This window comes from Myxocyprinus asiaticus, chromosome 16, assembly GCF_019703515.2.
Source record: "Myxocyprinus asiaticus isolate MX2 ecotype Aquarium Trade chromosome 16, UBuf_Myxa_2, whole genome shotgun sequence".
Taxonomy (NCBI): domain Eukaryota; kingdom Metazoa; phylum Chordata; class Actinopteri; order Cypriniformes; family Catostomidae; genus Myxocyprinus; species Myxocyprinus asiaticus.
The window spans coordinates 26,386,913-26,505,194 of NC_059359.1; the positions used below are offsets into that span (position 1 = coordinate 26,386,913).

Genomic DNA, 118,282 nt, shown 5'->3' on the forward strand with positions numbered 1-118,282 from the left:
GCTCACCAGAATGCATTTTTGCGTCAGCATCTTGAACGAGAGTCTGTGTAAAGCCCGGTTCAGTACTCGCAGGTCCAAGATTGGCCGCAACCCACCGCCTTTTTTCGGTATGATGAAGTAGGGGCTGTAAAACACCCTCTTCAACTCGGACGGAGGGACAGGTTCTATCACACCCTTCCGTAGGAGGGTGGTGATCTCTGCACGCAAGGTAGCAGCATTTTCGTCCTTCACCAAGGTGAAGTGGATACCGCTGAACCTGGGCGGATGCCTGGCGAACTGAATCACGTAGCCAAGTTGGACGGTCCGGATCAGCCATCGCAACGGATTGGAAAGCGCAAGCCACGCATCCAAGCTCCGTGTGAGGGGGACCAAAGGGACAATCTCGTCGGACGTACCGGCAGGTGGGGCCTCGCGGCGGGGCGGAGCTTGAGGTGCCACACCATGTTGTGGCCATGCTGAGTCTAGGGACATTGAAGCACTTACCTGGCTCCTTGTGACCACCCCCGGAACAGCCTGGGACGGGAGAGGAAGAGGCCTGTCCTCGCAACCCGTGGACACTGTCATATCGGGGGTGGATCTGTGCCACAGCTGGGCACACAGGGGCGGGGAGACCGCCGCTGGAGCGCCAATCCTGCAAGGATAAAAAGGTGGACGGTGGTCGTGATGACGGCCGTGCACACCGGTTATGTGACCCAGGGAACGAGGAAACCGCTCTTTTGCTGAACTGTTGGGTACCGCAGCCACTTGGGCATGCGGTGAAATTAAATGAGAAAGCAACAAAAAATTCTCCTCCCAGCCCTCCACCGGGGGATGGAGTGGTCTGCTTACCAGCTCCAAGGTGGGTTTCGTCATCCCTGGGTCTGGTACGGGTGGCGTCCTGTGGTGGGCTCCACGCCGGGGCCGGACCGAAGGGGCGGGGTGCGACAAAGCCAGTGCAGTCACCGCAGGGGGACTCCCTTGGCAATGAGCATGCGGGGTGTGGGATCTTGAGCCATGCCGGGGCAGGATATGATGGATAGTCTCCATCTGCTGCTTCACCGTCGAGAACTGCTGGGCAAAGTCCTCGACGGTGTCGCCGAATAGGCCAGCCAGGGAGATAGGGGCAGCAAGGAACCGTGCCTTGATGGCCTCACCCATCTCGACCAGGTTGAGCTAAAGGTGGCGCTCCTGGACCACTAAGGTGGACATTGCCGGCCCGAGAGACTGCGCCATGAACTTCCTCGCCCGGAGAGCGAGGTCGGTCTCCGAGCGCAGTTCCTGCATCAAATCTGGGGCGGAACTACCGTCATGCAGTTCATTTAGTGCCTTGGCTTGGTGGACCTGCAGGAGAGCCATGGCGTGCAGGGCAGAGGTGGCTTGTCCAGCAGCACTGTAGTCTTTGGCCGTCAGGGATGACGTGAACCTACAGGCCTTGGATGGGAGCTTTGGACGTCCGCGCCCTGCAGCGCTCTGTGGGCATAGGTGCACCGCGAGCGCCTTATCCACCGGGGGAATCGCCGGATAGCCCCTGGCCGCCCCACCATCGAGGGTAGTGAAGGCGGGGGAGCTGAAAGATCGGGACCGGGCAGTAAAAGGTGCCTCCCACGATTTTGTCAGCTCCTCGTGCACTTCCGGGAAGAAAGGTACTGGAGCAGGGCGTGGCTGCTTTGAGCGGCCTGGGAAAGCATGTCCGTAATTTCCGCATCAGCCTGTGACTGGGCGAACATCCCCGAGGAGGGGAGCTCAGCTGAGGCTTCTGCGTCCAACTGGACGAGCCCACTCTCCGATGCTGTGCTCGAGAGCTCATCAGCTTCGCGGACTCCGAGCAAGAGGTCGAACTCGCCATGAGATGAGCTGGCGGACTCGTCCGGAAACCCAATCGGGGCAGACGAGTGTGCTGGGGAATGGGAGGTCCGTGGGGGAATACCCGGCGGAGGTGGTCCCATTGGGGTCCCCAAATCGACCCCAGTGCTAGCCGCGTTGGCCTCATACCCTTAGGTAGAATGACCTTTTCTTACAAAAGCAAGCCACGACCGCAACATTGCCATGGTCATGTTCTCGCAGTGAGTACATGTTCCATCCACGAACGCTGTCTCCGCGTGGGTTGTGCCCAGACACGAAAGACAGCAATCATGACCGTCTGAAGTTGAGAGGTAATGACCGCAACCAGGAATAACACACAAACGGAAAGGCATCTTTAAAAAGATGCATCTTTAAAAAGACGTTCCATGTGTGCCGCTCTTTTAGAGAAATATACTCTTTTAGAAAAATATACTCTCTTTTTTCTGCCGAAGCGCCCAGGGGCGTTCTCTGCAGTGCACCAGTGCAGAGGAGGGAGAAGCTGCTGAAATGCGCCAACAGATCCAGCAGACGTGAATGAACAGTCAGCTCAGTAAACATCGACCGTTAGGCTCCGAAGAGAAAATCTGAATGAGTGGTTGCATGCCAGCTCCTTTTATACCTGTATGTCCGGGGGAGTGGCGTGCAAATACCACTCGCCAATTTTCATTGGCCTTTTATCAAAGACCAGAGGTGTCTCGGCCTCCCAAGAGTGACCCCTAGTGTCACTACATCGACACAACGTTGAGTGAGTGACAGATAGGGAACTTAAGTTTAACTGCTGCCTAAAATCATTTCAACTCATTATTTTACATTTAGTTAAAAAAACAGTCTTAAATGTAAAATAATGAGTTGAAATGATCTTTTAAAACCACATTGATTTAACTTAAAACTTTAAGGCAGCAGATGAACTTAAGTTTTTAAGTTAAAGTAGATGTTGTTTTTTACAGTGCAGTTCTGCAGACAAAAACGCCTTGTTGATGAGAGAGGTCAACTACGGTAACTCAGATAGCCACTCTGTACAACTGTAGTGAGCAGAATAGCATCTCAGAATACACAACACATCGAACCTTGAGGCGGATGGGCTACAGAAGACTATGCTGGGCAATTTATTAGGACCATAGTAAGCCTACTTCCTTTAACCTGTTACTGTAATGACATCATGAACCTTTATAAGCAAGTGCTTACATGTTTGGCAATATTGCAATCCCTTAATGTCAATGTAATGAGAGAGAGAGAGAGAGAGAGAGAGAGAGAGAGAGAGAGACAGGTACCTTATAGTAAAAGCAGGTCTACTCCAGGTGGGATGCAGTCAGTCTGCATTATTTTTAAGAGAGCAATGGGAAAGATGTTGAGAGAGGGATAGAATGGTAGAAAGGAGGGAGGAGAAGATGAATGTAGTTAATTAAGATGAGCAGGCAGTGAAGACAGTGCAGAATTACACAAACACTAATTAGAGTCTTTGTTAGGGGGCACAAAATGAAAGCAGCGCATCCATCATCTTCCCTCCCCTCTTTCTTTCTTTCTTTCTTTCTTCCCACATTCTACTCGTTCTCTCTACCGTCTTTCCCTCTTTACAACTGAATTTGCCCTTTCCATCTTCTCCCTTTATTCTGTTTTTCATGCCTCATTCTTTAAAACTGAAGTATGGAATTTATGTTCCACTAGTATATCACCAAACAGAATTGAAAAAATTAGGATTTTCAAGCAGGTTTCCTAAATACTCCCCATCTCTCATTGGTTGGACAAACAGATAATTCTGCCTCAAATATTTGATACTGGTTGAGCAAGTATTGCAGTGTCAGGCTTGTCAGAATGCTCAAACAAACAAAGTAATGTTTTGATAGTGCCTCAGTGTTTAAATTTTTTGGAGAAATCAACCTACAATTGGCTTACTTATAGTTGTCTCTGCATATAAGCTGGGACAGGAGAAAGTTTTTTAACCTCCTGAGACCAGAACATGACTGCTGTGTGAATTTTCCATTTCCTTTTTTGATTTGTGACTAGTAACACCTAAAAATATGCAAATAATAAAATCAACAAATAAATAAATTTTATAGCAAATAGTTTTCCTAAAAATTGATGGCAACTAAGGGACATAGTTGTGAAATTTTAAATAATACCAAACTATAGAAAGTCCAAATTCTTTTAATCAAATTGTTTATAATGTTTCCAGGAGTGTTGGTTATTAATGTTTTTGAGACATTACAGACATTACAGCTGATTTTCTGTAAAGTTTCTTTGTAACAAAGTGTATTGGGAAAAGCACAAATAAAAAATGATACAAATAAAAACTATTTGACTTGATTTTACTTTTATGTTATAAAGTTTATTGTTTACTTTGGAAAAAAATTTCAATGTTCTCTCTTTGCACTGTCAAACAAACAACTGATAGCAAGTGCTGAAGCATTTTACCAACAAGAAATTGGCATAATTAATGGCATTACAATAAATTAGCAAGTAATGGCCAGTATCGTCCAATCACTGCCAATCATGTTAAAATAAAATTATACATTATAAATTCTGAATCTATGTACTAATTACCATTATCCCATGTCTGCCAACCATGTTGAGTGGTTCAAACATCATCTGCAGCCTGTTAGGATTGAATGTACTTCATAGGAAAGCTATAGGATGCTCTCTTGCTCTGTTTAGTGTATGACTAAACCTCCGTTGTGCTGTCTGTCTGCACTGGTCTCAGAACAGTTCGAAATGCGTGATGCGTGATCAGCGCCATGTTGTTTTGTCACATGACTCTGTATGTCGAATGTTTAACCCTTTACTGACAGCCCAGAGTCACCTGAACTGAGATCTGTCAGTTTAAATTAATTTAAATTATGCTTTGCGTATAGTGAATCCAAAATACAATGTCCAGCATTTGTATGCGGGGTCCACATGATTGACATAAAAAAATACACACTTCAGCTTTAACGTGATATTTTAGTCTATGATTCCTTTTTGTGACTCTAAACTGAGATCTTATTAATCGTTTTCAATACCTCAGTCACACCGTCCCCCTTTCCCCAGTCTCATCTTTTTTAACCTATTTTATTGACTCTCCTCCCCACTATCTTTTATTATAGAAGTATGTTGCTCAGTGTCAGCACAATTTTTATTGTTTTACTCGTTCTCTTTAGTCTGTCAATGTACAGTGTCTCTCTCTTTCTGCTCTCACTCTCTCCATTTAACCATGTCTCGCTCTCTCAATTTTTCACCCTGAACTTGTTCATATAAATCTCTTACAGACTCTCTTTCTTTACTCTTCCTTATACTGTTCAATGAATAAAACAACAAACTTTCCTCATAAATATTACACTTGACCTTAATAGTGTGTGTGTTGAGTTTGGGGAGGTGTTGTTGGGGGTGTTCAAAATAATGAAAGAGTGGTGTCAAAATAACATAACCATCTTTCCATTTAATGGATAAATTAATGTAATGTCAAAAATACATTACATCTGTAATTTCTAGATTTCCTAGATGTATCTCACCATGTGAGACAAATGGATATAAACAAGCAAACGCATAGCCGAAGTGGGAAGTAGTGACATAAGTCAGTGAGCTAGATCTGAAATTATACATCTCATTTATGACTGATGTCAGATATATGGAACAAATGAGAGACATTATAGCTTCAGATCATCCAGCATTCAGAGGCTGATCAGCACCAGCTGGGTGACACAAATTACAAATCAAATCTGAATGTCTGAACAGGCTGTCTTGGGGGGCAGGAAATCAGGACTAAAATTACATAAAAGCATAAGTGCAGTTTCTGAATAAGTTCAGTAAAGATTTTTGTTATGCAAAAGTGCAAAAAAATCAATCATCAGAACTTGTAATAGAACAGACAACAGTCTGTGTCTATACTTTGCTTTACTTTAGAATCAAACATGTTTGCTCACATTTATGAAACAAACATGCACTAAAGCATACATTTCTTGGTGATATGAGACCAAATAATTTTTTGATTCAGTATGTTTGTTGCATGTACAAAACACAAAAATAATTGTCTGTTTTACAGAAATACTGTATCTTATGTTTAAATCTGACAAAAGAACATACATTGATCCTAACTGAAATTGCCATGGCTACTAACAGGTGAAATATGATTCTAGAGTTAGTATGTTTCTGTGAGACGGCCTCAGATAACTCAATCTGTAATTTAGTTTAATTACAGTATCATATTTTCCTAATATGTAATAAGAGGAGTGGCTTTTTTGCAGTTGTTGCCATGGTTTTGGGTTTCTATTCTGCTGGGTCATTAGCTGGTTTAATAGTATTCTTCCTGAAATAGATAAAATCCCTTTTCCTCCGAGACATTTTATTTGCTCAATGAGGTAATATAAAATCTCTGTTTTGACAAAGTTATGTCTAGAAATGTTCTGTTTCTCTCCAGAAAATGATGGAAAGGTTGATTTAGTCTCACTGCAGGTTTCAGTATTTGTGTGCGCATGGTTTGGTCAAATTGTTATTTTCTTTATTCTGTTCTTGAAGCACCGGGTGGCTCTATGATTTCACAGGTGAGAGCACCGGTGATATTTGCAAACACTGTAGTTTGTGGTAGATGGTGCTCACTGCAGGTCTCCTTGTTGGTGAATTGTGTGTGCTTAGCTTTGCTATTACATGGAATGTGAATCCAGATACACTGTCATGAGGTTAAATCACTCTTATCAGTGCTGCAGAAGACAAAAGTCATCTCTGCTCATCCTCAGAAAATGTTATATCAACCTGTTTTCCTATTGGTAGCTACAGCCAGCTAAGCTGAACCAAATACAGTGAGACAAAGGTATTTTGTTGGTAAATATTGTTGACCAAATAACTGCAAGACAAAGAGAGGTTTATGACAGAGATAGAAATACCCAGGCCCCGAAGGAATATGCGATTTATTTGACATTTTCCGTGCATATTTTTCTTCTTCATCATTTTATTTCTTTTTTTTTTTTTTTTTTTTGTGTGTGTGTGGAAAATATTTGGAATTCTGTGGAATAGACTGAAACTAAAATGTGTTAAACTGAGTTGAGAGTATTACAGTCTTAGTGGCTGCTAAAAGCATTATCAGTTAGCTAAAAAATGTAGAAAACAAACATACAAGGGCTGGGGGATTTTTGCGGGAAAATGGGTGTCCTAATTCTGGGATTGTGCTGGGGAAAAAAAGTGTGGGTAACCAATTATGGGCCTAGGTTTACAGTATAGACTAGATACTGATACTATATACTACAGAGAGTGAAAAGACTGGGGAGAGACAGTTATGGGAAAAAAGTAAAAGAGTGATTTTGAAGTTAGTAGATTGAACGTGAAATTTTATGAGAGTTTTAACAATTCTGTTTGTGTTTTAGTCTTGTTTTCTTCACTTACTGAAGTAAAGATTATCTCCAAACACCTGAAAGTAAATTAAGGTGGATACACATGCGGACACACCACAAATTAAAGCATATGCAAACACACAGATGCTATTTGTAATTAAGACAAATGATGTATGTGTTGGTGTACATGGATATCCTGATTGATGCCTCTTTCTGTGCATCTGGCAGTGAAGACGGATGAGAGAGAGGAACAGGAAAAGAGAGAAGAATATCAACTCCCATTTAAGCAGGGACTAAACTGTTTAACCATTTCACCTACTGTAGCTTTGCTCTTCCTGTCGGGCCCAGTGGACACTGATAGTTTTCTATCAGAAGCAGTTTTCTCATTAAAAACTGTGTTTGTGTGTGTGTGTGTATAGCACACTTAAATGTGTATCGTAAAAGATTGTTTAGCATACAAATAGATTTAAAAGGATTTAATTATAGTTCATTAGCACATCATTACAGAACATTAAATTGGATCTAGAGTTGGATTAAACTGATTTGCTTCTTTATTTTGTTGTTTTCTGATTAGTTTAGAATGTTGCCTCTCCTCTCTTTCATCAATCCATCCGTTCTCCAAAGCCTTCCATTGTAATTTTTTTGACAGTCTGCCTTGTCCCTTTCTATCTATTTCTGTCTCTACCTTTCTCTCTTTCTCTACCAGGATCTTTAGGTTGTTTTGTTGCTTCTTGTTGGAAAGGTTGGCATTTTAATAACTCAAGTCCTCCACACCAGAACGAAGGAGAATAAAAGTGGAAAAAGAAGAAAAATCTTCTGTAAGCACAAAATAAACATATGGACAACTGGCTTTGTTTTCACTTTTTCTTGTTTTTCCTCTTTCCCTCTACTCCCTACCATCACTTGTCAAAAAATCCTGAAGGAATTCTACAAGAATTTTCAACTAATCAACAAACTGGATCAAACTGGTTAAATTAAAATAGGCCTTTTTACAGTTTATTTTTCGGAATTTCAGTTAATCTAGTAGGATCTTTGATTCTTAGAGGATTCCTATTTGATCCCAATTAGGATCACAGTTAGAAATCCCCTTAGCATTCCTTTATGATTTACAACAAGTGATGTATTTTTTATGTATATTTCTCCCTTCATCGTGTGTGTGTTTGTGTGTCAATACTTTTTAAGTTGGAGTCACATCTGTGCAGGCATAACCTACCAGACAAGTAAGATATTATGTCAGTGTGCATGCATATGTGTGTGTCCATGTGAATGTGCATGGTTGTATTTAATTTTCCTCTAAATCCTCAATCACTATTAAAGAGCATGAAAGCCTATGAAAGGGAGGACAATCCAAATAAAGGGCTAATGGATAAGAAGAGGAAATAATGAAAGGACAGAATGGGAGAAAGCAAGAGTGATTTCCAACACTAAAGGAAGACTTAATATAGAGGCCGATTATTCACACTGATCATTAGCGAGAGATATCACTTTCACTCATTTACTGAAAAAAGCGAGAGTGTGAGCAATAGAGTGGGGGGGAGGGGGGGTAGAGAGAGAGAAGAAAAGAGGGTAATCATTAGAATCATATCACTTTCCCTCTGTCTCTAATGAGTGACTGAGAGAGAGAGAGAGAGAGAGAGAGAGAGAGAGAGAGAGAGAGAGAGAGATTGAGAAAGCAGACAGACAAACAGAAAGACAAACAGCCAGATGGATGGATGGATGGACAGAGAACAAACTGAAATTACTGAGTTTATGTGCATGAGCTGATGGATATATTAGTGACATCATAACATGCAAACAAATAAGTGTAGTCATATTATTGTGTATCAGCCCATTTTACCAATCAACCGCATTTATGACAGCATAATAATATTCCCTGCCCACACAACCCTGTGTGTCTGTCAACTAAATGGAATTGGCTTTTATACACACTCATACACACATACCCACACAAATACAGACACAATCAAACACTGTGATTATGCATATAAGCCTGAATCAATCCAACTGCCTCTATGGTTGCATATTTACATATGCGTGAGCAATTAACAAAACTTGAGGAGACAGGCTTAATTACAAAACATAAATTGGGATTAACAGAAACACAGTGCATTAGAGTTTTAATTAAACATATTTATTATTTATTTCACAAACACAGGGACAGGAATAAGTAAAAGGAGGCTGGGGAGCAGAGAATGACTGGAGAGAGATAGAATAAGTTAAAGAGAGGGAGAAATCTGCACCATCATCTCAGTATATTGCAACCTCCGGCTTTGCATGCGCCCTCTGGGAATAATTAACTTTTACTTCCCATCAGCAAGTGCCACCCATTCTCCCCAAACCCACTTTAATACATCCAGCCACACCTACAGAGGCTCTCTATCACATTATAATCATCTAAAATAACGCCTATAAACATGCACCTTATTTAAATTTCACTAGGCCAAAGATTCTAGTTTTTAACACTAATATATGTCCACCCTTAAAACCTTGGCTCTGATAAAACCTTAAAACCCTTGCGGACCACTGATTTTCAGATAAGACAGAGCAAGATGAAAGTAGAGTCTAAATTAATTGCCTGAACACTACACTGGACTATGTGCTGACAATGCTTCCAAGCACTGCATGAACAGGATAGGGGCAAGAAAGACATTGAATAGTTACTCTGTAGGAATAAGAGACTCCTGTGTAATAAACATTATACCAGGTCTCCTTATATTCACTCAGCGAGGAGGCTAGACACCAACACACATGCACAACTACAATGCGTTGTTTAGATACTGTACCCTTGTGTATTTCCAGCATACACACTCTCTCTCTCTCTGGTTTTGTACACAATACACAAACTGCTGTGATGGTGTACTTCTATTGTCTAAGCACTGTCATATTTGAACAGCTTGGGCAGAAATCAATCCCTTTTTTTAAAGTAAATGCACAAAAGAGAGAGAGAGAGAGAGAGAGAGAGAGAGAAGAGATGGGGGGGGGGGGGGGGGGGGCCTGTCCTTTTCTACATATCGCTGCCCCATATCGCAATGCTGTTTTGTGGCCTGTTCTGCATAATGCGGCGGCCCATTTCAGCTTATTGCGGCCCATTCAGCCCCCTTTCATGGCCGGCCCTTCTGGGAAAAGTCCCAGTTCAAAACATGCAAAATACACTGACTGAGCTCTTCATTAGGAAAACCTACTTATTCATGCGGTTATCTAATCAGCCAATCATGTGGCAACAGTGCAATACATAAAATCATGCCGATACAGGTCAGGAGCTTCAGTTAATGTTCACATCAACCATCGGAATGGGAAAAAATGTGATCTCAGTGATTTCGACCGTGGCATGATTGTTGGTGCCAGACAGGCTCGTTTGAGTATTTCTGTAACTGCTGATCTCCTGGGATTTTCACATACAACAGTCTATAGAGTTTACTCAGAATGGTGCCAAAAACAAAAAACATCCAGTGAGCATCAGTTCTGTGAAACGAAACACCTTGTTGATGAGAGCATTCAATGGAGAATGGCCAGACTGGTTCGAGCTGACAGAAAGGCTACAGTAACTCAGAAAACAACTCTGTACAATTGTAGTGAGCAGAATAGCATCTCAGAATACACAACACGTCAAACCTTGAAGCGGGCTACAACAGTAGAAGACCACATTTGGCACTTTATTTGGAAAAAATCCTAATGAAGTGCTCAGTAACCTAGTTTCCATCCACTTTTCGCGTGGTTTTGTTATCGACAAAGTGAAAATGTGTAAAAAATGTTTGCAAAATTTGCCCTTTTATCGATTAAAATGGTGTCCGTGATGACGTCATGCTTGAAAAAACACTTTGTCGCATAAGTTTTGGTTTATCGCAAATGAAATCTGCCCTTAAGCCGTTTCCACACAGCAATGTGTGTATATCGTTAATTTATACCTTTTGTCTCCCAGATGTCTCTAATTCATGTTCTTGTGTGTCCGAGTGTGTGCGAATGTGTGTTTTGTGTGTAGACGGGTATAGAGACAACAGGCAAGAGGCAAATAAATAAATAAAAGGACAGACAAATGAAGGCATCAGTCAGTATGTAAGGAGACATATTGTGTTTCAAACAGGATAGAGGGAGAGGCAGAAAATTGAAGGTAAAAAGGAGCGAGTGAGGTAGAAAGGGAGGAAAGAAAACGGCAAAAAGCACATTTTGTAAACAGGTCTCTATAGTAACCAGTGCATAATTTGCTTGGTGGGAGCGAAAGAGAAAAAGAGAAGCGTTTACTGACTCGGCTTGATCCCACCACTGTAATTACCCCTCAGAGAGAGAGAGAGAGAGAAGGGCAGACCAAAAAAGAGAAACTCTTTGAAAAGCATAAAGGGTACAGCTCAACCTGAATGCCCGAGAGTGACATGTCTTTCTGCTTGTACGTGTGTGTATTTGTGTTTGGTGTGTAGTTGGATGGGTCGTTGGCTGGAAAACGAATGAAGGGATAGATTTTTCCTCATTTGATGATCTCACTTTTCATTAACATGAACAAAAGCTTACATGTTCTCACCTACACACACAAACACACCCTAATGTGTACAAACACGCTGTGCTGTTGAAAAGCGCAAATATGAATGTTTGCATTCAGTCACACTGTCTTCGGTGCCAACTCTAAGTGCACTACGGTAGGCCAAAAATGAAGCCAGCCATAAACCCATTAATCACTGGTCTCATTTGCCCTTGCTATCACACTTTTGTGATTGAATTTGTAATGTAACAAGGGCAGTTAAGAAACTGAAAAGTGGGAGAAAACCAGTCTCTCTCACTCCCTCCAAGTTTGCATGTGGGCAGCCTAATTAATTGAGCAGTGCCGTTCTCTGTGTATGTGTTTGTGTGCTACATGCCCATTTGAGAGGAAAGTTAATTATAGAGGGGAGAGTGGTGTGTACAGCCCGGTTGATTACAGTACGGTGGATTGGGAAAACGTGTGTTTGTGTATGTGTGTGTGAGGCTGTCAGTCTGTGCCTGTACAGATAACAGGATTAACCCTCCCCTGACAGCCAGTGTACAACAGGGACAGAGAGAGAGAAACAAGAGAGAAATGAGGGAGGCGAGGAGGACATAAGTGACACTGATAGTGTTTAGGGATTTATGGAGAGAGAGATGGAGAGAGAGAGAGACAGACCCACTGTTGTAATTCCGTAGAACGCTTACTAACCTTGTGCTTTACTTGCACTGTCAGTCTGTCCTCTTGCTCAGTTCACTAAAACTGCAGAAAACAGGAGCAAGGTGAGGTGGGAACATAAGTTTTAGAACAACAGCTGATTGCGAGAGCAGGAAACACACTTCAGAGAGGATCCTGGAGGAGCACAAGGTGACTGTTCCCCGTTTAGCCCCAATTCTTAATTACCGCAGCACTGCTGAGACTACCACACAATAGCCCAGACCTGCTCCGCATGGACCACTGGCACCCAGCTCTTCATTTATATAAATCAGAGCTCTGTTGCGCTGCAGATATGACCTCCACAAGGGCTCTCAGCTGCACGACACCACCACAAAGAACTGGATATATCCCGTTGTGTTCTGAGACACAACAAATCTGTAGTGAAGAAACTACACTGATGAAGGCCCAGGCATGAATAGGCCTACCTCTTTCGTGTGTGTGTGTGTGTGTGTGTGTGTGTGTGTGTGTTTGTGTGTGCTGTTATCATGCTGCTTTATTAATTAGATAATAACCAGGGTGGCCAATTTAGGCCTCAGTGGGTGAGGCCTTTTGTGTAATTATGCCGTGTTCATGAGATCGAGCGAACGATGAACTCCGTTTCCATTGTCGGGGGACTGTGCATCCTCCAGAGGAACAAATCACACAGGGGAAGACTCACTCACGCAACCATGTGATATTAATGAGGAGAGGACAGGGGAATTAATAGTGCCGTAGCAAGAGGAAGACTTGGAAGAATTAGCACAACCGAATATATCCACCGCCGTACTTCCCAACGTCATTGGTGAACACTCTCCACCTACAGTACCAGTAAGAATGATGGGCCTGCTGCACTGCCGCACTAACCTGCCTCACATTACTCACACCATGGAACGGTAATTTAACACACACAGATAATAACGAGGGACCACCGACTGCTTGCGCACATGGTGGCCACAGTGATTAGTGCCTGAACACGCACTCTCCCGGGATCTCTGTCATCAGCAAGGTGAATTAGTCAAATCAAGTCATATTTATTTGTACAGCACTTTTTACAACACACATCGTTTCAAAGCAGCTTTACAGGAAATCATGCATTAACTAAAACAAAAACATAAAAATGAAACTGTAATACCGATAATGTCTTACAGTGATCATTGTGTAGTTTGATTAAATATGATTTTAAAATGTGTATAGAAATTAAATAATTAAATAATAATTGTATTTAGAACCCCTGTGAGCAAGCTGAAAGTGACTGTGGCAAGGAACACAAAACTCCATAAGATGTTGGTTAATGGAGAAAAATAACCTTGAGAGAAACCAGGCTCACTGTGGGGGGCCAGTTCCCCTCTGGCTAAACAACATGAATATAATGCCAATATTAGTTATTTGTGTGCAGTTCAAGCCATGGTTTTAAATTTGTAAATTAAGTAAGCATTTTGGTCCAGTGTTTTAAAAATAAAAATAAAATATTTTTTATGAACTTTAAGATTAATGACGAATGTATTTAAAGTCCATCCTGGATTAACTGCAGAAATGTACATAGATGCATTGTCCTTTGTTGGCTGATGAATCTTTTGTTTGCAATTAAATGATAGTCTATGAATTCCATTTCAAGCGTGTAGTCCATCAATAGACAAAGGTGATGCAGGCAGAGATAAATGATGAGGTGCATCGCAGTTCAACCAGCAGGTCATTTCGGTGAGGTTCATCCTCTGAAGTCAAAAAACTGAAGTGATGTCTGGCTAGCACCGGCTGTAGTTTGTCGTCATCTCTCAGCAACACATAGTAGTGGAGTCCGACACCAAGCAGGAACGGAGCTGGATCTGACAGGCTCTAGTTGAGACATGGAAACAAATAGAATAATATTAGCGTAGATGCCATTACATTTTATACAGAGTTATAGATCATGATGGATGTTTCTGGTTCCGGCAGACCTAACTAAAGCAGCCTAATTGTTAGATGAAGGATAAATTAGGTGTATGCCTGGCTAAATAGAGGAGTCTTTAGTCTAGACTTAAACTGAGTGAGTGTGTCTGCATCCTGAACAGTGTTAGGGAGACTATTCCATAGTTTAGGAGCCAAGTATGTAAAGGATCTACCTCCTTTTGTGGATTTTGATATTCTTGGAATTATTAACAAGCCAGAATTTTGTGATTGTAATGAACGTGATGGAATATAGCATGTCAGAAGGTCACTTAAAGACTGTGGAGCTAGACCATTCAAAGCTTTGTATGTAGTTAACAGAATTGTAAAATTAATATGAAATTTAACAGGTAGCCAATGTAACAACAATAAAATTGGGCTAATATGATCATATTTCTTAGTTCTAGTCAGCACTCTGGTAGCTGCATTTTGAACCAACTGAAGTTTATTTATTGAACTTGTTGGACATCCTCCCAGTAATGCATTACAATGAGGTCATGAATGAATGAATGAATTTTTCAGCATCAGCAACAGAGAGCATGTGTCATAATTTAGAAATATTTCTCCGGTGGAAGAATGCTGTTCTACAAACATTGGAAATTTGATATTCAAAAGGACAGATTGGTATAAAAAAATAACACCTAAGTTCTTTGCTGAAGAAGACAACATAACGGTACATGCATCGAGAATCTAATTATATTTTAGCAGCTTATTTTTTAGAGGTTTTTGGTCCAATCATTTGTACCTCTCTTTTGTCGGAATTGAGTAGATGGAAATTTCTGGCCATCCAATCACTGATTTCATTGATACACTCTGCTAATTTGGAGAATTGTGAATTTTCATTGGGTTAAGAAAAAATATATAGTTGGGTATCGTCAGCATAACAGTGAAAACTTATTCCACGATTCCTGATAATATCTCCCAGGGGAAGCATGAATAAGGAGAAAAGCAGAGGTCCTAAAACTGATCCCTGTGGCACTTCATACTTCTGTTTGATTTGACAATTCCTCGTTTACACATACAAAGTGGTAGCGGTCTGATAAATAGGACCTAAACCATGCTAATGCAAGTCCACTAATGCCAACAATTCTCCAGTTTATTCAAAAGAATGTCATGATCTATCATGTCGAAGGCAGCACTAAGATATAAAAGCACTAGAAGAGAAATGCAGCCACGATCAGATGATAAGAGCAAGTCATTTGTAACTCTGATAAGTGCAGTCTCTGTACTATGATGGGGCCTAAATCCTGACTGAAATTGTTCATATATTCCATTTCTCTGTAGAAATGAACATAGTTGGGAGGACACTACCTTTTCTAGTATTTTTGACATAAATGGTAGATTTGAAATCGATCTGTGATTAGCCGATTTTTTTAGGATCAAGCTGTGGCTTCTTAATAAGCGGTTTGATAACTGCCATTTTAAAGTTTCTTTGGACATGTCCTAAGGATAGTGAGAAGTTAATAATATTAAGAAGAGGTTCTGAGATTACTGGGAGTACGTTTTTTAAGAGCTTAGTTGGTATTGAATCTAACATACATGTTGTGGCTTTTGATTTTTTGATAAGTTTTGTTAGCTCTTCATGACCTATGATAGCAAAGGACTGAAGTTGCTCGTGAGCAAAATTATGAGACACTGTTTTCTGAGGTGCTGTGACAGTTGATTTCATAGTTCCAATTTTATTTCTGATTATTTCAATTTAATCAGTAAAGAAATTCATGAAGTCATTACTATTGTGCTGCGACGGAATATCTGGTTGATATGCTTTATGCATATCCATTCTTTATTCCTAACCAATTTAGTCACAGTACTGAATAAACACCTAGGATTGTGTGGTTATTTTCTATGAGTTTGCTAAAATATGCTGACCTGGCAGCTTTTAGTGCCTGTCTGTAGCTACAGACACCATCCTTCCATGCACCGTGAAATCCTCTAATTTTGAATTCTTCCACTTGCGCTCCATTTTCCGAGCTGCTTTCTTGAGAGCATGAGTGTGATCATTGTACCATGGTACGAGGCCTTTTTCATTAATTTTCTTTAATCGAAGGGGGGCGACACTATCAAGGGTGCTAGAAAAGACAGTATTTATATTTTCTGTTATTTCATCAAGTTCTTCTAGACTTTTTGGCTAACTGAGTATGTGGGCCAATTCTGGAAGTTTATTAGTGAAGCTGTCTTTAGTGGCTGAAAGAATAGTTCTACCTGAACGATGGTGTGGTGTAGATTGAGTGACGTTAGCTGATCACAACAAACAAAAGACGAGGTAATGATCTGAGATGTCATCGCTCTGCAGTAGAATTTCTATAGTATCAACATCAACAGAATTACATCTAGCGTATGATTATGGCGATGAGTTGGTCCTGTCACATTTTGTCTGACTCCAGGAGAGTTCAGAATATCAATAAATGCTAATTCCAATGTGTCATTTTCATTATCTATGTGAATATTGAAGTCACCAACAATTAAAGCTCTATCTACATTAACTACTAGATCAGATAGAAAATTTGCAAATTCACCAAGGAAACCAGAGTAAGGCCCGGGTGATCTATATACTGTAGCAAGGGCAAAAGACGACAACATTTTTTTATTTATATCTGGTGCCATATTAAGCATTATTAGTTCAAAAGACTTAAACTTATATCCTGTCCTCTGAGTAACACAAAAAACTTCACTGTAAATTGTAGAAACACCTCCTCCTCGACCCTTCAGGCAAGCCTCATGTTTATAACAATAATCTGGGGGAGTAGATTCATTTAAACTAACATATTCATCTGATTTAAGCCAGGTTTCAGTCAAACAGAGCGCATCCAAACTATGATCTGTAATAATTTAAATTGCAATTAGTGCTTTGGTAGAAAGAGATCTAATGTTTAGTAACCCTACCTTTATATGATGTTAATCTTCAATTTTTTTTTTTTTTCCAAGTTTGACCTTAATCAAATTTTTTTCTCACTAAATGATTTAGTGAGAGACAGTCTCTATATGATATCTAGTTGATACAATCTCTTTGTGTTGTAGTTTATGTGACCTATGTGATGTCTCAAGGCAGCTAGCAAACGTTTGGATTAACCAGTTTGTCTGCTTCCTGACCTGGGCCCCATTTAGTCAAATACTATCATTATTAAAACTATGAGCCAAATTACTAGAGAGGAGAGAGGCACCTTCCCTGGAGGTATGGAGTCTGTCTCTCTTTAGCAGGTCAGGTCTACCCCCAAAACTCTTCCAATTGTCTATAAATCCTATGCTATTCACCAGGCACCACTCAGACATCCAGCCATTCAGTGACACTAATCTACTATAAACATCATCACCAAGATGAGTAGGGAGGGGGCCCGAGCATATTACAGTGTTCACACACCTCTTTAACATTATCTCTAGTGATCTCCGACTGCGAAGCTGGACATCATTAGTGCTGACATGAATAACAATTTGAGAAAATCTACATTTAGCATTAGTCAGCACTTATAAATTTGATCTGATGTCAGATGCCCGAGCCCCCGAAATGCATTTAACAATGTTGGCTGGAGTCTCTATTTCCACATTCCTTACAATAGAATCACCAATTATTAGGTCTCTTTCAACATGATTCTCAGTGGGTGCATCACTGAGTGGGGAGAATCGATTGGAAACCCTAACAGGAATGGGAGAGTGGTGTCGCTTTGCTGAGCGAGTATGCCACCGAGACATCACCCAGTCACCCTGCTGCGGAGGCTCTAGAGCCGGAACCAAAGTGTGTGTGTTGCTCGCTGTTCTACCACATCCGAAAAAGTATCTACCGGCGTCTCTTTCTCACTGACCTCCACTAGTGTTCGGATGCGTGCCTCTAGCTCATTAAACTTCTCCGTCAGCCTGACTAATTCCTTACATTTATCACATGTGAATTCCTCACTGCTGATGGAAGAAGCTATAGTAAACATGTGGCATGTAATGCAGGAAGCAATAACATGAGCAGATGCCATTAATTACCAGTTTTTTGTTGTTGTTACGGTTGTTCTTGAGCGGCGAGGGTTTGAGATCGATGTGGTTCCTAATCAGCAGATGTTTGAGATTGATGCAATAATCCATGTAAAACACAGTGGAGAAAATGAATGCACGCAGTCGAGATGCGAAATGTAGACAAGTGGAAATAAGCGGAAAAAGAAAAAAAATTAGAGAAACAGGCGTGCGCGGTATAATACACACAAATGAAACATGGAACATGAAGCACTCGGTAAAAAGTCAAAGGATAAAACAATGAACATATAAGAATAAGCAATGCAGTGCAGCATGCCATCAGCTTTTCCCTTACCTAACAACACATTCATACAAACACAAAACCTACTGACTCCCACAGAGACAAACAGGACTAAAGTCTTCAGAAACTCTCGCACACTTAAAACACTAGAGTGTTTTCGGTGTGTTTCAAGTAGGTACAGCTGCAGGCTGGAGATCTCCAAGTGGTGGCAGAATCTCCAAAAGAGGGTGGGGTTACTCCATAAGGGGCGAGGTTACTCCATAAGGGGGTTGTGCCAACTCTAAAAGGGGCGTAACTTCCACTCACAGTTTAGGTTAGGGAAAGGGTTAGGTTAGGGGCTTCCTATATCTTTGCTGGCAGTTTGGATACATCATTGTGCACTCCTTAAGTATGGAATTATCTGAAACTTACTCTTCATAACTCCTAAAGGTTTTCAAAGCTAAAACAAAGGTACAAAAGCCAATGATGAAAAGGATAAACAAATACAAAGTATGCAGTAATGGACAAAAACACATTGAGAGAGACAGAAGACACAGGTTTTCGAATAGACTCGTCAGATAATTCTTATTCTTGGCCTAACCCTGCTGATGGAACTGAAAATTATTCAAGACAAATTTTTCATGAACAACCAGTTTCTGAGGAGAATTGGGCATGTAACAATGGAGAGTTCTGCCTGATAAATGTTATGTTCATTGGGTTTTAAGTGCATCTGCTTTGGTGATGTTACTGAGCTAGTTTGTCCAGTTAATTAAAACACTGTAATTTGGTAATATCCCAACAATAACATTATTATTAAATGTGACACTAGGGAAAAAAAGTGTTTTTTGCATTAAATAAATAAAACACATTAATACAAAATAAAACAAAATAAAAATTACACTTTTTAATTTATAGACCAACAACTGGTAAATGAATTGCAGTATACACTAAAATTAGGGTGACCAGATTCCTGCTTGTGGAAAACAGGACAGCCCCCTCCCAGCAAAAATGAAATTGATGTACCCTTACCTAGGCACAGATCAATGCAAAGTAGAGGGTGCATCCGCATCTGTAACTGTTTCCACCATGTATTTTCACTGGCAGCAATTTTTCTCAGTGTGCATTTGTCTTTCAAGAGTTTATCGTAAAATGCAGAGCAGTCCAGTCCAAAATTAAGACGTACAAAAAGCATTGCCTTCATGACTGTTACACTGAATCGAGATTTATCCGGTGTCCATGCTGCGTTCATTAATGAGAACACATGCTCCACATATGCAGATGTCCGAGGCAGGTATAAAACAAACTCCACGACTTTGGCTAAGACTCCGAAGTTGATGGTCTTTCTCTTTAGCTCATGAAAAACGTCCATCTCTCAGACATGGCCGTCTTGTTCATGTTCCACTCAGTGATGTGACGAGTGACAATGTTTTTCACGCAAGTCCACTCATCAAAGAGTGTGATTTCGTCAATCAAACTGAGAGTGGGGATTCTGGATTAGAAATGTTTGAGGCTGCTCTGAACATCTTTCCATTCTGGGATGTCTCTCAGTAGGGCCCACTCAAGTTTTTTTGTGTTCTCCAATGAGCGGCTCTAATTTTGGAGGTAATCCACTGATGCTCAATAAAGGTTTCTCACTGCACAAAAGAAATCATCCGCTCGCATGTCACCAGCTTCAACCAAGGCATCCAACTGCTTTTTAAAGTCAGAGGGTATGAATGATTCCTCCAGCCTGGCCTGCAAGACTTTTCTCAGGTCATGAATGTGCAAAGCCACTTCTGTGGCTGATATGTGGTCTTGCTCTACTTTCTCCAGTGCATGGTTAAAAGTAGCTGTTTGCTTGAGTGTGAAGCCAATCCAAAGTTTAGTGCAAGGATCACTGAAAATGTCTCTTAGAAACTTTGGGCATTTTTCTTGAGAAAGAAAGTATGCACGCAGACCATTGAAAATGTATAGTATTTTTTCAAAAGCTGGACCAAGAGAGAGGAAACATGTTGCCATGCTGCATTAATTTCTGATAGTCCAGCTGAACAAAAGCAAGTACATATGGCAGCTTCAGATTTGGTGCGGGCAGAAGAACATTCTGGACCATACAATTTCTTGATCAATTTCGCAGTGCAGTCAGCAGACCGAAAAATAGAATGATAAGCAAAAAGTCCTTCACTTGCGTGCACCTTGTCAGATTCAGAAACTTGGTGTGGCACACTTACTTTAAGCAGCATCCACATCATTTTTTGTATGAACATGCTGCGCGATGTCGGTGTGGCTTCCATGGGCGATGGAAAAGCGAGCGCAACAAATCTCACACCTCACTTTACTAGGCTCTGTCTGTGACTCCTTTTTTAGAAATTTAAACTCTTTTAGAAGATCCTCATTAAATGTACATGCACGCTTCCTTGACATTTTTCCAGCCGCAATTTCATCTGTGTGCTATAGTAAACATGACTTGTCAATCAGTTCACTAACAGGATGTCTAATGATAGGGCATTGTGATTGGATAGTTTTATCCAATCATGTACTTCAAATAACACGGTGTGATTTTATTGGTTGTACAAGCCCTATCCTTGGCTACCTTTGAGAGTACTCACATGACTGAGAAAGCCACTTAGTGCTTAAATATGGGACTGTCCCGGGAAAAATGGGATGTCTGGCCACCCTAACTAAAATAGAACAATAAACTAACAGGCTTGGAACAGACACAGTTAAAAAAAAACAGTGAAACATGAGTTGGACTTAAACTGACATGGTTGCTCGAGCCAAAAGTTCACGGAAAAGAAACGAAACTCTAAAGACTTTTGTCTCATATTCAGGAGTGTGTGGTTGCTGTCAGTACACTGGGCAGCGCACCTTCAAAAACTATGGAATGTCAGCCCCGCCCCCCGAAGGTCCCTTATTGGTTCAAAGTTTCAACGCCACGCCCTTGTGCACTGCGTCCCGCCCAGCATCGCGCGCTAGTCACTCCTAATCACCGTCAACTATCAACGGCCGTGATTGAGAGCGTCCTTTGACTACAAACACATTTTTCATTCCCATGGATAAGAAGTTTGAAAGAGTTGGCAGACTTGTACCCTATAAACCTATGTTGGAATTAGCCTACATTTGAAGACGGTGTATCAGCATAAAGTGGAATACTTTCCCAAACCTTAAGGAAATACTGAACCTCGGAAACGTCTGCATGTCTCTGGAATACAAGGGAATTGCGTGAACTTTGCATTATTAAGAACTTTTCTCACACCTCAACATGTGTGATATGTTTTGTAAGTTTAATGTAAGCTAAAACATGCAGCCTCTTACAACTTGTTGCGTTTAGTGACTATAACATGTCTCTGTTTCTTAGAAAAGTTAAAGAGTTCGTAACGGACCAAGCTAATTTTATTTAGTACTTTTTTCTTCTTTTTTTTTTTCTGCATTTTAAACTGTGAGCCTTTCATAAGCGGCCCACAAGTGCTTCTTCGACTTCAGTCATCATGAATATTCCAAGGTGCTTTGGATTTTTCAATATGATGAGACTTCTGGCGCTGCTTATACATGTTTTATCAACGACAGCAAAGAGACATGTTGTATACTGGAACTCAACAAATGCAAGGTAAGATCACAGTTACATTTAATTCATACTCATCATGTTTCCCATTAACCCCATTACTCACTGTGCGCCGCGGTTGCACTCTCTGTGCGTAATTCAGCGCGCTGTGCACTTCAGTGAGAACGGCAGGAGATCAGCCCAGTGCTGAAATGGGAATGTGCCAAAAAGCGTTCCCAGATCTGTGTTGCTTCTTGTCTGAAGCTTAAAGCACACCTGCACTAAGAACGTGTCCTCCCATGCCTGTTTCTACCACACACTCAAACTGTAATGGGTTCATGTTTAAAATACACTCATACCTTGGAATCTGCCATTTGTATACAGTGAGACTGATTGGTATACAGCACAAATAAACAAACAGAATACTGTTAATTATATTGTGTGTCTCTGTTCTGATTTCATTCATTGGGATCGAGGGTCAGAGCTTTTTTATTTGTTGGATGGAAATCAACTACTACATGCTGTAAAATCCGTTGCCCTCCTGCCCTTAACAGTCTGGTGAACAGTTCCTCAAGGTTTGATCAATTAGTGCTGCATGTAGGAATAAATCAATGTTAATGATGTGTGCGTATCACCTCTTCCTGTAGTGTCACAGAGCTATCCTCTGTCTTGGTCTGTAATGGTTTAATTGGCTTCATTTGTTAGAGTTATGGCATGTTCACCTGCCACTCCAGGTGTTATTCGAGACTGGATTGGCTGTTGTGAGTTTAAAAGGCAGCCTGCAGGGCAAGCTGCCCATATGGACTTCTGTTTCAGCAATACAGACAAATCCCTCGTTTATTTTAAGAAAGGCACTTGCAATGAAAGTGAATGGGGCCAGTCCAGAAACACTAAAATACACACAGTTTCAAAAGTATAGCTACAAGGTGTGAACATTATACATGCTAACGTGATTTTAGTGTGATACAATTGCTTGCCAGCCAAATCTGTGTGAAGTTATATCCAATATTACAGCTTCATTGTCATAACATAATAGCAGTCAACCCTGTAATTTGGTAAATGCTGCTAAATCCCTAACTTTATCACACTAAAATCATGTTAACATGTATGATGTTTAGATTTTGTGGCTATACTTTTGTATATTTTATTTTGCAGTCTGAAATGAATGTTGGTGAGATAAAAAGACCATATACAGCGAAATAATGGCAAGGAAACAAGTCTTTCTATTGAGTTGGTCCTCGTTGGCGGAACACAACAACATCCAGTGCACCCAGTGTTGTCGATTCACAAACAAATGACTCTGAACCAATTCTTTTTAGTGATTAAAACAGACAGCGCATCCAGGAAGTTTTCCAAACTGCGTTTTTGTGCCCTTGATGGGCACTTCGGGAAGGGGCCACCACTCGAAGTGTTGTTCCAAACTAAAAAATTACTCTTATGAACCGTTTCTTTTAATCAGTCATTCAAAAAGACTCATTAACTGACTGACAAATTTTCCTTATGCCAAGCTGCAGTTAATGATGCATATTTGCAACAAGTTGTTTTTGTAATAAATATTAATTTATATAAAAAAAACATTAAAACATTTCTCAGTAAATAATCAGAGTAATGGCAAGTAGCATGTAAACAGGATCAAAGAGGTTTGCCCAAATCATGTAAATATTGTAATCTGACTATTGGTGTGCATGTAGGCTAAACATAGCCATTAAAGGTGCAGTAAGAGGTTTTTATTTATTTATTTTTTTCATGAAAAGGTATGCAAAAAATGTTCCTGCACCCTGAAAGATATTAATGAAAGAAGTGTCCTGAGATATCTCACCGGTCTCTGTGACAGCTCTAGACTCTGTAAACAGCAAAAATGTGTCCGTGGTCCGCTGACAATGACGCTTTCTGTTTGTCAATCATTTTGCATGTTTACATAGTGTTGTAGTTGCAGCGAATTATTGAGGCATAATGCATTTTTATGCCATGTTGTTCATAACCTTATTCACAGCAGCGCCATATTTGATTTTTGACAGGTATGACAACGAGGCTGTGAGAGATAGACATACAGCCATTTCAATGGGTTGTACTGCAGTTTGAAGTGTTTTTGGATCATTCTGCGGACAAAGCATTGAAAAAAAAACATCTTTTCAAGAACATACAGTTGTGGAAAATCAGATTTGATCTAGGAGCTTTTTACAGCTTTATACCGTGCGTGCCATTGAAGAGATGTAAGTCTATCCCTCACAGCCTCGTTGTCATTCCCAGTAAAAATCAAATATGGCGTTACTGTGAAAAAGGTCTATAAAGCTAATTTGGTATCTTTGGAGTGCAGGTTTTTATAAAGAGAGGGCGTGGCTAATCCAACAGCTCAGTCTTGTGGAAGTAGAATGGCTAAAATTGCTTCCAGGACCTTTAAGCTTTTCTTTTACTGGACCTAGAACATTCATTTAAAGGTTATGTGTGTAATTTTTTTTTCCTTTTAAAATCCTGCAGTTTAATGTGCAGAGACAACTAAGCCATTCTTAAGTTGATTTCCCCCCAAAAGTGTAACAATTGTGACTCGAAACATTGATATATCTATTTGAGGTGTTCCTACCAACCTGGCACAGCAACACTGGCTCAACCAATGGCATGACTTTGGGGCGGGGCTATCTGTTTGCCCAACCATTGCTATATGGGACTGTTTTCATTTGGTGCCATTAGTGGTGAAATTACACACTTAACCTTTAAAAATGCATGAAAAAGTTTATTTCATATCTCATTCATTTTCTTCAAAGATATAGCCATGATTTTCAAGGTTTCACTATTTGTATTATGTTTTTATTTTTTTATTATTATTGCTGTGATAGAGATATTAATTTCCCTTTAGCTCTTAGATTTTTGCATACTAACACAACATTTTGACTTAGTTTAGGATTGTCATGTTTAGTCTTGTTGTGCTGTGATGTGGCTTATTAACACAGATTTAGTTTGGCGTGTGCAAGTAAGGCATCTGCAGCAGACTAAACTCCAGCTCCTCTTCAGGGTTCTGTTCAGCAAACCTTCAAACAATCAACACATTGATTTGCTGTTTACACAGAATAGTGCAGTATAACCAGATTAATGAGGCTCGGTCATGGGTACATAAGTGCTGCAGGGTACTCATGTTTAGCTGGCAATGTTTCATCACATAAATTCTTTGGAAAGAGAGGCAGAAAGACTCCCAGAATAATCCTAGGTTTCTGTCTACCAGTGTGCCAAGTGTGTGAATGTGATATTTAATATTTTTTTCTCATATCTCTCTTTCCTTCCTCCAAACTTCACTTGTGCCCTTTCTGATGTAACTAAGCTAACATGTTACTTTTCATTTATCAGTTGATGTTTTAGATGGTCTGCCAGGTGGATAAAGCTTATGTCATGTTTGCTTTCTTAGATATCCCTTTTATTTCCTCATGTTTTCTGACACTCTTAACCAACAAGTTTCAAACCTTATGCAATAGCTATGGGCAATCGGGCATACAGTAGGTCAATCAAACTTGACTCAAAAACACAATAGCGTATATTCCAAAGGCAAAGATTTTTGTTAAACATATCAGTGATTTTAAACATCTAGCTGTTGTGCTGAGCCAGATTACTTTTAATATCAGTGTGTACTGTGTATGTGTGATTTCATTTCAGTCATTTAACAAGTTTGGGCACATTTCTAATACTCTGGAAAGACCAAGAGCCTCTTTCACAACACCTCTGTTTTACCTATAATGGTTACATGTTTCAGATTTGGCTGCAAAGAACAGATTATTTTTTAATTGCTCATTTGAATATGAACTGTAAATTAATACCTAAGGAACTGAGCAATTTCAATCGTGTTTACGCATAATAGACTCAATTGTGTTCCTGTATGGATGTTAATTCATACAAACCCCCCCCCCCCACACACCCAAAAGACAATGTAGTGTTTTATTCTTCTTTGAATAGAGATAGGTGGGATCGGAACTCATAGATAGCACGGGTATGGAGGCACCCATGCGCATGCAAATTTAAATTAACACTTGAACATCAACTGTAATTTTGCTCAATCAGGGCTGCCGTGATTGACCTTCTAAGCATGTCTTACACTTTGCAAGGACTGCTCGAATAATCTCCCTACTACCTCTGTAAATCATTAACCACAAGAACCTGTGAACTGTAATCAACAAACCTACTCAGAAATAATCACACTCTACGCTGTTTTTAAGGGTTAAAAAAACTCCCTGCTGCTTTTTCTCTAGCATGCTGGTTATTATGTGGTCGGCTGTATGGCTTAATGCATCATACTGGATTGTATAATTATCCATATGAATGGAACTGTTTTTACTTTGTTTGTTTCCGCCTGCCCTTCCCAGCGTCTGCCCATAACCTTCAGTAATCTACAGTGCATTGTCATGAACAGACGTTTCCAGATAATGTAGATGACCCGAGAAATGGCTCATAAATCAAAAAGAAAATGTTGCAAAATATTCCTCACCCCTGTACTCGACAACCATAAGTATTTCCCTTATCAAACATTTTTCCTGCTACGTAATTCTCAAATATGTTCCAAGAAATACACACTTTTACCAAAACATCTACTACATTTAGATCCAACCTAGGCCAACTCCACACTAATACATTTTCATTTAAAAGCACATTCATTTCACTACGTTTTGACCTTTTGTCACACTGAGAAGGTGTTTTTGTCCAGCAAAAACTGAGCTTTTCGAAAACTCTCTCCCAAGTGTATAAGTTTGAAAACGCCATCCTTGAGTTGTAGTGTGGACAGAGAAAATGGAGATATTCGAAAACGATTATGTATTTGTTGGCTTGTGATGCAGTCAGGTGATCCATTCAACCCAAAACAATCAAGATGGTGGCCCATGTTGTAACAGCATTGTTGTGCCTGCTATCCACTTTGATAGCGTTGTTAAAGATAAATGTTTCTTTATACAACCTTCACATTGCATTCCTTCAAAGGTGATGGGAAGTTTAGTTGGAATTGCTGTCCAGCGGCGGAACACAAGGACAATTGCGTTTCAGACCATACACGGAAATGATGCAGGGCCATGCTTCTAAAGTTTTTCGCATGGCAGGAAGGGGATTTAAGCGTTTTCAGATGTTTCTGTGTGGACGAGCTACTTTTGGAAAAAGTTTGAAAACGGAAGTGTGGACAGAGTGTTTCGAAATTGAAAACATTGTTTTCAGATCTATCCGGATTAACATAGCCCTAGTCTCATACAATCACGTTACTAGAGCAAAATTTTTGTAAAACTATTTTAACATGGCTCGTTGTAAATAATGCGGCACTTTCCTGGTGAAATTAACAGTAGAGGTGCTACAACAACAAATCATTTTTTGTCTTTCTCAATAACAAGTAAACAACAGAATATCAGTTAATAAACACTTACTTTTCAACCTGATTCTCACACAATGCCTTGTAAGATGATACACTTTAATCTTTGCATTACTCAACCAACTGCATAAGCTTGTTCAAGTGCAGTCAAATTAGCTGAGCTCATCGATTGCATTTACGAAGCCAAGTACCAGGGTATGAGTCCTGAAGAGCATGCAAATCGACACGTGAGCCCAAAGTGTTTTCTGACAGTAGTGGTTAGGTTTTGTTGATTTAAACCTTAACATTATCTGTTTTGGAGAACATTTAACTCCCTTTTAGGCACAAAGTGGACATTTCACCTCAGAACTGTCATGATAAGTGTCATAAACCATGTAACCATGTCATATTGACATATTGCGAAAATGTTGCCACAGTCATATCATTTTCATGGGATTAGGCTGGAAATCAACGTACAAATATTTAGTTGACTTTGCATATTAAGCTGAGATACAAAGAATTTTAAATTGAAATATGTAATTGAAAAATTGCAGTGCTGAGTTTCTCAAAACTGTGCACATTTCTGGAGATGTTCCTTTTTCCTCAGTAGCTCTACTATCAGTCTAAACTGTAAAGGCCACCTGGCCCACTGGGCATGAAGAGATCCTTCTGGCAGACTCTATCTGGTCTCTATATAGACACGTCCCATGGTCTGTTGCCAGTTCGCTGAGGTCCAATCAACTACTTTGAAGAAGTCATTGTTGATAGGCAGAGATGTTGGACTGAACATGAAATGGATATAATCTTATAAAACAGGTCCTGAGCAGTGTAATTTGGTCAAATCTGCAGGGGTAACCTTTCAGTGTACCCTGGAGAAAATCATATTCTGTCACCTGTTTAATATTGTAATTTAGTGATTGAGTTTCAGATTTGTCTGTGTGATTGCACTGGACCGGCTACCCAGCTGTCCTGCTGCACACAGTGAAAAGAGAGTTTCCATAGTTGCTGCCTTGCCTGGATATTTGGCTAATATCCACCATACAGATGTTATCAGCAAGTACACTCCATTATCTCACACCTACACATTGGCCAATAGCACTTCTCTCAGCATGACCACATCAGTATCACTCACCGGTTTCCTGTCCTTTGCATGCCTGGTTTTGTGTGCGTGTTGCATCATTAGAGACGTATATTGCTAGTCTCCATGCCAGACAGTGTCCTGAATGTTTCTGTTGTGAGATCAAATGGATGTTTTTAAAGGAATGTGTTTGTATTTGTGGGCAATGTGTTCATGCCTTTTGACAGGCATCTACAGAAAGGTTGATGTTTTTAAATAAAGGTCAGTAAATGTGTGGCCTTTTTTGTCATCTTGTGCCAACTGACAAGACAAACCTAAGACAGACGGAACATCCTTGCTTTTTTGTAAAATATCTTATTAAAAAAAATGACAGGAAGTTTATTATATATTAAGCCGCCCAACTGATTAGATCACCTACTTAATGCAATAGAAGTGTAAAGACACACCATGTGGTAATTGCATTGCATGCATATTTTCACTATACAGGTTTTTGTTGCTCTATTGTAGGGGGTTTGTTTACACTGGTTAGTATTTAATTAGGAATACAGAGGATGTGCACACAGTAGATGTTGCCATGGTCCAGCATTTATAGTTGAAAAGTGTTTTTTTTTTTTAGTCTAACCTGAGGGTGCCCTCTTGAAAAGACCTCCAACTCAGTACTAGCCTGTAACGCTTCAATGGGAAAACCGAATTATTGAGGGATATAGGGGTTTTACTGTGTTTGTGAAATCTTATTAGCCTGGCTGGGAGATATTTCATTGCTAGCATCGCCTATTGTGAGGCATCAAATGTGGACCGGAAATCTCATTGTTTTGGCTTTCAGTAGTACACATGCAGAATTCTGTTTAAAGTAAAAAAGCTACTTTCTCTTAAGAAACGCGCACACACAAATACACTGGCACACGCACAAATAACTTTCTTTCATGTGGAAGGATTTAAAGGATGCCCTCTCTCTTTGTTGAGACTTTGATCTTGTTCTGTGTCCTCCTTTTGCAGCTAATGGATGTGTATTATCTGAGAGACAGGAGTGCCCTGGTGTGATACACTGTTTAAGCTGGACCTTATATAGACTTGTGCCTGCTTGTGCTCTCCTGTGATATCTGTGGAATTCCAAGACTTTCTCCCACTCTTTTTCCTTCTCTCCTATATTCCATAACCATTAATTACTCATTCCCCTTTTCTTGTGCTTTCCCATGCATATTTACCTGTAATATTTGTACAATATTTTAGTAATACTTTCTTTGTTTTCTGAAAGATACCAATAGCTTGACGGTTCTACTTCTTTTTCCAAATCACTGATAATTAGGCTAATCTGCTAAATAAATTTAAATAGGCTACTAACTTTGTCTCTACATTTCTTCCATGTTTCAGAGTAACTAGTTTCAGTTATAAACAAAACACTGAAACACAAAGCACATCAACTCACATTAACATTCTATTTGAATGTTTTTATCTCTCAACTGAATTTTGAATGATGAAGGTTGTCCCTTTTAGCTGAAGCAGTCTCAGCTTTAACTTAAACTTGTCATATTCCTTGCTGTGTGGAGTTTTATGGTGGGTAATCAAATTAGTTGTTTGTTAATTGTAGCTCCACCTTGAGAAATTCAAGCAGTGCAAAACTTACAAATTGCAACTCTGCTGTAATTTTTACACAAAGCAATCCCATACAAGAGACATCACGCATGACAGTCTCTAGAGTTAACTCAGAATGGTTCCAAAAACAAAAAACATCCAGTGAGCGGCAGTTCTGCGGACGGAAACGCCTTGTTGATGAGAGAGGTCATCGAGAATGGCCAGACTGGTTCGAGCTGACAGAAAGGCTACGGTAACTCGGATAACCACTCTGTACAATTGTAGTGAGCCGAATAGCATCTCAAAAATCAAAACACGTCAAGTCTTGAGGCGGATGGGCAACAGATGACCACATCAGGCACTTTATTAGGACCATAGTGTTCCTAATAAAGTGCCTAATGAGTGTATATTTTCTTCTTATTGGGTAATATTTATTTTTCTTTTCTTTTTTGTAATAGAAAAAAGTTTTTTTTTTTTTACATTTTAGTTTTCCTTGTCATTGTAGTTTAAAGTGAAAACTGAAAAGGTTAATAATCGTTCATAAGCTTCTGTGAAATAGCCTGTTAACATCTAACCTAAGCAGTGAAAAAGTTAATCATATACCAACCACCAGTCCTATTTCATATTAGCCATATTACCTAGTTACACATTACCAAAGACCAAATCAATTCACTGTTTTATAAGCTGTTGTTGTTCCATCACAATAGTTATATACCAGTATTACAGTGTACTCTGTTGAATGTTATCCGAAGTCGGAAATGTAGTGTTGGTCATACTGTACAAAAATAAACTACACTTAATCTTCTAACACATGTGCTTTTTATGACTTGAGCAGTACATCTCTGTAATCCTATTTCTGTTATGAACATACCAATTGGGCCAGCTCCAGCTTTTTATGGTTATTGTGGGGTTGATTGGGATTTATGGGACATACCTTTGCATGCATATAGTTTATAATGTTTCATATGTGCACTTGGTGTTTTTCAGTATGAGTATGTGTGAGCACACACATTACATTAGTGGTTGACTGAAGAGTTGCATTATGTGCGTGTTTAGTGGGCGTGTTTGTGTGTCGTCCTGTGTTGATTTGTGGTTCAGTTTCTTATCTTCCTGTCAAACCACATCTGTATTCTTATCAAAAGTGACAGATTTTTGCTGTTCTTTATCTTTCAACTTTAAAAGTAGGTGTTTCATTTTTGTGTTCCTCTATAAACCCTAAATATTCATAAAATGCAATTACGGGAACAGGGTCGGCTCATGTGTCATTTTGTAATTGATCGTTCTTTGTTTGTACTCAGTGCAAGGGTTGACAATATATATTGAATATTTAAAATACATTCACAATGATTTTATTGGCAATATAAAATTAAGAAACATTGTAAATAATAAAGTGAATGTTACAGTTGTGCTCAAAAGTTTGCATACCCTTGGAGAATTGGTAATATATGTACAATTTTTTAAGAAAACATGAGTGAGCAGGCAAAACATATTTCTTTTATTTCTTATGGGATTCATATTCAACTGTAGGTTATAACAGAATGGCACAATCATAAAACAAAACATGGCAACAAAAAAAAAATTAAATGACCCCTGTTCAAATGTCTGCATACCCTTAGTTCTTAATACTTTGTATTGCCCCCTTTAGCATCAATGACAGCGTGCAGTCTTTTGTAATAGTTGTCTATGAGGCCCCAAATTCTTGCAGGTGGTATAGCTGCCCATTCGTCTTGGCAAAATGCCTCCAGGTCATGCAAAGTCTTTGGTCGTCTTGCATGAACCACATGTTTGAGATCTCTCCAGACTGGCTCGATGATATTAATGCCAGGAGACTGTGATGGCCACTCCAGAACCTTCACCTTTTTCTGCTGTAACCACTGGAGGGTCAACTTGGCCTTGTGCTTAGGGTCATTGTCATGCTGGAAAGTCCAAGAGTGTCTCATGCGCAGCTTTCGTGCAGAAGAATGCAAATTGTCTGCCAGTATTTTCTGATAACATACTGCATTCATCTTGCCATCAATTTTCACAAGATTCCCCGTGCCTTTAGAGCTCACACAACCCCAAAACATCAGTGAGCTACCAACATGCTTCACAGTGGGAATGGTATTCTTTTCACTATAGGCCTTGTTGACCCCTCTCCAAACATAGAGCTTATGGTTGTGACCATAATGCACTATTTTGGTCTCGTCACTCCAAATTACAGTGTGCCAGAAGCTGTGAGGCACGTCAATGTGTTGTCAGGCATATTGTAACCGGGCTTTTTTGTTGCATTGGTGTAGTAAAGGCTTCTTTCTGGTAATTCGACCATGCAGCTCATTTTTGTTCAGGTATCGTCATATTGCGCTCCTTGAAACAACCACACTGTCTTTTTCCAGAGCAGCCTGTATTTCTCCTGAGGTTACCTGTGGGTTTTTCTTTGTATCCCGAACAATTCTTCTGGCAGTTGTGGCTGAAATCTTTCTTGGTCTACCTGACCTTGGCTTGGTATCAGGAGATCCCCGAATTTTCCACTTATTAATAAGTGATTGAACAGTACTGACTGGCATTTTTAAGGCTTTGAATATCTTTTTATATCCTTTTCCATCTTTATAAATTTCCATTACCTTGTTACGCAGGTCTTTTGACAGTTTTTTTCTGTTCCCCATGGCTCAGTATCTAGCCTGCTCAGTGCATCCACGTGAGAGCTAACAAACTCATTGACTATTGATACACAGGCACTAATTGCAATTTAAAAAGCCACAGGTGTGGGAAATTAACCTTTAATTGCCATTTAAACCTGTGTGTGTCACCTTGGGTGTCTGTAACAAGGCCAAACATTCAAGGGTATGTAAACTTTTGATCAGGGCCATTTGAGTGATTTCTGTTATCATTATGATTTAAAAAGGAGCCAAACAACTATGTGATAATAAATGGCTTCATATGATCACTATCCTTAAAGAAAAGACAATCAATGCAATTTCTGCCAGGGTATGCAAACTTTTGTGCACAACTGTATGTGCTTTTTATTTGGCTATTAAATATCCTAAAGACTGTGTCAGACTCATTTAGCAATTTCTCTTGTATGGTGATTTGCAGATCAGACTAGACGACCCGCTGAATTTAAGCATATTACTAAACGGAGAAAAAGTAACTAAACAGGATTCCCTCAGTAGCGGCGAGGGAAGAGCCCAGTGCCAAATCCCTGCACCCCTGCGGGAAATGTGGTGTATGAAGGCTGCTCTCTCTCTCAGCGTAGGCCAGGGGCCTAAGTCCTTCTGATGGAGTCTTAGCCCACGGACGGTGTGATGCCGGCAATGGCCTTCGCCCCGCCGAGGTACGGTCTTCTTGGAGTCAGGTTGTTTGTGAATGCAGCCCAAAGCGTGTGTGACATCATTTGGGGAAAAAAATCTGCCCAAAAAGAAGGGGTTTTTGTGATTGTTTCAATGGTTTGTACCCGCTCGCTGGGGCGAACTTTCAGGAAAACTTCTTACCAGCTGCTAAACACCTTCTTACTGCCATTGGTCTACATCATCGGTAGGTGTGACCTGAAGCTCCACCTACTTTGAGGCCGACAGCTAATTCCATTTACATTGTTTAGTCAGGAGCAGTAAACATGAACACACTGGTGTGGAGAGTTGCTAGCGAGCTGGTGCAAATGTACCTACATCTGTACAATCGTTCGCGTATTTGTACGAGTGTAATAGGTGCATATTATGTCCACGTATAGTGTGTTAGCTCAATAGCTCCATGAATTCAGAAAGTAAACAAGACAAATTTGCTCTGCTGTTTCAAACTTCTTTTTACCCCTGAAAGAAGAACTTCTCCAGAAGTACAGTTTATCGGCCCTTAAGGCTAAATACTGCACAAGACCGATAGTCGACAAGTAATGTAAAGGAAAGTTGAAAAGAACTTTGAAATGAGAGTTCAAGAGGGCATAAAACCGCTAAGAGGTAAACGGGGTTCGCAGGGCGTATAATCAATTTATAACTTAATGATTTAACAATCCGTTTGCATAATCATTCAAATACTGCATGTTCACTGAAGGTCCCAGCCTGGGATTTTCCTTGTGTTAAAATGTTGTAATGAAATAACATATTGCTGTTTATTACTATCTTTGTATTGATGCATATACAGTAATGATAATTATTACATTCTTCCTGGTGTCCATTTAGTGAAAAACAGTGTGGAAAACATGTCCTGATTATTTTAAACTATATTTTTACTATATTTTACTTATACTACATTATACTAAATGCTAATTTCTCTTATTGAAGAGGAAAAAAAATCGAATTAAGCCATTTTAGAAGAAATTCATAAATATTAAGATATTACAGTAAATATAGTCAAGACGAGGCAGAAAATTATCAAGATGTATTGTTTTAGCTACTATATATTACCAAGCTCATCTCCACTAGTACACAGAGCATCCTAAAAGTCCACCTCTCCCTCCCTTGTTTCTGCCTGCCTTCCTTCCCTCTCTCTGCTGAGAAGGAAAAGATATTATGCCCATGCTGAATGGGTGAAAAGAAGGAAAACTCATTATGAAGGCATGGCAGGAAAAGAATCAACAGTTTTCAGCTCCTGAATCGTCAAGTGAGCCCCTCTGGGGAAGAAGGGGTGAGGTGAGAGAAGGAAAGGGAGAGAGGGAGATGGGGAGGAAGAGATGTCAGCAGGTATTACTATCACTGTCACTGTGCAGTAGTGGAGAGAAACACCCTCGTTTTGCTTACTTACCCTAAAGGGAGGACATTTGGGGAATAGTGTGTATCATAAAATTACCATATTGCAGGTTTTGTGTAGTTGATGGAATGTGTAGTATTAGTGTGTAGAAATTTTTTTTTTTCTGCGAAGAGGTATGAATGTGTATGTATATGTTATTGTTAATATTAGTAGCAGTGTTTATTTTTGGACATGTGAGATTTGTGGTTTGACCTAATGCATTTAGAGTGTATAAGTGTGAGCTGTGTGTTGGAAATGTTATTGTTTGATTTTTTTTTTTTAATAAATTTTTTGGGGTAGTTGTGGTAATATATTGTCGTTGTATGGGGGGGTGTGTGTGCAAAATGTATTTTGTATCTTTGATAATAATGTTGCATGATTATTTTAAATAAATGGGTTTGTCTAAAACTCTGTGGCAAAAATGACCCATTCACATGTCTAAATTTGGTCAGTCCAATTGTGTCGCATCTACAGGTCATTTACTTTAAACTGAAAATTCTGTCATTTACTCCATGTCACTCGAAACTCATAAGATATTTTCAGTGGAACAAAAGTTGTCAAAATGTTTTTTCTATGGTCTTATCTTGACATGGGCAACAAGTGAGTCAGGATTTTCACTGGTGATCTCTCAAAAAATAGGTTCATGACACCTCTGTGTGTGTGTTCTGCTTTCTCTCAATTTGTGCATGCTGTCGGGTTTAGCAGATACCTGTATAAGGGTCAGAAGTGGAATGAATGGAATGTTTGGTATGGTACTGAAGTCTTTCACATTATTTAAATGCTCATTGTGTATAAGTCATGTGTGTGCAGTATACAGTTGGTTTGTGTGTGTGAAGATATGCGTGTGTTTATTGATAGCTGTCGTATTGATAACCATTGCCATTCCCTAAACTGGCAGCTAATGATTCTCTGGTTATTATACAAATATGTCTAAAGCCGAACATAATCAAACAACCCGTGCTGATGAGGATTGTATCATATTTGCAGAGCAGGCTGGAATGTTACTTGTCTAGAACATACAGGTGCATCTCAATAAATTAGAATGTCGTGGAAAAGTTCATTTATTTCAGTAATTCAACTCAAATTGTGAAACTCGTGTATTAAATAAATTCAATGCACACAGACTGAAGTAGTTTAAGTCTTTGGTTCTTTTAATTGTGATGATTTTGGCTCACATTTAACAAAAACCCACCAATTCACTATCTCAACAAATTAGAATATGGTGACATGCCAATCAGCTAATCAACTCAAAACACCTGCAAAGGTTTCCTGAGCCTTCAAAATGGTCTCTCAGTTTGGTTCACTAGGCTACACAATCATGGGGAAGACTGCTGATCTGACAGTTGTCCAGAAGACAATCACTGACACCCTTCACAAGGAGGGTAAGCCACAAACATTCATTGCCAAAGAAGCTGGCTGTTCACAGAGTGCTGTATCCAAGCATGTTAACAAAGTTGAGTGGAAGGAAAAAGTGTAGAAGAAAAAGATGCACAACCAACCGAGAGAACCGCAGCCTTATGAGGATTGTCAAGCAAAATTGATTCAAGAATTTGGGTGAACTTCACAAGGAATGGACTGAGGCTGGGGTCAAGGCATCAAGAGCCACCACACACAGACATGTCAAGGAATTTGGCTACAGTTGTTGTATTCCTCTTGTCAAGCCACTCCTGAACCACAGACAACGTCAGAGGCGTCTTACCTGGGCTAAGGAGAAGAAGAACTGCACTGTTGCCCAGTGTTCCAAAGTCCTCTTTTCAGATGAGAGCAAGTTTTGTATTTCATTTGGAAACCAAGGTCCTAGAGTCTGGAGGAAGGGTGGAGAAGCTCATAGCCCAAGTTGCTTGAAGTCCAGTGTTAAGTTTCCACAGTCTGTGATGATTTGGGGTGCAATGTCATCTGCTGGTGTTGGTCCATTTTGTTTTTTGAAAACCAAAGTCACTGCACCCATTTACCAAGAAATTTTGGAGCACTTCATGCTTCCTTCTGCTGACCAGCTTTTTAAAGATGCTGATTTCATTTTCCAGCAGGATTTGGCACCTGCCCACACTGCCAAAAGCACCAAAAGTTGGTTAAATGACCATGGTGTTGGTGTGCTTGACTGGCCAGCAAACTCACCAGACCTGAACCCCATAGAGAATCTGTCAAGAGGAAAATGAGAAACAAGAGACCAAAAAATGCAGATGAGCTGAAGGCCACTGTCAAAGAAACCTGGGCTTCCATACCACCTCAGCAGTGCCACAAACTGATCACCTCCATGCCACGCCGAATTGAGGCAGTAATTAAAGCAAAAGGAGTCCCTACCAAGTATTGAGTACATATACAGTAAATGAACATACTTTCCAGAAGGCCAACAATTCACTAAAAAAGTTTTTTTTTTTATTGGTCTTATGATGTATTCTAATTTGTTGAGATAGTGAATTGGTGGGTTTTTGTTAAATGTGAGCCATAATCATCACAATTAAAAGAACCTAAGACTTAAACTACTTCAGTCTGTGTGCACTGAATTTATTTAATACACGAGTTTCACAATTTGAGTTGAATTACTGAAATAAATGAACTTTTCCACGACATTCTAATTTATTGAGATGCACCTGTATTTCCTGCATTATGAGAAATGTTTAATTTCTCACATGGATGGCAGCTTTGCCATAATTATTGTGGAGATGGTGGGAGCAAATGCATATTTGTTTTGTTTCTTTAAATCTGAAATTAAATTATAATATAGACACCATACAGAAATACATTATCCATGCCATCCTGAGAAGAGTGGTGCTAAATCCAATTTATCTATGAAAAGAAATAAAGGCAGAAATAATGGTGGCAGACAATTTTTGGCCTCTGTTTATTAGACAGAATACAGTCAAGAGTAAAAGGAAATTACTGGGAGCGGGAATTGGATCAGGACACGTCACATGCCAGACTTGAACCTACATCACCCACATTAGTACCACAGCTAAATGTGTCATATGCCTTAACCACTAAACTGTGCCAGAAAAGACGGATTACCTCATCCCAAGCCTCTATAAATTACTTTCTTATGCACAACACAAAGGAACATTTTTAATGAACTCTAGGTCTGTCTTTTCAATATAATAGCAGTTAATAGCGACTCACTTTAACTATTAAAAAGGGCCCAAATTTATAATAAAAATATAAATAAAAATAAAGTGAAAATCTTAATGTCCATTGCACATTTATAAGCGCTGTGAGAGAAGCTTGTTTACAGTGGCTTGTGTGTTCACACGAGAACTTGCATTGTTTTTAGGTCCCCTTTTTAGTGTTGTTTATATCAATGTATAGGAGGTCTACTTTTTGTCCTTTTTTAATCCATTTTAGGTTTGTTCTCTTCAAGTAACCATCTTATCTTTGGAGCCCCAGTAACTCTGCGGATGCTTGTAAGCAGAGGCATAGCAACCATTGGATTTAGACACATACACAGACAGACACACTTCTTAGGAGATTATCAATACCAGTGCATTAATGTGTCCCCCCCACTTTTCAAACTGTTCCTATGCCCCTGCTTGTAAGTATAAGGAGACAGCTCTACTTGTATTGAAGATGCCCCTCCTAATGGTTTTTGCAATGGTATCTGAAAAGACTGCACCGGACTTGCTCATTGTTCTTGCAGTCGTTGCTTGTCTGTAATCCTAAATTAAGTGCATAATTCGCTCTTTGCATGGGGCATGGGAGAAGCCATGGTTACACAACATGCGTCCTCCTTGAACCCACCCTGGCCCTTCCTCCCCCATGGCTCTTTTGTTGTTCAGTATTGTGTGGGCCATTTAAAAGAGTTTTGTACTTGAAGTACATCCTCCAGTTTACAGACAGCTAATGGTGTTTCACTGCAACCATCTGGTTCCAACTGATACTGGCCCAGTTAGAGATCCTCTAATGTAACTGAAATTTATTAATCTGGAATCTTTTAACTTTTAGGAGAGTTACATTTATATGTAATTTATCATGATTGCTTTTCATAATTTAGCAACATGTTGTTCCTGTAGTTCAACTGTTCATGCATGGCACTTACAACACCAAGGTCATGGGTTTGATTCCTAGGGAACACATACAATAATAAAATGTAAACCTTTAATGCACTTGAAGTCAATTTAGATAAAAATGTCTGCCAAATGCATTAGTGTAAGCATACTTAATAATTCAGCATCACATTTACTGTGTCCATAATTCCATGGCTTGTGAAATAATAATGTTGGCTAATTGATATTTGGTTTTTATACCATTGGTTTAATAAACATGTAAAGTGTAATACCATTGTCTTAAATTCAGTGTACTTTTGGATCCTCTTGGGAATTGTCCTTTATTACATAATTTTTAGGATGGGAACTAATTAAAAGTGAAATTGAATTAATTATATTTTGATAATCAAATTATTTGCAAATAATCACATATATCAACACTTAGAAAAGCCCTAAAATGAACACAATTAAAAGATGTTACAGTTGAAGTCAGAAGTTTACATACACCTTAGCCAAATACATTTAAACTCAGTTTTTCACAATTTCTGACATTTAATTGTAGAAAATATTCCCTGTTTTATGTCAGTTAGGATCACTATTTTAAGAATGTGAAATGTCAGAATAATAGTAGAGAGAATGATTTATTTCAGCTTTTATTTCTTTCATCACATTCCCAGTGGGTTATAAGTTTACATACTTTGTTAGTATTTGTTAGCATTGCCTTTAAATTGTTTAAATTGGGTCAAACGTTTTGGGTAGCCTTCCACAAGTTTCTCACAATAAGTTGCTGGAATTTTGGCCCATTCCTCCAGACAGAACTGGTGTATCTGAGTCAGGTTTGTAGGCCTCCTTGCTCACACATGCTTTTTCAGTTCTGCCCACACATTTTCTGTTGGATTGAGGTCAGGGCTTTGTGATGGTCACTCCAATACCTTGACTTTGTTTTCCTTCAGCCATTTTGTCACAACTTTGGAGGTATGCTTGGGGTCATTGTCCATTTGGAAGACCCATTTGCGACCGAGCTTTACCTTCCTGTCTTGAGATGTTGCTTCAATATATCCACATAATTTTCCTTCCTCATGATGCCATCTATTTTGTGAAGTGCACCAGTCCCTCCTGCAGCAAAGCACCCCCACAACATGATGCTACCACCCCCATGCTTCACAGTTGGGATGGTGTTCTTCGGCTTGCAAGCCTCACCCTTTATCCTTCAAACATTATGGCCAAAGAGTTGAATTTTTGTTTCATTAGACCAGAGGACATTTCTCCAAAAAGTAAAATCTTTGTCCCCATGTGCACTTGCAAACTGTCTTTTTTATGGCGGTTTTGAAGCAGTGGCTTCTTCCTTGCTGAGCAGCCTTTCAGGTTATGTCGATATAGGACTCGTTTTACTGTGGATATAGATACTTGTCTACCTGTTTCCTTCAGCATCTTCACAAGGTCCTTTGCTGTTGTTCTGGGATTGATTTGCACTTTTCACACCAAACTAATTTAATCTATAGGACAGAATGTGTCTTCTTCCTGAGCGGTATAATGGCTGTGTGGTCCCATGGTGTTTATTCTTGTGTACAATTTTTTTTTTTGTACAGATGAGTGTGGTACCTTCAGCCATTTTGAAATTGCTCCCAAGGATGATCCAGACTTTTGGAGGTCCACACCTTTTTTTTTCTGAGGTCTTTTTCTGATTTCTTTTACATTTCCCATGATGTCAAGCAAAGAGGCACTGAGTTTGAAAGTAGGCCTTAAAATAAATCCACAGGTACACCTCCAATTCAGTACAACTCCTATCAGAAGCTAATTATCTAAAGGCTTGACATAATTTTCTGAAATTTTCCAAGCTGCTTAACTGTGCCTTTAGTATATGTAAACTTCTGACCCACTGGAATTGTGAGATAGTCAATTAAAAGTGAAACAATCTGTCTGTAAACAATTGTTGGAAAAATTACTCGTGTCATGCACAAAGTTGATGTCCTAAATGACTTGCCAGAACTATAGTGTGCTTTTATTAAATCTGTAGAGTGGTTAAAAAATTTGTTTTAAAGAGCACCTATTATGGTTTTTCAAATATTACCTTTTCATGTAGTGTGTTATATAGCTGTTTGTTAATGTAAAAAAAGGCTGCAAAGTTTCAAAAATCAAAGTGCACGTCAAATGAGTTATTGACTCCCAAAAGAAAGAACCGATTCTGAACACCTGAAACGAGTCGTTAGTAATTCCAGACTTACTTCCTGTACTAACCTACGTAATTTGGTAACAAAAAACCCGCCTCTGGTCTTCACTGGCTCCTCGCGAACAGCTTTGACCCACCCTCAAACAATACACTAAGCAGTAGACCAATCACAACAGACTGGGACATCTGACCAATCAGAGCAGAGTAGGCTCTCTGAAAGGAGGAGTTTAGAATGAATCCTTTAGAACAGCTCATAGAACGAGTCGTTTTTGACACTGGGGAAAAAAGGTAATGCTTCAATTTAAATTACGAGCAAATTAAAGTGTTTTTTGACCTTGGATGCATGTAGATCTATTGTATGAGACCTTTAAAACAAAATTAGGCATGTTTAAAAACCATAATAGGTGCTCTTTAATGACTTCAACCTAAGTGTTTGTAAACTTCTGACTTCAACTGTATGTTACTGGGGCAGAGGAGGAAAGCATTGAACAGACATGACAAAAAATGGCTTTAAAAGTCAATATATTGTTTGTTTTATTTCCATATCATTGAAGCCCATGAGTGACTTTCAGTCCACTTTATTTTGCCATAAATTTTGTCAATCTGTCCTTCGTGCAGCTCAGATTGAACATGTTTTGTTCCACCTCCGGTATTTAATTGTTGGTCTATGTACACGTGCTTCAGACGGACGTCTTTTGCTATTGCATTGCATCTTGCTGTTTTTTCAGCATCTCATGTCATGAGCAACACTTTTTTTTTTTTTTTTATCCCGTGCCAAGATGACATAGTTCAACTTTTAAAAAATGTGTTTGGGCTAGACAATTCCTAATTACACTTTCTTTTTATGGTTCATGGGGAATGATTGAGTGTTATTTTTAGTGTTTTATTTTTCATAATTAATAACTAATCTAATAAAAGGTATACTTCACCTAAAAAGTATCTTTCATAATTGACTCTTGTTATTGACTAATCTTACCCTCTTCCATGCCCATACAACTTTTTTGTCTTCTAAGACACAAAAGGAGATGTTATTCAGAATGTCAGCCTCAAGGGGCGGTCACACAAGGCATTGAGCATGCAAAAAATGTTCATACAACACATTGACCAGGATATGATATCACGTGGGAGGACTTCTGTTGTAATTTAAATAATAGATCACAAAAAAAAAACAAATAATATTATATTAAAAATGTTAAAATATTTTGTCATGAGTGAGGTTTATGGCATGGCCTAGGTAATGCTGTTCATTTTTGACTAATTGTTTTCTTTACTCTTTTGTGTTACTGAAGACTAATGTGTGCTTTGGGTTCTTTGGTTTTGTGTGGGCCGTTTTTGAGGCTTTTGTAATATGTGTGCCTAATGCAGCCAGTGGGTGCTGCTTTTTGTATGGAGCGGGTTCTGCTCCTTTGTGCAGTCGGGAGCCTTTGTGACCTGAGCATGTTCTGAGGTACTTGGCTCTCCTCCGGCTCTTTGCCTGGCCACCACACCACAAAGCCCATGGCTCAGCACCAGCACTCTTTCATGCCCTTTCTGCTCTGGAAAAACCAGTCTGAATTTGAATTTGAAACATTTTGACAGAGAAAGATGGAGAGGAGGGGCTGACGAAGAGATAGAGAAGGTTACCACGAGTGAATGGGATGAGAGAGAAGAAGTAGCGATGGAGAGAAAGAGAGGGAGTTTAAAAGAAAGGGCAGTTTTGTCCCAGGAGATTACAATGCAGTGACCGTGAAAGTGCTTAAATAAGCAGTGTGTGAGAGAGGAAGAGTGAGAGCAGGAGAGATGAGCAGTGGGAAATGGAGAAGAGCGAGAGGGAGGGAGGGAAGGAAAGCAGTGAGAGTGACAGAAAATTGTTGACAAGGAAAGGAAGTGAGTCCAGTCGTGAAAGGAGACAGTCGGGGAGGAATTTTATGGGAGGCGAGACAGAACTTTATTAAAAAGCTACAAAGTCTAGAAATAAGAGAATAAGTGAGAGATGAGAGAGATTTTTTTTTATTTTTTTTTTTTTTTTTTTTTTTAAATTTTTTTTTTTTTTTTTTCCACATTGTACTTTTGGGTTCAAACCGCATTACATTAGCATCATCAATGTGAGTACCAGTGATTAGTAGCGCCAGCAGTTTAGCACCATAGCCAGGCAATGATTCAGGACGAGAAGATACCACCAAAACTTTACATGCATAGAATGGCACTATTTTTTTATTTTTATTTTTATTTTATTTTTTTTGTGGAAGCATTGCAAGAGATTTAAAGAATGCAACACTGCATCAAATCTGGAAAAAATGTGGGAATAGTAAACTCCCATTTCAAGTTTGTCAGATGTATTATGGGAAAAACTGACCTAAGTATCATGTAACCGTTAACGTACACAGAATTCCACATACCTCAATTCAGCGGACACGTAAAGGGAGCCGTGTAGTTTGACGGAAATTTACAGTTGAAATTCAGGTGGTTGTACCAACTGATGGCAGTCCTGCTGTGAGGGCCTTTTATATGTTAATGACTGGCAGTTGTGTAGAAAAAAGTGTTAGGTGCTTGCTTTGTTTCAGAGTACAGGGGAAGGCAAATAACTGAAAGTTTGGCTTATTGTCATCTACAGTAAACTACATTACTGTACAGACAAACATGCTAAAATAAACACCCTTAAAAATTGTTAACCAAAGAGTGGTGATGTTTAACTCAATAACTATTCATTTGACCATATATTTTTAACAGATATTACAGAAAAAAACAATAATTTTAAAAAGCTGAGATTTATCTGTATTTTTTTAGTTATGTTAATTTTCAACACCTACACTGTTACCATGTGCTGACACAATAGTTAATTTAAATGGCTATTGGATCATTCATAACAACTGCCTAAAGCATTTGCAGAGGTGGAAAGTAACAAATTACATCTTTAGTTACAGTACTTTAAATATAGTACATTTACTTCTACTTGAGTTGATTAAAAATGAAGTATTCAACTAAAAATGAAGTATTCAATTATTTTTCACCACAATTACAAAGTACAAAAAAATACATAATATTTCTGGATTTTTGGGAAGATGAAAGTTCTAAGCACTAATTCTGTTTATAAAATAAAACACGCTGTGCTTGGCATGACGGAAGCCTGCAGGGCACAGCATGAGCACAGCACCAGCTTGCATAAACTGCCACCATTGTCCTCTCTTCTCCAAGCTTCTCCAAGACTTTCTGCCCTGTCACTATACAAGAACTGTAATACTGTGATTTTTTCTGCATATTTCATTTTGTTCTGGAAAGGAGCCGTTCATTCAGGTACAATGGAACCGTCTGAACACGTTTAACCCCTGATCAAACTTCAATTGCTTTTAAGGTTGGCAATGTTTTAACAGTATCAAACATTAACACAATGTAGTTTGACATATATGTGGGAATATCTTGCTTACTTGCTACTATATGTCTAAAACAAACTTTTTGTATACCTTAGAAAGAAACAATCCGAATAGTGTCGGAAATTAACGGGGACTCGGGGCATAAATGCCACCAAAATGTACAAAAATAACCCAGAAATTCAAAATATGGGGCAACAAAATGCTCATGCATCTAGTTCCCGTGTTTATTAATAATATCTTATATGGATACAATTACATGCATTGCGATCTTTTAACTTTTCACTGAATATTATTTTTTTCCCGCTGCCCGGTTCCTCGCACCATCGTACTGTACTGTACTTTCCTGCCCTGTTCTGCTGTTTATCTGTCTGAAAAGCCTCACCCACTGGAGGCCAAATGTGCAAGGGATGGATGTTATATAAAGAAGGTATGAGAAATCATAAAACGTAATGTAACCAAATGCAACAGTTTACTTTATATTAATATCTCTATGTAAAATAACCATAATGTTAATTAAGACTTTATTATTACATTGTAATACAATAGTACATATACAGAACACGCGTCATCAGATCGTGCGCAAACCAGCTGGCTGGTGTTTTTACGGACATTTTCAACCTTTCCCTCTCTTTGTCTGTAGTCCCCACATGCTTTAAAACATCCACCATTGTGCCTGTTCCAAAACAATCAAAAATAACTTGTTTAAATGACTGGCGTCCTGTTGCTCTGACCCCCATCATCAGCAAATGCTTTGAGAGACTAATCAGAGATTACATCTGCTCTGTCTTGCCACTCAATCTTGACCCGCTGCAGTTTGCTTACCGCAACAACCGCTCCACTGATGATGCCATTGCATCTACAATACACACGGCTCTCTCCCACCTGGAAAAAAAGAACACTTATGTGAGAATGTTGTTTGTAGACTACAGCTCAGCATTCAACACCATAGTGCCCTCCAAGCTAGATGAGAAACTCCGGGCTCTGGGCTTAAACAGCTCGCTGTGCAGCTGGATCCTGGACTTCCTGTCAAGCAGACGCCAGGTGGTTAGAATAGGCAGCAACATCTCCTCATCACTAACCCTCAACACTGGAGCCCCGCAGGGTTGTGTTATCAGCCCACTCCTGTATTCTCTGTACACATATGACTGTGTGGCAACACACAGTTCCAATGCCATCATTAAGTTTGCTGATGACACGACGGTGGTAGGTCTGATCACTGACAATGATGAAACAGCCTACAGAGAGGAGGTGCACACTCTGACACACTGGTGTCAGGAGCACAACCTCTCCCTCAACGTCAGTAAGACAAAGGAGCCTTGTGGTGGACTTCAGAAGAAAAGACAGAGAACACAGTCCCATCACCATCAATGGAGCACCAGTGGAGAGAGTCAGCAGCTTCAAGTTCCTGGGTGTCCACATCACTGAGGAACTCACATGGTCCATCCACACTGAAGTCGTTGTGAAGAAGGCTCATCAGCGCCTCTTCTTCCTGAGACGGCTGAGGAAGTTTGGAATGAACTGCCACATCCTCACACGGTTCTACACCTGCACTGTGGAGAGCATCCTGACTGGCTGTATCTCCGCCTGGTACGGCAATAGCACCGCCCACAACCGCAAAGCACTGCAAAGGGTGGTGCGAACTGCCAGACACATCATTGGAGGTGAGCTTCCCTCCCTCCAGGAAATATATACAAGGCGGTGTGTGAAAAAAGCTCGGAGGATCATCAGAGACTCCAGCCACCCGAGCCATGGGCTGTTCTCACTGCTACCATCAGGTAGGCGGTATCGCAGCATCAGGACCCGCACCAGCCGACTCCATGATAGCTTCTTCCCCCAAGCAATCAGACTTCTGAACTCTTGATCTCCCACGATCAAAATACATCAGCCCTGCACTTTATTACTCTTTTATCTCACACCGGACTGTCATAAATTATATTACTGTTATTATATTATGTCTCTCTTAACAACTGACTATCAACCGACAGCCTGAATGTCAAAACAGTACAATACTGTACATTCTATATATATATATATATATATACATACAGGTGCATCTCAATAAATTAGAATGTCGTGGAAAAGTTCATTTATTTCAGTAATTCAACTCAAATTGTGAAACTCGTGTATTAAATAAATTCAATGCACACAGACTGAAGTAGTTTAAGTCTTTGGTTCTTTTAATCGTGATGATTTTGGCTCACATTTAACAAAAACCCACCAATTCACTATCTCAAAAAATTAGAATATGGTGACATGCCAATCAGCTAATCAACTCAAAACACCTGCAAAGATTTCCTGAGCCTTCAAAATGGTCTCTCAGTTTGGTTCACTAGGCTACACAATCATGGGGAAGACTGCTGATCTGACAGTTGTCCAGAAGACAATCATTGACACCCTTCACAAGGAGGGTAAGCCACAAACATTCATTGCCAAAGAAGCTGGCTGTTCACAGAGTGCTGTATCCAAGCATGTTAACAGAAAGTTGAGTGGAAGGAAAATTGTGGAAGAAAAAGATGCACAACCAACCGAGAGAACCGCAGCCTTATGAGGATTGTCAAGCAAAATCAATTCAAGAATTTGGGTGAACTTCACAAGGAATGGACTGAGGCTGGGGTCAAGGCATCAAGAGCCACCACACATAGACGTGTCAAGGAATTTGGCTACAGTTGTTGTATTCCTCTTGTTAAGCCACTCCTGAACCACAGACAACGTCAGAGGCGTCTTACCTGGGCTAAGGAGAAGAAGAACTGGACTGTTGCCCAGTGGTCCAAAGTCCTCTTTTCAGATGAGAGCAAGTTTTGTATTTCATTTGGAAACCAAGGTCCTAGAGTCTGGAGGAAGGGTGGAGAAGCTCATAGCCAAGTTGCTTGAAGTCCAGTGTTAAGTTTCCACAGTCTGTGATGATTTTGGGTGCAATGTCATCTGCTGGTGTTGGTCCATTGTGTTTTTTGAAAACCAAAGTCACTACACCCATTTACCAAGAAATTTTGGAGCACTTCATGCTTCCTTCTGCTGACCAGCTTTTTAAAGATGCTGATTTCATTTTCCAGCAGGATTTGGCACCTGCCCACACTGCCAAAAGCACCAAAAGTTGGTTAAATGACCATGGTGTTGGTGTGCTTGACTGGCCAGCAAACTCACCAGACCTGAACCCCATAGAGAATCTATGGGGTATTGTCAAGAGGAAAATGAGAAATGAGAGACCAAAAAATGCAGATGAGCTGAAGGCCACTGTCAAAGAAACCTGGGCTTCCATACCACCTCAGCAGTGCCACAAATTGATCACCTCCATGCCACGCCGAATTGAGGCAGTAATTAAAGCAAAAGGAGCCCCTACCAAGTATTGAGTACATATACAGTAAATGAACATACTTCCCAGAAGGCCAACAATTCACTAAAAATGTTTTTTTTATTGGTCTTATGATGTATTCTAATTTTTTGAGATAGTGAATTGGTGGGTTTTTGTTAAATGTGAGCCAAAATCATCACAATTAAACGAACCAAAGACTTAAACTACTTCAGTCTGTGTGCATTGAATTTATTTAATATACGAGTTTCACAATTTGAGTTGAATTACTGAAATAAATGAACTTTTCCACGACATTCTAATTTATTGAGATGCACCTGTATATACTTTTTATATATATTTTAATTTTTAATTTTTATTGAATAATGTGTATCTATATAGTAAAAAAACAAAAAACAAAAACAAAAACAGCAAATTGTATACTGTACAGTGTATGTTATTATTTGTATATTGTTAAGTGTAATTATGTGTATAACAGATGTTTAAATTGTGTTGTGTTAATTTGATGTTTTAAGTTGAGTGTAATTATGTATAACAGATGTTTAAATTGTGTTGTGTTAATTTGATGTTTTAAGTTGAGTGTAATTATGTATAACAGATGTTTAAATTGTGTTGTGTTAATTTGATGTTTTAAGTTGAGTGTAATTATGTATAACAGATGTTTAAATTGTGTTGTGTTAATTTGATGTTATTGCAAATTGGTATATGTCTCATCACTGTCACGACTGCTATGTTGATAGGAACTGCACCCAAGAATTTCACACACCATTGCACTTGCGTATATGGCTGTGTGACAATAAAGTGATTTGATTTGATTTGATTTTGATTTGAACAACCACTTTTAGTGTTTGAATCAATCATATCTCTCACTAAACACTGTGTGAAATGTTTATTTTTGCCTTATTTTATTCAGTTGGCATGTAGAAGGTGATAACAGTTTGCTTAATAATCTCATTCCATATCTGGATAATTGCTGCAATATCATAGAGGATAAATTTCCTCTTAATTTGATATTGCATTATATTAGTTTTGTACAGTATGTTAACTTAATAGCCAAAATACTTGGACAGATATGAATGATAATAAACCTGAAATAGGAATGTGTTTGTCACAATGCACATTATGTAGTTTAGAGACGATTTAGAGTCAAGTCAACCTTTATTTATAGAGCACATTTAAAAACAACAGAAGTTGACCCAAAGTGCTTTACAGCTCAAACAAATAAATAAATAATGACCAAGTGATATAAAAACAGATTGATTTAAAGTTAAATATAAAACATAATAAAATAAAGACATTTAGAATGTTACAAATTCCTATTTAAATAAATGTTGTATTCTTACAATTTTCTGTTTGTCCAAGAATCCTCTTGCAGCAATGCAGGTCTTTGGCATTTAGAAGCTGCTAGTTTAGGACCTGTGAGGAGTCTGTTTCTCAAACTAGAGACTGTGATTTACTACTTTTTTTTTTTTTTTTGGTTGTGCATCTGGCTGTCCACTTCCGTCTCTATCCTGGTTAGAGATTATTTTTTCAAAACTGTAATGGAATAGCCTTCATCTCTCTAAAACAATAGACTTTAGGAGAAAATAGAATTTCAGGAGAAATGTTTCAAAATTTAACTTGCAAGTGTAAATCAACTTGTAAGAACTTAATGCCTCAGCAAATTATTTCTGCATGGTAGCACAACAATTTTCAATTGTCCTAATAATAAGAATTTTCTTGTACAAAATTAGCAGTTTAGAATGCTTTTGTGAGGAATAGGTGACACAGTATATGTTTGCCATCACAGGTAAAGAAAAAATGGAATAAATATCACTTAAAACAGTTATTTCAAACCGTAATAATAATTGGCAATTCATGATTTTGACAGTATTTTTGATCAATTTAATGCATCCTTGGTGAAAGGAAGCATAAGTTTCTTTCAAGAACAAAAATGTCTTTGTGTTCTAAAAATGGAAGCATATATACTATATATAATATAATTTTCATAAAGTAACTTAATTACTTGAGTAGTTTTTCGGCAAGCTACTTATTTACTCTTACTTGAGTCATAATATTTCTTAGTACTTGTACACAAGTGAATAATTTCTTTTGTAGCAGTACTTAAGTAAAAAAAAAAAAAAAAATCAGTACTCTTTCCACCACTGAGCATTTTGTCAAAAGCCATGATCACTAGGTCAGAAAATGTCAACCAAACTGTATTGCAGAAAATTACATGAGTTTATTATTATACTTTTGTTTTCCCCATAGTACAGGTACTAAAGAAATTGATCTGTCCAATTAAAAAGTAACTGTACAATACAGTAGTAAACTAAAAAACATGTTTATAAAATAATAAAAACAACAAAAAATAAAGTACTAAAGCAGAAAAATAAAGTTAAACATTTCTGGTGTTAAAAAAATAATCAACAAATATGATATAAAAAACAACAATATGAAAACTTTAGGAATCATATAGGCCTAAATCTCAACCATTGTGCTCAGTGGTATTACTACTAATACCTTCTCTTTTGTCTGGCTTAACTGCACAGATGAAGTACTAAGTACACATCTGCCTGCAATACGTTCCACATGTAGAAACATTGCTGTAGAGTCAGGCTGTGTGCCCTGCAAACTCTATACCTCCACAGGGCTCCCAAAAAATGTCTGTCTGGGTGAGGGTGCAACCATGTTACCTTTACAACAACATGCAGTTAGGTCAGTGTGTGCTGCAATGTGTATCTTTTTCCTTATCAATAACATGGAGGTGTTCAACAGCTTTTTTGCAGCCAAGGCTTTATGGTGTGTCTATACAGAAAAAACTTCAAAAAATGAACCTACTCTGAGAAATATTTACTGGAGTAAAAAGTGGAATAGTTAACCCCCCCATTTTTGGCTATTCAGACTACCCCCCCCCCCCCCCCCCGACTCCCCATCCCCACATACACACCTCCACCTCACACCCCCTCCTGAACAGACTTGTTGTTATTATCTCTGGTCGGACCTGAGTCATTTCAAACACGCCTACAGATGCTACAGACAGACTGTCAGACTGCAACATTCAAAGAAGAATCTTCATTATAATAATTCACTAACCAGGTAAAATAGATGATTTATACTGTATTAAATACCAATACTGTAATTAACTTCATCTGATTTTAACTGCATTATAATCTCTCACATAATGATTCCTCTTTTCCACAGAATAATTTTCCCCACACGACCAGACTCAACTGATCTTCTGAGATTATAAAAGGTAACATTCAAACTGTTGTTGCAATCTTTTAATATCCATTTTTATGTTGTTTTACCTTTCCGGTCTTCTGTTACTACAATATTTTATGTGTCCTGCAAGACTTATAATGAGACTATAAGGAAGAAGCATTCCTACTTTCATCCTGGAAAAGGCAGAGCTGAGATACTCAATCAAGTTGTGGCAAAGAGAGAGAAGAGTAAGTTTAAAATCTATTATACAGTTGATGTATCTTATTTTTTATTTTTTTAATGCATATGTTGTTAGGAGTTCTTTAAGTTGGTGTTTTCAGTGGTTAAATGACTGTAATTTTTTTCAGTTGCACTTGGATACCAAGTCAACAGAGACAGGCACAGGCGTATTGTGTATTCCGTGGACATGATGTCTGGTGAAGAAGATGGTGTTGTCTATGTGAGGCCAGTGTGAGTTATAAAACCATCAGTTTTGAGAAGATCTGTTCCAGGAGCTACAGAAGAGACTTGATGCAGACCCACACTATACCGGGACTTACCACTTTCATGTGATGACAAGTGAAGTGTCAGATGCCACTGAAGCTTCACAATATGTTTCAGATGTTTGTATATTTTATTATTGTTATATTTTGTAAATTTCACATTTTCCTTTTGATAAAGGTCTTTAAACCCAATTATTCTCTCTGTTGTGTCAACATTGATTAAAGGCCTGTAATAAGAGGCATAAGCTAAATGCTGTTTGGGATTGGGTGGGCTAAATTTTAAGTTTAACCAATAAAATTAAAGCCAATTTATGCAGTGGCCCAACAGCTGTCAAGATTTAGGATGGCTAAATAAACTGTAACCAATAAAATGAAAGCCCATTGCAGTGACCCAATGGTTGTCAAGATTTAAGGGTAGTTTAAGTTTTACAGCAGCCAATCCAGTTTGAGGTAAATGACCAATAGGGATGATCATTTTATCCAAAAGTTGAGAAATGCAAATGTGACTCAGGTGTGGAAATGTCTCCTGACAGACAATTTAAGGGGATTATATACCATGGCAACCTGGTTCACTGATTCACTCCCTACTTAATCCCTTCGTGTTCTGAGTATTTTTGCTAGATTTTTGTTTGGTGTGAAGTAACTTACCTCACTCAATCTGCCTAGTTGGTCCGGTCTCGTGTATCTGTTTGGTTGGCCGTCTCTGCCCGCGTGTTGGGAGTGTGGTTGCCTTCCAGTTTGTTGTACGCTTGTTCTCTGTACTCACAAATCTTCAACGGAGGATTCCTCATCTCTGCCCCTGTGTCTGGAGAGTGATTGCCTTCCAGTCTGCTGTGCACTTGTTCTCTGCACCTCACTATGCTTCAACGGAGGATTCCTCACAAATCTGCTCCTGACTACCACGACACATGCACTCGCCTGCGAACACACTATCCACAAACTTCTCCCCCTGCTACTGCAGCTGGTGCCGGATTCTCTACTCTTCGTCAGTATAGCTTAAGTAGCTATTTATTGTTAATAAATCCTTTTAACTGTTCCTCTGCTCTTGGGTCTCTTTGTCTCGCTCTTGCTTTGTGACAGAACAGTCTAGCCAAGTATGGACCCAGTGGAGGAGTCTACTCTTCGCTCGCCCTCTCTCAGCAGGGAGCTTTACTGGGACGTCAGCAGGATCAAATCTCCGCATCTGGAGATGAAGGCGTCGCAGCTCGCTGAGCTCACCTCTGTTGTTCAATAACTCTGCCAACCTCCTGATGCTGGTCCCACTCAGGAAGCACCCTCACCGGCTCCAGTGGTCCACCACGTTTCTGGGCACTCAGAGGCTCGTATCCTTCCTCCAACACTGTTTCAGGTGAGGCGGGATCCTGTAGCACATTCTTTTCACAATGTTCCCTGTTCTTCAAGCTACAGCCCTCTGCTTTCACGTCAGAGACAATGAAGGTGGCTTGTGTGATCACACTCCTCACCGGAAGGGCCGGTGAATGGTGGACCGCCATGTGGGATAACAGACATCCTTGTTGCGCTTCTTTTCACGCCTTCTCCACAGAGCTCCACTGAGTGTTTGATTGCTCTGCTCAAGGTCGGGAGGCAGTGAGGGTCTAATTCGGACTGTCTCAAGGAGATCAGCAAGTCTCTGATTATGCTATCGAGTTTTGCACCCTGGCTTCTTCTTGTGAGACCGGTTTCTGCATGGGCTTTCCGACGACATCCAGGATGAAATCTATCCTTTCGATCTGCCTCCACGTTTCGATGATTTGGTGGATCTGGCTTTCCGAGTAGATCAACGTCTGGCCTCACGCCGTCGACGCCGCTTTCCACCTACCCGGGCTGCTGGCCATCCAATCCAGTCCACTTCATCAGCCAGGTCACCACAATCACGGCCCGACACAGAGCCCCCATGCAAGTCGGGAGACTCTGATTTTGCATAAGGAGAAGCAGCGATGCCTCGTTCAAGGATTATGCTTTCATTGTGCCCGGTCTGGTCACATCTCTGCTTCCTGTCCGGTAGGGGGGAAGGGGGTTACTGGTGAGTGCAACACCCTTGGACAGAGCCCCCGTATTACGTACACTTCTCCCAGCCCAGCTGCAGTATGGATCTACCAGTCACACAGTCTCAGCCCTGGTGGATTCCGGAGCCGAAGGGAACTTTATGGACATTGACATGGCTTCTGAATGGCAGGTTCCTATCTAGCCAAGTTATCCTATCCAGTTGGCTGAGCCTATCACCGCCCACACCCTCAGTGGCATGCCCTTGTCCGTCATCACCCAGTCCACCAAGCCATTCACCTTTTGTCTCTGGAAATCATATGGAGCAGTCGTCCTTTTACCTGATCCAATCTCCATCGGCACCGGTAGTGCTGGTGCATCCTTAGATGGTGACGCACAACCCACACGTAGACTTGTCAACCAAAACTGTTCTTGTTTGGAGTCCTTATTGTTTGTCTTAACTGTCTCCCCTGTCCAGTCTTGTTTCATTGCAGAATGAACCGGTGGATTTATATGTAGTACCATTGACATACCATGACTTGAGGATGGTGTTCAGCCGGTCCCTCACAGTGACCCTTCCTCCTCATTGCCCATACGACTGCGATTGAATTGCTTCCTGGCACTTCGCCGCCTCGGGGATGGCTGTATTCACTCTCGGCTCACAAGAGGGAGGCCATGAACAGGTATATCAATAATTCTCTGGCAGCATGTCTCATCTGCCTTTCCTCATCGCCAGCAGGGGTGGGGTGGTTCTTTATGGAGAACGATGGCTCACTTAGACCCTGTGTAGATTATGGGGGGCTGAATGACATCACGGTGATGAATCGTTATCCTTTGCCGTTGATGTCCTCAGCTTTCGAACTCTTGCAGGGAGCGTCCATCTTTACGAAGTTGGATTTACGCAACGCTTATAACTCTGTTCGGAGTAGGAAGGGGGATGAGTGGAAGACGGCTTTTAACACCCATAGATGGCACTTTGAATACTTGGTCACACCTTTCGGATTGGTCAACACCCCTGCCGTCTTCCAGGAGCTCGTAAATGAAGTGCTTAGAGACATGGTTGATCGTTTTGTGTTTGTTTATATAGATCAGTGGTTCCTAAACTTTTTACAGTGGTGTACCCCTCCAGACATTCAACATCTTTTCGCGTACTCCCTCTCTAACGCATAGATAATATTCACACAAGGTATTTTGAAAATATGTCTATTTAACAGTCATCTTTGTAAAACAACTCCCTTATATTAAAGATGTTATATTTTTGCATGTTTTGTACATGTTACAGTTGAAGTCAGAAGTTTATATGCAACTTAGCTAAATACATTTAAACTACATTTAACATTTTTTCACAATTTCTGACATTTAATCGTAGAAAACATTCCCTGTCTTAGGTCAGTTAGCATCACTATTTTAAGAATGTGATAAGTCGAGACGTGACGCCATGCAAGAGGCAGACGTGTGAGCAACGAGCTCTGCGCACTTTGCTAAGTTCTTAATTATTTTCATGTTAGAATCCGGTGAATTGATACACCCAGTTACACATTTGCTCTTTGATACAAAACATGGCAAAGAAGTCAAAATCCTACATGCTCACACAAAGGATGTCTTTTATGAAGTTGACGGATTGTGTAAGTCATGGTATATACTTTTATGCGGCCTCCGAGTGAATTGACTCGACCATCCGGGGAACCGGGATGCCGGTTTTGTTTCTTTTTGTATTGGTTCCACCTAGCGGCTGGAGCTTGTTCTATTGAATAACACTGCTTTGGAACAGCTGTGGATTAATCTGTTCGTTCTTCGTGCTTATTCCTCCTGCTGGCTGTAGTTTGTTTTGAGTTTTTTTACGGGACATTGGAATGAATACGTCATCCGTTGAACTCATAACAGCCGGCTCACTGAACATTCGTTTGTCTGCCCGAGGAATCTGAACGGTTTTATATCGGATGGAATTTGTTTTGTGGAAGACCACACCTTTGAGACAGTTCTGTGAATTAATCTACATGTTCTTTGTGTTCATTCTTCATATTTGCTGGGTTTTTTTTACAAAGTATTTTCTGTTATGTAATTTGGTCTCACAAATTTGTGAGGCAAAATTGAGCAATCCGATGGTAAAGTTGTCACGGGGGCTCATGGGCGTTCATGGACCTTTTGAGTTTAGAGGGATTGTCGCCAGTTGGCTCTGTCGTGCGTGGGGTTAATGCGCACGTTTTTCTTTTTTCTGTTTGTTTTGTTCGGGGGGAAGTTCAGGGTTTGTTTGTTTCACTAATGGGGAATGTGGTCTGTATAATTTTGTTTTTGACAATTTTTTTTTCTGCTATATCAAAATGTCATATGTTAATATGAGTGTACTATCTCTCTCCACATGGAATGTAAATGGGTTGGGGCACCCCATAAAAAGAAGGAAGGTTATTACTTTTCTTAAACGTAAGAAATATGATATAGTGTTTCTTCAAGAAACACATCTCTCCCCGCAGGAAGCTGAAAAATGTAGGAAGATATGGGGTGGACATGTTTTCTTTAGTGCTGGCTCAAGTAAGCGCAAAGCAGTCATTATCTTGGTAAATAAACATCTACAATTCAAATGTCTCAAACAGACTAAAGAAATTAGGAAAAGTCATTATTGTTTTAGCAGAAATTCAAGGACAAAGGTTGATTTTGGCTAATATTTACACACCTAACGCTGATGATCAGGGCTTTTTTATAGATCTTGAAGGGATGTTGCAAAACGCTGGCACCCCTCATGATATAATATTGGGAGGAGACTTTAATCTTTTGATGGACTCTGTCCTTGATCATAGTGAAGCAAAAGTGTGTAAGTCCCCTAGAGCAACATTGATGCTTCACAGGATGTGTAAAAATCTTGGTCTTACAGATATTTGGAGACTTTTGAACCCATCTGGTAGGGACTATAAATTTTTTTTCATTAGTCCATAAGATTTATTCTAGAATAGATTTTTTTTTATATCCAAATCCCTCATTTCATTTTGTGGATTGCTCAATTGGAAACATTTTAGTCCCAGATCATGCCCTGGTGAGTTTAGAGGTGTTGCCACATATAGAGAAAAAGAAATCATATAGTTGGCACCTTAATGTATCCCTTCTGCAAAATCCTGATTTCCAACAAATGTTAAAGACTGAAATCAATATTTATATGGAGACCAACTGGTCCTCAGTATCCTCTGTGGGTGTGGCTTGGGAGGCAATTAAGGCGGTTCTTAGGGGTCAGATCATACAGTATGCCTCATTCATCAAAAAATCCAAAGCACAAGAACTTATGGAGTTGGAAGGAAATATTAAAAGTGCCGAGACAGAGCTGAAGCACCGTATGTCAGCTGATGGCCTCAGAGAATTGACCCGATTGAAATACAATATAATACTATTTTGTCGCGGAAAGTGGAGTTTTGGTTATTCAAGGCAAGACAGTCATACTTTGAGTCGGGTGACAAAGCAGGAAAGCTTTTGGCTAGATATATAAAGCAGAGAGAGTCTTTTTTTTTTTTTTTTTTTTTTTACCATTCCCAAGGTGAAATCTGCTGATGGTGAAATTTTTACTTCAGCCATTGATATTAATAATGCTTTTAAAGAATTCTATCTTGATCTCTATAAGCTTCTGCTTTACGCAGATGATTTTTTATTTGTCTCTGAACCTACTAGATCTATGGCTTGCCTCCACAGAATTATTAATTCTTTTTCCAAGTTCTCAGGATACAAAGTCAATTGGGCTAAATCTTTGGCTTTGACAGCGTACTGCCCAGTAACGGCTTTTCAGCCGGGCGCCTTCCAGTGGCCCAAACAGGGCATTAAGTATTTGGGGATTTTATTCCCAGCAAATTTGTCTGATTTAGTTAGTGTTAATTTTGACCCTTTAATAAAAAGGTTTTCGAGCGATGTGAGCAAGTGGGCTTCATTACATTTATCGATGATTGGGAAGGTTAATGTTATTAAAATGAATTGTATTCCAAAATGTATCTACCTGCTACAGTTTCTCCCTGTAGATGTCCCCCTCTCTTATTTCAAGCAATTTGATAGCATAGCGAAGTCCTTCATTTGGAATGGTGAACATCCCAGATTGCATTTTAATAAGGCCAATAGACATAGGAGGGCTAGGCCTACCCAAGATTTTGTTTTATTACTATACGTTCAGTCTTAGACATTTGGCTCATTGATCATTTCCACCTGAGAGAGCCCCTCCCTGGTTTGTTATTGAACAGGCAGTTCTTGCCCCTATTTCGCCATTACAAAGCATCTCTATCAAACTAATCGGAAAAGTTAAGTTACACCCCGTTATTTCGCATTTACACTCGGTATGGACTAAAGTGTCCAGATTGTTTAAATTGGACACTTATTTAAATGTTGCCTCGAGCATATGGCAGAACCCAAGACTGTGTATTGGCAAGTCTCCTTTCTGCTGGCCGGAGTGGATTGTGAGGGGGGTTGCTACACTCGGTGACCTATATGAAAGTGGTGTGTTGAGATCGTTTGAAAACTTGGTCCAACATTTTGGGATCCCCAGACCTCAGTTTTACAGGTATTTACAACTGCGCCACCTGCTTTGTACTATTTTGGGAGTAGCACACATCCCCCTAAGGAGGCAGATGCTTTGGGAGAGGTGACTGCGGCTTTTGGAAAAGGTCATGAGGCATCAGTGTACTACTCCCTGCTAATTCAGAGTATGGGGGACAGAGCCTTAACTTCTCTCAAGAGAGTATGGGAGAAAGATTTCAACTTGGCATTAGAGGAAGGAGTGTGGGCTAAGATTCTTAAAAACGTTAAGTCTGCATCTAGTGATGCAAGGGTGCATCTTATACAATTCAAAATTTTGCATAGATTTTATTGGACCCCCTCTAGACTGTATAGGCTTGGTCTTACAGACCACCTGCTGGAGATGCCAATCGGAGGATGGAGACATGGCCCATGTTTTTTGGTCGTGTGTCGAGATCCAGAAATTCTGGTCGAAGGTTCAAAATTTTGTGTGCGACGTGATGGGCACTCGGGTTTCGTTTTGCCCCAGACTTTGTGTTCTGGGCGATGGGGCAGTCATCAATGTGGGGGATGGCCATATAAAGAACTGGGTTCTGACATGTGTGATGATCGCCAGGCAGGTTATTTTGAGGGTTTGGAGGTCAGCTGGTTCGCCCCCATATCCAGAGTGGTGCACGGAGGTGGGGAGGGTGGCAGCTTATGAGGAGGTGTCATCGGGAAGACGGGGTGGCTTGGATAAGTTTATTCGGAAATGGGGCAGGTATTTGGAGTTTTTGGAGGGCTCTCGGGTGGGGTGTGGAGAGAGTAGTGTGATATAGTTAGTATGATTATTATATGTATGTATGTATGTACAGTGGTGTGAAAAAGTGTTTGCCCCCTTCCTGATTTCTTTTTTTTTTTTTTTGCATGTTTGTCACACTTAAATGTTTCAGATCATCAAACAAGTTTAAATATTAGTCAAAGATAACAAGTAAACACAAAATGCACTTTTTAAATGAAGGTTGTTATTATTAAGGGAAAACAAAATCCAAACCTACATGGCCCTGTGTGAAAAAGTGTTTGCCCCACCTGTTAAAACATAACTGTGGTTTATCACACCTGAGTTCAATTTCTCTAGCTACACCCAGGCCTGATTACTGCCACACCTGTTCTCAATCAAGAAATCACTTAAATAGGACCTGCCTGACAAAGTGAAGTAGACCAAAAGATCTTCAAAAGCTAGACATCATGCTGAGATCCAAAGAAATTTAGGAACAAATGAGAAAGAAAGTAATTGAGATCTATCAGTCTGGAAAAGGTTATAAAGCCATTTCTAAAGCTTTGGGACTCCAGAGAACCACAGTGAGAGCCATTATCCACAAATGGCGAAAACATGGAACAGTGGTGAACCTTCCCAGGAGTGGCCGGCCGACCAAAATTACCCCAAGAGAGCAGCGACGACTCATCCAAGAGGTCACAAAAGACCCCACAACAACATCCAAAAACTGCAGGCCTCCCTTGCCTCAGTTAAGGTCAGTGTTCATGACTCCACCATAAGAAAGAGACTGGGCAAAAATGGCCTGCATGGCAGGGTTCCTAGACGAAAACCACTGCTGAGCAAAAAGAACATTAAGGCTCGTCTCATTTTTGCCAGAAAACATCTTGATGATCCCCAAGACTTTTGGGAAAATACTCTGTGGACTGACGAGACAAAAGTTGAACTTTTTGGAAGGTGTGTGTCCCATTACATCTGGCGTAAAAGTAACACCGCATTTCAGAAAAAGAACATCATACCAACAGTAAAATATGGTGGTGGTAGTGTGATGGTCTGGGGCTGTTTTGCTGCTTCAGGACCTGGAAGACTTGCTGTGATAAATGGAACCATGAATTCTGCTGTCTACCAAAAAATCCTGAAGGAGAATGTCCGGCCATCTGTTCGTGACCTCAAGCTGAAGCGAACTTGGGTTCTGCAGCAGGACAATGATCCAAAACACACCAGCAAGTCCACCTCTGAATGGCTGAAGAAAAACAAAATGAAGACTTTGGAGTGGCCTAGTCAAAGTCCTGACCTGAATCCTATTGAGATGCTGTGGCATGACCTTAAAAAGGCAGTTCATGCTTGAAAACCCTCCAATGTGGCTGAATTACAACAATTCTGCAAAGATGAGTGGGCCAAAATTCCTCCACAGCACTGTAAAAGACTCATTGCAAGTTATCGCAAACGCTTGATTGCAGTTGTTGCTGCTAAGGGTGGCCCAACCAGTTATTAGGTTTAGGGGGCAATCACTTTTTCACACAGGGCCATGTAGGTTTGGATTTTGTTTTCCCTTAATAATAACAACCTTCATTTAAAAAGTGCATTTTGTGTTTACTTGTGTTATCTTTGACTAATATTTAAACTTGTTTGATGATCTGAAACATTTAAGTGTGACAAACATGCAAAAAAATAAGAAATCAGGAAGGGGGCAAACACTTTTTCACACCACTGTATGTGTGTATGTATATATATATATATATATATATATATATATATATATATATATATATATATATATATATATATATATATATATATATATGTTTGTATATGTATATATGTGTGTTGGTTTGATTTTTATTTCTATATATTTTCTTATGTTTGACCACAGGGTTGTTTTGGGGGGGGGGGGGGGGTTGTGGGGTTTAAATAAATGTTGATATATATATATATATATATATATATATATATATATATATATATATATATATATAATATGTGTGTGTGTGTGTGTTTTACATTTCATTGCTCATGTATGATTTAATAAAAATGTTAATTACAAAAAGAATGTGATAAGTCAGAATAATAGTAGAGAGAATGATTTATTTCAGATTTTATTTCTTTCATCACATTCCCAGTGGGTCAGAAGTTTATACACTTTGTTAGCATTGCCTTTTAAATTGTTTAACTTGGGTCAAACGTTTTGGGTATTCTTCCACAAGCTTCTCACAATAAGTTGCTGGAATTGTGGCCCATTCCTCTACATAGAACTGGTGTAACTGAGTCAGGTTTGTATGCCTCCTTGCTTGCACATGCCTTTTCAGTTCTGCCCACAAATTTACTATCAGATTGAGGTCAGGGCTTTGTGATGGCCACTCCAATACCTTGGAGTCATTTTGCCACAACTTTGGAGGTATGCTTGGGGTCATTGTGCATTTGGAAGACCCATTTGTGACAGAGCTTTAACTTCCTGGCTGATGCCTTGAGATGTTGCTTCAGTATAGCAGCAAAGCACCCCCACAACATGATGCTGCCACCCCCATGCTGGGATGTTCTTTGGCTTGCAAGCCTCACCCTTTTTCCTCCAAACATAACAATGGTCATTATGGCCAAACAGTTCAAATTTTGTTTCATCAGACCAAAGGACATTTCTCTGAAAAGTAATATCTTTGTCCCCATGTGCACTTGCAAACTGTAGTCTGGCTTTTTATGGTGGTTTTGGAGCAGATGCTTCTTCCTTGCTGAGCAGCCTTTCAGGTTATGTCGATACAGGACTCGTTTTACTGTGGATATAGATACTCATCTACCTGTTTCCTCCAGCATCTTCACAAGGTCCTTTGCTGTTGTTCTGGAATTGATTTGCACTTTTCGCACCAAACTACGTTCTTCTCTAGGAGAAAGAATATGTCTCCTCCTTGAGTGGTATGATGGCTGCGTGGTCCCATGGTGTTTATGCTTGCATACTATTGTTTGTGCAGATAAACGTGGTACCTTCAGGCATTTAGAAATTGCTCCCAAGGATGAACCAGACTTGTGGAGGTCCACAAATTTCTTTATGGTCTTAGCTGATTTCTTTTGATTTTTCCCATGATGTCAAGCAAAGAGGCACTGAGTTTGAAAGTAGGCCTTAAAATACATCCACAGGTACACCTCCAGTTGACTCCAATTAGCCTATTAGAAGCTAATTGACTAAAGGCTTGACATAATTTTCTGGAATTTTCCAAGCTGTTTAAAAGCACAGTTAACTTGGTGAATGTAAACCTCTGACCCACTGGAATTGTGATACAGTCAATTAAAAGGGAAACAGTCTGTCTGTAAACAATTGTTGGAAAAATTACTTTTGTCATGCACAAAGTAGATGTCGTAAATGACTTGCCAAAACTATAGTTTGCTAATATGAAATGTGTGGAGTGGTTAAAAAATGAGTTTTAATGTTAAGTGCATGTAAACTTCTGACTTTAACTATATATTAATCATATACATACTGAATAAATGGCTTAAAGATTGAGATGGGTATGCTAGATATGATATAACTGCATAACTTAAACTCCCCCCTCATTGTGTCGCGGTACGCAAGAATAGCCTTCGGTTCTGTGCCTGGAACTGCACATCATTGCAGGTACGGCACTGCCGGACGACTTAAAGCATTTTGGTTAAGTATCTGTGCAATTGCGCGGTCAGCTCAAGGTGGTTTTTTATGTCACATTTGAAACTGTTAGTGAGGTTGAGCTCATTTGCTGAAAAACATCATGCAACAATGTAAAAACAGATCTCTAGCGTGCGAGCAAATGTGAGTGAAAAATACTGCATGTGAATGTGGACAGTTATTTGACGGCACCAGATGTCTGACACCTGTCATCAAAGCTTATGAACTTATTCCATCAGAATCAAAACTCCCTGTGCATCTAACCTTAAATACAAATTACGTTTTGAAAAAAAAAAAAAAACTAAACTAAAATCGTGGACGACTGACATGTGCGAGTCTGGTAAAACAGTGAAGTATTAATTTTACTTGCTATCACTAAGCTACGTCATCTAGCAGTGTGTTGGGCTGGCGAAAAAAGATACTTGTGTGACACGCGACACATGAGAAGATGCATTTTTTTATCCGCAAAAGATAGTTATATTTCATTACATTTCTTACCTTTATGACAAAACCATTTTGGTGTTTCTACACTAGAGGACACACAAAATAATTTTTGTCAGTGAGAAATACATGAACTGGGATTGAACTTTATTTTAGACTGTGCTGAAATTAAAAGAATGGTAAATCTCAGAATGTTATTCTCGTACCCCCATTGTCACCCCAGTTTGGGAAACACTGATCTAGATGATATTCTGATCTTCTCCCAGAATATCCAGGACCATGTTCAGCGACTGCTAGAGAATCGGCTGTTTGTAAAGGCGGAGAAGTGCGCTTTTCATGCACAGTCGGTTCCGTTCCTGGGGTTCATCGTTTCATCCGAGGGAGTGCGCATGGACCCTGCTAAGGTCAGAGCCATCACCGACTGGCCAACCCCAGATTCTCGTAAGGCTTTGCAGAGGTTTCTGGGGTTTGCTCATTTCTATCTGATATTTATTCAGAATTACAGCCAACTCGCTACACCTCTGTTGGATCTCACCTCCACCCACACTGACTTTTGTTGATCCCCACGGGCCGAGGCCGCGTTCTCTAGATTAAAGGAGCGGTTTTCTTCTGCACCCATCCTTGTTACACCCGACCCTGCTTGTCAGTTCGTGGTGGAGTTGGATGTGTCTGAGTTTGGTGTCGGAGCGGTCATGTCACAGGGCTCTTCCTTGGATGGAAAGATGGACCCGTGTGCTTTTTTTTTTGCACACCTTAACACCAGCAGAACGGAACTACGACATTGGTAACCGAGAATTGCTGGCTGTCCGGTTGGCTTTGGGTGAGTGGCGTCATTGGTTGGGTGGATCGTGGGTACCTTTTGTCGTCTGGACTGATCATAAGAACCTAGAGTACATCCATAGCGCCAAATGCCTTGACTCTAGACAGGCTCGCTGGTTACTATTTTTCACATTTTCATTTTGTTCTGTTATATCGCCCGGGCTCTAAGAACATCAAGCCCGAATCTTTGTCTCGATGTTTCGAGGTCAAGACCTCCACCATCCCATCGGATACCATCCTACACGCCAATTGAGTGGTGGGCATGGTATCCTGGGAGGTGGAGTCTAAAGTCCGTGCTGCGCTATGAAACGCCGCACCCCGCTACGTGCCCAGCGGGTCAGTTATTCGTTCCTAACTTAAGATAGTTCTTAATAAAAAAACTTAAGAAGCATTCAAATTCTCAAAACAAAATGTTCTTAAATATTGTCCTAAATGACATTTTAAAGTTAGGATAACCTCACAGTTGTCTTAAATTCTAAAAGGTAAGATGTTTAAAGAATTTACTGGGTTTTTCATGTTGAGTCTGAAGTCGCAGTGGGCTGTTTACATAGAAATTTTATTTTAGACCAAAAAAACTTTTTTTTTTTTTTTTACTGTTTTACTGTTTAATTATATTTGTATTTTCAGCTTGTAAATCATGTAAATGTTATCACCAAATTCAAACAATAAAGGTTGTTTTGAAGCAGTTTAATGTGGTGACCAATCATGCTAATTCAAACGGATGCACTACATTTAGTGTGCTCTCTCCGTGATCTTGAGTTCATAGAAGCATAATAATTATAACATTAGAAAGCTGAAAATTTCTTTTTCACCCCCCCATCCACATCCCTATCGGAGTTGGGCACAGCGAAGACAGCCTCCGCCACCCTTTCCCATTTACCCGCCACGTACTTTCCGATGTGATATTATTATCAAGCTTCCCAAGGAGAACTTTTTACTTGCAGTAATTTCCTCAACATCCAGCTCTTGTCTTTGAGTTTTTGTTTATTTTCCTCCATGTCAAATTAAATTGATCAAATGGTTAGCAGCAAGTAAATTCTCCTTTGGTTAATGTCATTAACACATCTCATGCATTTACATTCAAAAAATGTATCGCCAGGTACTTGCTACTTTAAAAAAAAAAAAAAAAGTTAATAGATACATTTGTTACAATTTACCAGTGTTGAAGTATTGAATTTGTTGTGGGCTATTAGACAAGGCAACTCCATTAGCAGGCTGATCAGACAATGTCAAAGCCTGTCTTTTTATTCTTAAGAAAAAATGTGAGAACTTAAGAATTTTTCAAGAATTGCACTTAGGAACGTTCTTATGAACTTCTTATAATTTATCCTAAAAACTTTCTTAATTTTTTTCTTGACATTTTCATGAATCCAGCCCCTGGTTGCACATAGCCAATGACTTTGTAACTGTTCTCCCCCTTCCATGGCAGCCCAGTCATTTTGACTGTAGTGGACCAGTTCTCGAAGTGGCTCATTTCATTCCCCTCCCCAAATTACCCACAGCGAGGGAGACAGCGTTAGCAGTCATAAACCACATCTTCTGCATTCATTGTCACCCGTTTTATGTGGTTTCTGACAGAGGCCTCCAATTTGTGTCATGTTTTTGGGCAGAATTCTGTCGACATCTGGGGACAGCTACGGTGAGTTTGTCCTCTGGGTTCCACCTCCAGACAAATGGGCAAGCGGAGCAGGTGAATCATGAGCTTGAAAAAACCCTGCACTGTGTGGCCTCCTGTAATTCATCGTCTTGGAGTGATCATTTAGTCTGGGTCGGGTATGACCACAACTCCTTGCAGTTGTCATCTATGGGGTTATCCAGTGCAGCATCTGTTATCATCCCCCTCTGTTTTCCGCACCAGAACCCGATGTTCAGGTCCCATCCGCCCACACATTTATTCAGAGGTTCCAGCACACCTGGAAAGCCGCCAGAGAAGCCCTCATATGGAATGGCGCTCATGTTAAGAGGTCGGCGGACCGGCACCGGTCTAAGCCCCCAGCTTAGGTGTGTGGGCGGAAGGTTTGGTTGTCCTCTAAGGACATTCTGCTCCGACTCCCCTCATGTAATCTGGGTCCCAAGTTTATCGGGCTGTTTCCCATCACCAAGGTCATTAGTCCGGTGGCAGTCGATCTTAAACTACCTCCTCACCTCAAACGCATTCACCCTGTTTTTCACATCTCCAAAAATACATTCTAATTTACATCCCACCACACTCATCCCACCTCCTCCGTGTCTTGTTGAGGGCTCTCCGGCGTACACGGTCAGGAGACTGATCGACGTCAGGCGGAGGGGCAGAGTGTTCCAGTACCTGGTTGACTGGGAGGGTTATGGACCTGAGGAGAGATGTTGGATCCCTGCTCAGGACATCCTGGACCATGCCCTCATAGACCAGTTTCACCTCCGGCAAGGTAATTGTGCTGGGGGGGGGGGGGGTACTGTCACAGTTCTGGTGAGTTTGTCGTTTTGTTTTTTCATATTTTGCAGGCACTGCCAGCATGCATGATCAGTGTTTCCATGGGAACATTGATTGTTCTCTTGGGAATGCTGATCATGCCACTCATTAGCATGCTAGCAGCACCTGGTTCTCCACTGATTCACTCCCTACTTAATCCCTTGTGTTCTCAGTATCTTTGTTATTTGGTGTGAAGTAATTTACCTCACTCTCTCTGCCTAGTTGGTCCTGTCTCGTGTATCTGTTTGGTTGCCCGTCTCTGCCCTCGCGTCGGGAGTGTGGTTGCCTTTCATTTTGCTGTACGCTTCTTCTCTGCGCTCTCGAATCTTCAACAGAGGATTCCTCGTCTCTGCCCGTGTCGGGAGAGTGATTGCCTTCCATTCTGCTGTGTGCTTGTTCTCTGCACCTCACTACGCTTCAGTGGAGGATTCCTCACAAATCTGCTCCTGACTACCATGACACGCTCACTCGCCTACGAACACACTATCCACGAACTTCGCCCCCTGCTACTGCAGACTTTTGCCTTGTTCTCCACTCTTCGCCAGCATAGCTTAAGTAGCTAGTTATTGTTAATAAATCCTTTGAAATATTCCTCTGATCTTGGGTCTCTTTGTCTCGCTCTCGCTTTGTGACACAAAGAGGAAATGGACCAGGAAGAGAAGATGGTTAAAAAAAAAAAAAAAACAGAACATGTAGTGATAGGAAAGGAGGGAGGGAACGAGAGTTGGACTTGTACAGAAATGAGTCAAGGCAGAAAGAGGCAAGAGTTCCTAGCCTATCAAATCTGTGACCCACTTTTCAATGATGGATGCCCAAAGCCAGCTCAGATTTATCGTTATTGCTTATTTGCTTAGCAGGCGCCCTTTTCAGCTCAGTGCTGGGTTGAACACTGGAGTATGCAACTCCTGTGACTGCTTGCCCTAACCCACTTACTAACGACAGCTGGGCCTGCAGACTTGGAGGGGCTCATTGCTACATAGATGCAGCAGTACAACATAGCACCTCACAGCTGCCACAATGGTAAATCTACAAGCAGGTCTACAACCTGTCTCTGAATGCACTTTACATTTGTATATTCTTTCTTTAATTTATTCCATTCCTCTTCTCTCTTTCTATCCTATTTTCTTTCCAGACCTTTATAAAGCTCCCCCAGAAAAGGCACTTTCTGGCTGTGTTATACAGTAGTTAAAGGAGGAAGTTGTATTTAAAGCTAAGGCAAAAAGGCAAAACCATCATTAGTCTGAGGTTTGGAAGTAGCAGTGGAGGGATGGAGGAAAGGGTGGGGTGGAATGCTTGGCATATCTCCCAGCTCCAGATTGGCGGACTCCCAGACCACAGCACCTCTGGCCTTACCCACATGTATTCATTCACATTATTAATACATTCATAGCACTATTAATTTTGCACCCTATAATGAATATAGTTTGCCTAAAGATAAAGATCACCCAAAATAAAAATTAAGTCATCATTTACTCATCCTCATGTCATTCGAAATCTCAACGCCTCTCTTTTATATACAATGAAAGTGAATAGTGACCAGGGCTGTCCCTGGTCCCAATCCGCTTCGATTGTGTAGAAAAGAGCAGTGTGAATATTATTCAAAACTTCTCCTTTTTGCTCCATGCAAGAAAGTCATTTGGACTTGGGATGATATAAATGAGAAACAATTATGTCCAAATTTGAGTTTTAGGGTGAACTATCCCTTTATTATATTTCATTGGTTTATTAGTTCACACACTATCCCAAACTGTACTCCCTAATTGCGACTGCATTTTTTTTGTTTTTTCATGGCAAAAAAATACAAAATAAATGATCGCTCCTTTTTGCTCTTAAGGTTCTTTCACTGCCTAAAGTAGGTGGTAAGTGTCTTTCATGGTATTAAATGGATGAAAAAGCCTGGAAAAGAGCCTTAAAATGCTCAGGGTTATTCACCAAAAGCTATTATTTTATGTACTGTAGGTATTAGCGTTATCTGTATTCAGCAAGAAAACCAGCCAGTGTCCACTTCAATAGTATGCATCAGCACCAAGGTTTGCATCGAGGCTGAGAAGGCCATTTGCTAATCTTTCTCTCTCAGATCCTGACTTATGCATGCTCAAACCCACACCACACACACACCATGCTAAAGTCATCCCCTTCTGTTCTTTGTAGTGCTGTGGCTCCTGCTGACTCTTGGTGAAAGAGGCAATGGTCTAACAGACAGAAAATAGACCCAGCTCTCTGTTTGAGCTCTGGCCTCGAGAGCCCTGGGACGCACCGTTGCCCAGTGATAATTGCGTTTAAAGACGGGGAACACAAAGTCTTCCGGTGCCATGCTAAAGACCCCTCCATCTATACACAGTCGCATTTATTTTTAGAGGACTTTACAAACCTATTTCCTGCAGCTATACAGTATATGGTGATAGCAGTAGCATGTAGGTCACTGTTGAGTGTCTGCATGTAATGTAATAGCTTGAATGGATGAATGAACAAGCCTAATGAACAAATTAATGAACTGAATGAAGGAACAATGTCTATATTGCAGCTACTACAGCTTTCTAATGTGCTCCTAAAGGTATGGTCACTCTAGGCATTGAGTATGCAAATGGTCAACACCTACAGTGCCTTTGTTTACTTGTGTGACACACTATTTTGTAAAATAGTTTATTTTTCATTACAAATGATATTATCAGCATAACATCTTGAGTCAAAAATTTGTGCAGAACCCGCATGTGAGAAATCTTGCATGTGAATTTTCACAGAGCATCTTGTGAAAGTGCGTTAATGAAATAAAACATGTCCTTTTGCACAAAATGAGTAAACAGTTAATTTCACGAATGTTCTTATTTGATTACTGATCATGAAATTGTGTGGAATCTTAAATATTTCTTATATTATTTCATACATTTTTCAAAATCACACATAGGGTAATAGATAGCACGCAAGCAACAGCGAGAAAGGAGCAGTCTGTTTTATTTATATGAAGTTTTTTGCACCTGACCTGCATTCCAGTCTACATCATGATGTAATCCTTCTTCATGATCACGCAGCGTGTTTTCATCAGCTGAATGGGAGGCTAAACACTATTAAAGTGTGGCGAGACTCGCGCTGCACGTGCAAGCCATTCGCACATCACAAGCCAATCAACTATCTTAGCCCCTTTCGGTGAAGCACACCTGCAAAATCCTAAAACTTTATTTCCAGGTTTAATTTCTTTTTGAATAGACTCAGATTTTTGAACCCCATGATGTGGGTTTATGTTTTCTCTTAATATTTTAATGTAATTTTGAATGTTACCATGGTTTAAGGATGCTGTACCTGTATGCTGGGTTGGAAATCTCAATGATTAATAGTTGTGTTTTCTTTATTACATCATGTGTTGTTCTGAAAGCAGTAAACAAATGAAACATGAAATGTAGGCTGTCATCCGCGCAGCCTGACCAAAGCAAAGCGGGCATGTTTACTTGCACGATTAACCGAAAGTGAAGCGCTGCCGTTTCGTGATACGTTAATGGCTTGCACGCGCTGCACGGGTCTGTTGGGTATACTGCAGTCTCGTCACATTTTAACTTTTTGTTTAGCCTCCCATTCAGCTCATGAAAACACACTGCATGATCATGAGGAAGGATTACATCAAGATGTAGATTGGAATGGAGGTGCAGAATTTCTTATGAATAAAATAGTCTTCTACTCTCTCACCGTTGCTGGCTTGCCAGTGATTACCCCTCAGCATGCCAATGCTGGCGTGCATGCCATAGGTTGCTGACCTGTGTCATAAATAATAATAATAATACATCAAAATAGTAATACTAATATATTCAAAATGATGTACTCCACTTTCCCCTAACATTGCAGACCTTGCAGCTATGAAGTTAGTATTTTTTTACATCTTATGTGAATTCACAGGTCAGAGTTTCCAAACTTAAACTTTGGTATGCAGTGAATGACCAAACTCCTTCGCTTGTGCTTGCATTTCCGCTCTCACAGGCTTATGAAAGGAAGTGAATGGAGCACAAAGTGTATTGGGCAACACCTTAACTCAGACTTTTGGAATGTTCTAGACAAGGGCTGATCTCTGTTGTTTTTTTTTTTTTGTTACATTTTATTGATATAGACACAGTCATAGAGAGAAACATGAGAAACGGAAATAAGATTGGAACATGGCCCAAACTGAACTCCGAATGAGCACCACAGCTCCATATGATAATGCACTTCCACAGACCACAAGACCACTGCTCTTACTAGCACCTTGATCTTTTGACTGGCACACACCCACACTTATTACTTTTTTACATTTATTAGTAACCAGAAATGTGGACTTTTGACATTTACAACTTTGATTTACACTTACTAAATTTTTACACTTTTTAAAAAAATAAAATACCACATACTAATGAATATAGCTTAGCTCAGTTAGTCGTGTTTATCTTTGTCAACTTCAACTCAGCAAAATGTTAGAAATTAATTTCATCTTGCTGCAGTGTAGTTACAGCTATGGCACAAAAAGCCTTGTTCTAAAAATCAATATCCTGATTCTCTGCACCTGCAGAACAACCTTGTTCTGTCCCCGCAAAGGCAGCTACAGATCTTTGGTGCTGTTCTTTCATCTGGAACACAAGTAGCCTCTAGCTCTGAATATGACTGGCCTTAGTGCTGAACCCCTAAATACAGCCACTTTATTCCAACTAAAGAGTTTCGACCTTTACAGACCCAGGGACCCACCAATCCAGGGGCCCCCAATTATAAAAAAGAAATAGAAATTGTCTTGGTACAGACTGAGCTCACAATGAAATCAGAAACAGTAGGTTGACTTTTCTTCAGGTAAAATTGCTTACTGAAACTGGAAATACTGCCCCAGTGGTCAAAGCAGTATGTATTGTTGGGTTTATGGGCATGTGTGAGCTCTATTTTCTGGGTGTAATGTCCACAGAGGGGCGCCAAAAGTTAGTTATGAAGCAAGTTGTTTTCAGATAAACTGTCCCCCCAACCCTAAACCTAACCATCAGTGAAGTAAAAATTAAATGTTAAAGGGAAAAATGCAACCTTAGAGTTGTGCTCGTCACTGATTATGCGAGCACGATTACTTCCTGGTTTCAACGTGGGATCCGAAGACAGTCTACCATGCTGCTGACGCAACGCACTTGCGGTTGTGCCACAAGGGAAGTTAAACACACTGGAGCCGATGCAGTGTGGCTGATTCTAGGGTACTGGAACTCTCGGAAACCACATGCTATTTGTGTGATCATGTTGCCTGGTCACACTTTAAAGATTTAATTAAAGCATTAACAAACATTGCTGTATTACCTGCTCTTATGATTAACAGATCATTAATGCACCAAATGTTCTATTCATTTACATTATTAAATGCTTTATGTATTATGAACTAACAATGACCAATGTTTATTTTACAATATTTGTTAATATTAATGTTATTTAGATGTTTACAATTGTTAATCGTTGGTTCATGTTAGTTCATAATGCATTAACTAATGTTAAAGTATACATTTTTAACATTTTAAGAGTTGTATTTGTATATGTTGAAATTAACATTTAACTAAGAATAGTTGTAAAAGTGTTGTTCAGTGATAGTTCATGTTAACTAATGCTGCCTTTTTTGTAGAGCTTTACCGAAATACATTTTTTAATATAATTAAAAAATATAGATATTTGTACGTATCTGTCCACAGACAGAAAAAAACCCTGGCTTTAATTGAAAGTCAGAGGCCTTTTTGTGCTTCCAGTCCCAGTGTAGTAGCTGAAGAAATCATTCAGCCAGCATCATCAAAACCCTTCCTAGATCTTCAGAAACATGGCTGAGCTACACCATTTGCAACATACACACAGCTAGAGAGAGTAGAGGTAGAATAGTTTAAATGAATTACCCTACTATTTATTTTCACTCAAAAACTAGATACCTAGACTCCCTACAAAGGTTGAAATGTGGGCAACAAGTAAATGCAACACTCTTAGTGTGAACTCTAATATGAGTGATGTTAGTTAGTATGTGCGGAAACCTAGCTTCTCAACAGGAAACACACTGAAAACATTAAACATTGCACAGCAGACAAACTAAGCCCCTTACCACATGTGGCCCTGCACCTGGCGCCTTAATAGAGATAGAAAGAGACATACAAACTGTTGGCACCAGAAAGGAAGCTTAAGGTCAGAAGTCCTGTTTGTTTTTGTGTATGCACATTTCCTCCACTACAACTCCAACACACATTGAAATAACATCCCTTAACAAAGAACTTAGTTCCTGCTTGCCAGTGCTATTAGGAAAGAGTGCTGAGACTGAGGTGACTACTTAAAGAGCATCACATAGAGGGAAGCCAACAGGAAATGGTTGAGAAAAGAGTTGGAAAAAGGGGTAAATGGGGGGTACCAGGTGGCCTATGTGAGCAGCCAAGTAGGTCTTTGTCTGTCTTAAGAGTCAGGTTAGACACAACATGGTCAAGTGAGCAGACACACAGTCTGAAACGGTTGAACACATCAGAGTCGTGTGAGGAGCTTAATGCCTGTTGGGCTAGCGCTGGGGCTAACGGTAGGGTTTGGGAATGTGCCACATGCTTTGGCGGGTTTATCACAGGAGGGGGAAGGGCATTTTTGTGGCAGAACATTTTTTTTTTAGGCTGTTAGTATGTGCTTTTGGAGTTGTGATGGTTAAGGATGCTAAACACAACCGAGAATCCCTGAAGTCTTCCTGTTTTTTCCCTGCATAATTATCAATTTTTTATTTACTGTTGACTATAGAATTGTAAGAACAAAATGCACCATGAATAAAGTAGTTTATAATAAAGAGATGGTTTCAAATTCAATGTTTAAATTATTATTTTTTTTTTATGTTTCGAATTCAGATCTCAATTTCTTTCTTTTAAATCACTTTACAGAAAACATTAAATGAATTACTCATTGTTCTGTTAGATAGAGGAGCTTAGCTGAGAGACAAACAGGGAATCAGTAAAGTCACTAGACATGTTACTTTGCCTCAGGACAGCACAGCCAATTAGATTAATTTGTTGTATCTGTTCTTGTTTTAAAAAAAATTATATGACTGTTTAAAGATATTTTAACTCCTTTTTTTTTTTTTTTTTTTTAACCATTTTGGCACTATGTCCATCCCTCTAATAATCTTATCCATATTGTTATCAACTACTAAATGAGAAAACAGGAAAGTGATATATGAAATATGCTTGTTTTTAAAAGCAACAGGAATTGCCGGTCGCAACCCATTTTACTTCCGTAATGTGGCATTTTTCCAAATGAGACAGGATGTTCAATGGAAAATGCAGTACGGAATTTCATTATATATCTATCAGGAATTGATTGAATAATCAAAAGTGGGCATTTCATACCAGAATAAAGTCAACCCTATAGTCAGACCTATAGCTGTTTGGCTATTGGTTAACATTATCTGATAGCCTGTCCAACCTAAGTGATGTCAGAGGAAAAGGAAAGGTGTTTCAGAGGAGGAGAGTTAAAATATTTATATTAAAGATTACAAAGAAAAACTTTTTTCCTTCGGAATAAAATGCACCAATTAATCTATCACTATAAGACCTGGAATGTACATTAAGTTAATTTTGATTTTATGTCGACTTGTAAAGCAGGTCTCTACAAACCCTTTTGTAGTGTAATTGTCCACAGTTGCGTGATTATTTTACACAGTTCTTCACTGAAGTCCTGATTCAAACAGGCTCTAACAGGGCTGCATCTGCAGCATGACTGTCAAACCCTGGAGACTAACGTGACCTGATGAGAGAGAGAGACAGAACAAGAGAGAGAGAGAACATGCAGTGTTGAGGGATAATGGTGAATATGAGGATGACTTTGAGATAGGTCATATGTGCGTCACATGAAATATTTGTGAGTGAAGAAGGGGGGGTGGCAGTGAAAGATATGGAGCGAGTGGATGAAAGAGAGCGATCTCTATTGATCAAGAGCCTTTGGATTCTTTTTCAAAATGTTATATTTTTTTTTTATTTATTTTTTTTAGTTAAATCTATTCACCTTCTCCATTGACTCTGTCTGGGTTTCCCAAAGGAGCAAGTAGAACGTTAGTAGCACGTACATTGTACTTAAAGAGATAGTCTACCCCAAAATGAAAACTCTTTCACTATTTACATGTTATTTCACACCCATATCAAAACAATTACAATGAATGGTGACTGAAGCTAACATTCTGTCTAACATTTCCTTTTGTGTTTCACAAAAGAAAGTATGATGAGTACAATGTAGAATAACGTAAGGTGTAAGTTTAGGTGCAACATTATCTGGAAACCTGGCCTCTATCTGTGTGTTTGCCTCTGTGATGGAGGGATGGACCATTGCCTAAGAAAGCAGTGGAGCGTTGGAACCCCTTTGGGGGATGAGAGTTTATTCTTTTTCTTTTGTACTCCCTCACTCATTTCCCCCCCCCCCCCCACCCTCTACTCCCTTCAGATGCCTTGCCTGTTGCCAAGGTCTCTAACATTTGTTTTACCCTTTCTGCTCCTCTCTTCCTTTGCTCTGCATCCCTCGTTCCCATGCTGGTGATCTCCTTAGAAGAGTTAGTATTGGCAGAGTGTGCTAGCCCACCTTCAGTCCTCAATGTCTTAAGCCCTCAACCAAATCCTCTATCTTTCCAACTACAAAGCAATTTTTCTCCTTTCTGTGCATACTACATATTTGCTCTGTTCCAAAAACTAGTAAGCTGCATACCTAGAAAGCATTTTAATGCATCATGCACTTCAGATGTGAAAACTGTTCCAAAAGGTAGGCAGCAACCTTTTGTTTGCTTTTTAAGATATCTTTTAAACATCTAAGGCAGCATTAAATGTATCTATTGGAGAGAAGGCAATAGTGCAATGGAGCCCACCCACTTTTTCAGTCATCTTTGTTCCTGAAGTATTGTTCCTATTAAAGTTTTTCCATAAGGAAATTTCTCTTCATAAGAGTTCTAAGCCATGAAACAACCATCCAGCTCATAGGTGAAACACAATGTTACTTAACATTAATTTGAAGCAAACAAGTATTTGTAAATCGGTCAAAAAGATAAAGGTTCAAGACTATGTACTTAACATCTTTCATGAGCGAAATTAACTACAATCCCATGAAGCGTTGCTAATGACATAATGTCATTAAAAATGATGGAAAAATATGAAACTATTGATTTAAAAATGTTGATTCGAAGTTTAGAAACAATATTGACATTTTATTGCAATATATTCAGATGTTTAAAAAATATAATTAGTTTGAGAGTGTAGAAAGACTCTTGATTACGTCATTCACACTTGTCATTGGAGTGGGCGGAGCTCTCTGCAGAGATTTTTGGGTTTGTTTTGTTTGCTGCAGTTCTTCTGAGGATCTTCCTCTTTATGGGTAGTCTAGTTCTTAACCAGGAATTCTGCTTTTAAACACAACTTTTAATAAATTACATTGAAATAACGTGGACCGATGGCTTCAACAGAAGCATATAGTCTTACATTGATTAACAACCTCGAAGCTCAAATAGGTCTGTCTTTTTTTTTTTCTCCGCCCCTTTCTCCCCAATTTGGAATGCCCAATTCCCAATGCGGTCTAAGTCCTCGTGGTGGCGTAGTGACTCGCCTCAGTACGGGTGGCAGAGGACAAATCTCAGTTGCCTCCGCGTCTGAGACCGTCAATCCGCACATCTTATCACGTGGCTTGTTGAGCGTGTTACCGCGGAGACGTAGCGCGTGTGGAGGCCCATGCTATTCTCCGTGAAATCCACGTACAACTCACCACGCACCCCACTGAGAGCGAGAACCACAGATTATAGCGACCACGAGGAGGTTACCCCATGTGACTGTACCCTCCCTAGCAACCGGGCTAATTTGGTTGCTTAGGAGACCTGGCTGGAGTCACTCAGCATGCCCTGGATTCGAACTCACGACTCAGGGGTGGTAGTCAGCATCAATACTCACTGAGCTACCTAGGCCCCTGAATAGGTCTGTCTTTAAATGTTTAAGTTATCATTAAAAAATAAGTTCGCCTGTGGAGAAAATGAATGGGATTTCTACTTTGGGAACCTGACTGTTGCATTCTATTAGTATCACGATTTAAGTCACCTGTGCGTTTCTTGTGAAGATCGCTATTTGTGTGTTGCGTGAAGTTGCTGCCTGTGTAAAGTTTTCCAAATCAGTCACTTTTGAGGTTCCATTTGAGTTTGGATGCAAGATGCAAGCAGCAGACAGCAAGGCAGCTCACTAGGTTTTGCAACAGTCCTTGTCTTTCTATATTTTTTTGCATTCTCTTATCAAATATTTTCAGATAACCCTACTTTTGGTTGCCTCAAGGCAGCTCCACATTAAACACCTTTTCCTCTCCTCACAGTTGTTAGTGTGCTTCAGATTTTCTTCACTATCGAGCTCATCAGGACCCCTGACTCTCACCTTAACCAGCCCTGGAGCTTGCCGAACCAATGAGCTTATCTGCTTCCCCCATCTTCTCCTCACTGTCCCAACCATCACACCCCCTTTCTTTCCTTGCATGTTTTCATGTTTCTCTATGGATAGCCCAGCATTGTTGATCAATTATCAGGTCCATTTAGCAATTATATTTCTGCATACAGTAAGACTGGAGCTAGAGAGCGTAGCTCACTTGGTATGCGCGCCTCGTTGAGGCTGCTCTGTATTCCTCCGTTGTGGTTGTGAAATTGTTCATGATTTAATTATTCTCTTTTATAAAAGGATCAAAGGTGCTGCTGGCAGGGTCAGCCCCTATTTTCATTCATGTTCACGCTTGGGCGTATACTCCCCCACAAATTTTTGTTTTTGTTTGTTTGTTTTGCTATGAGTATGTTCTATTATTAAAACCATGAAGCGCCTGCTATAATGGTATAATGACTCCAGTTTGGCTCTAGCGTGCTGCAGGATTTAATCAGACACAATATATGTTGTAGACATATTATATAGGTCTTGTAGGGTAATCTACTTCATTAAGTATTTACACACTTAAAGGCATAGTTCACCTAACAGTTATAATTCTGTCATCATTTACTTACCCTCATATCGTTCTAGACTTGGAACACAAAAGGCTTACATTTTCAGTTACTTACCCAAAGCTGTTGTTTTACTTCAGAAGACTTGAGGGGCCGTTCATTTCAGACCAAACATATTCTTGTGCTAGTCTCATCCTCAGAGGGTACACCCACAGACCACCCACAGTCAGTTCTCTAAATGTCTGATGCTTATAGCACACAAAACTGGAAAATGCTTTCTCGATAAAATCTGATTGGCTGGTTCAATGGAAATTCTGTGAATAGACACACACAGGACATTTTATCAGTGCGCCTGGAAGCCGAGTTGTGTTCACAAGTTTCCACGTTGATAGAGTGAGTGCTTTTGAGGACAATATTATCACAGAATTTGCAAAAGTTTGCCAGGTTAGTGACATAAAATCTTTTAAAGATATTCAGAGTTTCGTTTGAGGCAGGTAGCAAAAAGTGAAGCATATATCCACGAGCAGAACTGAATTTTCTGCATTGTTTGCTTAGTTATGTCTATAATGAAATGATAATGAAATTCTCTATGATGAGGTTTTCTGTGCTGTAATTAGACTCTACACATTTTCTTCTTTTCTCCCATGTGTTTTCTGTGCAATCGCTCATGGAGACTCATTCCTCATTATATAAATATTTTTTTTCCCCATGTCAGTCTTTTATTATCGTATGATACATTTCCTATAACCCACCCCTAAACACCCTGTAATTACAAAACTGACTGTGACTGGTCATGTTACATGTCAGTTCGATGGCTTTTCCTGTGTAAATGGGTGATTCTTGGCCAATTGAAGCTGCTATAAACCCCAGACCTATGCCGTAGTCATAGTGTGTCAAGCCCAAGTGCATGGCAGATCTCTGCTTGGGGGGAGGAAAGCACATTATCAGTGTGCGAATATGACCATGATTACCACATAGTTTACTGATCTCCCCCACCCTTTCTCTATTACTCAGGGCATTTGTCATTTTTCAGTGTGCCTGGCAAAGCCAACTCTCTCTGTTGATTGCTTTATGTCTCATGTCCCTTTTTTTTTCTCTCGCTCCCTCACCTTTTCACTCACAGTAACCCTTTGGTAAACAAAAATATGTATGAGACATTTGTTGGCTTTAAGTAATTTGTGCTGTTATTTATGTGTGTACAAATGTGTGTGTTAATTGAGATATGTTATGCAGCTCTGGGGTGTTGAACACCAGCACCAAATTGATCAGAAGGCTTTGTATGGGTTGCGTTTGACTCCTAATCGATTTAACCCGTCATGGAGATTGATCACCAATACTCTGTCACACCTATTGATCAGGTGGCTGGTTGTGTCATCAGTCTAGTCGCTGTGTGGAGGAGAGGCACTAGTAAACGTATTTCCTTTACATCTTTATTGCTTTTTCATTTCTGCCATCTGTTAAAAAAGATGCTTACTGTACTGGAACATGCTTCTAACCACAGCAAAACGTAATTATTGGTGTGCAGAAATTATAGCAGTTTGAATATTAGGCTATAACTGCAGTACAATACTGTCTGGGTCTGACTCCGGCAAAGTTCAGCTCCGGTACTTGCATATCCATAATGCTGTAATTATGCATAACTTAGTGCTGCTAACCTTCTCTTCAGGAGGACTAAATGTATAAGGGTTGAATACTGCAAGCAGACTGTGGTTTACAGTGGCTTAATATAAATAAACTTGTTGTCTATTGTATATTGTGTAATTACTCAATTATTTTACAGTTGTTTAGACTTGGTCTTGACGTTTGTGTGGTTAAATTCCTTATTTAAAATTCACAGAACAATTATTTGACTGAATATATATATATATATATATATATATATATATATATATATATTTAATGCTTAATTCTATATTTATATCAGATAGATGGATAGATGGATACAGGTGAAGTCAAAAGTTTACATACACTTAGGTTGAAGTCATTAAAACAAATTTTTTTAACCACTCTATAGATTTCATATTAGCAAACTATAGTTTTGGCAAGTCGTTTAGGACTACTTTGTGCATGACATGATTAATGTTTCCAACAGTTGTTTACAGACAGATTGTTTCACCTTTTAATTGACTATATCACAATTCCAGTAGGTCAGAAATTTACATTCACTAAGTTAACTGTGCCTTTAAGAAACTTGTAAAATTACAGAAAATTATGTCAAGCCTTTAGACAATTAGCTTTTGGTTGGCTAATTGGCTAATTGGAGTCAATTGGAGATGTACCTGTGGATGTATTTTAAGGCCTACCTTCAAACTCAGTGCCTCTTTACTTGACATCATGGGAAAATCAAAAGAAAAAAGAAAAAAAAGTTGCGGACCTCCACAAGTCTGGTTCATCCTTGGGAGCAATTTCCAAATGCCTTATGGTACCACGTTCATCTGTACAAACAATAGTACGTAAGAATAAACACAATGGAACCAAGCAGCCATCATACTGCTCAGGAAGGAGACATATTCTGTCTCCTAGAGATGAATGTAGTTTGGTGCGAAAAGTGCAAATCAATCCCTGAACAACAGCAAAGGGCCTTGTAAAGATGCTGGAGGAAACAGGTAGACAAGTATCCATATCCACTGTAAAATGAGTCCTGTATTGGCATAACCTGAAAGTATGGTCAGCAAGGAAGAAACCACTGCTCTAAAACCGCCATTAAAAAGCCAGACTACCATTTGCAAGTTCACATGGGGACAAAAATCGTACTTTTTGGATTACAATTACAAATTTCCTCTGGTCTGATTAAACAAAAATTTAACTTTTTGGCCATAATGACCGTAGTTATGTTTTGAGGAAAAAAGGTGAGGCTTGCAAGCCGAAGAACACCATCCCAACCGTGAAGCATGGGGTTGGCAGCATCATGCTGTGGGGTTGCTTTGCTGCAGCAGGGATTGGTGCACTTCACAAAATAGATGGCCTCATGAGGAAGGAACATTTTGTGGATATATTGAAGCAACATCTCAAGACATCAGCCATGAAGTCAAAGCTCGGTGGCAAATGGGTCTTCCAAATGGACAGTGACCCCAAGCATACCTCAAAGTTTTGGAGTGGCCATCACAAAGCCCTGACCTTAGTCTGATAGAAAATTTGTGGGCTGAACTGAAAAATTGTGTGCGAGCAAGGAGGCTTACAAACCTGACTCCGTTACACCAGTTCTGTCTGTAGGAATGGGCCACAATTCCAGCAACTTATTGTGAGAAGCTTGTGGAAGGCTACCCAAAACATTTGACCCAAGTTAAACAATTTAAAGACAATGCTACCAAATACTAACAAATTGTATGTAAACTTCTGACCCACTGGGAATGTGATGAAAGAAATAAAAGCTGAAATAAATAATTCTCTCTACTATTATTCTGACATTTCACAGTCTTAAAATAAAGTAGTGATCCTAACTGACCTAAGACAGGCAATGTTTTCTATGATTAAATGTCAGTAATTGTGAAAATTGAGTTTAAATGTATTTGGCTAAGGTGTATGTAAACTTCTGACTTCATAGATAGATAGGTACGTAGGTAGATAGATAGATAGATAGATAGATAGATAGGGAAGCTTTTTCTAAATTATTCATAGGAGGTATTTTATCATGTAAATAATTAGATTCTTAGATGCATATTGAATCATGCACAACACATTGTTTTTTCCTCAACACCCCTATCAAATGGCCACCTCTAATACAATTAAACATGAAAGCTGATTCTCTGAATGGTTTCTAAACACATTAACCTGTAAAAAACAAGACAAAGGGTAAAATAAACGTCATTTATTGTGGTACGGTGTTCATTTATTCAAATCTGACACCTAAACTCTAACTAGATGAGAAGATGATCCCCTCAAATGAGCCTGATTGATGAAAATTACATTCTCTTGACAGCTAATTAGCAACTTATGGATATCTCATCACTGACCAAGCTTGCAATATTTGTTAATATGATATTTGCTGTCAGATTTTGGATGGAATACGACATGATGGTTTTGATGAGGAGATGATCTTTATATAGCAGGGGGTTATTATTTAATAACTGTTGATGATTCCATTTTAAACTGAGGTGTATGGATATTTTATATGCTTATGGAAAGAGGACATCAGCCATTCCATCTGGCTTCTTACCAGTTTACATTACAGATGTTCAGGAAAATGTTTTTAATGGTGCTCTCACTAATTTCTTGTTAAATTTGCAGTGGCTGATATGGTAGTCGCTTTGTACTTATACTAACACCTGAATGCAGTATTATGCAAAAGCAATAGTTTATCTCAGATTACCGATAGAATATAAGTAATATTCAGCATGAGTCAGCCCAGCCCCATGTAAAATTAATCAGCTTTTATTAGGCTACTGGTATGACTGATCTTCTTATGTGAGTGGACTTGATTTTAAACATATTTGTCAAAAGTACTGTTCATTTCTTTAGGGGTAAAGCTTCTGTAATGAGGAAAAAATTACTAAGTGCACCTTAAACTAGGCCATAGACAATGGGTTAGATACCTAGTTTACTGTTCCTGTTTAACTTTTTGTCTCTTTCTCTCTCTGCACTCCATCTGTTTCTATCTCTCTCTCTCTCTCTCTCTTGCTCTCTCTCACTAGTCTGGAGTCGTTCATTAGCCTTTTTCCGTCTTTTCTCAGTCCACCAACTTAACCCCATCCTCACTTTTTCTCGTGTATGTCCTCTTTCTCTCTCAGTCTTCCTCTCCCTCGTTCACTGTCGCTTCTTCACAAAAGACTCCCGGTGACAGACCGGGACTGGCCGGCTTGCTCTCACATCCTGTCTTGTCTTCTTCTCCTCCGTGGCCTCATCCCTTGCTCGCTTTCATTCTGTGGCACACACATGCATGGTTTCAATGAAGAAAGACCCATTAAAATCCATCTTGTCTTCTTGCTGTCTCCTACCAAACTCTCTCTAGGGCCACTAATTAAAACAGAACCCCTCCCTCTCTCTCTGCCTTTCGTTATACCTCCCTCCCCGTGTCTGTCTCTCCTACTGTCTGCCTCTCTCCCATGCTTTGTAACCCTTTTCTTTTCCATACTCACCTCTTTCCGTCTCGCTTCATCTGCACTGCTCTAGACGTTTTACCTTGCTGTTTCTCATTGGTTTTTCTACAGTCTGTAGTTCCACTGAACTTTAAGTACCAATGAACTCTTTATATACTTTCTTTCTTTCTTTCCTTTTTTTCTTTCTATTGATGGTGACCTTGTACGCACTTCCTTTTAAAGGCAACATTGTGTAAACAAATTTGAGCTTGAATTTATTTACAAAACCACTAAGGGCCATTCTATGCTAATTCTTACCCTATTAGTGCAACTTGACTTTTGACTTTGTGTGTGTGTGTGTGTGTGTGTGTGTGTGTGTGTGTGTGTGTGTGTGTGTGTGTAAGGAAGAGAATGAAACTCACTAATTAGCATGAAGCTGTTATTGAGAGCTATGGTCCGTATCTTATGGTGTGTGTGAATCTTTTGACCTTACTGAAATCCTTTGGGTTTCGCTTTCTTTTGCAGTTGATCATTTCATACCATAAAACTTGCTTAAGCCTTTAAGTTTTCTTTAAAGATTTTCTGTTTCAGTTGCATGCCCAAAATTAAAGGATTATAACTCTACAAAAAACAAAAGAGATCAATTGTTTGGTATCATTTTAAAGACCTTTCAAAACAAATAAAGCATAATAATTGTACAAAAGAACTAATTACACATGCAAATTCAACAATGACTAAATGTATGCTCTCTCTCCAATGCATGCAGGCACAAGTAACGATATCTCATTCAGTTCCATTGTGTCATCTGAGCCATCATTGAGTCTGTGTCATGTACCTGATGCCATCTCTTGGTGGTCATATGTAATTAGAGTGAACGATCCTCTCTGCCCATGTTTGGATGACTACCACCTCTGGCTGCAACGATCTGAATCCTAATACAATTGGTTTAGTGTTCCATGATGCTGGACAATGTACTACATCATTTACGATGAAGTCATCTGATCCAGGAAAACTAAAAAAATGTTAGCCAGATAGCACATTATGTGCTGTATGCACATGCTTCATGTGGATTATTTAATGGTCTTTGCATCAGATTACATTGTGTGTGGGCTCAATTTTACATAAATCCCCTCCTCTAAGTAAAGTTATGTGATATTTCATGTTCTGTTTATTTTTTGTGAAGTTATAAGTGAAAATGCAGTTTATAAACAGCACCTGTTTACATGTAACATGTATGTCAAAGACATGTGCTTAGCTATTACTCGCTATAATTTTTGTCTGTGAGTAAAAAAAAAATAGGCTGGTTGCATTATTCTCTTTGAGAGCTTTCCAACGGCATATGACACATGGCTATTTGATCAGTTTGATGTCTTAAAGTTTTTTAAAAATGTTATACTATCTGGGCATTTTGTTGATACATTTGTCTTGGATATAAGGGCCGGATCTCTAAAAACCTGAGTATGTAATAATGTTTGGCAAGACACTCATGCATTTAAGGGTAATTTAGCTTTCCTAACATTTAATCCTTATTTTACAATTACACGTTTTTGCTGCTTCCTTCTATCCGTATCGTAAGATGGTAAGGATTTTACTGTCATGTTAAAGCATTTGTTTTTTAGCAGTGAGTGTGTGATTGATCGCTAACTCTTAATAATATTCCACAGAGCAGCCAAGCAAGCACAGATGAAAGTGTGATTCAGTGCAGATCTTGCTGACACATCTGAAATCTGATCTGTTGACTTGGAAAAATGCCATTTTTAATGATTGTGGCAATTAATTTCTCTCATGATAGAAATGCACCCTCTAACTCTCTCTCTCTCTCTCTCTCTCTCTCTCTCTCTCTCTCTCTCTCTCGCGCTCTCTTGCTCTCAGGTTAACGGGAGATAATTACTCTGTTCAGGTCAATCTGAGTGATTATCTAGATATACTGTGTCCCCACTATCCTGCCGGCCACCCGTCGGCTGTCCCCATCGAGACACTGGCACTCTACCTGGTGGCCGAGGACCAGTTCAGAGGCTGTGTGGAGACTAAAGAGGCCATTAAGAGATGGGAGTGTAACCAGCCCTACGCTCCCTATGGCCCTGTCAGATTCTCTGAAAAGATCCTGCGCTTCACACCATTCTCTCTGGGCTTTGAATTCCTGCCTGGACATCATTACTTCTATAGCTGTAAGTGAGCAGGAGCTGGGGTGTGCTTTTGTGTTTGTGCATGTGTGTCATCACATATTTTTTTTGGTGGGGTGGGAGGGGCTTTATATGAATATTTATGAGAGATACTTCTTATCTTGCATATGGTTCCACCATCTCTGCTCTGCTCTTCTATCAATGACTTCAACCAGGGATAGTTCACCCAAAAATTTAAATTCTGTCATCATTTACTCACCCTCATGCCATCCCAGATGTGTGTGACTTTCTGTCTTCAGCAGAACACAAACGAAGATTTTTAAAAGAATATCTCAGCTCTTTAGGTCTATTCAATGCAAGTGTATGGTGTCCAGAAATTTGAAGGTCCAAAAACCATATAAAGGCAGCATAAAATAATCCATAAATCTACAGTGGCTAAATCTATATTTACAGAAGCGATATGATAGGTGTGGGTGAGAAACAGATAAATATTTAAGTCCTTTTTTACTATAAATTTTCCCTGCCCAGTAGGTGGCGATATGCACAAAGAATGTGAGTCGCCAAAAACAAAAGAAGAATATGTAAGTGAATGTGAAAGTGGAGATTTATATAAAAAATGGCTCAAATAATTATCTTTTTTTCACCCACACCTATCATATCGCTTCAGAAGACATGGATTTAACAACTGGATTACTTTTATGCTGCCTTTGTGTTTTTTGGAACTTCAAAGTTTTTAATCACCATTCACTTGCATTGTATGGACCTACAGAGCTGAAATATTCGTCTAAAAATCTTTTTCTGTGATTTGCAGAAGAAATAAAATCAAACACATCTAGGATGTAAATTATGAAATAATTTTTATTTTTGGGTGAACTATTTGAACTATAAATATTATAATATTTTATAATACAAATTATGTATGATATATGTATATCATAATAATAATAATAGCTATTTGTGATCAATCTCATGATTTTCAGTTTAAAAAAGGGAAATAAAATTGTAAGTTAAATAATTTTCAGCAGAAGCTGAATATAAATTATGTGTTAAATGATTAGTCTTTTTTTACCCTCAACATCAAATTTTATGTTGTTTGAAGGTGACCTTAATAATATTATATATAATTAATAATGTTAAATGATGGGGCCTGGGTAGCTCAGCGAGTATTGATGCTGACTACCACCCCTGGAGTCACGAGTTCGAATCCAGGGTGTGCTGAGTGACTCCAGCCAGGTCTCCTAAGCAACCAAATTGGCCCGGTTGCTAGGGAGGGTAGAGTCACATGGGGTAACCTCCTCGTGGTCGCTATAATGTGGTTCTCGCTCTCAGTGGGGTGTGTGGTGAGTTGCGCATGGATGCCGCGGAGAATAGCGTGAAGCCTCCATGCGCGCTGTGTCTCCATGGTAACGCGCTCAACAAGCCACGTGATAAAATGTGTGGATTGAAGGTCTCAGACACGGAGGCAACTGAGATTCGTCCTCCACTACCTGGATTGAGGCGAGTCTCTATGCCAACACGAAGGCTTAGAGCACATTGGGAATTGGGCATTCCAAATTGGGGAGAAAAATGATATCCAGTACAATATGAGTTAAAAAGAAACAAGGTACTTGAGCCCTTTTGATGTTACATAAGACAAAAAAAGTTAGGAAAACACTGCTCTACATGAAGCTTTAAAAGGAAGGAAAGATGGTCTGTGGCCATAAAATTAGTTTTTTGCAGCTTTGGTTTCAGGCCAAAGCTCTTCAATACCCTCCTGTTGTTTTCTCTGTAACTCTCTCTCCCTCCCTTTATCACTTTATGTATCATAAGAGGGTTTAGAAAAGCACACAATCTAAAAGAGAGTAGTTATAAAACCCTGAATGTAATGGGTGAAGAGCATGAGGGCACAAAGAGGAGAAAGGGAAAAGAATCAATTTAGGAACACAAAGTAAGCGAAGACAGTGAGTTTTGGGCATTGAGGTCTGTAGAGGAGGGAGAGAGATGGTAGTCAAAAGGGAGAAAAACGAAGAGGAGGAAAGAGTCTGCTTGAAAAGGAAGAGTGGCACAACAAAGGGCAGAGAGAGGCTGGGAAAAAGAGAGGAAGAGACAGAAAGGGGGGAAAGTATCTTTACATAAATTACGGTGGTGGTGACAAGGACAATAGAGCATTGTTCAAGCATAAGAGTGTATGCACATAGCCATTGTCAAACTTCACAAACCCACCCCTATCCTCATAGTGTGCTTGTGTGTGTGATTGTGATTGTCTGTTCACTTCAAAGATAGTGTAACAATGTGTCTGTCTTTCTAATTGTTTAAGATTGATCCTGGATCCAAAACAAGGGATCAGTGTGTCCAATCTAAATTTGTGTGATGTGTCTTTGTGTCTGTGGGTACGTGTGTGTGTTTACTTCGCTGTACTTTGGGGACAAATTTGTCCCTAGAAGTTGGCTAAATATGACAAAAACTCCCTTTTAATTAAAAAAATGCAAAAAGTTTTCTATTAAGGGTAAGGTTATGGTTTTGGTTAGTCTAAATCGGGAGAGCTTTTTTCTCAGGTTTATTTTTGAAAGTCAATTTCTGTATACAGTGACCACTTACCTTAAAGTCTTGGCTACAAAAAAGCTATTAAACATTTTTGCCCTGGAATTCAGTTTTGACTAATACATTTAACTGAATACACGTTGAACGTGTGTAAAACGTGTAAAAAGTAAAACAATTATTAAGGCACAAAACAATTCATGAAACTACTTTAAAAAAAGGGTCACGTAAGAAATATCAAATCATTGTTTTGACGAACAAATATTGTAATTGATAAATTGTATTAATTTAAGACATTTAAAATACATGTGACATCCTGCCCTGGTAAAAATGTGACAACATGACTTGACTTTCATGAAAAATACCTTTGTCCTAAGATAACATTTAAATCTTTTTGGTAAAATTCTGCCTTCACAATATAGCTGACTCTTGCCCTAATGTATGCCAGTGTGGTTCAATTATTTTCTCTTGTTTACCCAAGAGCTATAAAAAAAAATATATCGACAGTCAAAATTTACTTTGGAAGGTTGAATTCACAAAAATTCTGTTTTTAACTTATTGACTGAAACCAACATACAAAACCTTTGCTAATATACGTGTGTGTATATATATATATATATATATATATGTATATGCAATTGGACTTTTGACTACAAATCTTATAGTTACTGAGATATAGCTTTTGTGAAAACTTCCCTGTGTGACAACCAGCCCCAGTCTCCCCTATAATTGTAATTATAATTAGCTTTTAAATATATATATATATATATACACACACACACTCTTAAAGGGATAGTTCACCCAAAAATGACAATTCAGTCATTGTTTACTCACCCTTGTGTTGTTATAACCCCATATGACTTTCTTTCTTTTTCTTAACACAAGGGGAGAAATTGTGAAAAAAATAAATGTTTCTCAGTGATGTCATACAATGGCAGTTTATGGTGACTACCTCTTCAAGCATCAAAAGGACACAAAAGTATAATTCAGAAGTCTAATAAATTATTCCATGAGACTCAAGTATACGGTAAGATTTGGTGAGAAACAAACCGAAATCGAATGTATTATTTCATAAAAATATTAACTGACCGTTATTCTCCTGTGCTTTTATTCTTATGAGTCTGCAGCTCTTTGCATGAGAGTAACAGTAGTTATGCAGCATGTGCGAGATGGGGCATTCAACCAAAAACTTGTTTTGTTTCGCTTCAGCAGATCCACCAGTGATATTAACAACAGAAAACACAACATAGCTGCACACTAACCAGAGAACAGAACTTAGAGTTTGTAGCGGAAGAATAGATACATTTCAATGTCCAGCCTTATTTGTTTTAACTGGAGTCCTCCATCAAACAGAGAGATGGGGCTGAAAGTAGCTACAGTCACACATGTCCTACTCAGACACAAAATTACATGCAATAAAAGTTAGCTTTTCTACACTGCCTGGCCACAAATAAAGTCGCCATTTGGATTTAAATAAGCAGATACTTAAGAGCCTATGGTTGGATCATTATTGCAGTGATTAATATGTTTCAGCTGGCAACAATTCTTTTAACCCTAACTGATGCAGTGTGTAGCTTCTCATTTCTTAAACAACCATGACGGAAGACGTATCCCATTGTCATAGAAAAGATATTACTGTGTTTCAGAAAGGGCAAATTATTGGCCTGCATCAAGCAAAGATTGCTGAAATCACTGGAATTGGGTTAAGAACAGTCCAGCGCATTATTAAAACCTGGAAGGATAGTGGTGAACCGACAGCTTCGCTGAAGAAATGTGGTCGGAAAAAAATCTTGAATGATCGTGATCGGAGATCACTAAAACGATTGAAGTCACATCCTAAAAAAACTACAGTAGAACTTACGGCTATGTTTAATAGTGAACGTAAGAGCATTTCCACATGCACAATGCAACGGGAATTTACAGGATTGGGACTAAACAGCCATGTCACCACAATAAAGCCACTTGTTAGTGAGGCTAATTAGAAAAAACGACTTCAGTTTGCTAGGGATCATAAAGATTGGACTGTGGAGCAATGAAAAAAGGTCATGTGGTCTGATGAGTCCAGATTTACCCTATTCCAAAGCGATAGGTGTTTCAGGGTAAGAAGGGAAGCACATGAAGCGATGCACCCGTCATGCATAGTGCCCACTGTACAAGCCTCTGTAGGCAGTGTTATGATCTGGGGTTGCTTCAGTTGGTCAGGTCTAGGCCCAGCAATGTTACGCAGCAATAAAATGAATCACTTGAATGTACTGAATGACCAGGTTATCCCATCAATGGATTTTTTCTTCCCTGATGGCACGGGCATATTCCAGGATGACAACGCAAAGATTCATCAGGCTCAAATTTTGAAAGAGTGGTTGAGGGAGCATGAGGAATCATTTTCACACATGAATTGGCCACTACAGAGTCCTGACCTTAACCCCATTGAAAGTCTTTGGGATGTGCTGGAGAAGACTTTACGGAGTGGTTCGACTCTCCTGTCAACAATACAAGACCGCGGCCAAAAATTAATGCAACTCCGGACAGAAATAAATGTTGTGACGTTGCATAAGGTTGTCGAAACAATGCCACTACAAATGTGCGCCGTAATCAAAGCTAAAGGCAGTCCAACAAAATATTAGAGTATGCCACTTTTTTTTGGCCAGGTACGTTAATCAGTGTTTTTTGTCCTAAGCAGCTGCGATGAGCAAAGGGACATTCTGTTGATCGATTGTTTCTATATTTGGCATTGCGCTCTGTAACCCCATCTGCTATGCAGGGCCGTAGCAAGGTATTCTGGGCCCCCTGACTGTATATTGTTCAGGGCCTCTTTCCTACTAAAAAAAAAACAAAAAAAGATTAGAATTTGTTGCGGGCCCCCTAGAATCATTACCACCTCCACCCCACTAGCTACAGCCCAGCCGCTATGAACTGGCACCGGTCCAAAATGCTATGCATGGTGCGAGGCGATTATCTGTGTTCCGCAACTGTTTTCTGGTTCATGAATAAGGTATATAAGGACTATGTTATATGCGTATAGGGAGCAGCGGTACTGGTACCTTCACCCTCCACACTTTAAAATGCATCTATTCTTCCACTACAAATTCTTCAGACATGGTGGACCTGTTGAAGCGAAACAAAATGAGTTTTTGCTTGAACTCCCCATCGCGCGTGTGCTGCGTAACTACTGTTGCTCTCGTGCAAAGAACTGCAGACTCATGAACACGCACAAGAGAATACAATTTTCTCTAAATAATACATTAGATTTCGGTTTGTTTTGCACTAAAACTTATCTTATGCTTTCATAACATTCATGAGACTTTTGTGTTCTTTTGAAGCTTGAATATGTAGTCACCATAAACTGCCATTCTATGACATCCCTGCGTTTTGACCCAGAATTTTTTCATAATTTCTCTCTTTGTGTTAAGAAAAAGAAAGAAAGTCATATGGGGTTATAACAACACAGGGGTGAGTAAACAATGGCTGAATTTAAATTTTTTGGTGAACTAATCATTGTAGTATTCCCTCATTTAGATAGGTGTGTGTGTGTGTGTGTGTGTGGGTGTGTGGACCCATGAGAATTTTTGCATTTTTAGATATTCAATAAGTCATTATTTAGCATGATTATTAAGCCATTTTCCTCAGCTGGTCCCCACAATATTGGTGATTTCAGGTTTTACTATCCTTGTGGGACATTTGGTCCCCAACACATGCCTCATATAAAGACATCACCCACTCACACAGACATGTACCGACACACACACATAGCCTGGCTGGAGTCAGCCATTCTCATTATCGTCAATGTGAAATTACTGCGCATGCTAAATGGATGTATCTGCGGTTGTTGGACGTTCGGTTAAAAGCCTCTCTACCAGATGAATATGGCTGCCACTGTGGTGTGTTACTGAAATGGCTGATATAGATTTATGGTTATGATTAAACGTGGAGCCAGGGCTGCTTTTTAAAATGGCAGAGTCGCTCAGGCCTGAATTTAAGCGTCTCTAACTCAGATCTTCTGTTCTGATTCTGGGAAAAGAACTCATGATGGTTTAATATAGTGTCCATAACGTGGGCTGCTGCTAACGTGGTATGCATGTACACTACCGGTCAAAAGTTTTGAAACACTTGACTGAAATGTTTCTCATGATCTTAAAAATCTTTTGATCTGAAGACGTATGCTTAAATGTTTGAAATTAGTTTTGTAGACAAAAATATAATTGTGCCAACATATTAATTTATTTCATTATAAAACTAAAATGTAATTAAAAAAAAAAAAAAAAAAAGTTTTTGAAATTGATGACTTGGACCAAATAATAAAGAAAAGCAGCCAATAAGTGCCCAACATAGATGGGAACTCCATCAATACTGTTTAAAATGCATCCCAGGGTGATACCTCAAGAAGTTGGTTGAGAAAATGTCAAGAGTACATTTCTGCAAATTCTAGGTGAAGGGTGACTACTTTGAAGATACTAAAATATAACACAGTTTTGATTTATTTTGGATTTTGTTTAGTCACAACATAATTCCCATAGTTCCATTTATGTTATTCCATAGTTTTGATGACTTTACTATTATTCTAAAATGTGAAGAAAAAAAAATTATAATAAAGAATGAGTATGTTTTTCAAAACTTTTGACCGGTAGTGTATATAAACGATCTGCATTTAGAACACACATGGTTTTATGGCATTTACATGCATAAAGTCTGTGTGTTTGTGTGCGTGCATAGGTGCAGTTAAGACTTACCCTTATTCTTTAATGGGATAGTTCACTCAAAAATGTTGTTCTGAACGTATGACCTGTATGTAAAGATGTTAAGCAAAATGTTAGCCTCAGTCACGATTTACTTTCATTGCATCTTTTTTCCAAACAATGAAAGCGAATGGTGACCGAGACTAACCCTGTGTCTAAATGTTGGAGAGTTAAGCATTTATCCATGTTTCCATTGATCATGGTATAAATAATGGGGGGTTGTACTTGCTTGTTTTGATTATTTGGGGGGGGGGGGAGTCATTAATAGAGAGTGCTTTCATTTATTTAGATCTTATTTTATGTTATCGACAGTTACCGTCAATTGTGTGCTGAAAACATACAATTTAAAGAGACTGACCTTGAACCTGCTTCGTTGTCTCCTGACTCCTCCATTGCACACGAATGCAACTTATCACAGTGTACTTTTCCATAACAAAAAAGTAGATACTTTAGGGGATAGTATAAGTCGGCGAATCGAGACATGGGAGTATCACTTGGGAATATCAACAAGCTACCAATTATAGTTACAAGAAATGCCTCCCTCTGAAATATTATCTACTGGTGTCACTGTTGGACAGCAATGGGTGCTTTACACACTATTCTCACATTTTGTAATATTTGTTTTTTGTTTTATTTCTGTACTGCCAATTATTCTCTCATACAAGTGTCTTCGAGAAGGCACTATCTCCCTTGCCTCCTCAGGTGAAATGCCCCTGACTGAAATGGGCTGGAGGATATCAGTTGCCTACTAGGAAACTTTATTTTCGTGCACCACCAAACCACTAGCTCTGCTACAGGAGTTTATTATGTTCAAATACTACCCCTGATTGTGGACCAGATTGACTCGGAAATGCCAAGTACAAAAATGTTAATCCTAGTCCAACTTTACAGGAACAATTAGCTGCTAGTACTAAAGAAATGTGCATTTACACCTTTGTAAGATTTCAACAACTAGTTATTTATTTGGGAGATTTTCTGCATATTATCTTTGCCGCATTAAATGTATTTAACATATCAACTGTAGCAATCAATTCCCATATGACATTTATTCTATGCTAGCATGTAATTTAAAGGATATTGGATTGCTCTGCTGTAATGAATATCGTGATATGCTGTAAACTGACTACCTAAAAGGCTTACAAAATTAGATAACATTTAATTTACATTAGTGTGCAGAGCAGAAGTTTAAAGGGATAGTTCCCCCCATCGTCATTTACTCAACCTTATGTTGTTTTCAAACCTGAATGACTTTATTTCTTCCGTCGAACACCGAAGGATTTGTTGGGCAGAATAAAAACCTTAGTCACCAATCACTTTCATTGCATGGAAAAAAAGATGTAATGAAAGTGAATGGTGGTTGAGGCTGTCTTTTTGTCTAACATCTACTTTTGTGAATATATTGGTTTGGAACAACATGAAGGGTGAGAATGGGTGAGGATGATACCGAGACTCACACAACATCATGGAAAACTTTACAGTCACGTGCATTTCATACATTCTTTACTCGTTGATTTTGGTGCAGATCAGATGAAGGGTAGCGTTGATAGTGATGCCATTACAAACCATAAAATTAGCCTCTGAAGGGCACTTTGAAGGGAGAACAATCATAATAGCCATGCTGTAAGATCGCTTCAAACAGAATTTCCAATAAAAATTACTTAAAAGTTGAGCTCCACACATTTCAGCCCTCAAAAACTCTCACAGTGGATGGTAAAGTCTTTTAAGGGAATAGTCTATAGGGACAATCACTTCTGAATGAAACGTACATGTGTTATTGCTTTTGTTCTCTGCTTTTTGTTGCGTTCGACTTCTGGGTTAATACACATCATGCGGTACCTCTGTTTCTCGGACCATGTGCATAATGCCAAGGCCTATTGCGGTCAATTGGCATGTATACATGCTGGACGGATTTGATCTACAGTGGCATTATCTAGGTCTGTTAGTTTGATTTTGCAAAAACTGGACTGGCATGATTTCGGTCAGACTAACACGTTTACATGATATTTTAAAAAGACAAATTATTGCTTTATTCCTGCTGAAATCAAACTTTTAACATAAACTCACTCAGTGATGACAGATTTTTAATTTTTGGTAAAACAACCCTTTTAATGTAATATCATTAGATGTCCAAAAGTTATTCATAATCATACCTCAGGTCAACTTCTCTGGAGTTGAGGAAATGTTTTGTCCGTGTCTGAGCAGTTTAATGTAACTATGATATGGAATTTTCTCTAAAATGAATATGCGAATATGCCTGGATCAAACCTGTTAGACAGAGATGGGCTGAAAGAAAATATGGCCTCCAGGTATGTAAATAATGTTGTAATAGTATAATCATGCAAGTTTATGAAGTGTGAATATTTGCACAAGCTTGAATGACTGCATCATAGTGTCCATCATTTGTGGAATGATGTCCTGCCAAGCTCAGCATTATGAAGACTGTTATGGCTCCTGCTCGTGCTAATGGATTAGCCATTCCATCAGAGTCAAGCAGTCTTTTTATGGCCTTGGGTTTTATGTGCTGTGTGAGTGTGTATGCGTGCATTTATGAGTGAGCAGTTATAAGCATCGATTTGGTGGCAACAAATTTAGATTCCTCTTTCTCAGCGTCAAAGACATCGGTCTCCAATTTTGCTCTCTTTCTCATTCCAGCACTATCCGCAGATGATGGACCCCCCCTCCCCTGTATGAAGCTACGAGTCACTGTGTGCTGTCTGCCTGGTAAGTACCCCCCTTTCTTCATCACTTTTTTTTCATCCACACTTTTTTCCCTGGCAAAAAAAAAAAAGGCGAAACAACCCCCCCCCCACACACATACCCTCTCACGCACTCAGATATCCCCCTCTCTCTGCACGCAATCTCTCTCTCTACTACCCTCCCTCTTCCTGCCAACCTTCCACAAATTTGTCCTCATCTTCCCATCTTCCCTCTTCTCCTAATGCATTCCCCTTTCACCGGCTCATCATTCTATTTTTTAATCTTTTTTCCCCCTCTGCCTTTGTTTTCAGCCACAATGGTTTTCTCAAATTAAAATAGCAAAGAACCAGGCATGTGTTGTGGTAAACAGCAGCATTCTTTTATTGTTTGTGTTTCTGAAACATAATTGTTTTATTATTATTATTAATTGTCATTATATTATATTTTATTATTATTATTATTATTATTATGTTATTTTTAAAAGAACAAATCATGTTATTTATACTGAAATGGGGATTTTTAAATACCCTTTTCTATATTGTAAGTGCTAAATATTAGTCTAAAATAATTACAAAATAATAGAGCAAAATGCCAACCTTGGAAATCTAATGGTTGTACAAATTTTAAAAATGTAATATGAACTTGTCTATGTACTTGTCAATATGCCATCACTGTACAAATTGGTAACTTCAGGTTATATTTCTGCCCGATCTAACCCTTAAAAATGTCTTTTGTTTGCGTAACTGAATGTAGTGAGATTGATTTATTCATATTAAGTAACATTTTTGGATTTGAATTAAACCAGTTAATTTAGATTTTACCACATGAAGCAAATTTCTGGCTACCTCACAAACCATATTTCATATTTAAAGGAATATTTCGTGTTCAATACAAGTTAAACTCGGTCAACAGCATTCATCACATGAAGTTGATTACCACAAAACATTATTTCAACCCCTTATTAATATTATTTTTATTTTATTTACTTTTTTTAAGCAAAAATCACTATAGCACTTACAAGTGAATAGAGCCAGTCCATAAACATTAAAACACGCACTGTTACAAAAGTATTGCCACAACAGGTAAACCTATGTATTAACATAATTTTAGTGTAATACAATTAGAGATTTACTGGCATTAATACATTTTACCAGATTACAGGGCTTACCGACGATACAAAAAAGCTGTAATGTTGGATTTAACTTTTACACAGATAAGGTTAGTTATTAAGTGGTTTTATAACACTAAAATTATGTTAGCACATAAAATGTTTACATCTTGTTTCTATACTTTTGAAACGCTGTGTATTTTGACATTTATGGACTGGCCCCATTTACTTCCATCATAAGTTTTTTGTTTTTTTTTTGTTTGTTTTGTTTTTTTGTAAACAAATGAGCGTCGAGTCAATAATTCTGCCAAAAACAAATGCTGTCAATTGAGCCTAACTTAACGAACCCATAACTTTCCTTTTAATTGTAACATAGTATTATTGATTTTATACATAATTTTTGTACCTTGTTGTTGTAAAATTGTATGTGTGAAAGCTTATCTATGTGTGATAATGTGTGTGTCTGTGTGTGTGTGATTAAGTGTGTGTGTGTATGTCCTGTGCATCGAGCAAGGCTGCTCTCAGACCCCTGCAGTTATGTTGACCTTCCGCTCGGCTTGACTGATGCGGGATCAGCAGGGAATGCTGCCCAATAAGAGTGGGAATGGCAGTCCAGTCCGTGAGCCGTCCGACCCAATTCCACCTTCTGCTTCACACTCATGCCCATAAACACACACACCAACTCAGAAGCTGTCTAACTCAATATCCACGTCCTGCCCTGCATGGCCCTAAATCTGCCTCTTGGCCTCTCACAGTCTCCTCAACTTCTCATCGCTCCATTTGTAATAATTCAGTCAGTCCTAATTACGCTGTGAAATGTTTGTTACAGTAAGATGTCCACCAGGCTTGTTTAAAATATTTTGTCATACAGACTGGAACTGGGTCATTCATGTTATGCTGTACATTGTCATGTTCCCATTGTACAGAATGTGTCTTAATATATTGGATAAAATATTAAACTCACAGTTTGTATAGATTGAAATCCTATTAGTTGACGTTTTTATTTTATTTGATTTTTTATCACAATATCACAATTAATTAAACATACAGTAGGAGTGAATTTTAGATAATTTCACTAATTTAGTTGTGCAGATTTTTGTCATATCCTACTAACATTAAAAACTAAAGAAACACATGAAATATTTCTTAATCACCAGGTTTTCCTTTCTCCAATTAAAATGTTTTAAATCACATTTTTAACAGTTTACTTTGATTTGTTTCTTTAATTGGTAATCATTTTGTTTGTTTTTTCCTATGTCTTCAGTCTCACATTCCAGAAATCAGTATGATATTATAAAAATATAATAAAGATGGTTAAAAAAAATCTAGAAAAGTAAGTTCAAGTTGACACCCTCATGTAAGCTAACTCTCCATGAGCAATGACTAACTTTTTCTTTATTTTTACCATGTTAGGCATACTGTTAATGATCTTGCCAAGTTTTCATTATTACAGTCTGGTATACCTTTTTATAGAAATACTTCCTTAAATTACAACACATGTATATGCATTTTTTAAAAGTTACAGAGGCCCAAAAGTACTGCAAAGCAAGAATGACCTATAGAGCACTGTATTTAAATCTTAAGTACTTTTGCTCAGTTAGAATTTGGGTAATTGTTGTCTTTATTCCACATGAAGTAAATTATACAGACACACTCTGTTAAACTCTAAATCTTGAAGCAGTTGTCTTTTAGGAGATGCTTTGCTGCATTCTGGTGTTGTGACCTAAGAAAAATCAGTTCTTTTTTGTGTTTGGAGATTAAAATGTCTTGTGCAATTGATTTGAAATGTTTGCATGTGAAATATCTGTAGCTGAGAATGATCTGAGCTGGATGTGTTGTTTATTTGAAGAATGTATCAGAGCTACCAATGTTTGATAAGAGAAGATGGGAAAAGGGTTCTTCGTTCGTTCTGACTGACAGTTACTTTGTTATCCGTGGTGGATCCTTTAATGAATGCGTGGAATGAAAACTTTTCTTCCTCGACTTTGCACATTTTCCTCTTCTCATGCACATGCTTCAGATGGTCCATTTCTTTATCCTTCTCTCTTTCCCTTTCTGTCTATCTTTTCCCTCTTTTTCTGTTCTCTGACCGAAACTAATCCAGACTAAACTGTAGCATCCCTGCTTTTCCCTTCCTCTGTTTTCTCTCCCTTTCTAGTGTTCAGTCGTTCCTGGAGTGGCACTAATCTCCCCCACTCTGTTTCTTTTAGTCTCTTCCTCTCTTTCCTCAATTTTATGATCTGTCGTTACCAGAGCAAAACTAATCAGAGGCTCATCCACTACACTTTCACTCAGTCCAGTCTTTCTTCAACCCGACCGTTTACTCATTTCTGGCCATCTTCCACTGCATCTATCCCTTATCCTGATATCTGGATATCCTTAGCTAAACTGTATTCTATTTAAAGGGATAGTTTGCTAAAAAATGAAAATTCTGTCATTTATTTACTTACTCTTTTCGTTCCAACCCTGTTAAACATACTTCCTTCTGTGGAACACACAAGGTGAATTTTGAAGAGTCTTTACATACTTCTTTTATATAAAGCAACAGTTCATAGTGACCACGGGCTGTCCGCCTACAAAGGACATAAAGACACTATAAAAGCACCATAAAAAGTAATCCATATGACTTGTATTACATATTATGTGCTATATTAAAGTCTTCTGAAGCCATATACTGTAATAACATTAATTCATCACTCAAGCTATCATATGGCTTCAGAAAAATGGACTACATTAAAATCATATGGTGATTTTATAGTGCTTTACAGCCCGTGGTCACTATGCACTTTCGTTGTATGCAAAAGTTCTGTGAAGATTCTTCTTCAAAATTCTTATATTGTGTTCCACGAGAAAAAATAGCAGTGTAAGATTTTGAAGCAACATTAAGGTTTGTAAATAATTAGAAATAATTAAATTTTTTAGGTGAGCTATTTCTGCATGCTTTCTTTTCTGTTAGCTCAAAAACAGAAAATATTTAATTACTATCTTCTTTTATTATCCTCGTTTGCTTCAACTCTGTTCTAAATATCTCAGCTTACTCCATCACATACTTTCAACCCCTCAATCTTTTCCACATCCTTTCTTCCACATCATTCCAGCACTCTTCCTTAGGTGCTGTTGTCCTCTGATCATTAGTATGTTAAGAAGAATGAAAGGAGAGGTGTATGACAGGAGTTTGCACCAGGGCATGTTTTGTGCAGCTGGTGTTTGTTCCTTCTGGTAATGCTGCAAACTGACTTTGGTTCCTTCCTGTACCTGGTCTTTTATCTGACAGTCTGTGTTCGGCTGAGGGTTCTGTCAGACCCATGAGCATTAGCCTTCAAACCATAGCCATAGCAACAGTGCTTACAGCCACAGCTGAATCCCAGTTGCACGGTGCTAGCAGTAAGATGTATTTAAAGTTTAATTAAGCAGAGATCTGTTTGGTTAGGACATTTAGCCATACTGGCCAGACTCAAAAGAAACATATAAGCCAAGGACAGAACAGAAGATCAGTAATACCAAAGAGAATCATGTCACCACAACAGGAAGGTTGGTTAGTGCTGTGACAGAAGCTTTCTTTTCACTGTCTTGCATGTGAGTAGAGGTATTAAATTGCATGGGCATAGTTAAAGATCTGGTATATAGAAGATGAAGTGAATATAATCCTCATTAAAGACCATGACGGACTCTGCAGCTCATGCAGTGCAACAGTAAAATGATTCCCCCTGAACAGCAGCAGCCTCATGTATGAATGCTCCCCAAAATACATCCCCTCAGTGCACTTATACTGGAGATGGATTTGAACCCTTATATATATTTCTCTCTCTCTCTCTCTCTCTCTCTCTCTCTCTCTCTCTCTCTCTCTCTCTTCTCACTCTCTCTCTATATATATATATATAGTTTTTTTTTTTTTTTTTTTTTTCATTATTTATGATATTATCAGCATAACAATTCAAGTGAAAAGTTAAATGGAAAAATTAACATTTTATAATTGTTTAGTACTTAGTATTTAATGACAGCATGCACTTGAACTGGCATAAAAAACATTTTTTGCAGATTTTCGTAATTCAAATGAACTAAAGCAACACAATTCTAGAACATTTTGTCACAACTTGATTTCATTGCATTCTATCCAATTAAATTTGTAACATTGAGCCCATTTATATGTACGTTCTTAATTTGCTTAATATGCTTATGCTTGGGGGCCTGGGTAGCTCAGCGAGTACTGACGCTGACTACCACCCCTGGAGACGTGAGTTCGAATTCCAGAGTGTGTTGAGTGACTCAAGCCAGGTCTCCTAAGCAAACAAATTGTGCTGGTTGCTAGGGAGGGTAGAGTCACATGGGGTAACCTCCTCGTGGTCGCAATGAGTGGTTCTCGCTCTCAGTGGGGCGCGTGGTAAGTTGTGCATGGACTGCGGAGAAAAGCACGAACCTCCACGTGCTGGGAGTCTCCGCCGTGTCATGCACAGCGAGCCACGTGATAAGATGTGCGGATTGACTGTCTGAGAAGTGGAGGCAACTGAGACTTGTCCTTCACCACCCGGATTGAGGTGAGTAACTGCGCCACCACGAGGACCTAGTAAGTAGTGGGAATTGGGCATGCCAAATTGGGGAGAAAAGGGGATAAAATTAAAAAATATGCTTATGCTTAATAAGCCGACAACGCATGTTCTCATGTCAACGCAACAAACCACATTCCTTAATCAGTGTAAAGGCCAAAAACGACTTATGAATAATCCAGTCGACACGGATAGATTTTTGCCCATTACGCCGATTTCGCGTGCCATGTAACCACCGTACCTGGTGTTCTTACTGGCTCATCCAATGTGCACATGTATTGAGCGCATGCCTTTTCATGATTTGACGTGAAAAGTAGAGAATGCAATTATTTCAAATGTCATGTAAACGCGGATTTATTGCCTTGTCTGATTTTTTAGATAAGCTGAATTTAGAGAGTAATGAGCATGTTGGTGTGCATGTAAATGGGCTCATTGAAGTTTACTTAATCCATTTGAGTTGGGACTACAAAAATAATTTTTGTAGCATTGATGAAACCGGGCAGGGGATCTCCATTTCCCAGCATGCTTTGCATGGGACTGGATGGGTTGAACAAATGTTGAAATTAAGTGTTATTTTAGAAATTTTTGAGCAAGATGAGAATGGAGCTGTTCAGCCGTGACGTCAATTTGTAAGCGAACCTGGAAGTCTAATCCGCCATGGTTCCCTCTAGATTTTCCTATGGGTTTTTATAATGGGGTTTTTGAACTTATGTGTAAAATAAGGTCTGTGGTAAACATTACTTGACGATACACATAAGTTCAAATACCCCATTATAAAAACCCATAGGAAAATACAGAGGGAACCCATGTTGAATTCTCTTCCACGTTTTTGGACTACAGCCTCTTTTTTTTTTTTTTTGAACAGCTGTATAGGAGGAGATTTGTTAATGTTTAATGTTCTGTTATATTGGTATTTAAAAAGATTTTTGAGGGTTACCATTGCGGTGAAGTTTGGCGCTTGTGCTTAGGTTGAGGATGGACATTAAATTTCAAGTGATGTTTGATTCGAGTGCTGCTTAGCTCTATAAACATTTGCTATCAAATTGACAGTGCAACGGTTTCACTGTCCTTACACTTGCTCACCTGGGATATACTAATGATTAGTAAAATAAATTGAGTTGGACCAACATAAGAAAATAAATTAATTTAAACATTAGTAAATTTAGTTAGTAGAACCTAATAATGTTGAGTTGAAACTACTATAGTTCATTGATTTGACCTAATCCAACTAAATATGTTGTCTGAATTAAACTGACTTTATCTGAATGAAATTAAATTGCTCAATTTCAGTTAAGTAAAAATATTGACCGTTTTATTTAGTGCATGTTTGAGCAAAATCCGATGATATCTCAGGTTATCTCAGGATGATTTGAGAATGTTAGAAAGAGCATCTGGTGCTTCAATGGAAGCAAGGAAATCTGACCTTTTGTGCAAATTAGTGATCGTGGTCAGTCACAAATTAGCTTATTTAATATGTGACCCAGAATTATGTTTTTATGTTTACATTTTTTTCAAAATCCTAAATCTTTGTTTATTTCCAGGTTTAAATATAATTTTGTATCCCAGTTTTCAATGTGTACTCAGACTTTTGAACGTTACTGTATATAATGTTCCTCTAGAATAAAGTGCTTTGGCGCTTGTAAGAGAAGCTTTCTAAAGTTTATACCGGAATTGTGGTACTGAGACGCTCTGCTTACTGTAAATCGTAAAACTGAACAACAAACTCTGCAATATTCTGCCTGGATAGAGTGGTGTCTTGTGGATAAAAGCTCCCGGGTGCCCTCCTCTTTCATCCTATTCACTTGCTCCGCTCCCTCCACTTACTCGGGGCAACTTGTCAAAACATTAATTCCACTGTTGTTTTTTCCCCTCCTCTCGTTCATTCACCGTCTTACTTACTCCTGCTCTCCCCTGGTGTGAGAAATAATTTCAGTCACTTCTACTTTCCCTCTAATTGATCCCTCTCTTTGTCTGTTCTTTTTCACTTACTCAGTCCTGCTGTGAGCACACCGTTTTCTTGTCCAATTTCTGTCCATTTCACGATCTTTATTTCTGTCTTTCCTGCGCTTTTTAATTTTCTTTAAAACCTGAAATTCTGTCCGTTTTTACTACACGCTTCTGTGGATACCTTGTCCTCCCCCCTTTTTCACCTCTCTCGCCTTGTTAGTTTTTCATTCTTCACAGCTTTTTAATAGTTTGAAGAAAAAAAACACGCCACAAATTCAGTACCTTTACATAAGTGTTGTTTTCCCTGCAGTAACCGATTGTTCAGAAAACGTTAACAAAACGAATCGCTTTTGTTTTCGGAACGTCAGCTGTATTTTCGTTTGGCTGTAAAAACTAAAGTTTAAAATTGCAGAAATGGAATGAAGCAGTGAGCAGTCATTTATTTTCCCCTCCCTCTTGCCCTTTCTCCATCTCTCGCATCCCTTTCCCAGTCGTCGTCTGCACCATATAATAGCAGCCATGTTTGATGCAAGAAATGCGCAACTGCAGCCATTTTGTGTTTGAAAACAAAAAGCTGCCATTTTGTTGTGGCAAACATTTAATTTAAGCAAAACAAAAATATAAACTGTAAAATGCAAATCATTTTTCCTTAGTCTATTTTTCTTTTCTCGTTTTTGATAGTTTGCAAGTGCAGGTGCCTCTCCTATTCAAAATAACAAGCATACTGGCATAAAACTTTTTTATTGTATTATTAAATTATAAGAGTAAGAAAAAATGTAAACTATTCCTATTAATCATAGTTTAATATGTGATTAAGATCTTCATTCCATGTCGAGATTTACTATTATTTTCAAATTATTACATATTTTTGAGGATATTTCTTATGTTTGCTGTGCAATACTGCAGATATTGATGATTTTTATTATCTTATATTCCTCATTTGTAAGTCACTTTGGATCTGCTAAATAGAAATAAAAATGTTAATTGACCATTTTAATGAATGATTTGAAAATGAATTATTGTTGAACCATTTTGTAATAATTATTTTCATTTCAATTATCAATCATATAAATATTTTTTGTTGTTGTTATTATTATTGTAATTTAATTTATAAAATGCATGTGTAGAATATACAAAATACACTTTACATGATTTTTTTTTTTTTTTTATCAAATCAAGATTTTAGGATAAAATGTTTATAAATGTAAAAGAGGGGATCAGGTCCTGTAACTGGTCACCATTTCTTTTAAGTTTTTCACCATATTTTTTTTTTTATCACTTTTTGCCAATGTAGTGTATAGTGTGAATGGATTTAAACATTTTAAAAATGTTTCTTTTTAAAGTACAAATATTCCATGTAACCTCTTAATTAATTAGAAGTCATAAAATCTACATGCATAATACTTTTAAAATTGCAGAATTGCAAAATGCTGTTCAAAGTAGTTTTAGATGGAGTATAGCATGTCACACTGCAGGAAATAGTCACTTTGCAAAATTATTTCATGTCAACCACCCATGTAGGCTACATAATTAAGTCAAATAAATGTCTTTTGATTTGTGGTGCATTATAAATGTATTACATTTATCAAAATTAAAGTGACTTCATTAATTTACTACAAACTTCTAAAATACTCATTTAACTGATATAATGTTTTAAACCTGTAATGCTAATATATTTACTGTTTTAGATCTTTTATGTTGATTCATACTCTGTTCAGATGCTTTTTTTATTAACAGCGTGATGTTTTTTTGTTTTTGTTTTTGCTGGAAATTTTTACAAAATGACAGCCTTCTTATCAAAGGAAGGTATATTGTAAGCTTTTACATAGGTTATAATCTCTGTAAGGTCTGGTGTAAATAATGATGGGCATTTCTGCTGCGTGTGTGTGGACCTGTTGGAAAAGAAAAGTTCGAAAGATCAAATAAAGCTTTCACTCTCGATACATTTTTGACTACTCGTTTACTTTTAATAATCAGAATATCACAAAAAGCTAGAATAACTTGGATTAATCTGTCTCACTCACTCAACTGATTCTGTTTAACTTTCTCAGTCTTTCTGTACGTGGAAGTGTGACATGTTATACTTAATCTAATATTTGACTATTTATGATCATTCCAATCAACCATTTTGATAATAATGCGTTTATAATTATTATGCATGCAGTTTTAAAACCATATTAATTGAGAGACATAATAGCATATTTGCACTTCTACATTTAAAAAAAAAAAATAACAATATTTGTCACACCATAGGACGCTTTAAAATTTCTTGGTGTAAAAACAAAAGGTGAAAAAGAGAGAAATGGTACCCAGTCATAGCACCTAAAATATACAATTCCCTTTTTATACATTTAGATACATTTTAACATCTTGATGATTATTCAAAAACGTTAATAGGCATGTTATGCCTCAACTACCCATTTATGTTTGTACACTTGTCTTCAACTTTCTTCTTACCCTGTAGTTTGTATAGCCAACACATTTCTTCTCCAATTCCGCACACACTGAAAACAATTGTTGGATTTACTTAAAATATATTAGTATTATTTTTGCATCAAGATTTTTAAGTAAATTCAACTTATGGTCAGTTTATGTCAGCATAACTAGAAAACTTTTGTTAGATATGCAAAAATATATCAGTTCATTCATCTTTATTTACTTGAAAAGGCATGTCACACGAGTAATATTTAACATCTAATTAAAGTTTCAACCTCAACCACAACCTCAGTTCTGTACTTGATCGTTTGAGTTAGTAGTACTTAAAATCTTAATTTTATGGATTTTTAAGCAAAAGAAGTTCAAGGCACTAACAGTTATTCTTTTATTTTATGTATCACTCTAAGTTCACCTTATAATTAATATTTTGTGTTGTACACATTAATGCAAATTAAGTAAAGCTAAAAATGTAATAAATATATATGTTTCTTAGTAGAAGCTATTTTCATACATGGTGGTTGTTGAGCCAACTAAATGTTTTTTTTTTTTTTCAGTGTACGTTCTACTTTACTCCACATCTGAGATACCTCTGTATGACTCTCTTGCTCCCTCTCTCTTCATTCATTCTTTTCTCCATTATGTCGCTTGGTCTGACCCCCTGCTGAGAGAGTGACACTCAGACACAAACACCCTCCCTCCTTTCCACTTTCGTCTCCTTCCTTTTGCCGTCTGACCTTATTTCAGGCTCTTGTCTTCTCTGTTCGTTCTCCCTCTGCTTTTTCTCACACTTCTTCCCCTCTTCTTTTCTCTTCTCTGTCTTCTCTGGTGTTTCGCTCCATCACTCTATCTTTGTTGCTTTTGTGGCCCCTCTCTGTTCAGTCGTGTATCTCTTGCTCCTTCTCCATTTCGTTTCCCCACTAAATCCTTCCTTTACCATTCTCCTTTTTCTTCTTCATCCTCTTCCAGTCCACTTTTTTGTCCCTGCAGAATCTTTCATTTTTTCATTTATTTATTTATTTATTTGCTCTTTTTCTGTGTGCGACCTTTAAAAGAATTTGCATTGAGGATGTATTTTGGGGTTGCACAGCCGTTAGTAATTTTTCAGTATGTTTCTGCCTGAGTAATGGTAAATGTGTCTCTATGTGCGTTTTTCTCCTCATTTGTTCTCAAGAATGATGTTCCAAGTTTGTAGTTCTTCAAAAAAAGAAATTGAAAAAGGCCTTACACCTCACATGTCTTTCTCACTCTCTTTCTTCCTCCCTATCTTCTTTAGTAACAGCTGGATCATCACGACAGGAAGGTATGTGTTTATATGTTATACAAAAATTGTGCCAGCTCTACTTCTAATGTATTTAAAGGAATAGTTAACCTAAAACCTGTATGACTTTGTTTCTTCCATGGAAAAAGTAAAGAAATTCTAAATAGTATACAGTACTGGTAGCTTGCTCTTTTGCTTACAATTACGTGAATGGGGACTGGTGCTATTAAGCTTCAAAAAGAATGCAAAAGCACCGTAAAAGGATCATAATGTAGTGTATACAGGCCCGGCTCTTCAGTGAGGCCAAGGTGGGCCAATCACTTGGCCCACCCTGCTAACGACCTCCCCACCCCTCGCCAACTGTACTACCCATCCTGAGAATCCTATGGCCCACCTTACATCCAAGTCTGAGCGGGGCCTGAATCCATGTAACTTGTTTACTATATAAGTCTTATTAAGCCATGCGATTCTTTTGTGTGCAACACGATCACATGGGAAATTAACATTGCTTCTGAAAGTTAGATTTAGGGTTGAGATTTGATTTGGGGAGTAGATTTAAAGGGATGGTTCACCCAAAAATGAAAATTCTCTCATCATTTAGTTACCCTCATTCCATCCCAGATGTGTATTACTTTCTTTCTTCTGCTGAACTCAAAGAAAGATTTTTAGAAGAATATTTCAGCTCTGTAGGTCCATACAATGCAAGTGAATGGATACCAAAAATTTTAAGCTCCAAAAGGACATAAAGGCAGCATAAAAGTAATCCATATGACTCCAGTGGTTAAATCCGTATCATCAGAAGCGATATGATAGTGTGGGTGAGAAACAGATTAATATTTAAGTCATTTTTTACTATCAATCTCCACTTTCACTTTCACATTCTTCTTTTGTTTTTGTCGATTCGCATTCTTCATGCATACCGCCACCTACTGGGCAGGAAGGAGAATTTATATTAAAAAAATTTACATTTTGATCTGTTTCTCACCCACACCTCTCAAATCGCTTTTGAAAATATAGATTTAACCACTGGAGTCTTATGGATTTATTTTATGCTGTCTTTATGTGCTTTTTGGAGCTTCACATAATTTGGTACCCATTCATTTGCATTGTATGGACTTACAGATCTGAAATATTCTTCTAAAAATCTTGTTGGTGTTCAGCAGAAGATAGAAAGTCATACACATCTTAGATGGCATGAGGGTAAGTGGTGAGAGAATTTTCATTTTTGGGTGAACTAACCCTTTAATCAAATACACATTCCTGTTGAATGTATTACATAATTTAAAATTAAAAATACAAACTACTTTTGGCAGCATTCTGTGGATATTTCACACTGAAATTGCAGTGCACATTACCCCAAAGTTCAATACCACTTCCAGCTTCGGCCACTTTGGGGGCAGTGATTCAAATTTTGGTAAGCACTGACCGATTTCAGCAACAAAACTTTCAACCTACTTTTGCTATAGTGCGATCAGTCTCCTATGTGAGTTAAATGTGCGAATGTGGTTAAAAACGCATGTGACTAGATCACATTTAAGGTGTAAACACTAATCTGTCTTGTATGCGTCCCGGCAGCAGTGAAGCGCGACCCCTCACCTGTCAATAATCCGCTGCGCTAAAACTAGATTTTAAACTTTGCCGGTTATGTGTGGATTTACAAGGAAAAAAACATCTGATAGGAAAATGAAAAAAAAAAAGTGGATACACAATCACAAAAGCTTACGGATCTTCTTAAGTGTCTCTGATATCAACACAGATGAGAAGCACAAACAACTTATGCTCCTTTAATATAGGTAATCCACTAAAATAATGGATAATTTCCACTTTCTTTGTCTTTTTTTATGTTGTTGCACTTTATTATCATGCAGTAACACATTGACATAGTGATTGATGTATGTTGTCTTGAAACAGAGACCCTCAACTCCAAATCTGAACACAAGTGATCAGAGGAGATGCATTTAAGTGACCAGGTGTAAACAGCGATGTGTCTCACCTGACCACATGTGATCGGATCACCCAAGGCACATTTTAATATCAAGTGTAAATGGGGTCTTATAATGTTTTGCATGCTTTTTGAAGCTTAAAACTCCAGTCAATATTCATTGTAAATGCATGGAAAAGTGCGACTAGTACATTTTTAAACATTTCTTCTTTTGTGTTCCATGCAAGAAAGAAAGCCATATGAGGGTGAGTAAATGATGATAATTTTTTGGTAACATTCTAGCATTTACTTGATCATCCATGTGTTTTATACTATTATATATATATATATATATATATATATATATATATATATATATATATATATATATATATATATATATTTATTTATTTATTTTACTTTTAATTATTTAGCCACAGAAAGACCATCACACAGCAGTGCTGCCTATTCTGTGACAGCCGGACGACTTTTGCTACTCATCCTCCCCCTATTTTTGCCTTTTTTTTCTCTGATACCTCAAGTAACTTAAAAACAAACAATCTTTTTCAGTTGATATTCCTCCATAACCAGCTGCATTACAGTAAATGCTTTTCTACCCTCTCCGTATTGCATTGGATTACACACATACACAGAGACACACATATACACACACACACACACACACACATGTTGGTGCGGCTATCCTTATGCGGACTCTCCATAGACATAATGATTTTTATACTGTATGAACTATAGATTCTGTCTCCTAACCCTACCCCTAAACCTAACCCTCACAAAAAACTTTCTGCATTTTTACAACCCCAATTCCGAAAAGGTTGGGACAGTATGATAAATGCTAATAAAAACAAAAAGGAGTGATTTGTAAATTATATTCACCTTTTTATTTAATTGTAGTGCTATATTTAAAGCACTACAGCTACACATTATATGATGTTTCCTTGTGAATTTCATTGTTTTTTGAAAATGTACAGTCATTTCAAATCAGATGATTGCAACACGCTCCAAAAAAGTTGAGACAGTCGAGTGTTTACCACTGTGAAACATCACCATTTCTTCTAATAACACTTATTAAGCATTTGGGTACTGAAGACACAAGTTTAGAAAGTGGAATTTTCCCCCATTCATCCATTATGCTGGTCTTCAGCTGCACAACTGTACAGGGTATTCATTGCCATATGGTGTGCTTCATTATGCACCACACATTCTCAATTGGAGACAGGTCAGGACTGCAGGAAGGCCAATCTAGCACCCACATTCTCTGCTTACACGGCCATGCACTTGAAATCCAGGCAGTATGTGGTTTGAAGTTGTCCTGCTGGAAAATGCAGGGACATCCCTGGCAAAGACGGTGCTGGATGGCAGTATATGTTGCCCAAACTTTTTACATATCTGTCTGCATTCATGGTGTTCTCACAGATGTGCAAGTTACCCATGCTATGTGCACTGACACACCCCTGGCCCATACAGACATTGGTTTTTGGACCTGATGCTAATAACAGCTTGGATGGTCCTTTTCCTCTTTGGCCCGGTTAACACAATGGCTGTGTTTTTCAAAAATTTTGGAAATGTGGACTCTTCAGACCAAAAAACACTGTTCCACTGTTCTACTTTCCATCTAAGATGAGACCGAGCCCAGAGAAGTCGGCAGTGCTTCTGGACAGTGTTGATGTATGGCTTCTCCTTTGCATAGTAAAGTCTTAACTTGCATCTGTGGATGCAGGAGGGAGTGGTGTTGGCTAAAAAAGGTTTACTAAAGTTATCCCAAGCCCATGTTCATGATATCCATTACAGATGAATGATGATTTTTAAGACAGTGACGTCTGAGGGATCAGAGATCACACACATTCAGAAATGGTTTTTGTCTTGTCCCTTACACACTGAGATTTGACCAGATTCCTTGAATCTTTTAACTATATTGTGCACTGTAGTGGATGAAATGCCCAAAATCCTTCCAATTTGTCTTTGGGGAAGATTGTTCTCAAAGTGCTGGATTATTTGCTGAAGCATCTGTTGGCAAATTGACAAGTCTCGAATGATCCTTGCTCTTGAAGGACTAGGCTGTTTTTGGAGGCTCCTTATACAGTATACAATATTATAACACAATTGCCTCACCTGTTTAACATCTCCTGTTTCACTTTGCCTTGTTATTTCAACTCGTCAAATTGTTATTAGTCTTAAATTGCCCCTGTCTCAACTTTTTTGGAGCGTGTTGCAATCATCTGATTTGAAATTACTGTACATTTTCAAAAAACAATGAAATTCACAAGGTAAAACATAATATAATGTGTAGTTGAAGTGCTTTCAATATAGCAAAGGATGAATATAATTTACAAATCACTCCTTTTTGTTTTTATCAGCATTTTTCATTCTGTCCCAACTTTTTCGGAATTGGGGTTGTACATTTTCAACAAAAAAAAAATATTGTTTAGTATGTTTTTAAGCAATTTGAATTATGGGGACACTAGAAATGTCCTCATAAACCATATTTATAGCATAATACCCTTGTAAATTAGATTGTAAATTTAAAAAAAATTCCTTGTAAACCACCCAAACCCACTCACACACACAGACACTTACACCCTCACTTATTCCTTTGCTCTGTCATTTTTGTCATGCCACTAATCTCTATCCTTCAATTTCCTTTCTGGCACTCTCTCAGTCCACTCTCAGCGCCTCCTTACTCCTGTCTGCTCTGATAAAAGTTCACTCTGTAACAGACCGACACTAATCTACCTTCAAAGAGCTTATTTTACGGTTCGTTTTCTTTTAATCCCTCTGTCCTTAAGAGTCAGACATTCCTTAACGTACCTCCTCCTTTACAAGCACTGCTCTCCCCTCTGTCCTACTGTATACTAAACTGAGCCAAAGAGGAGGAGGAAGATGAAGCTGCCCAGTCCTGCTGTATATACTACTGAGTGAAAGATCAGGGACAGAGTGACCACTCATACCTGAACACTTCCAATCCCATTGAAGCAGTTACTAGACAGGATCAATGACTGGAAAAAACATTTTTATTACTTTTTCAAATTTTTTTGTCTTTGAAAGAAGAATAGTTTAAAAACCAAAGCCAGACACATAGTACACTTAATTTGAACAATCATTATATGACAAGCTGTTGTTTGTTTGGAAGAACATTAAAAAAAATGATTTTGCTGAATTTAATTTATGCAACTTGGCAGAACTTTGGAATTACCTGGAAAGTCCTGGAATTTTTCTTTTCTTGAGTTTCTGAAATTTCTTTAGAAATCGAGGTTGGGATGTGTGATTCATTCCCACACCTGCGTGTGCTGGCTGAAGTACTTCCTGTTCAGTATTTGTGGGACATGTATGACTAGGCACCTCCTAATATGGACTATGACTCTCTGTAAAGTGTGAAAGAGTTGGATGCTTGATTTGCCACTTAATCAGGTTCATGTTCAATTTCCTTTTCCTTTTTTTAATTTATATCTGTTTTTTTACTATTCTTTTTTTTATAGTTGTTCCTGTTCTGACTTCACTCACATAATTATGTGTGGGGATGTGAATTATATGAAATCAAAGTGTTCACTTTGTTTAACTGAATGAGGAAATATGCAAAATCCTTTTTATGGTTATAACTATAAGTGATGTTTTTTTTTTTTGTTTTGTTCTTTCTGTCAGTCTAAAATAATGTATTGATGATAGCAGAGAAAACAATTTGTTGAGTACTAAATTCAAAACTTAGCCTAAACGTGTTAGCATAAGAGCTACTCGGTCAACCTGCAGTGGACTGAGATTTAAATTCAAAACTTAGTTTAAATTCAGGTTTGTCTCCCTAACATTATTTTTCTTCTCTCTCTCTCTCTCTCTCTCTCTCTCTCTCTCCTTTTTTTTTTTTTTTTTTAAATACTAAAATAATTCTTTACTATAATTTGAGCAATGCATTTTTAGTATTCGCAGGAGGAGAATATTGTTTAGCTAAACAATAGTTTAAATACAGCATAAAACTTTTGGTATGTGGGGAGATCAAGAATATTAGCCTAAATAAGAGTTTTATAGAATACGTTTTTTACACACACATATATATAAATACATACACACACACACACACACACACACACACACACATATATATATATATATATATATATATATATATATATATATATATTAAATATATATAATTTTTTGAACTATTAATAAGGAATTTTTAAATTCTTATTCAGTTCTAATAACAGTGAAGTCATTTGCCCCTTTATTAAGTCTCAGAATTCCAATCCATATTTTTTTGGCAAAGAAAAATGTTCTTTAATTTCTTGTAGTGTTTTTCTTTTAATTTCAGGATTTCAGATGCAAATAATGGGTGCCAAAACAGAACAATCAGTTTACAGATTTTTTTTTACATGGTATGAATGAATGTAGTTTTCTTTTTAATTTGAGTGTTTCACATTTTTGTGAAGGGGTCAGCATCTTCTGTGAAGAACTAATGCAATTTTTTTCTATGGCAAAATGAGCTACAAAATAAAAAAATAGATTTTCAAATCTCTTTTTTTACACTGTAATGTCCTGTTTCACAAATGTCTTTTGAAAGTGAATCTGGAGCCAGTCATATACGAAATAATCAATGACAATAATTTAGAAATTCTGCTCAAATACATGCGTTTCTGATCATGCTTTTCAGAACGTTGTGTGAATTTTCTACCAACTTGCATTTAGCTGAGGAGCCTCATATAAATTTAGAATCTTTCATGTAAGAGAATGAAATAATCAATAAATATGTATTTTATTTATTTTAAAAAGAGTAAATGCAATTGTGATATTTTAATACAATTCACAATACACATTGAACCGATTATTTATATGTATTTAGACCTAACATCAGAAGGAATATAGCCTTCTTACAGAAAGTAAAGGTGAACAATTTTTGGGTGAACAATCCCTTTAAGGAAGTGCTGGGAGCTTCTAGGTAGTATGACTGAAAGCTTTAAAGTGATGCAGCTAAGACCTACAAAGCCTATAAGAACAAAATATGCTCACAATCAAAAGAACAGCTTTATGGTAGGAAAAAGAGCTACAAAAAAACAGCTTTAGTTGTTGTTTTACTTACAGCTCAGTCCCAGAGTTTTCTTTGAACTCCTCCCAAAGACCTACGTTTTCTAGAGATCTTTGACTATGAATGACTACAACTTTTCTAATATGTCAGGTATACGTTGTGTAGCCTTCCTTGTTTATTTGCAGCTCCAGGTATTTCAGGACCAAACTGAGAGTGGACCTAATGAGTGGACATGCTGACATCCTCTGTCAAATCTGCACCCCTGTTAACTTTAACCAAAACAATGGTGGGATCCCTTGGGCCAATATCTTTGGCACGCTGTGCAACATGAGCACACAGGAAGTCAACATGTTGCTATCGAATGTTCCAGTACCCTGGCATTGGCCCCATCATGCCGACTTACAAGCTCCATCTCCCATCAAACATCTTTGCATTATATTTACCTTCTCCTGTGGCATTTTATGTATCTTTTCTGATAGAATGTTGTGTCAATTACCTCAAAGAACTGAGTTCTCATCACGTTTTAAAACCAAGAAGTAATTGCATTCGTGTAATAAAGGACCAGCGTTATGGTCTGTTAGGTTGAGGATTTGGGTTAGCGGGTCGAATTTGCATTCCTCTTCACTGTATGACATAATGTACAACTAAAAAAACTGACTTTTGGCATCCCTTTGTGCAGTGGCGGAGCTAAGGGTTGGCCATGGGTGGCCGTGGCCACCATGGACTGAAGCCTCGCAGTTGCCATTTTGGTCATTTTTTGTCTTGGGCACAATTTTGTTTGGAACCGTCTCTGAACAACCGCAACACTCAGGAGACTTAACCTGTGCGCACACCAAGGTCGCCGCACCTCTCCATCCCGGGTGTCACTGTATCCACGCGCCTCCGCTTTTCATAGCAGCACAAAAGCATTTTGCTGCCAAAGTGAAGTCTAATGTGTTCAGTGTTTCTCTACAACTTAAGATTCACATAATCCTGTGGTGTCCTTCTCCTCCAGAAGATGGCAACGCAAGGTTGTTTTAATGTGATTCTGAAGTGAGAAGCTTCTGACTGCGGGCACGCGAGATGTGGGAATAAGGCAGTAACGCAGTCTGCTTTTGCCAAAGTGTGGGATACTACATTTCACCAGACAATGTTGTAGGGCTTTACTGGTTGTTTAGATCAGTGTTACTATCAGAAATAATTAATAATTATTTCTGTAGATATTAATATTTAAATTAATTAATTGAATCTAACTCATTAAAACCTCATATGGGACTCCAGTAAATGTAGTGTGCTATGTTTAGGAGCAAGTTTGGTTATTAGCAATAATTAATAATTATCAAAGATAATTATTAATTATTAAAATCAATAGAACATTGATGAGAATCAATGTTAGCTTTTTTAAATCCTTTAAATCAACAATTATCAAAGATAATCGTTAATTGTTAACATCAATGAAACTAATTAAAATTAACACTAGCTTATTGATCATTCAAATTCAGTCATCAAAGATAATTATCAATTATCAAAAATCAATAGAATATTAATAAGGATTAACATTGACGGGGCACCACCCTGGAATTAGGGACTAATAACCAGATAGTAAAACAGTCTCAGTATTAGATTGTTTTCTTAGGAAAATCGACATCCGAAGAATATCGATTTTCGGGAAAAAAAACAATGAATGAAGGTTTGAATCCGAGCACTGACATCCCGTCAGCATGACACAGGCGTATGCAAAACAAACCAAAACACTTCTCTTTGTAATATAAACAAAGTTTATTTATGCAGTAATATCAATTAATAATTAATACAGTGCAGTCAATAAACTTCCGACTTACAACTACAAACTAAACAGTGATATGATTAGATATGGAAATAAAATAATCCTATAACACATAAGGGTGTGTGTGTGTGTGTGTGTGTGTGGTTAGTACGAGAGAGAGAGAGATGATGGCCCTAAAGCCGATTTCGTGATAGTGGGAGAGAAAGCAGCTGTGTTTATCACTCAGAGACGCGGTGGACGGCTCGTAAAAGTCCCGCGTTATTTGGCTCTTTAATGGATGAACTCAGTTGCTGTCTCACCCGCGATGGCGAAATTGCACAACAGTCCAATTTGGTTGGACCACAATACAGCAAAACAAATTTGTGATAATTAATACCCTGAGTATTAATAATGAGCGGACATGGCGGTCCATAAACTGTGCAAGCAAAAACCTTGAAACACAAGAATAACACACTATAATATTCTATCTCTGCCCAGACGTAAACCTCTTACTTGAATCACATGAGGACACAGGTAGAATGTGTTTTCCTCCGTCCTTTAACTATGACCCGGTTCCTTGAGGCTCGGGTGATGACGGGAGGCCGTTTCCTCGCTCTGTCAGTGGGCGGTACGGCTGTTGATTCTCGGCAGGCTGGCGGAGAACTCAGAAATGTCGACTTGATTGAAGATGGAAGAGAAATCTTTAATCTCTTCACTTCTGTAGGCAAACGGATGAAGATGTGAATTGCTCGCCGGTTTCCTTCGGAGTTCGGCTGAACACAGAGAAATCTCAACTCGTCCAGCGAGATGGAGATTGTATGGCCACAGTTTCAAGTCGGACGTTACTTCCTTGTGCCACGAGGTTGCACCGGAGAGCAGCGAAGAGCTGCGTCCACACACTGCAAACAAAGTCGCTGGAAGGAAATCCCGGAAGCATTTCAGAGGTATTTCAACTCCTGATGATGTCATGTTTGAGGGACGTTCTGTTGTGTGCCTCATCCAATAGGAGTTGAGAGTTCGATCCTTTAGTGAGCAAGGCTTCATGGATTTGTAGTCTGTTTTGGACTCCCTTTGTTTGATTTTGGTGCGATTTTTATCAGTAAGATTTACGACTTGGAAGGTGGGGGCTTAAGTTATGTTTTTACGACTGTATTAGGCCTGCCTTTGTCTTCTATCTGAATACATGAGGCCCAACAATGTGTCCGACAATGTTTGAATTTGTCGGACATTTGGATATTTTAACGGTCAAAAACTGGTAATTACAGGCTAATGAAAACCCTGGCTCACACGTGCCCATATATTCAATAACACTTCCTGCTTCAGGCACTGTGTGTAGTTTTTTGAATTTCTGTAAACATTGACTGAGTTTAGCTGAATTCACACAGGAATAATAGGCCTTTAAAAGGGTCCATTTGATTTTCTTTGTTTTAACTACAAAAGCCATGAAGGAACAGGCCTCATCTGTGTTTGTTGGACTCTTTTTCTATGGCCATACTATTAGTAGCATGTTGAGTCGTCTGGCCTTGATCATATTTCTCATTATTTCTGTCACTTTCTATCACTTCTCGTGTGTTCTGTCGCGATTAGTCTTATCCCAGAGCATTCTTCAAACTTTTTCAGCAATTTAAAAACTCTGCCAGTTTTTAATTTATTGTCGTGAATTATAAGAGATTGCCTGATGTGACTGACACTAGTGTTTTTGCTAACTGACTTTATGCTTCCCTCCAGTTTTTTCAAGGCCAGTGTGAGAATGGGCTTGGTGAGTGGGCAGCCTTGACACAATGTTCTGTAGTCATCAATGGACCCCTTGACCTTGGGGAGAAGTCTCTCTAGAATGCTGAAGTCCTTTGGAGGTGTAGGATTAATATGTTTAAGAGATGTAAGAGATAAGAGACTTTCCTTCAGGAAAGACATCTTGATTTTTTTCGGGCACTTTGCAAATCTCACATAAATGTTAACATCATGTGCTTGCAATTTTTTTCTCCTGAAAGATGGTGTTAGAAACACCTTAATGCGTTGGGCTAAAATATGAGTGAATATCTGATAGTCATAATTAAAACAATGCATATTTTCTGAGGCATCAAAAGATGATACACTGAAACAATCCAGAACATATTTAGTTTCAAGCATGAAGTTGTAGTTTAGCTTTAAGATTTCTGTCATTGGAAGGGCATTGCTCTTGTAGTCATAAGCACTTAGATTATCAGGAGTTCGTTGTTGTGGGTCAGGCAATGATCTAATGGCACTCAATATTTCTGCACCATTTATTTTGCCTGCTATTCTTATGCTTCTATTCTTGCCACTGTATTCAAAATCCCTTAACATTGAGGCAACTTCTGGCATTTTACATTCAGGCTGTGATGGAACTTTGAGTTCTAAAACTAGAGGATCATGATCAGAGATTCTTTTCTCCCCAGTTTTTGATTCTCTCTTTTTTGCTTTGACAGGATCACATCTTATGACATAATTTCCTGTGTTTAATGACATGAAAAACATATCTAATCTTGAGTAACTCTGATTCTGAGATCGTGTGAAACCCTTATCCATTGGATGTATATATGTAAATGTGTCTATGAGGTTCAGAGAATTAGTGAAATCTTCTAGAATGTGTCTCGGTGTGGACTGGTATGTTTGATCAGATGAAGATATTCTATCAAACATTGGGTCCAGAACTGTGTTGAAGTCTCCACCAACCACTAAAATACCTTTTGTGTTAATAGCTTTCAAATAATCCCTCAATCTATACAACATATCTCTGTCTGCCCTATGGTTGTACAAATTAACAAGGGTATACAACTGACCATAGAGATGACAGAAGAGGACAATATAGCCTCCACTGGAATCTTCATCATGGCATATGTACCTAAATATTGTTTTGTTCCGTATCAAGATAGCAACTCCTTTGCTTCGATGATGGTGTACAGTGAAGAAAGATCTCCAGCCTTTCACTCTCTCTAGTGCTTTGTAACAACGTGGTCCGATGTGTGTCTCTTGTAGAAAGGCAACATCAGCCTTCTGTTTGATCAGTTCATCCAGAACAAGTTGGAGTTTAGAGCTTTTATCCTTTGTGGACTTGATTCCCATAGTGTTCCAAGATATAAAACAAAGTCGGCAATGTTTTGTTGTTTCCATTATTCATATGATGGTGAAGAGGATACTCTATTGAGCAAGCATACAAAAACAAGACAAAACATTTACTGTAAGTTTGTATACATAGCATGTCACGTAAACAGTGTTGGGGAGTAACGAAATACAAGTAACGAGAATACGTATTTAAAATACAAAATATAAGTAACTGTATTCCACTACAGTTACAATTTAAATCATTGGTATTTAGAATACAGTTACATTCAAAAAGTATTTTGATTACTGAAGAGATTACTTTGCATTTTATTGTCATTTGTTTAATTTAATATTTAGTCCTTTCAGATGGAAAACATTTATACATATAAATGATGTGATCAAAAGTGCATTTGAACAGCGGTGAAACACTTTCTTATGATGTGTTACATTCATACGAGCAGACAGAGAACTAAGTTTGAAGTAAGTTTGGAGCAGAAGAAACAGAAATAAACCTTGTGTAAATTATCAGCTTCACGCTAAGCTAAAATGCTATTTCTAGCCATTTACATGCACGTTACCAGGCACGATTATATTTTTATCAAGAAAATTCACATTGGATCATAATTTCTTTTTTTCTAATATGGCCTTTGATATTAGGGCAAAAATCTTATTCTTGATAATAATTTTTGTATTGTTTTCCTGTAAAAATATCTAAAATTCTTTAAAACATGATCAATTTGATTCATCTTGTTTTAGAAACAACACTGCATAAGATATTTAGGTTTTTCAGAGAATGTATTTTTAACATGTGTATTTTGTCTTACTGTACTGGTAGAGTTTTTATAGTCAAAACAAGTGAAAAAATCTACCAGTGCTGAAGAAGTAATCCAAAGTATATAGAATACATTACTGACCTTGAGTAATCTAACTGAATACGTCACAAATGACATTTTACAGCATGTATTCTGTAATCTGTAGTGGAATACATTTCAAAAGTAACCCTCCCTACCCTGCACGTAAAATGTACACTAATAAATGCACTTGCAATTGAATTATAAAGGCCCTCAATCATCAAGAAAACCTTTGTCACGCTATTTGCTGTCATTTTCATTTGTTTATCAGTGTATCCAGGTGTGTCTTGTTTAACCATTATTTCTTTAATATGCAGTATAGCACCTGTATTTACTTTGTCTTTTGTCTGGCATTGTTTGTTGTAGCCCTGTTCATGTTGTTGAGTTTCTTTTCACAGACCTGTGATGACATGTTTCTCCCTAACAGCATAAATGTTGCAAATTTTTCATATTTGCAATTTTTAAATTATAGTATTTAGTGTATATTTATAACATTGTACTTCATATTATATTACCCTGGAATATGTTTTAAATAATGAGATACCACATATGCGACAAGGTTTCTAACACAGCTGCTGAGTGAGTGAAATACATTTTTGTCTCTCTTACTGCTGTTATCCAGTTTTCCCTGTTTTTGTCTTCTTTTGAAAAGCTGTGAAAGCATAATTGTTGATTTTTTTATTTGCTGTTGGAGCAAACGGGCAAGCAAAAATTATATTTGCTGTGGTCTCCTATTCACTAACATTCAAGTTACAACTAACATTC

The 118,282-nt window shown here is 38.7% G+C and overlaps 1 protein-coding gene and 1 long non-coding RNA gene across 2 annotated transcripts; both read left to right on the top strand.

The window, feature by feature from the left end:
* The first annotated feature begins 21,401 nt into the window (after nucleotides 1-21,401).
* Nucleotides 21,402-115,351, top strand: LOC127453783 (ephrin-A4-like). The gene is made up of 5 exons (XM_051720481.1): nucleotides 21,402-21,983; nucleotides 83,416-83,711; nucleotides 93,569-93,637; nucleotides 104,922-104,948; nucleotides 115,332-115,351. The coding sequence occupies exons 1-5, from the start codon at nucleotides 21,865-21,867 to the stop codon at nucleotides 115,349-115,351; spliced, it is 531 nt and encodes a 176-aa protein (XP_051576441.1). The 5' UTR covers nucleotides 21,402-21,864.
* Nucleotides 50,584-51,093, top strand: LOC127453865 (uncharacterized). The gene is made up of 3 exons (XR_007899461.1): nucleotides 50,584-50,606; nucleotides 50,706-50,802; nucleotides 50,923-51,093. It is a non-coding gene; the product is annotated as an uncharacterized LOC127453865 (long non-coding RNA).
* Nucleotides 115,352-118,282: the final 2,931 nt, after the last annotated feature.

Excerpts from the sequence above, each read along its gene's own strand:
- LOC127453783 (XM_051720481.1), top strand. The coding sequence starts at position 21,865 with ATGAATATTCCAAGGTGCTTTGGATTTTTCAATATGATGAGACTTCTG. Across the intron at positions 21,984-83,415 it reads TGGAACTCAACAAATGCAAG|GTTAACGGGAGATAATTACT; the intron begins GTAAGATCACAG and ends TCTTGCTCTCAG. Across the intron at positions 83,712-93,568 it reads ACATCATTACTTCTATAGCT|CACTATCCGCAGATGATGGA; the intron begins GTAAGTGAGCAG and ends TTCTCATTCCAG.